Source organism: Lactuca sativa, chromosome 1 (assembly GCF_002870075.4).
Source record: "Lactuca sativa cultivar Salinas chromosome 1, Lsat_Salinas_v11, whole genome shotgun sequence".
NCBI lineage: Eukaryota > Viridiplantae > Streptophyta > Magnoliopsida > Asterales > Asteraceae > Lactuca > Lactuca sativa.
The window spans coordinates 51,439,230-51,583,408 of record NC_056623.2 but is presented as its reverse complement, the minus strand read 5'-3'; the positions used below and the strand labels follow the sequence as shown (position 1 = coordinate 51,583,408).

At 37.2% G+C, this 144,179-nt stretch overlaps 1 protein-coding gene and 2 long non-coding RNA genes across 8 annotated transcripts; 2 read left to right on the top strand and 1 right to left on the bottom strand.

Annotated features, from left to right (window-relative positions):
• The first annotated feature begins 75,611 nt into the window (after positions 1-75,611).
• On the top strand, positions 75,612-82,951 carry LOC128133206 (uncharacterized). The gene is made up of 2 exons (XR_008231575.1): positions 75,612-75,800; positions 82,540-82,951. It is a non-coding gene; the product is annotated as an uncharacterized LOC128133206 (long non-coding RNA).
• Positions 82,952-119,340: 36,389 nt separating this feature from the next.
• On the bottom strand, positions 119,341-131,859 carry LOC111911919 (uncharacterized). Of its 6 annotated transcripts, none has more exons than XM_052770310.1 (17): positions 131,631-131,859; positions 130,401-130,503; positions 130,209-130,310; positions 129,967-130,002; positions 129,710-129,820; positions 129,361-129,444; positions 129,027-129,145; positions 128,653-128,754; positions 128,418-128,534; positions 128,235-128,300; positions 128,090-128,156; positions 127,955-128,008; positions 127,802-127,891; positions 127,687-127,713; positions 127,405-127,431; positions 127,117-127,273; positions 119,341-119,457 (listed from the first exon to the last, which is right to left on the bottom strand). In XM_052770310.1, the coding sequence occupies exons 2-16, from the start codon at positions 130,458-130,460 to the stop codon at positions 127,160-127,162; spliced, it is 1,176 nt and encodes a 391-aa protein (XP_052626270.1). In that variant the 5' UTR covers positions 130,461-130,503; positions 131,631-131,859; the 3' UTR covers positions 119,341-119,457; positions 127,117-127,159. The 6 variants fall into 6 exon arrangements, with proteins under 6 accessions (XP_052626270.1, XP_023763445.1, XP_042756667.1 ...); XM_023907677.3 differs by lacking the exon at positions 119,341-119,457 and adding an exon at positions 126,109-126,315 and having other exon boundaries at positions 131,631-131,858; XM_042900733.2 differs by lacking the exon at positions 119,341-119,457 and adding an exon at positions 130,770-130,862 and having other exon boundaries at positions 127,009-127,273.
• Positions 131,860-135,336: 3,477 nt separating this feature from the next.
• Positions 135,337-137,685, top strand: LOC128133363 (uncharacterized). Its single transcript, XR_008232008.1, has 3 exons — positions 135,337-135,524; positions 135,728-135,795; positions 136,547-137,685. It is a non-coding gene; the product is annotated as an uncharacterized LOC128133363 (long non-coding RNA).
• Positions 137,686-144,179: the final 6,494 nt, after the last annotated feature.

The following is a 144,179-nucleotide window of genomic DNA, read 5'->3' as shown; positions in this document are numbered from 1 at the left end:
CTCTTACAGATACAACAATTACAAACACTAAGAACACAATTAACTCACAAGCAGAAAGCTATTTGCACTTTTGAATTTAGGTAGAAAACAACAACTAACTTTGATCAAAGTCATCATTATATCAATATATTGCAATAAACAAATTGATTTTTTAGAGTTATCGTGAAAAATAAAATATTTTTTTTTTCAAGTTCTTATCATCAAACGTTAATGGAGCAAACGACTATTTTAAACACAGTCGAAAGATTAACAGACATAAGTTAAGAAACCACAGTAAAATTGATGATAAGAACTTTAACTTGCAAAGATTCCTAATGTCTTCTGAATGACTTCATATGTAACTTGGATGACAATTTAATGAGAGGTCCATCCCCATCTGTGTTGATTAAAAAGGGTTCAATTGTTGTATTTTAAATTGTAATAACAATCGATGCAGAGAGATAGAAAAGAATACATCAATGTTGTATACGATGAAGTAGAATCGTATATGTTTGATCAATATAAGGAGTAATACATTTGTATTATACAGATTCAATAGTAATTAACACAACTAACCTTGTTTAGTTGATGTTATATGCAAGGAGGATTATGGAGAAAAAACTATAGAAAAAACGGCTAAGTAATTCTGATTTTGAGAAGGAAAATGGATTAAATATATTAACCTATACATATCTTTGGAATTGATTACCTTATGTGATAAAACTTTATGAGATATCGAGAATATCATATTTATGGACTAAGTTATGAATGAATTTGAATTTTGAATATAACAGATTAAATTTGGTGCATGATTTTCTACAAGAGCCAAAATTATAGAGGACAGTTTTGAAGGAATTTATTGTATTTGATTTTAATATGATTTTGCATAAATTACTTAATGACATGTCAATCAAAATGTGCTAGAACAAATACAAATAAAACATATGGAAATACATTAAATAAAAAATGTTTAGAAAATGTCATGTGTCCGATGCAAGAAAAAGATGAGAGGTGGTAAATTTATTTTCATTTATTAGGAAGGATTGCCATATTTTGATAAAATTAAAAATATTTTAAAACATTTTGTCATCATTTTACATAAATAGAAAAAAAAAATATAAAAAAGATAAAAAGATATTTAATTTCTCTTAAATTATTATCCTATTTTAGACAAAATTTTATTTATTTTAGCAACCTAGTAACCATTTATAAAAATATATATCTAACTAAAAAAGCACACCATAGTATCAAATTCATGAAAATACCAAAAATACCAAAATTTTGCAATAAAAAGCGCACCATCTATCATGAAAATACAAAAAAATTGCACATTGTATCGAACTCAAGAACCTCGTTATTTTAGATAACTAGATGTGAGACCTATGTATTAAATGAGTTTATTTAAAAAAAATTAAATATAAAATTTTAACAATTTGAAAATTTTGCATTTATATAAAAAATGAGAAAAAATTTGAATTATTAAAGTTAATGAGGCTTTAATGTATTGAATACATTGCATATATAAATCATTTCTAATTAATACCTTACATATATAAATCATATTAAATGTAGAATTTTAATTTAATAAAATAAAAAATACAATAAAATGACAAGTGGAAAATAAAAAATTTAAAAATTCTAAAAAATGTCATGTGTTCAAATGAAGGAGAAGAGGACATGTGGCAAAAAAAAAATCTTCATTTATTAGAGTAGATAATATATAAATTCTTCTCTCTTTTTTTTGGCACTTTTTTTACATAATAAGTATACAATCAATCGTGACATTTGAATCCAAAAGAAAAATCTAGGGAACATATGGAAACATTAAGTCCAATTAAGCTACCAAATCCTAAGAAAGAACTAGTTTTTAAATGCACATACACCATATATGATATGAATTGAAGCATAAAATAGTGAGTTGATCCGTACACAACAATTTATGCTTTAAATGTTATATCGTACAACTATACAATACATTAATTGTTGTGTATGGCAAAAAACTGGTGTATATAAATCACTTCCCCGTAAAATAACATATCGTTTATAAGCTTATTTTATGGGATCAGTTATTCTTTAATTCACCATTTTTTTATAGTTTGTGGGGACATTTTTGTTGTTTAACTCATTATTATCTATGCCTCTTATACTGAGGCCTATCTTTTTTGTGAGTTGATGGATGATATTGTCATATTTTTAACATGTCCCATCATTTTAACTTTTACATTTCCTTCATCTCACTTAGTAATCTCTCATTTTGACTCTTACCTTTCCTTCATCTCACTCGTTAATCTCTCATTAGGCTAAAGGGAGTGGTAATACTCTTAGCATGTTGTCATATAGGATTTTTAAGTTTTTTTCATGATACCTAGGCTTAACATGTTTAAAACAAAAAAGATAAAGAGTGGAAGTGTGACAATTTAATAAGTTTAATTGTGGAGAAAAAAATTAAAATATATAAAGAAATACAAATCAACCAATCACAACACACCTTCATACTTTCTCTCTCCTCTCTCTTCTCGCTACACCCATAGCATCTCTTTCTTAGCACCCTCCTTGGCATAAGGTAGGGAGTGGTGTAACACCTTTAGCACTTTCCTTAACACCTCCCTTGACACCTCCACTCCTTTTAGCCTTATTAGGCTAAAATGAGTGGTAACACTCTTGGCATGTTACCATATAGGATTTTTTTAGTTTTTTTAGGGTAAATGTAACTGAAGCCCAACCAACTATCAGGTTTTGTTTTAAATGGCCCCTTATGTTTTTTTCTTGCATTTAAAGAGCATAAAATTCATATTAGCATGTTTATTAAGGACCCAATACCTGTTTTAACCGGTTACTATGCCAAATCAGATGCCACATATATAAAATTTAAGGCACCTTCACCTTCAATGCCAAATAACCATTCAATCCTCCCCATCCTAAGTTCTCCTTTATCTGTGATTTTTTTTTCTTTTCCTCTGAATCACAACTTATCTATTCAGTACATCGATTTCTCCATCTCATTGATTCAAGAAATATTTGTGTTATATCACATTCTCATCTGATTACATCATATGGATTTATTCACGATTTAGATGTTCTTCAACACATGTATGTGGAATTCAAACTCCACTAATAACCATCTCCTACTACTAGATCCCAACATTGTCCGCCTACCACCGATCATTAGCATCGTTCACCTACATGGGATTTGAAAAATGATTTTTTGCACAACACCGTAACTCTTACAAGAGGAGTGATGCACACAAGAGAAGAGGTTGAAGGGAAGAGGTATAAGAACCATCGGTTGCAGATTTGAAGCAACGAACATAGATCAGACGCCTGTTCGACATCACGATATGTCATCTTCAAACCCAATATTTTTCCAAATTTCCAGATTTAGGTTGTGACAGAGCTGAGGAAATTTAGGGGTTCTAGGTAGAGTCGTCGTCTTTAAACATCGTGAAACTAATGGGTTACATTTCAAGCAAAATTGAAGAGGTTAACTCGATCTTCTCTATCAATTTTAGGGCTTCTAAAATGTCTTCTTCACATATCAATTTGAGAACCCTGCAAACTACAGAGCCCGACTCATTATGAAGGAACTAGATGAGACAATAGGCAAATTACATACTTTTGTTACAATTGTAGGGACAGGTGGCACTATAGCCGGTGTTTCTTGATTTTTAAAGGAAATGATGCAGGGATAAAGTGTTATCTTCTAGATCCTCTTGGTTCTGGCTTGTTTAACAAAGTGACAAGATTAATGATGTACACAAGAGAAAAGGCTTAACTTGATGGAGAGTTCTAATATTTTTGTTCCTTTTATTCGATTCCTTCTAAGAAATGATGAACAATTTATTAGAAGTTCTTCAATAATGAAATGTGTTGGTCGTATGTCGTATGTTGCTGGTGGTGGTATTTTTCGGGATGCTGAGAGTATAACCCACTACTGCTGGTGTCACTGTGACTTTTACTTAGTTTGAAACACAACCTTCATATACATAATCAGATAGCTATAGTAGTTGTTAAAAGTCAATGAACATGTAGGTGAAATAAGAGAGTGTATGTCATAATTAGACCATATGTGGAACATAAACCGGATAAAAAAGGTTAAAGTGCCCTAATTGGCCGGTAATAATCAAGTTCATGCCCTTATAATGCAAAAAATTTAGACGAGGGACCTTTTAAACAAAATCATGTTAGTGTATAGGGTTATAGTGACATTTACCCTTTTTTTATGACACATATGCTTAGCATGTTTAGCATAAAAAAGGTGGAGAGTGGAAGTGTGACAATTTAGTAGGTTGTAACTAAGCAAACAAAAGTGAAAAATCTTACAATAAAAAAGCTCACCCAATACAAAAATAGTAAATCATACCATTTGTGAGATCTACGTTATCTGGACTTCAGACCCACATGGTAGGTCAATCGAAGAAGACCAACAATATCTTGGATGCACCAAAGTTTTAACCTTGAACCTCATACGCATGGGCGGTTCCACATAGTGTCCCGCAATGGCATCAGCAATGTCTGACTTCGGTGTACATAGTGCAAAAAAAATTTGAATTGTTTTCAATTATTGTGCCACTACCTAAAAAATGTGCAACTATATAAAAAATGTGTCACACCTAGTATGAAATCTTGTATCTATCCGTGCTCCTACGTATAATTTTACATCTCAACCACTAGGCTTCCATTACGGGAGACAAATGTTCACACAATAAGAATACCAAATTTTTTTGAAAAAACTCATCTCTTGGACGCTTTATGTGCAAACCGGCAAACCCTTTCGATATTGTGATCATCTTTTTTATTATTGTTTTGATATCATATTATTCCAATCATTTTTTAACAGCAAATACAAATATATACTTAACATTCATTGTTGCATGGTTCTTGTTCGTTTTGGGCTTATATTGTTTACAACATAAAACACAAATAATACTAGTAAAAATAAAAGAAATGTAGGTAAAATCATCTATGATCAATGTCTTATTCCCCAGTTTTTTAACCAAGGAAAAAGGGATTGAATGGAATGAGGGATTGCATAATGGAAGAAAATGGAAGAATATTGAAAGGAAAGAAAATTCATTCTCTTTGATATTTTCTTAGCTTCCTTTTTACTTCATTTCACTCCTAAAATGAAATTTTCAACCAAAATTAGATTCTACAAGAGAACAAAATTTCACAGTTTCTTCTTTGTGCCAGGATTGGCACAACAAAAGAGATATAAAGTCCATCCATGTTTCCAGAGAAATTAGATATAAATATAGCAAATATTAACATGTCAAAATCATGTATTAACTTGGAAGAAAAATATATAATCAATCTTATACTACGAGTATACTATTTTATTTATTTCATAATATTTAGTTCATCCACTCACACATTCTTAAATATTCTTTTAGCAACACTTAAATGTAATATTCAAAACTAAGTTATGACAGATTTTGCTAATAGGAAATATCAAAACTATCATGTAACCCAATCAAAATGAAGTTTACAAAAAAATAAAAAAATAAAAATAATAATGTGCTCTAACCTTGAAAATATCAAATTTGACCCAAAAGAATAGATATTGATACATGAGTAACAGATTAGGAGATTAGAACAACAAAAAAAAGTCAAACTTCAATCGAGCAACAAGAATTACTCATATCATTCATCAAGTCATTGAATCAAAATTTGGTTAAGTCAAATACGGATAAACCCTACAAACTATAATTTGTCAAACACACATAAGTTTTGTTAGCCATTGTTTCTACTATTTAAGTTATATATAGGGAAAATGACTCTTGAGGGTAATTAACTTTTGCGTTTGTACTCATTTGGTCCCCTTTTTTTTTTGTATTTAATATACCATCGAACTTGTTGTTGGTGTTTACCATAGCCCTTTTGACCGGTGATAGCCGGTCAAAGGGTTATGGTGAACACAAACAACAAGTTCGATGGTATATTGAGTACAAAAAAAAAGAAAGAGACCAAATGAGAACAAATGCAACAGTTGATTACCCTCCTGATTCATTTCCCTTTACTCATTTACAACAAATCTCACATCATCTCCTACTGATATTAATGACTTTATGAGATTCATTCTTGTTTCTCTTCAAAACATAACCTACGAAAAGACATTATTCATATATGTACAACTTTGTAATGCATTTGAATATTTATTAGGGGAATCTTGACTAAGCAGGCGCATTTCATGACTACATTTACATTTCCAATCAAATGATTTATCGTATTATGGATTCTAGACAAGTCTACAAACGAATGGAATCACAAGTGCTATGATTTTTGAGTTTACTTAGCTTTAAGATCGAACTCATGGGATAAGATACAACATCAATATGTACCAATATTATGGTGATGTGTCTTATCCCATGAGTTCGATCTTAAAGCTAAGTAAACTCAAAAATCACAGCACTTGTGATTCCACTCGTTTGTAGACTTGTCTAGAATCCATGATACGATAAATTATTTGATTGAAAATGTAAATGTAGTCATGAAATGCACCTGCTTAGTCAAGATTCCCCTAATAAATATTTAAATGCGTTACAAAGTTGTATATGTATGAATAATGTCCTTTCGTAGGTTATGTTTTGAAGAGAAGCAAGAATGAATCTCATAAAGTCATTAATATCAGTAGGAGATGATGTGAGATTTGTTGTAAAGAGTAAAGGAAAAATGAATCAGAAGGGTAACCAACTGTTGCATTTGTTCTCATTTGGTCCCTTTACTTTTTTTTGTACTTAATATACCATCGAACTTGTTGTTTGTGTTCACCATAACCCTTTGACCGGCTATCACCGGTCAAAAGTCGGTCAAAAGGACTATGGTAAACACCAACAACAAGTTCGATAGTATATTGAATACAAAAAAAAGGAACCAAATGAGTAAAAACGCAAAAGTTAATTACTCAAGAGTCATTTTCCCTTTTATATATATATATATATATATATATATATATATATATATATATATATATATATATATATATATATATATATATATATATATATATATATATATATATATATATATATATATATATATATATCATCACTAAAGAAAATCCATAATTTTGTACATGATATTAAACAATTTTGGCGAATGAAACAAAGTTAATCAGTACCCTGGTAACATACCGAACCCAAGATGAGCCTTCAATAATAGATCATATTCAGCTCCAAACTCCTCCACCATTTCATCTACTTTCTTATCTCGAGCTTTTGCAGCATTATCATACTCCAATCGCGCCTTATTCCACATTTCATGCGCTTCCATCTCCATCCGATCCTTTCCTGTAATGGCTCCAACGATCCTTCTAAAGCTATCAACTCCTTTTGCAATGGCTCGTTTCCAAACCTGAGCCTATTCACCATGTTTAGCCTCTTGAAAGCCCACGAAAGATCAAATCCAAACCCCTAAAACATGTTGAGATCTTCTTGAAGACTGGTTATATCCTCCTGCAACATTGCATCCACCGACGTTTCCAAAAATCTTTTTATAACCATATGGAGTTCTTTCAACATGTTCAGCCAGACTGATTTCCCACGAATTTGTAGCCCTTGAAATGTGTCGGGGTATTGTCGCTCGATAGCCTCCAACAACTCTTTTGCCTCGGGTCCCACATCATTCTTCCTCCACATTCCTACAGTTTGATCAACAGATGGGGAGAGTTTCGGCGACTCGTTGCTTCTTATGTTGACTGAAGCTGTCCTTCTTCTTTTACTTGAATTCTTGATGGGTTCAAGCTCTGATTCCTCTGGTTTAACAGAGACAAACTTTCTTTGCATTTGACAAGTCCATTTTGAAAACGTATTGGTGGATCGATTAGGATCTTTGTTGGCCATCTGTGAGTGACAGATTCTTCTTGTTGCCTTCTGTGAGATTAGTGTGACTGTATAGGGACGCTAAACGAAAAATCGAGAGACAAAAACGTGCGGAAAGGGGCCGATGAGTTAGAAATTCCAGCGGTTGGAGGTGGTTAATGGTGGAGGGAGGTGGGAACAGGCTTCGAGAGCAAACTCGGGAAATCCGGTGGTTCAAAACAGAGCTGCAGACTTGTTTGATGGTGAAAAGACTGGCAGATGGGACGGCTGTATAGAAAGAAGTAAGGAAATATATTATAGACCCTTAACTATTATGGTAGGAAATATATTATATATCCTTACCACTGATTATTATAATCACATCATCAATAACTATCTCATTAAATCTATAGGATATCTACTATCATTATACTTTAGTTAGAGTAAGTGAGTGGTCCTACGGAAACCACGTAAGCGTTATTTTATCATTAGTGTGGTTTCTTGCCTAAGCGTTATTTTATCATTAGTGTGGTTTCTTGCCACACCAACCAAGAGAGTGGTGCCACATTTTTATTATTTTTTTGTTTGTTTTTTAGCTATTTTAATGTGATAAAACTTCTTTTTTAACAAAAAACATAATTTTAAAAAGATAATATTTCACTAATTACAAATATCATAAATTGCTTAACTTAAAAAACACCTAAAAATTTAGAAAAGCATGTTAAAAACATAAAACCTACACCTTATAAAAAACATACACACACCAAACGATTAAAAAACTTAAAAAAAAACTAGAAATTAACCACGATTTACAGAACGTTTTTTCATTTCCTTCTTCATCGCCAAAATAACTTGAAGCTCGTCCCCGGTCATATTTGACGTGTCCATCGCTAGTCTTCGCATGTCGCTCTCCCTTTGTTTCCGAAACTCTCTTTCGGAAGCAATTTTCAAAATGTTGTCCATTCTATCTTTTATACCTTTCATGCCGGCCGCCATTTCTTTAAACTTATTTGAATCTGACGCTTTGCCTTTGTCTTTGCTTTTTGCTTTGTCTCTTCTCATTGGTCAGGAAAGTGATGAAACTGGAACATGTTCATCTTCGTTCAGATCAAATTGAACACGAGCATCTGATGTAGTGTGGTCGGACTCAGATGTTCTGCTGCGTTTTGAACCACTGTCGATACGCTCGTCTGATGTTTTGCTACTTTACCATTTCTTGTTATCTTTCAAAAAATTCCAAACTTCAAGAAACTTGAAAGCCTTCAGATTTTCTTTTTGATACACTTTCAACGCTTTCTTCAAAATCACTTCATCGTTTTCTCCATTTTTCCATTGACGTTTCATGTTGTTATACAAATCATTAAACAACATGATTTCCTTGTTCATCTTCCCCAATTTGGAGTACACTTGATGTTTTGAATAGTATTCTTCACGGTTCATTCATGTATGGAACCTATATAAAACACAAATCCAAAAGCGGTCATGTTTTTTGTCTTTTCCAACCTTCGCATCTTCTGAAATATCGATCCAAGATTGTGCCAACACTAACATTTTCAGGGGTTGTGTTTGTGTTTGTTGAACAAACTCGGGTTGAGATAAAAAATCAAATGGATTAAAATCTGTGTCGGGTTGTGGTAGTGTTTGTGGTAGTGGTGGTATTTGTGGTAGTGGTTGCGTTGGTCGTTTTGGAAAATACGGGAGCATACCGCTGTAGTGGTAATACGGAGGTGAAAAAATCGGTTGATTAAATGAAGATATTGGGGTGGTGGTGTTTCTAACGGGTGTTTTTTCTTTGCTGAGCCTTTTGGAAGAAGACATTTTCAAAAAAAGTTAGAGGACATGAGTAAAGATTTTGGTTGAAGGTTATGTAAATAATGAAGGTTGTGTAAATAATGGTAATATATATATATATATATATATATATATATATATATATATATATATATATATATATATATATATATATATACTAAAAAAAAATTAAACGAATTCAGTCAATGGATCGTTCAACGGTAAAAAAGGGAATCAAGCACCAACCAATCACATGCCACAATTCTTTCTAGCCGTAGTGTGGCCAAGACCGCATGAAACCGCACCCAGGGGCGGTGTTTGCGGTCGACGTGGCACGAACGCGGTTTCAAACCGCACTCCACTCCGATGAGCCTTACCACTCTGCTCTATATTATTTATTTTTTTATTTTTTTATTTTTCTAATTCAAAAATACAATAAATATAAGATTAAATTACCGAAATGGTCCTTGTGGGTTGGTTAGAATCACAGGTTTGGTCCAACTTTTGAAAAGTTGATAGGTTGGGTCCCTGTGGTTTCAAACAATTACAATGTTGGTCCCTTTTGGTTAACACCGTTAACAATAAGATGTTAAGTATTAAAAAAAAGACCAATTTACCCTTGTTTTATGTTTTCCTTATTTTTCCTTTTTATTTTTTAATTACGAAATTGTAGGGACTATTTTTGTAAACACTATAAATCAAAAACCTAATAAGTTATTCCCTCTTTATCACCGGATACACAAACACTCCGCCTTTACCGCCACCACTTATTATGCCTCCATCACCATCGCCACTTCTACCGCCTCCGACTCCATCTCTATCGAGCAACAACCTTGTCATAAGGATTCTGAGGCAAAATCGGAACCCCTTTCCAAACATCATCGATGTACTCCACGATCACAAGAGACTCTGCGATCGGATTTCCGTTATGCACCAACACCGAGACTTTCTTATGAACAAGATTGTACTTCAAAAGGCAGGCACTCTTGTTGCTCATATCTTCTTCAAAGTTTTTGTACTTGATTTCCTTCTTCTTCAAAGCGATTTGAACTTTGCAAACGAACGGGCTTCCTCCAGTGCCATACAACTTCACTTCATCGTGGAGTACATCTCCATCACCATCGTGTTGCTACCTGTCGGCATACACCTCTAGAAACCCTGCCTCGATAATCAATGCAAATCTCAAGTCAAAGAACAACATGTGCGTCAAAATTAGCATCCATTTGTGTCGAATTTTGGTCTACATACCTTCTTGAAACCAGATGCACATCAAAGAATACTAGAAGATGCTATTATTTAGAGGTAGAAAGCACCAAACTTGTCGAAAATGGAAGATATAAAACGTGGCCACTATGCAATGATATTTTTTATGCTAGTGTGTCATTAACGACTAGTAGCAGTCTAATTTAGTTTCTTGTTGGTTTCGATTTAATTTTTGGTGTGTGGATTTTGTTTAGTCTGATTTATGAAGTGGTTTGCTTGGATTTTCCTCATATTATGCATATTCGTAGAGACAAACAAGAGAGATAGAGGGCTGATCTGGAGACGAAGGAGGAGGAAGAGTATAATGGCGGCGTCTGATGTGCAGGGTTGATATGCGAGAAGAGAGTCGGGTGGGGTAGGTGGGGAATGACTTTAGTATATACAAAATAGATAAATAGTTATATAAGAAAAAAAAGAAAATAATAAAATAAAATAAAAGGAAGGGTATATCAGTAAGTTTCAATGCTTTTAACAAATATTTTCTAACACAGTTAGACGAAAGGACCAAAACTTCAATAATTAGAAACCACATAGACACAACCTATCACCTTTTTAAAGGTTGGACCAAACCTGCGATTCTGACCAAACCATAGGGACCATTTTTTACAATAAAAACATAAAAAAAATTAAATAGTTCTTCATTCAATAAAAAATATTACACTAATTTAAAAAACTACATTACTTAAGAAAGCTAGAATAAAAAAAACAACAAAAAATTCAAAACATAAGAAAAAAACTAATATTCATTTATGTTTAGTTGATAAAAATGTTCCGCGACATTTTCTCGAAGATTGAAACATGTTTCGTTGTTATGAATTTCAAAAACTTGTGCTAAAAATTCAGTTGTTCCTGGTACAAACTTTTCAATCGGGACGAATACATCATTCAGATCATACGTGCAAATCTCTTGACCTTCATATTCAATGATCATATTTTGCATTATAATACATGCTTGGATCATTTGTTTAATTCTATCCTTATCCCAAAGTTGTATAACGTATTTGCTTACATGTCATGTCTGCTTGAGGATTCCAAATGCCCCCTCGATATCCTTTCTCACTGATTCCTACCTTTTGTGAACAACTTTGTCTTCTCACTCTGAGGAACTGAGTATGCCTTCATAAATGTAAAATAGTCAGGGTATATCTCACCATAAAGGTAGTAACTGTATTTGTACAAATGCATGTTCAACATGAACGACATATCAGATGTTTTTATCGGTCCAAAGATCGTTGAAAAAAAAAGATTGACCACGAACATTAATTTTGTTGTTAGGCCCGACAACTCCAAAGAACGAATTTCATATCCACAAATCCTTATATGAAACAGCTTCTAGTATTATACTTGGCTAACCTATATCACCTCGAGTGAATTGACTGCGCCATGCAGTTGGACATTTTTCCCAAGTGACATACGTACAATCTAGACTACCAAGCATACCTGGAAATCCATGCCTCTCTTCATGTGCCAAATATAATCTCTCAGTATCACGTGGAGTAGGTTTACATAAATATTGTTTGTGGTAAAACTCATACACACATGCACAAAACTAATCTACACAATCAATTGCGGTCCTTTTGGATACTTTCAATTGCGGTCTTTTTGGATACTTTCAAGTACTCATTTGTGGTAAACCTCATACTTTCGAATACGGTGAGCGAGGTCCCGAAGACCCAGTAAACTTCTTGCTAAGCGCAAGAGAAACAAACGATCGGGTGGCACCCGAGTCAAACAACACCTGAACAGGGATACCGTTCACATGGAACGATCCCAATGCATATACATAGAGCACACATCAATAACATATCATCATAAAAATAAAATAGAGGGGAAGAATCATACCCGTCACCACATCCGGTGCGGCGCGTGCCTCCTCGGTAGTCAGCTGAAATGCCCGGATCCTCACCACTGGAGCCTCTGCCTTTCCCTGCCGGCCATCAGTGATCCGCAGGGTCGCTGGAGCTGGCGCCTTCACTGGCGCTGCTGCTATCAAGTGGGGGCGATTGGCCTTCTTGTGGCCCCTCTGGTTGCAGTGGAAACACAGCAACTCAGACGTCTGTATCACAGGTGCAGGGGCGGTACAATCCCTGCTGAAATGCCTCGTCTTAGCGCACTTATAGCAGCCCGACGATCCCAGTCTACATGCCCCCTCATGAGGCCTGCCGCATTTCCTGCAACGGCTCGGTCCTGACTGGCCTTTCGGCCTACCATCTGATCCCTTGGGCTTCTTCCCCGAAGCCCCTCCTGTCTGTCCCTCCTCTGCCTTCCTTTTCCGGATATGCTCCATATCAATCTCCCTCTCCCTAGCCCTAGAAATCATGGAATCCAGGGTAGGGCAAGCTGAAAAACTAACATGCTCCCGAATGTCAGCTCGTAGCATGTCATGATAGCGGGTCCTCCTCATATCCTCATCACCCGCATACTGGGGCACCAACAATGCCCTTTCCCGGAACTTGGCGGTGATCTCCGCCACAGTCTCCGTCGTCTGCCTCATATCCAAGAACTCCCTGGCCAACTGCTGAAGCTCGACAGCCGGCGCAAACTCCGCCCTGAAACTGGTCACGAAGTTCGACCAGGTCATAGCCTCGACAGCCGAGGCTCCCAACGAGTCACCAACGGACTCCCACCAATCCCTAGCTCGATCTCGTAAACACCCTGCTGCATACCTCACCTTCGACCCCTCAGTGCAGAAGCTAGTCAGCTGTGCAGACTCAATGTGTGTAATCCATTGCCTGGCAGCTATGGGGTCCTTCGCCCCGTGAAAATCCGGCGCACCGTTGCCCCTGAAGTCCTTAAAGGACAGTGTGCGAGATCCCGACTGGCCAGATGCCATGTCGCTCCTGAATGCCCTGAGGCGATCCTCCATCAACTCAACTATCCCTTCCTTGATCGACCCGAAGATAACGGGGGTCGACTCAAGGATGCCCCTGGTGATCTCTGACGCGATGAAATCGCGTAGCCCCTCATGTACTGGCTCGGAACCTGATCTTGTGACAACTCGAAATTTTTGTTCTAAATCAAACCATTGCAATCCAATAGTAGTAGAGCAGTTACAGTGAAAATTCAAACTTTTGGAATAAGTTTGGCAGTTTTAGGGTTTTACACCTAAGGAGTTATTAGGAGAGTGGTTGCACTAGGATTTTGTGCAACACTGTAATTCCATTACTCTAGGTCATTAGAATCCATTCCGAAAATAGAAATATTTTCTGCCAAAAATCTCAGGACTATAAATAGAATTCTGAACCAAATTGGTTCATTATTTGATTTCCAATTGGAGAAAAGCCAAATACTCTCTCACGGATCTTCGGGCTTTCATCCCAGATTGTGATTCTACTTCCCTAAATGTGTTTTAATACTTGTTATATGCTTTATAACATTGTTTACATGTCCAAAACACAAGATCCGGGAGTTTACCGCCCAAGAACGTTCTTGGGGAGTAAACTCCAAAATCAAGCCTAAAGGCCACATAGTCCCATTTCCGTGTTAGGTATCTAACTAAGGACTTAGTGTATGATCATTAGAGGCTAGAAGCAAATCAAAACCAAGTAGTTTGAGGAGTTTACGGCCAAGGAACCACCTCTTGGGCCGTAAACTCCAAGTTAAGGGCACAAATGAGTGCCTAGTGTCCCTTTAGCCTTAGAACAAGAACCTAGAAGCCTTAAACAAATGTTTTAGTCCAACAAAACAACTAGAAACCCACTTTGGAAGGGAGTTTACGGCCAAGATGCTCCTTAGGCCGTAAACTCCAAGATTTAGTGCCAAAAACCACTTCAAACTCTTCCTAAGGCTTAGTCTTCATTTTTGGCAAGTACCTTAATGTGTTTAGGACCTAGATAACACATGAAAAGCATAAGTGTTGAAGAGTTTACGGCCAAGAGTATTTCTTGGGCCGTAAACTCCTTTAATGGGGTCAAAGGAAACCCTAGACACTTCCTTAGGCCAAGAGACTTTTAGGGCAAGTACCTAGATGAGATATGGACTAGTTAAAATTCTTAGGACCTCATGTGTGAGGGAGTTTACGGCCCAAAGAGTTCTATGGCCGTAAACTCCATCAAATGGTCCCATTTAATGCCATAAACCTCTCTTAATCCAAGTATTGAAGCCTAGACTTGTTCCTAGAAATATTAGAGACTTGAAAGGACAATAAGAACCCTCCTAAGGGAATTTACGGCCGTAAACTCCAAGGGAAAAGGGTCTTTGGGCCGTAAACTCCCATTAGGAGTCAATATGGTACCTTAAACTCTTGTTAAGCCTAGAAACAATTCCCCTCTAAGGTTGTAGTACTTCTATGCACCATTTCATGACTGTGTTGAGAGTTTACGGCCAGGAGCTTACTCCCCTGGGCCGTAAACTCTAATGAATATGGTCTTTTGACCTTAAACTTCCATTAGGGGCATTGCACTCCTTTGTTGCAAACCATTAGCCTCCTAGCACTTGACCAAAAGTGTTGTCCTCGCGCTTAAATGTTTATACTTGTATAATTAGTGATTTAATCTCTAATTATTTATATACATATGTCTTCATATGTAATTAGGATCATTGTGTGTGTCTAAGTCTTCACTTGGCACCAAGCACTTGTCCGATCCTTCTATACGATAACAGCCGTTCAATTCCAGTCACATACTACAGGTGAGTTCATACCCCTTAACTAATGTTTTAAACCATTTCAAATGTTTTATGGGGGGGGGGATACAAGTAGAATCATGCTACTTATTATGTCAATCACATGTGATTAGTAAGTAGGACATTATTACTTATTACATCAATCACATGTGATTAATATACAACATTCAAAAGATTTGGCTACTCATTAGCCGTTTTACCAAATAGTTTCCTTCAAATGATTTTTATAAACATTTTAAACCACTTATTACACTGTACATCTTATTCTGTACATTGCCTTTCAAACTTATTTACAACTGTGTTTCAAATGATGTTTTCCTTATACTCAAAACTGTTTTATCATACTTATGCCTTTAAATTGTTTTATAGATTGACATCAAGTCGATCTCTTTTTAAAAATAATAGTTCTGTTTCAATTGTTTTACAAAACTTACTTATGCTTTTATTTTATTATAAATTGCATGCCTCTATATGTATAGTTATATAAGAAATGTTTAAAAGACTTAGGAAGACTATCCACCCTATTTCCTTTTCGCGCCTTGAGATGTGGTCTGGTGGGACATTGGGTATTCGTCCGAAGGTCGTTTAAAGATTTGTTATATATCATGTGTACATATATAGTCATAAAAGGTCCTTCCAGTTCATCCTATGCCCTTGGGTAGCAAGGGTATACATCCACGTCCATACGTACCACTTAGTTTACTAGTAAGCTACCATATGGGTAGTTCAGGAAGATACTAGAACCATTACTAGAACGCGATATCATACAATGAGTCAGTTCATTCATGAGTCAATACTTTCTAGAACATTACTGTACATTACATATACATCTATACTAGGACGAGAACGTATACAAGAATACTAGAACGTTTACATTACTATACTTGCTAGATAGAGAGAGCACACATTACAGCTAGCACACATAGAACATTACAGTTCATACATTGCTATACTTGGTAGAACAGTTCATTACATTACAGCTAGCACACATAGAACATTATAGTTCATACATTGCTATACTTGGTAGAACAGTTCATTACATTACAGCTAGCACACATAGAACATTACAGTTCATTACATTGCTATACTTGGTAGAACAGTACATTACATTTACATATACGAGAATACGTTGATTACGGTGATTTAAATCGGAGCATGACTTAAAACCTCATGACTTGAGTTGCGGCCAGAGTCTCTTGAAAGGGGGAGCGTTGAGTTTGCGCATAGATCTATGCTGGATTGACAATCCTACACCTTGCTGCTAGCTACAGCCGGACCTACAGGTCTGCGGGTGCCAAACGTCATTTCTTTATTACGACCATTCATTATGTCGTTGTTACTAGTCGATAGTATGGCACAAGTTATCACGTAATGCCTTTGCCCAAGATCCGGCCTGAGGTAGTTAGTACGGTAGTAGTCCTTTTAGAGCTACGTTTAGTACTACGTTAATTTTTCCAGTACATATTTTAGTGATAACCTCACTTAAACAAAGTTGTACAAACTATATTTTGGATAATGATAGTTATACTTTGGAAAAATACTTACTCTTACAAGAGACACACACACACACACAAAACAGTTAAGTCTTGGTAGAAGACTCCTTTTGTTACTAATAGGAATCATAGGGATTTCTAGGGATTTTCAAACATTTACAGTTGAACTACAAACATTTTCATACTTATACTAGCTTTCTTTCAAAGCAATGTCAAGTCTTAGAAATTATAAGTTTTCACAAATTAAGACACATTAATACTTATGATCTCACTAGCTTTATAGCTGATACTCGCTTTCAAAATTACTTGTATCCTCAGGTCATCATAGACAGGTACCGATGCAAGGAGAAAGGAAGATGGAGCTTATTCAAGAATTATCTTTCATTTTGATTTATGCTTTAGTGTATATCAAGATTTGACAGAATACAATTGTATAATAATTATTTTATTAATGCAATGGATGATGTTGTTGCTTGTTTACTACTTTACATTGTTATTGATATTATACATGACATCCTCCGCCCCAGAACGTTTCCGCCGTTCTTGGTTTTGGGGTGTGACAGATTGGTATCAGAGTATCGTTTATAGTGAATTAAGTATATCAACCCATAAAAGATATACTAACTATAAATACATAAGGGATTAAAAATACTCTGACCAAGAGTTTATACTTTAAATAGTAAAATATTTAAGTAAGTATACGTGCTGCATTCATACTAAAATCAATGTCATTAGGACAGTACAAAAGAATTAGGATTGTTGGGCAACACAAGTGGGCTTAGAGACATATGGTCAAAACTGGGAAGATATAGCCTGATCACCTATATTATTCGAGGGTTGACTAGCATGTGCCTAAGTTTAAGTGTGTGGTTGCAACAATGCTAAAATCTTACCAACCCTACCACAATGAGAACAATAGAACATAACATTAAAAATTTAAAATACTATAGGAGTATTTGGTGTTACTATAAGTACTTTATACTTGAGAATTAAAATGGGATCTTCATTACTAAGTTAATAGTTGCTAAGTGGATACACTGAGGCTACATGTAATTAGGATGTTATAGACTCAGAATCTGTGATAATTTTGCCTTACCCCTATTCTGTGTGAATAAGGAGTTAAGGTCACTTATTCGAAGGTCTATCCTATTTAGATTACACATAGCTGGTATGCACTTCACAAATAGCGATGTAAGTAATGAAGGTTGTCTAAATAATTATCTAGATAGTTGTCTACTAATTATCTTCTTACCCTAAATTATCGCATAGAAATCATAACCGGACTCCATCCCCTTGACAACCAGTATCTTCCGAATGAAGTCATAGCTGGTTGGTTTGGAGAAGAACCAGAGAATGATCATCCTATCCCCTTTGAATGATCACCATGACGAAGACCTTTCGTATGATACTAACCCCGAGCCAGAGGTTGAGAACCTACCCCGAGCAGCTCCCGTTTCAATTCCTAACCCTCTTCCGGCTTTTCATGGCCCGACCCTGAGTGAGTGGAATGCTTGGAAACATGGAGCCAAGGACAAGATCAACCTATGCCAATTAATAGCGACCGAAGCTTTTATGACGTGAGCAATGAGGGCTTAACAGATATAGTCTTGCTAATCTTGGTCCGCAGAGTGGCCTGAATTGAGATTCAAGACAGGAGAGCCCTACGTCAGATTTCAGAAATAGTGCCTATGCTAGAATCCATACCCTCCACACCATTCATCTAGAGGATGCTCACGAGAGATCAAAGAGAAACCATGAAACCCTGTTGCAAGCACTGGCTGAATCGCGAGTCGAAGTCTTAGAACTCCAAGTACGCCAGATGGTGTGCGAAAGACACCTACTTGACATGGAACGTCAATTGGTTGAACTAAGAGTTCACCAGAGGGATGACCGTCGCCCGTAGTAGACACTTTACTTTATTTCCCTTATAAAAAGAAATCGTGCCCGATGTGGTATTTTCTATGAAATTATCTTGTTCCGTAAGTACTTTAGTTAGGTCTTTATGCTGTCAGGAACTATCTTCTGTGGATATGATGTAAGACCTTTACAAGGTCATTTTCCCGAATCTTTACATCGTGAATATCAAAGATATTGACAGCCGGCTAACTTTTGCGTCATTCTTCATCCATGTACTTTTATCTTACTTTCATTGGAGTCTATTTGAATCATACTTTAGTCAAGTCATTGGACTAGGGTGATTTATTCCAAGAGACACTTCCAAGTCTCTTTCAGTGGTTGGATCTTGTTATTCACCAACCCACGATACCTCAGCTCGAACGACAAACGTCTTGAGACCATTATACGAACATACTACCCTACAGTACCAGGACTGCATCATAGGGATGTAGGTCAAACCTTAGCGAACATACATTCATTCTTTACCAGGACTGCATCATAGGGATGTAGGTCAAACTTTCGAGATCATACACTTACTCTTTTCATGAACAATCTAAGTACATCAGGGTCAACCAGAATCGCTCACAAATCTTTACTCTTTCGTGTTACAGAATCATGTCGTCATCCGGAAACAACCAGCCAAGCAACGAGACCTCTACTTTCCCCATGGACGCCGCTACCTTTCAAACGGTATTTACAGCTGCCGTAGTGGCTGCAGTAACCGCGGTCATTGCGCACTGTAGCTCTATCAACACGGTCGATACTACTGATGGGAATGAAGTTCCCAATCGTGATATCCATCCAGGAAGTCACCCAACAGTAACAGTCCCAGGCTCGCAAAGCTAAAAAGCAGAGAACAAGAAACGAAAGCGTCAAGCCCGGAAAGAACGCGAGAGAGCCCAAAAGCTGGCTATACCACAGCAGCAAGTGGAAACCCCTGCCGTTCCCATACCGCGCAGGTCATATGAGGGAAAACTCCCGAAGTGTGAGAAGTGTAGTTTCCATCATCAGGGGGCTTGCCATGAGATGCAATGTTGCAATTGCCTGAACATAGGACATCATGCTCGTGACTGTGGAGCACCGAAACGACCTGTCACTCAAGTCCATTTCATCGAGACTAACCCTACGCACAAGACGAGTTATAGCGCAGAACGATTCAAGAAGCAATTTTCGAGGTGGAGTAACGAGGAAGGCACTCGTGTCCACATAACACTAGCTAAGCACCGAAATCCCGTCACCAAAGCTAGTACTAGCCAGTCATGTCACCAATGTGGTGAGACAGGGCACTTCAAGAGAGATTGCCCGATAACGCAGAATTCTGGCGCAGACGGGAGGATTCTCAGGATCACAGCTGCAGGAGAGCCTGCTCAGGAACCACGTTAATGTATTTAAGGCGTTTCGTTGTAACAGACTTATAAACTATCTAGAACTAGTGCAACTAGAGTCTTACCTTTTGCGAGATCCTGTCTGTATAGGAATTCTCGTGCTGCGTATACTTGTCTTTTGTAGTATATCTTATTTGCAGTAATAGTCTTGTGGTAAATCTAAAGTACTGTAACTCTTGTTCATGGTTGCACGGTTGTGTTTTATCTGTAAACGTCTTATGTTTAATTCTAATGTCTTTAAAGTTTCTGTATGATTCCGACATTATCATACAATCAGATTCCATTTGATCTACGCGAAAACAACTTCATACGTACGTCCCTATCTTCTAGATCACTTTTCCAGCGAAGCCGTCATATCAGAACGCCGAAGTGCTCATTCCAGGAGTACCTCTTAGTTATTTCTTTCTTTCCGAAGAAATCCCCGAAGTGCTCATTCCAGGAGTACCTCTTAGTTATTTTTTTCTTTCCGAAGAAATCCCAGAAGTGCTCATTCCAGGAGTACCTCTTAGTTATTTTTCTTTCCGAAGAAATCCCCGAAGTACCACTCGTGCAGTACGTCAAGTTCAATCCAGGAATTCATGCGGGTGATCTATCACTGAGGAAGGTATACATAAGAGTGTTATATAATCAAGGTTCTACAGGTTTAGAATTAATGATTCCGCCTTAACTCTTTTCCTCCTTGGGATGTGAGGGTAAGGAAGAATCAGTTATTCGACTACCTTTTCAATCTTAATTATATACGACTCGTATACACGAAATTGTGATCGTGAAGCCCGGTATGAATTCTAAAATGGACTTCAGGACGGATAAACTGCCTAAGTATACGAGTAATCACATCGTCATGTGAACAAACTTAGAACCCAGTACAACTCCCGAAAACAGATCACCCTATAGTTTAAACACCCACGGAGATACAAGAACAGCACGAGCAACTTGGCGAACCAGACATAAATAGAATTAGAAGACTAGGTTTCTCACCCTAGAGAACCCCGGTCAGATTCTTCCAGAGATCGATGGATCGCATCGTATGTGCCTCGGTTATCGAGGAATCCGTCAAGATTTTCATAGAAATCGTTGTCTCTGCCTCACATAGACAAAATGGTTGAGCAAACGTAAGGAAAGAATCTACTTTCAGAAATGGACATGAGATCCGAATATCACCAGTTCGATGTGTTAGGGAAGGATGTCTGTAAGACTATCTTCCGAATTCGATGCGGACGCTTCGAGTCCGTAGTGATACCTTTCGGATAGGACCAGTACACCCATGGTTTTCATGAGATAAATGATTAGGGTTACGTCTTTTTTACTTGGACCGATTCGTTATTTCTCCATGAAATGACTTACTTATCTACCCTCGTCGTAAGAAGAAAACCCATGAAAACAATTCCTACAGAGGAACTTTTAGCAAAGTTCTCTAAGCACGAGATTTGGAAATTGAAGAGTCAAATTTCTAGGACACACTGTTAGTAATGTGGGAAATTTTGAGTACTCTCTCAATTTGCCAAAACATTTGAGTATTCATCGACACCAGAGAAGCCGACAACTTTCGCCAAATTTTAGGTCTTACCGACCTACCGCCTTAGTTCATTCAGAACTCCTCGCAAGCTTCAGAAACTCGTACGACTTTGACCCAGCGAGGGGTGGCCTTTGACTGGGAAGTTACGCAAGAAAAGGAACCTTTGAGATTCCGAGTGAGTGACCAAAATCTTTAGGATAACTCACTTGGGGAATGGCTTTATACGCTTCGTAAAGCGTGAAAAGATAAATCCAAGTTAGTTAGGACCTCCGAGATTCTTATCGGAATCTGTCCTATGCCTCGCACAAACTAGACCTACTCCGCGAACTCAGTAACATACTTTCTACTTTTCGCATCTCGATCGTGAAACCATACCTTTCCGTTAGGACTCTTACAAGTCCATTCGTCGAGATCCTTGCCTTCGTATCAGAACCGTAGTGACCCTCGACCGAGAGGTCAAGTGGACGAAGCAACGCCGTCACCAATTAGTGAAGGTTCGTTGGGATACCAACCGAGAGCCCGATTTCACTTAAGTGCGCTAGAACCAATCGATTAGGAAGTTTCCTCCTCACGTCTCGATCATTCGTGCATACTTCCTTGCCTAAATTCTAATTTCGGGATGAAATTCCCTTTAACAGGGGGATGATGTGACAACCCGAAATTTCTGTTCTAAATCAAACCATTGCAATCCAATAGTAGTAGAACAGTTACAGTGAAAATTCAAACTTTTGGAATAAGTTTGGTAGTTTTAGGGTTTTACACCTAAGGAGTTATTAGGAGAGTGGTTGCACTAGGATTTTGTGCAACACTGTAATTCCATTACTCTAGGTCATTAGAATCCATTCCGAAAATAGAAATATTTTCTGCCAAAAATCTCAGGACTATAAATAGAATTCTGAACCAAATTGGTTCATTATTTGATTTCCAATTGGAGAAAAGCCAAATACTCTCTCACGGATCTTCGGGTTTTCATCCCAGATTGTGAGTCTACTTCCCTAAATGTGTTTTAATACTTGTTATATGCTTTATAACATTGTTTACATGTCCAAAACACAAGATCCGGGAGTTTACCGCCTAAGAACGTTCTTGGGGAGTAAACTCCAAAATCAAGCCTAAAGGCGACATAGTCCCATTTCCGTGTTAGGCATCTAACTAAGGACTTAGTGTATGATCATTAGAGGCTAGAAGCAAATCAAAACCAAGTATTTTGAGGAGTTTACGGCCAAGGAACCACCTCTTGGGCCGTAAACTCCAAGTTAAGGGCACAAATGAGTGCCTAGTGTCCCTTTAGCCTTAGAACAAGAACCTAGAAGCCTTAAACAAATGTTTTAGTCCAACAAAACAACTAGAAACCCACTTTGGAAGGGAGTTTACGGCCAAGATGCTCCTTAGGCCGTAAACTCCAAGATTTAGTGCCAAAAACCACTTCAAACTCTTCCTAAGGCTTAGTCTTCATTTTTGGCAAGTACCTTAATGTGTTTAGGACCTAGATAACACATGAAAATCATAAGTGTTGAAGAGTTTACGGCCAAGAGTATTTCTTGGGCCGTAAACTCCTTTAATGGGGTCAAAGGAAACCCTAGACACTTCCTTAGGCCAAGAGACTTTTAGGGCAAGTACCTAGATGAGATATGGACTAGTTAAAATTCTTAGGACCTCATGTGTGAGGGAGTTTACAGCCCAAAGAGTTCTATGGCCGTAAACTCCATCAAATGGTCCCATTTAATGCCATAAACCTCTCTTAATCCAAGTATTGAAGCCTAGACTTGTTCCTAGAAATATTAGAGACTTGAAAGGACAATAAGAACCCTCCCAAGGGAGTTTACGGCCGTAAACTCCAAGGGAAAAGGGTCTTTGGGCCGTAAACTCCCATTAGGAGTCAATATGGTACCTTAAACTCTTGTTAAGCCTAGAAACAATTCCCCTCTAAGGTTGTAGTACTTCTATGCACCATTTCATGACTTGGTTGAGAGTTTACGGCCAGGAGCTTACTCCCCTGGGCCATAAACTCTAATGAATATGGTCTTTTGACCTTAAACTTCCATTAGGGGCATTGCACTCCTTTGTTGCAAACCATTAGCCTCCTAGCACTTGACCAAAAGTGTTGTCCTCGCGCTTAAATGTTTATACTTGTATAATTAGTGATTTAATCTCTAATTATTTATATACATATGTCTTCATATGTAATTAGGATCATTGTGTGTGTCTAAGTCTTCACTTGGCACCAAGCACTTGTCCGATCCTTCTATACGATAACAGCCGTTCAATTCCAGTCACATACTACAGGTGAGTTCATACCCCTTAACTAATGTTTTAAACCATTTCAAATGTTTTATGGGGGGGGGGGGATACAAGTAGAATCATGCTACTTATTATGTCAATCACATGTGATTAGTAAGTAGGACATTATTACTTATTACATCAATCACATGTGATTAATATACAACATTCAAAAGATTTGGCTACTCATTAGCCGTTTTACCAAATAGTTTTCTTCAAATGATTTTTATAAACATTTTAAACCACTTATTACACTGTACATCTTATTCTGTACATTGCCTTTCAAACTTATTTACAACTGTGTTTCAAATGATGTTTTCCTTATACTCAAAACTGTTTTATCATACTTATGCCTTTAAATTGTTTTATAGATTGACATCAAGTCGATCTCTTTTTAAAAATAATAGTTCTGTTTCAATTGTTTTACAAAACTTACTTATGCTTTTATTTTATTATAAATTGCATGCCTCTATATGTATAGTTATATAAGAAATGTTTAAAAGACTTAGGAAGACTATCCACCCTATTTCCTTTTCGCGCCTTGAGATGTGGTCTGGTGGGACATTGGGTATTCGTCCGAAGGTCGTTTAAAGATTTGTTATATATCATGTGTACATATATAGTCATAAAAGGTCCTTCCAGTTCATCCTATGCCCTTGGGTAGCAAGGGTATACATCCACGTCCATACGTACCACTTAGTTTACTAGTAAGCTACCATATGGGTAGTTCAGGAAGATACTAGAACCATTACTAGAACGCGATATCATACAATGAGTCAGTTCATTCATGAGTCAATACTTTCTAGAACATTACTGTACATTACATATACATCTATACTAGGACGAGAACGTATACAAGAATACTAGAACGTTTACATTACTATACTTGCTAGATAGAGAGAGCACACATTACAGCTAGCACACATAGAACATTACAGTTCATACATTGCTATACTTGGTAGAATAGTTCATTACATTACAGCTAGCACACATAGAACATTACAGTTCATACATTGCTATACTTGGTAGAAGAGTTCATTACATTACAGCTAGCACACATAGAACATTACAGTTCATTACATTGCTATACTTGGTAGAACAGTACATTACATTTACATATACGAGAATACGTTGATTACGGTGATTTAAATCGGAGCATGACTTAAAACCTCATGACTTGAGTTGCGGCCAGAGTCTCTTGAAAGGGGGAGCGTTGAGTTTGCGCATAGATCTATGCTGGATTGACAATCCTACACCTTGCTGCTAGCTACAGCCGGACCTGCAGGTCTGCGGGTGCCAAACGTCATTTCTTTATTACGACCATTCATTATGTCGTTGTTACTAGTCGATAGTATGGCGCAATTTATCACGTAATGCCTTTGCCCAAGATCCGGCCTGAGGTAGTTAGTACGGTAGTAGTCCTTTTAGAGCTACGTTTAGTACTACGTTAATTTTTCCAGTACATATTTTAGTGATAACCTCACTTAAACAAAGTTGTACAAACTATATTTTGGATAATGATAGTTATACTTTGGAAAACTACTTACTCTTACAAGAGACACACACACACACACAGAACAGTTAAGTCTTGGTAGAAGACTCCTTTTGTTACTAATAGGAATCATAGGGATTTCTAGGGATTTTCAAACATTTACAGTTGAACTACAAACATTTTCATACTTATACTAGCTTTCTTTCAAAGCAATGTCAAGTCTTAGAAATTATAAGTTTTCACAAATTAAGACACATTAATACTTATGATCTCACCAACTTTATAGCTGATACTCGCTTTCAAAATTACTTGTATCCTCAGGTCATCATAGACAGGTACCGATGCAAGGAGAAAGGAAGATGGAGCTTATTCAAGAATTATCTTTCATTTTGATTTATGCTTTAGTGTATATCAAGATTTGACAGAATACAATTGTATAATAATTATTTTATTAATGCAATGGATGATGTTGTTGCTTGTTTATTACTTTACATTGTTGTTGATATTATACATGACATCCTCCGCCCCAGAACGTTTTTGCCATTCTTGGTTTTGGGGTGTGACAGATCTTGAACCCGATCCCTCTCCCGAACTGCCAACTGCTGGCCTCGAGCGTAGTACCACCATTCTGAAATACATAAATAACAACCGTTAGCGATACTGATACTTCTTGCGGTATCACATCTACTAAAAGTTCCCCGGTCTCATCTTGGCCTTCCTCGGTTCGGGTACGGATCCTCTGCTTTTAGTAGTATGGGCCCATACTACCTTCCACATCTATCCGTACCTTCTTCAAGGACTGCCTCGACTCCACCAAATCCCTTTCACTACTACTGATCACTGCTATACTCATCCTAGGCTTGCCCTAGGGAAATCTCTGACTCCACCTAAACTGGTCCTCAGCTGTTGAGGGCCTCCTTGTAATGCCAATTAGCCATTACCTGAATACTATCACACGTGATGAGGCTCAGATAATCCTTCGAGTAACCTACTCATCCCTACAATGGTTAGACTCAAACGAGAGCTGCGCAATAGGGTCAAATCCAGCACTCTGAGATTATTCCACCCTGATCACATGTAATGTGACGTATTCGCCTAATGACTAACTCCCATCACTCAGAGTCCCACAAGGCACAAAGCAAGCAGCATTCAGACACAGGAAAACTACTCAAGCAAATCTGTTCTCATAGAGAGAAACTGAACTAGCATACAATGCTAAACTCATACTATCAGGCATAACCTAAACATGATATCCTACTGCTGTCTACTCAATTCTAGCATGCAATTTTTCATACACCGAAGCACATAAGCAGGCACATAAGGCATCACTCCTAGATCCTTAGTCCTATACTAGCATGCTGTTATACTGAAACTGATAAACATAACATAAACTTATATGGGTACTTTGGGGAATACTTACTTGAGTTCGGCCGGTCGCGCACATCACACTCTCTGTTCCTTCATAAAACTCTTTACTTAACCTTTTAGAAAACATTTTCTTTTTCAAAATCGTTTAATCCCTCGATTTGATTTCAGACACCCCCGAAGGTGTGTCCGAATCCCTCAAACCAGGGATCTGATACCAACTTGTAACGACCCATTTTTCACGTCCAAAAATTTCATTTTTCAATCAATATTTAGTAAAATCATTTGTAAATAAACATTGTCTGATCAATCCATTTCATAAACATATACTATGTTTGAAGACCAAAACATGTAATCAATCCAAAATGTCAGAGTACAAATCCCAAAATGTCTCATGGTTCGGAAAACAAAAGCGTGTGTGTGATGCGCCGCTACCGCGTCAGCTCCTTCCCCTTGACAGAAGAGGTACCTGAAACAACAACTAAAAACCGTAAGCACGAAGCTTAGTGAGTTCCCCCACTGTACCGCATACCATACATTCACAAAGCATACATACTTCCAGGCAATTCTGGGGTGCCCGACCTACCTGTGCGGCCATTCTGGGGTGTCGTCCTGCTCATGTCAAGCCATTATGGGGTGCTGACTACCCATGTCAAGCCGTTCTGGGGTGCTGACTACCCTTTGGTCCTAACGACCGAACCTCGGGGACTGTTCCCCTCCTACTACCACTAACACATATAACAGATCATACTGGCATATAAACATTTCATCACATACTGTCAGACGTAGCTAGGGTGTTTGACCTACCCTTCGGTCCTAACGACAGAACTCTACTACTATCACATAATACATATCATGCCAGCATATAGCATATCAGGTAGTAGTAAACCTAGATGACATCACAAAGACAATCATCTAACATACAATTCCTACTGATGGGCCGACATTGTGGCCGTAGACCCACCGCTACTGGAAGGTAACTCACCTCAAAGTAGCTGTTGATTTGAGCGGGAACTGACTGTCTACTGCTGCTGCTGTTGTTCCGGAAGTCCTCCGGCTATAATTCCCACAAAACGTTCAGTCAAACACTGTTAGCTATACTTAGGGTAAAATGTCCATTTTACCCTTGACCAGGTCAAAGTCCAAGTCAAAGTCAACTTCTAGTTGACCCGACTCGCCGAGTTGGCTTGCTAACTCGTCGAGTCCCTACCCATTCGATCGTCCTTAATCCCGTCTCTACTCGTCGAGTTAGGCATGGACTCGACGAGTTCTCCTTCTAAGCGGATGACCAAAGGTCCTTCATCCTACACGCCGAGTTGTATGAACAACTTGTCATGTTCATCTTCATCCGATGAACACTCTATGCTGCGACTCGCCGAGTTGTATGAATAACTCGCCGAGTCTGTTCTTGAGGTAAGAAGATTGCCTTGGACTCGCCGAGTCAAGGCACTGACTCGCCGAGTCCCTCCATGGATGAGTCCGGCTTCCGACTCACTGAGTCCACCCGTGACTCACAACTCCTACTCAGCAACACGCAAAAAGGGGAAAACTCGGGGACTCGCGACTCGACTCGCCGAGTCCGATGAACGACTCACCGAGTCGTTCACATGCAATTACTATATACTCGATTTTGCTTGAATCCAGCTCATGCCATACATAGATCTGGATTCTTAGGGCTTGATTAACACGTAAAGTTTCCAACTTTACGTGTAAATAAACACCAATGAAGGTTTTAGGGCTCAAAATGCACTACAAGAGTGGATCTAGGGCTTTCATGCAATATGGCTCCGTAAAGGCAGTAGATCCGAGCTCCTGGGGCTCAATCATACCTAGATCTAAAGGTTAATCGACTCATTACAACCCCTAATCCATAATCAAGCTTGTGAAAATGGTTCAAGAAGGACTTTAATGGTGCTCTAAGGGAATTTAAGCATAAAAACAGAAGGAAACTGAGTTATACCTCAATGAATCTCTGAAATATCACCAAGATATCTGGCCTCCTTCTTCTCCTCTTGATCTACCCTCCTTCTTCTCTCAAAATCTTCAAGAAATCACACCAAAACACTTCAATCTCACAAGAAACAGGGTTAGGACGATATAGGGAGCTCTGAGGGTGAAGGAGTCGGGCTTGGGGCGCATAAGGTTGATTTAAATAGGGTGCAAACCCTTGAAATTAGGGTTTCATCCAGACAGGGGGGACTCGCCGAGTCCGGAATCTGGACTCGCCGAGTCGCCAACTTAAACGTGCTCAATATCCTGACTCTACTCGGCGAGTCGGGCCTACAACTCGCCGAGTCCAAGGTTAAAAATGTAAATTACTTAGATAGGTCATACGTACTAGGAACCAGGTGCTACAAATCTCCCCCACTTATTTTAAACTTCGTCCACGAAGTCTGCTGCTCGATCCTAAAACAGCTCGGGGTAATGTTCTATCATTTCTTCCACCGGCTCCCAAGTCCACTCCGAACCCTTCTGGTACTGCCATTGCACCTTCACTAATTCCACCCTCTTGTTGCTCAGATCCTTCGACTTCCGGTCGAGGATTGCGACTGGGCGCTCAATGTAATTCAAGCTGTCATCAACCTGAATATCTTCTAACGGCACGTCGGCACCACCGCTGAGTCATCCACCAGATACTTCCGCAACTGGGAGACATGGAAGGTGCTGTGGATCTGACTGAGTTCGGCTAGCAGATCCAGCCTATATGCTACCCACCTTGCCCACCCGGGCTACAACCCTGAACGGTCCAATGTATCTCGGGCCCAACTTGCCCCGCTTCTTGAATCGAATGATGCCCTTCCAAGGCGACACCTTCAGGAGGACCATATCCCCGACCTGGAACTCCAGTTCTGATCGGCGCTTGTCGGTGTAACTTTTCTGCCGACTCTGCACAGACTAAAGCCTGCTCCGAACCTGCTGAATCCACTCGGTCATCTTGAGCACCACCTCTGTGCTCCCCATGACCCTCTGACCCACTTCACCCCAACATATCGGGGTCCTGCACCTCCGTCCGTACAACATCTCGAATGGAGGACAGTCAATACTCGCATGGTAATTGTTGTTGTACGAGAACTCAGCCAAGGGAAGGTAGGTATCCCAGCTACCACCGAAGTCTAGCACGCACGCCCGCAACATATCCTCCAAAGTCTGGATGGTCTGCTCGCTCTGACCATCCATCTGCGGGTGAAAGGCGGTGCTAAAATGCAGACGAGTGACCAACTCATCATGAAACTTCTTCCAAAACCTAGAAGTGAAACGCACATCTCTGTCTGATATCACTGACACTGGCCCCCCGTGCCGCACCACTATCTCCCTGATATAGATATCGGCCAACTTTTTGGCCGAGACACTCTCCTGGATTGGAATAAAATGGGCGCTCTTGGTCAATCGATCCACGATGACCCATATCAAATCTACTCATCGCGCAGTCGTGGGAAGCTTTTGATGGATTTTGGTCATAAGACATCCTATGTGCTCATACAAACCCTAATGCTTGGATCTAGGTTTCTCTATTGTACATGCTTTGAATCCAGGACTATAAACCCTAATTCTAGCATATGGAAATCAATATTAACATATAATTAGGTTTAAGATATTACCTTGATTGTTATGTAGTAATAACAATCCCAATTCCTGCTTGAATTGACTTTGGAAGGCTTAGAGTCACAAGTGTCACTCCTCTAATGGCTTACAAACACCATAAGCAAGAGGATGAAGAGGAGAGAGGATGAAGGCTGCCCAAAACGTGTTCTAACCCTAGAAAGAAGTTCTTCCACGTTTTTGAGTCATAAGGGTCTTATATATAGTAAGGCTATTAGGGTTATTTAACAAGGAAACCCTAATTTGGTTGCTTAAGCCCTAAGCAACCCATAGACTCCTTTAATCAAGCCCTTGGACGATTTCCTTATGGGCTTCCCATAAGAATTCGTCCACCTCTTGATTTAAGACAATCCATGGCCCAAATTGCAATTATCTTATAATTACAATTCCAGTCCCTTAAGTTTAATTAATCTATTTTTGTCACAAAACTAATTACCAATTAATTATTGACTAATATTAATTAAACAATATGATTTCTCCTTTAATATATTATTCCCATAATATATTAATAAATCATATTTAATCCTTTCTCTCCATAATTCATCCAATCAAGTTGCTTTGGTGAAGGCAACCCAAAAGGACCATGCACTATCGGGTCAAGTACATACCAAAATAGTTATGGAATTAGACACTAATCCAACAGTCTCCCACTTGGATAAGTCTAACAACTATTCTGCGTATGAATTCAGATCCTGATCTGCAATCGTAGCTTTCCAAAGCCGTTGTCAACTCTGATCCTATCAGATACGCGTGTCCTTAGATAAGGGATCATATATTCCTCCATTCTAGATATCGTATGAGATATGATTTCAAATCATTCTCTTTGTACTATATCTCGATTTCTAATTTATGACGACTGACTAATTGAACAAATCAAATTAGCCCTAGCCCGGCCGAGCATTTACGTTTGTCATCACAAAATCATCGAGGGGCGCAAAGATATCGCCTTTATCCTACTTTGAATAAAAGGAATGGATAAACTTTGATACAATGCTTGCTTGCACTCACTAACCAAATCACACACAACAATATGTTTTATAACACCAAGTTACTAGTGCGTTTACATATTATCAATGTGCAACCGATTTGCAAGATACAACTCACACATCTCGGTTTCAAGAATATAAGATGTTATCGTCTCACCAATCACTCGTGATACAATTCATGGAGTGTTCCAAGTGAGCGTGGGTTTAATCCAATGCTCAAATTCATATTCATAAGCACTCATGAACGTTGCAGCAAACATTTGCTTATGTCTAATGCTCTTTAGACAATCCACACACCAATTCACGACAGTCTTCATTCATATCTACTTCCAACATATGAACGACTGTGGCCCGTTTGAATAATTCGATTGTTCTTAATAAACTCAATTATTCTGGAAGTCAAAACATGCAAAGTGAAACACAAGAATAATACTAATCCCATATGGCCTCAAACCTTTGAGTATAAATAAAACTCCTTTTATTTATCACCATACCGATTACTCATTATTTGTCGTTTCGGGTAATCAACTTCTTACTTGAATTATTACACTTGTCCCATGTTCCTAGCATGCACACAATGTTTACCTACGGTTCTTACTTTGTGAAATAGATCAAATTGAACACACTTCCAATCATTCTCATTTCACAACTCCAAATCCTTTTTCATAAGTGAAAGAATATCAAATTCTTGCTACTTATAGAATATGCTAGATTCTAATATTCTATGCAACGATCCTTTCGTAATGTCACTGCACCAAAGCCACAAAGACTATTGCCAATGATATTACAAAGTCTTCTATCGGGGATTGTTACAGGACAATTCCTTAGATATGATGTCTCTCACTCAAAGTACATTCCTTTGAACATCCTTTTGCATAAAAGTTTCTAATCTAGACATAGATTTTTTCAATATTCAATTCCCAATATGGACACGCTTCCATATTTTCCATATGACAACTCATTCTTAATAGAATCTTATCTATTCGTAATGATGTCGATATAGTCCATCCAATACGGAAACATTTCCATAATTTCCAATACTATACTTCCAACTACTCACAAGCGACCAATCCTCATCGAACTTGGATTGTCCTTTGATAGTTGTTTAATTATTTTAGTCTAAACCGATTCTAGTCCTTTTTCCCTCTAAATGTGCTTGACATTTGGAAAATTTTAGAATGGTCAAACATTAAAGCATATGCAATCGATCCTATACCCGAAGCGTATGAGACATGACGCATAATGTTTTATTTGCTATGTTCTCAAAATTCTAGTCCTTTTTCCCTCTAAATGTGCTAGACATTTGAAAATTTTTAGAATGGTCAAACATTAAAGCATTTGCAATCGATCCTATACCCGAAGCGTATGGGACACGACGCATAATGTTTTATTTGCTATGTTCTCAAAATTCGAATTGTGAAGAGGAATGCCGTAATCATAATCGAAATTTTAAGAACACACTATGTACCCTTGACTAAATTTATTAACATTTCTCAACCTAATCCTTTAGATTTGAAATGAAACATAATATTCTCTCCCTTAATTATAGCAAAACAACTTTATAACCCTTACATTTTTGCAAGGTATAACTCTTGTTTTCTATAATTAATATTGCCAACTTGCAATACGTGCCTTAATAATCATACAATCATAACTTTTATGCTCCCACTATCATGATGATTATTATAAAACATAACACTTATGCTCCCACTAGCTTCGACATGTATTCATAAACATCTTAACTTTCAGAAAAACAATGCTTATTGAATTTCTTAAGTTCATGTTTATAATACTTAGTGCTTTGATAATCTTTTATCAAGGCTTCTTGAACTTATACACATTTGCCTTCGATAGTTCATATGTGTGTCTAAACACTTAAGACTAATTGCCAAACCTCACAATTCAAATTATGGAAAGGGATACCGTAACCATAGTCGAATTCGAGAATGCAATTTTACAATCACTATCTTCTTAAAATCTTTCTTAGTGAAAGCATTTCCTCACAATCATTTTCATGAAGGAGGAAATCTTATGACACTTAGATTTGAGCGGTGGATGTGTTCCTATCCATGTGAATTTGTTAAAACCAAAGTTTACGACAAATTCAAACTCATATGGACCGAACTTTCTTAATCTTGATTTCTTGCCTTATGGTAGCACAGCTGCCCACCACGTCTTCCAAGTAGTTAAGCAACTCACCTTTTCTTATCAATGTACTTTCCGTTGATCAAGGTCCTTGCCTTTTAATGCATTCAAATGAGAACTCATAGGACTCACATGCATAATTAACTCGATTGGATTGGCATAGAAACAAAATAATGTCAACACGATAGGTTGTAAACCTCAACTCGTGTGCTAGTGATGATCGATAAGGTTTATTTGATTTGTTCTTGAAACCTTTTAAGACCATTAAGACTCCCACTGACTCCTTGACATATAAGATTCTCTTGTCAATAACCATTTCTTGACAAACAAATATTCAAGAGTTAGTGTAGCTTTTATCAAAACAAAACACTTCATAACTTTGGTCCTAGTTGGTCTTTGTCTTATCCAAGACATCACAACTTTCCACAATTGATGAATGTTATAAACCTTCTTAATACTTGTCACTCATTGTCACAATCTTAACTCTAAGACTTGTTTTGGAACGAAGTATGATTGACTTTTTGATTTAACCATTTCTTCAATTCTTGATTCCTCTTCTTAAACATACAATTGTACTAAGACTCACTTAGAGGATCAATTGAGATATGGTTCTTAATCATTAAGACCTATCATAAATCATAAAAGGTACTCTCCCTTCTTCTTAGAATGGAGAAACTTTTATCTTTCTGCCTACTTGATTCTTCTTATTCGTTCTACTATTGATTTAAACCTTTTCAATCAATTCAGAATTACACTTAATCTTATAAGTATAATCATATTTACTAAACCTTTAGTAAATTATGACGAATATCATTGTTACTTTTATGGTGGACTTGATTAGCACGCAACTTTGTGTGCTCGATCTCCTAGTCCTTCACTTGACACTTTGTCAATGAATTAGTCTTATTTACAAATATGAAATTTCTCATTCATCGTGCAACCAAGTTGCATGATTCCAAGTTTCCGTCCAATTGAAACTTGGGCGATGAGAAACTCTCCTTATTTGGTAAATTCTCGACATTTCCATAAACAACATAATTAAGAAGCGACTCCATTATTGCTAATAGAAACATTCAAACATCAATTTTTCATATATGCCATTGCAAGGATAAATAAATAATATAAAAATCAAAATTTATTTTATTGCGGAAATATTTTGTCCTTACAATGCAATTCATTGAAAAACTATGCTAATACATCTTTCTTAGCAATCTAATTCTAACTCTAAGTAGTAGCTCAAGAATCTAATCTTCGAGAAATGCGATCGAAATCCATTCTTTCACGTTTAGATTTTGCTCACTTCTTCCCTTAAGCTTCCTTTCTTTTCTTCGATCCTACAAAACATCAATTGTAATCTTATCACATTATGTATTAAGAATCTAGAATAGAAGCCTTAAAGAGTTAGTTAATGGATTTTACCTAAAGCAAAGCCATACGTTTTGACTCTCCCATCTCTTAGATCTCTTAGGTAAATAGGGCAGCTTCGTCTCCAATGCCCTTTCTCTTGGCAATAAAAGCAAATTGACTCTCTTGGAACGTGACATGGAACTACTTCAAACATTGCCTTTCTCTTGTGATCAAACTTTTTGATCATAGCATGTCTTTCGTTGCCATTGTCTATATCCATAGAGGTCTCGAAGGCAGATTCACCGATCAACTTTTCTTTTCTATTGCGCCAAATCATTGCTGATTCAGCAGCAATAAGCATATAGGTGAGATCTATAAGGGTCACGTCGTAGTTCATCATATAGTACTCTCTTACGAACTCACTATATGAGTTAGGAAGTGACTGAAGAACCCAATCAACAACCATTTCCTCACAGACAACGGATCCCAACATTCTTAACCTATTAATGTGCGACTTCATCCCTAGGACGTGTGTACACACCGACTTTCCTTCTTTATGTTTACTTGCCAAAAGGGCTTGAGTGATCTTGAAGTTTTCAAGCCTTTGAACTTGTGGGTTAGGGAGAATAATTGGAGGAGGAGGAGGAAGTGAAGCATGATCTCTTGTTCCTCGATCGAATCGTGGAATATCATCTTCATGTGGAATGCTTGTTCCACGGGATTTGAGAAGACCATAGTTGTCAAACTTTGACATCTACAAAACAGGAGAAAACGAATTCAAGTTAGTTGATTGATTGAGTCCTTAGTAAATCACTCAAATGAGATACTAAGGCTAGGACCCAACATAATATTCTACAACTCTGGAGAGGGATGCCGTAACCCTAATTGCAGAATATTTGAAGGTAAGTGAATGACGATTCACTAATTTCCACCACGATAAACGAAAATAAATTTAAGTTTTAAATCTATGAAAACTCCTAGATCCTTTGAGATACATTGAACTTTCAATGACATGTTTAAATCTCGATATGCCCCTCTTGTTTGTGACTGGGATGCGGAGGATCACAAAGCGGGTGTGAATAACCATGCAAACTTACATGGTGCCCTCACATGTTACAGTCACCTATTCGATGTGCCGGTAAACCACACACGCTCCACCGAGCTATGACAAACATTGAGTCACCCTTTGCTACCTTTGCTTAGAACCATTTAGTGTGCCGGTAAACCACACACGCTCCACTAACGTCTTCGCAAGGGCACAAAGTGTAATTTCATGGAATTGCATCAATTCACTTTTGCCTAAGTAACTAAGATTGAGAATTTTATGAAAACATTTAGTTACTTTAATACTTCATTATACTTATAATGGAAGGTTTTTGTCCCATCCTAACCGTTCGGCTAACGACCCTCCACTAGTCAAGAGTGCGGTGGGTAAGAGTGGATACCCATTCAATCGCCATTTTATAGGCAATTTCCTTAAACACCCCTTATAGACCAGCTTCGTGAATGAGGCCTACTAACGGTAAGACTGACTTTTACTCAAACATATATATATAATGTTAGACTTTGTTATGTTATATATAGTATAGGGTGTATTTTACACTTTTAAAATACTAGGTGGTCTAATTTAACAATTATACTTTTAATTCAATTAAATTTTAACCAAAACTTTTATGGATTAATTAAACCTCTTTTAATTATACACCTTAATTAAGTAATAAAGTCATAAGGGTGTGATTTGAACTTTTTCAAAACTATACTAGAGTTTTAGAATTTAACATTCCTAATTAAACTTTTAATCAACTTTTAAATTCCAAAACTTGAGGGCAAGTTTTGAAACATTTCAACACATTAGGGTTTAGAATTAAAATATACATCAAAATTAAACCATTTAATCAAAATTTAATTCCAAAACTTGAGGGCATGTTTTGAAACCTTTTTCAAAACATTAGGGTTTTAACTATTTAAATTTCAAAACAACAAAACTTTTGGGGTTCAAATTTAAACTATAAAACCTAAAGGGCAAAATATGAAACTTTTCATAACAACAAGGATCAAATAACAAATAATTCAAATTAACATTTAATCACATAATTATCCATATTTGATTTATTTAATCACATAATAGGAAACAATTATCTTATTAATTGATAAATATCTTCAATTAGATCAAAATTATAGTCAAATATATCATATAATCGGATTAATATTGATCTAACATGATAAGGTAACTATCCATAAGCAAAAACAGCAAGAAATCCCGAAGTACCCTCCATCCGACGAGCCGACTCGTCGAGTCAGGCATGGACTCGTCGAGTCACCTTGGACTCGGCGAGTTCATCTATGGACTCGGCGAGTCGAGCCGCCAGAAACACGAAATTCGAAGTTTTCAAACTTATCAAGCATCAATACAATAGAAACCAATCAAGGCTCTGATACCACTGATGGGTTTTGGTCATAAGACATCCTATGTGCTCATACAAACCCTAATGCTTGGATCTAGGTTTCTCTATTGTACATGCTTTGAATCCAAGAATATAAACCCTAATTCTAGCATATGGAAATCAATATTAACATATAATTAGGTTTAAGATATTACCTTGATTGTTATGTAGTAATAACAATCCCAATTCCTCCTTGAATTGACTTTGGAAGGCTTAGAGTCACAAGTGTCACTCCTCTAATGGCTTACAAACACCATAAGCAAGAGGATGAAGAGGAGAGAGGATGAAGGCTGCCCAAAACATGTTCTAACCCTAGAAAAGAAGTTCTTCCACGTTTTTGAGTCATAAGGGTCTTATATATAGTAAGGCTATTAGGGTTATTTAACAAGGAAACCCTAATTTGGTTGCTTAAGCCCTAAGCAACCCATAGACTCCTTTAATCAAGCCCTTGAACGATTTCCTTATGGGCTTCCCATAAGAATTCGTCCACCTCTTGATTTAAGACAATCCATGGCCCAAATTGCAATTATCTTATAATTACAATTCCAGTCCGTTAAGTTTAATTAATCTCTTTTAGTCACAAAACTAATTACCAATTAATTATTGACTAATATTAATTAAACAATATGATTTCTCCTTTAATATATTATTCCCATAATATATTAATAAATCATATTTAATCCTTTCTCTCCATAATTCATCCTATCAAGTTGCTTTGGTGAAGGCAACCCAAAAGGACCATGCACTATCGGGTCAAGTACATACCAAAATAGTTATGGACTTAGACACTAATCCAACAGCTTTGTGATAAAATCCACCATAATATCTTCCCATTTCCATAACGGGATATCCAACAGTTGCATCTTACCGTGCGGTCTCTGATGCTCAGCTTTGACCTTCCTGCAGGTCAGGCACCGCTCCACATACCAAGCCACATCCCGCTTCATGCAGGGCCCCCGATAGTCTAAACGAAGATCCCTATACATCTTCGTTGCCCCGGGATGAATGGAGAATTGGGATTTGTGCGCCTCCTCCATCAAGACCTGGCACACGCCTCCATGATACGGCACCCACACCCTATGGTGTAGTGTCAATAACCCTCGGCTATCATAATCAAAGGAGGAAACCTGACCCACTATGCGCTCACTCTTCCGATGTTCCTCCTTCATGGCCTCCTGCTGGGCTTCCCGAATCCGCTCCAATAGCGGAGTCACCACTGTCATCCGCATGCAGATATCCCTGATTGGTGCCGCCTTGCGGCTAAGCGCATTGGCCACCACATTGGCCTTCCCCGGGTGGTAAAGGATCTCACAATCATAATCCTTCACCACATCAAGCCACTGACGCTGCCTCATGTTCAGATTTGGCTGGTCCATAAGGTACCTCAAGCTCTTATGGTCCTTGTAAATGGTACACCGAACCCCATAGAGGTAATGTCGCCAAATCTTCAGGGCGAAGACCACCGCCCCTAACTCTAAATCGTGCATCGGGTAGTTCGCCTCATGAGGCTCCAGCTGCCTTAAAGCGTAGGCAATGACATGCCCTCTCTGCATCAGTACGGCGCCCAACCCTGAAATGGACGCGTCACAATATAACATAAAATCCTCCACGCCTTCTGGCAGGGCTAAGATTGGCGCCTCACATAATCTCTGTCTCAGAACCTCAAACGCTGCCTGCTGCTCAGGCCCCCATCGAAAGACCATGGCTTTCTTAGTCAACCGTGTCAGGGGTACGACTATCTTGGAGAAGTCCTGAATAAATCTCCGATAGTAGCCCGCTAGACCCAGGAAACTCTGAAACTCAGATGGAGACTTCGGAACCTCCCATCTCATCACAGCCTCTATCTTTGCCGGGTCAACCAGTATACCGTTCTGGTTGACAAGGTGCCCAAGGAATTGCACCTCGCGCAACTAAAACTCGCACTTGGAGAACTTGGCGTACAACCTCTCCCTCCTCAGGTTCTCCAAAACCTCTCTCAGATGTTCCTCGTGCTCCTCCTGTGTCTTGGAATATACCAAGATGTCATCAACGAAAAGTATCACAAACCGATCCAGCATCGGTTTGCACACGCGGTTCATGAAGTCCATGAACGTGGCAGGAGCATTGGTGAGCCCAAACGGCATCACCACGAACTCATATTGGCCATAACGCGTCCGAAACGCAGTCTTCTACACATCCTCCTCTCTGACCCTCATCTGATGATAACCTGAACGCAAATCGATCTTGGAGAACCAAGATGCTCCCTGTAACTGATCAAAGAGGTCATCAATCCTTGGGAGTGGGTAACGGTTCTTCACTGTTACCTTGTTCAACTCCCGGTAATCTATACACATCCGATGCGACCCGTCCTTCTTCTTCACAAATAGGATCGGGGCTCCCCAGGGTGAACTGCTCGGTCTAATGAATTCTTTGTCTAACAGCTCCTGTAGCTGTGTAGACAACTCCTGCATCTCAGGAGGAGCCAACCAATACGGTGCCTTGGCTATCGGAGCCGCACCAGGAACTAGGTCGATCCTGAACTCTACCTGTCGCTCCGGAGGTATCCCAGGAAGCTCCTCTGGGAACACATCTGCGTAGTCTCGCACCACCGGGACCTCGCTCACCGTCACCTTACCCGCCTTCCGGGAGGTTCTAAGGGTCCATACCTTGGGGTTTCTTCCGGGGGTGTTCCTCATGGTCTTACAAACCTGATTTTGGCTCCCTTTTCCATGTGTGGAATCTTGTTAATGATTATCGTTTGTATATTCGTGCGAATGCTATTGAGTTCTCCACTACATGTTTCCTCCGGTCGCGGTTGCAAATATGGATGTTATGGTGGTGCCACTCTTTTCTCAAAACATGTATTATGCTACAACCCATGCCATGTTCTATCTGGTTGCCGGTTCTCTTCATGTCCAATGTTTAAATGAGATGGTACACGGTTTTGCTGTGTTGTCGGTGAACGAGGCTGAACATAAACGTCGGGTTGCAGAGCTTGAATGGGAAGCTCGTGGATTTAAAGAGAAGTATGGATTGTTGATGGCAGAGAAAATTTCCGTGAAGGAGGTTTGATTAGTGCTGTAGAACAAAGTGGATGCTCTTACTCTGTCTAACGAGGGTTTAATGATTTAGAATAAGAGTCTCGAGCGTGACGTTGTTGATTGGGACAAGCTTGTTGACAATGTCTGGGCTGAGCTAGAGGTGGTGCAAAAGGAGTTGGATTGGCTGCTGCATGTAGGCGTCATGCGTATGATGGACAAACTGATCGAACATCCTGAGTTTACGGGTGGTGTACGACGATATCACCATGCTGATTTTTTGTTGGTGAAGAAGCTCGTCAAGCTGGGCTGAACGTTGAAATTGACGTTGGGACCTACGATCTAGAGGCGATTGACTCTCGTTCCAGTCATACTACTGGGTTGCATGATGCACTTTTGAGCTTCGTCACTCTTGATCATGCAACTTTACTTGGTCTCAATCATCTTGACATTGTAGGTTTGAGGCAATTATGTACTTTTGATGATGGTGATGATATGATGGATGGGGGGGGGGGGGGGGTTGGAGATAGTAACATTGGTGATGACGAGGTTGTTTGTTAGGTCTAAATTTATGGTTTATACCTTGCTTTTCTAGGCATTTGTGGTTTTCGGTCTAGGGCTGAAATCCCCATGAGATTCTTTGTAATTAGACCGGAATCAAATGTGATTTCGGTTAGGTTTCGGTTGGTTGGACCGAAATCTGCTTTGATTTCGGTCCCTTGGTGTTTTCAGTTTTGGGTTGGCTTGTGCATATGTGTTCCCTATATAAAGAAGTGAGGGTGGGGCGTTCATGGGTTGGCCACTTGTTGAGAATGAGATCTAGAAAGAGAACGTGTGTATTATCAATCTTGTGTACCAAACGATTATTGAATATATCGTGTGCATTGAAGATTCATCTTGTTCTTCTTCTTCTTCTCTATTCTATCTTGCATCATTAACTTGTTTGGGATTCCGTACCATCAAGTGAATCTGATTGATACTTCATAACAATTTTAGGGACTTACATTGTTGGGGGTGATGGTGGTCCTGGTGAGGGTGTTGATGGAGATGGTGATAGTGGGCTAGTTACTGGTGGTGGAGGTGGTAACGGTGTTGATGTGGTTTGAATTGTTGTTTTGTTGTGCTACCCTTTGGGATGAAAGAAAATTTATGAAGATTTTTTGAAGGTTGTAAAGCCTATGTGGCATGAGCTTGTTTCCCTCTTATTCTCTATTGTATTTTTACAATGCCTTATGCTACCATAGGATGGGATGTTTTGTATTCGCATGTTCCGCTTTTTCTTACTGTTGATTGCTTACAATAATGTATGGACATTGTTTAATTAAGTGTTGCCTTGTTGTTAGTCATTCTACCATGTGTGTTTTGGGTTGGGATTGGTACCCTTGAGTTTTAAGCCTACTAGCCAACATTTTGCGAGACATACCTTATTTTCCGACATTCTTTGGGCTTGGTTTTTTTAATCCCAAAATTACAGGGTAGGCTTTACTACCACCATAATCTAGGACCTGTTGGTCAATGTGCACGAGATGGGCTTAATTGCCACTGTAATTTAGGACCTATTAGTCAATGTGCATGGGATGGGCTTAATTGCCAAACATCCTTTAAGACTAAGGTTATGAGCCTTTTGAGCTTTAGATTACGTTCGAACTTATTATAAGAAGAAGAAAATATGCTAAGTATTTAAACATCGATTTGGGTGATCAGCCCTTCCGGTATGGAATTAACTAGGTACAAAGTAAATCATAATCATCCTTTCTATGTAGGGGTTTGATTTTTAGTTATCCCTTCTAAGTCGGGTTACATGAAATCCTAGTCTATGCTTATCTTTTACCATGGGCTTTTTGATCTTCTCTCTAAAAGAAAAAAACGCTTGAGATTTTGGGCATACCATGTTCTTGGAATGGCCATTCCTTATGGTGTTTCCAGGGAATAGGAACTGTTTCGATTTTCGGTATGCTTCGACGACCTTGTAAGGTCCTTCCCATTTTGCTCCTAGCTTTCCTCGAGGTAGTGCATGGCTTACTTCGTTCTTCCTCAGGACATAATCTCCAACTTTTAAAGCCTTCTCCTTTACTTTCTTGTTGTAGTAATCTTTTATAGCCTTCTTGTAGGCCTCTTGGCAGATGTTGGATCATTTGTGCCTTTCTTTCATAACGTCTAGGTCTTGACTTAAATACTCATTTGCCCTGTCTTCGCGGAAGTGGGTTGTGCGCATCAAGACAACCATCAAATTTGTTGGTAAGACCGACTATGTTCCATATGTCAAGCTAAAGGGTGTTTCCTTGGTGCTTGTCCTTTATGACCAGAGAACTCCCGAAAGTTCATCCACCCAGTTGCCTTTAGCTTTCCCTAGGTATTTTTTGATCCTGCTGACCAGTGTCCTATTGGATACTTCTGTCTGGCCGTTGGCTTGGGGGTGTGCTATTGATGTAAATTTTTTCTCTATGTGATGGTCATTACACCAACCTCTGAGTGGATTCTCGAATAATCCATTTTTGCTTATTAGTACCTTCGGTGTTCCGAACCTCGTTAGGGTGTTTTCTGTGACATCCCCAAAATGACGGCCAGAAAAGACCGGTTTGTTTATGCTTTGTTTAAAAATCAGAGTTACATTTTAAATGAAAGTGTTGCGGAATTTGTCCCAAAACAAAAATATGATAAAGATTTATCAAAAGCATTTCCATAGAAATGTATTTCATTAAAAGACTCGGGATGTCATGTTCGTACAGATCAAAAGCATAAACAGTACAATATAAGCCTTACTACATTATTTCATATCTACAGGCCTATATCCGTAATCCCTCGTCCAAAACATCACACCTATGCTCATGCGCCACTACCTGTAATACATAAAACTGAGTGGGTCAGGCTTGGGAGCCTGGTGAGCACATAGGGTTTTCAACCCACAATAAATAAGTTTATTAATTTCATCGATCAACAATAACCCGATTACCCGTTCCCGTTATCCTCACTTTACGTCCCTAAACACCTATCATAAGGGACCTAGCCTAAGGATCATCATCGGGACGGACACTACTGCTAAGGGGATTCCTCAGCAATAAATGTCCTAAAGGCAACCATGTGGGGGATGGAGTACACCGGTGAACATATCGTTCACAAACACCTACAGGTTGCGAGCCTGCTAGTGTTCCACTGGACTGTCTAGAAGAGTCTGTGGTCGTCATCCATACTCTGCTAGATGACAGAATCAACAACATCAACATCGAGGCCTCTCATCATTTTATCACACATCACCTATTGCATCTACCCATGTTTTACCCCAACATTTTCGTAGATATAAAATACATATACAATTTAAATCATTGAAAACATGTATAACGACGTTCATCTAGCATAGATAGCAAGTATTCAGATAATATGCACACATAGCACGTAATTTATATAAAATACTTCATATCTATGTGTAAGTTGAAAGTAACACTATGCACTCACTTGTTAAGGTGATGATTCCAAAATCGGGCAGCGCTTGCTTCTAACGATTCTATTTTCCTTCGACGAAACCTAGCATTATTATCGCTAAATTTTAATCTAATATTTACCGTGACCAACTATTAGTCTTAGTATTATTATTATTATTATATAAGCGTTAAACAATATTTTCCAACCACTATGTACAGACAGGGGCCAGACATAAAACACCGGAGGGCAGGACCATTTTGGCATATAACACTTCTGAAATCCAACAACCCTATGCGGCCCTTTAAACCAGATTCCCCGTACCGTGAGTAGTTAAAAAAAATATTATAACGACACTTATATAAGTTATAATAATAGCTCAAATATTTATTATAAGTTCATAATAACAATACTAATTTTAAATATAAGCTATATTAAAATAAGGTAAGCATAACTTACTTACAAGGGGGTTTTAGCTAGGAGTCGGGCTCTGCAGGGGCAGAACTTCGTCACTGAATCTTTCTAAGAAAGATTCGTGCAGCGCTTCAGCGCTCACCTTACTATACTAAGCTACAGAAAGAGAAGTCGAATCACGAGGGACCGAAATGCTCGGGGGATAAGGAGAGAAAGACTCTTGAATCAAGAGAATGGTGCAAGAAATATGAGAGCCCAAGGCTCTTATTTATACTAATTGAATTTTCAAAAACTACCCTCCATAATTACTTAATGACCTTTTAGTTATATAAACAACTAAACACCCCTCTATAATACTATTATAAATGGATTTAATGATATTTGTACTAAACTAATGTCGAAAGAACTCAACATTAGTCTTATAATGACCGCATCGTCGATACCTTTCTAATGATATATACATATGTATATATATGTGTACGTATACATGATTTATACTTTATTTTAATACGTAAATATGCTATTATAATTTGTAACTCGTTCATACGAACTCCGTTTTTAACGTTCTTTATATCCACGCGTAGGTGAAGACGTACTCTACAACTTTCGTTTAGACTCCGTCGGCTAATTTTGACTTTATTTTTAAAGTTATATTTTTAACAAGCCAGGACAGGATTGATCTGTTTAAAATCTCATAACTTCTTCATACGAAGTCAGATTTGGGCGTTCTTTTTATCGATGTTCTTAGTTTAACATATTCTACGAATTTCGTTTAAATCACTAAGGCTAAATCTCGCTCTATCGTAAATTCACTATTCACGCTTCCCGGTATCGTGTCGGTTCTGTCGTGAAACTTCGACGGGTCATAACTTCTTCGTTATAACTCGGATTTCGGCGTTCCTTATATGCACGGAAACCTTGAGACATATTCTACAACTTTATGTAGAGATATCGGGATTATCTCACACTTTAATTTTGACACTCATTTTTATTCTTTATTAATTATACATTTATAATTAAATAATAAACGCATATAATTCACATAATACTCAAATATTTCATCTTTATTACTTCAAAAAGAGTTACAAGAGTTGACCTAGACTATTACATTGACAAAAATGCTTAGCCCTGAAACCCGGGCGTTACAATTCTCTCCCCCTTAGGATGATTCCGTCCCGGAATCATGCATCAGCAAACAGATGTGGATAGCGACTCATCATGTCATCCTCTGTTTCCCAAGTGAGATTCGGCCCATTCGAATGTTTCCATCGGACTAGCACCAAGTCGACCATCTTGCGTCGTAACTTCTTAGTCTTACGGTCAACAATTTCCTCAGGCTCTTCGATCAACCTTTTATTTTCATCCATCCTTAACTCTGAGATTGGAATTATGTCGGGAACATCTCCCGTGAATTTCCTCAAATAACACACATGGAAGGTGTTATGAATACCATTGAGTTCTTCGGGCAATTCCAGCTTGTAAGCTTGGTTCCCTATCTTCTGAAGAACTTTGAACGGTCCAATAAACCTTGGACTCAACTTTCCTCGTTTCCAAAATCGTATAAGTCCCTTCCACGGTGAGACTTTAAGCAAAACGGAATCCCCAACTTCGAAAGTTATCGGTCGTCTTTTCTTGTCAGCATAGCTCTTCTGACGATCATGGGCTGCTAACATCCTTTCCCTAATCACCTTCAACTTCTCAGCAGTCTCATGGACTATCTCGGGGCCCATAAACTGCTTCTCTCCGGCTTCAAACCAACAAGACGGCGTACGACACTTCTGCCCATACAAGGCTTGATAAGGAGCCATCTTGATGCTTGAGTGAAAACTATTGTTGTAGGAAAATTCTACCAGAGGTAAGTGCTCGTCCCAATTCCCTTGGAATTCGAGGGTACATGCTCTCAGCATATCTTCCAGCGTCTGAATCGTTCTTTCGCTCTGACCATCAGTTTGCGGATGATAAGCAGTACTCAAACACAACTTTGCACCTAACTCCTCTTGTAGACTCCTCCAAAACCTTGACGTGAAACGACTATCACGATCTGATACAATCGTAAGAGGGACACCGTGAAGTCTTACAATTTCCTTCACGTAAGCATTTGCGAGCTTATCCATAGACCACTTCTCGTTGGCTGCTATGAAGTGTGCACTCTTGGTGAAACGATCCACAACTACCCAAATCATGTCGTGACCGTTCTTCGTCCTGGGCAGTTTAGTCACAAAATCCATGGTGATGTCTTCCCATTTACCCATGGGTACAGGTAAAGGTTCCAAACTCCCATACGGTTTCTGATGTTGTGCCTTAACCCTCGCACATGTTACGCACTTGGCCACATACTTCGCAACATCGAGCTTCATCGTCGGCCACCAGTAGTAGGGTTTTAGGTCCCTATACATTTTAGTGCTACCGGGATGAATCGAGTACATGGTCTTGTGTGCTTCTTCCATCAAAAGATCTCTTATTCCTCCCGTCTTAGGTACCCAAATTCGATCTTGGAATACCTTCAGTCCTCGACTGTTTGTACCAAACACTAACGTTCTTCCCAAACGTTCTTCCTTTCGGTCATTTTTCTCTAAAGCTTCTTCTTAAGCTTTCCTGATACTTTCCACAATCGTCGAGACGACTTCAATTCTTAACGCTCTTGGCCTTTTCCTTTCCAGATTGACTTTCCGACTGAGAGCATCAGCAACAATATTTGTTTTACCTGGATGGTAAAGTATCTCACAGTCGTAGTCCTTGAGAAGTTCTAGCCAGCGTCGTTGCCTCATGTTCAACTCCTTCTGATTAAAGAGATATTGGAGACTCTTATGATCAGTGAAGAGCTTGCACTTCGTGCCGTAGAGGTAATGCCTCCATATCTTTAAGGCAAAAACTACCGCTGCCAACTCCAGATCATGAGTGGGGTAGTTCTTTTCGTGCTCTTTCAATTGTCGAGATGCGTATGCTATCACCTTTTCTCTTTGGGTCAGAACACAACCCAACCCGACTCCAGAAGCGTCACTATAAACCGCGAAATCTTCGACTCCATCGGGTAGAGAAAGTATCGGTGCTTCACATAACTTCTTCTTTAGCTTCTCGAATGCCTCATCGTGTTTCTCACTCCACGTATACGTAGCTCCTTTATGAGTCAAAGCTGTGAATGGAGCAGCTATCGCAGAAAAGCCTTGGATAAATCGTCGATAATATCCGGCTAATCCTAGAAAGCTTCGAATCTCCGTGGGACTCTTTGGACGTTCCCACTTCATTACAACCTCGATCTTTGCGGGGTTAACCATTATTCCCTCCTGGTTAACAACATGACCCAAGAATTGGACTTCCCGTATCCAAAAGTCGCATTTGGAGAACTTTGCAAAAAGCTTCTCCTTCTTCAACACTTCTAATACTTCCTGTAGATGCTTGCCATGCTCCTCTTGGCTTTTTGAGTAGATGAGAATGTCGTCGATGAACACTATCACGGATTTATCGAGGAATGGTTTACAAACCCTATTCACATAAACCACAAAATCTCAAGAACCATTGTTCTCAAATTTTTAGCATCAACATTTTTAGTTCAAATATCAAAGTGTCCCATAAAAATGCCTGACAGAGTGCATGCCGCGTCATCAAGCCTTGCTCTTGCCCTTAGGCTCAAAAGTACCTGAAACAAATCAACAAACTGTAAGCTAATGCTTACTGAGTTCCCCAGAGCATACCCCACACAATCCACATAATCACATAATCCAGATTAGCTTTAAAAGCTATATAAACCATATAAGCCATGCATACAAACATATAAGGATGCCATGGGTTCCGCCCAGGATCTTACTCCAGGATGTCATGGGCTCCCCCAAATGGTCTTACACCTAAGTGCCATGGGCTCCCCCATGGTCTTTAACTGGAAAGCCATGGGCTCCCCCATATGGTCTTACATCCAAGTGTCATGGGTTCCCCATGGTCTTTACTTGAAAAACCATGGGCTCCCCCACATGGTCTTCCCTGCAAGTATCACATATATAACTAGCATACCACTTAGCAGATAACTAACTATCATACCACATATCACTACATCAAATAGTGTACCACATATCACAAAATGGGCCGGCCTTGGTGCCTTCGACCCATTGGTATGGTGAGGAGACTCACCTCTCAAAAATGTTGAACTGATAAGATAGGATCAGGTAAGTCCTAATGCGCAGCTCCAACTCAACTGCATATAACCATCATGTGATTAACTTGTCAAAATCCCAAAATACCACAAATACCCTCAAAGTCAAACTTGGTCAATGTCCAAGTCAACAGTCAAGGTCAACAGTCCATGTTGACCCCAACTCTTCGAGTGCATCTAGCAACTCGTCGAGTTCCTTCAGAGTCTAGAAAACTGAGACAAACCCTAGCCAAATCGTTGAGTTGTCTCATCAACTCGGAAAGTTCACTCAATATCAAGTAGATGGGGAAACTCGATCCAACTCATCAAGTTACCAGGGCAACTCATCGAGTTTTCCCCCCTGTTTGCTTATTCAGATGATATGTTGATTGCAGGGACTCTAGGGATTAGATATGAAACCTTAAGGTGTCTAGAAGGATAAAGTTGGATCAAGGATCTAAGGCCCTTAAAAAAGGTCAGAAAGCTGAAATGCTTAGCCATGTGGTTCAAGGCTCTAGGGATCTGGAATCCCTCCTTTCCAGAAGAGGTTCTATTCCTCAAAACATTCCAAAGACGGAGACCTTATGGACATGCATGTCTTGAAGTCAAAATGGCCAAAGATCGAAAATATACCCTAAAATCCATGCATGGCATCCATGCTTAACCAAAAGCTAGATCTAGCCCACTCTGGGACCATTTTGCCGTGGGGATTCATAAAGATGCAAACTTTATGAATCCTATGCATGCAATCGACAATAATGATAGGAAATGAAGAGTAAACTCAAGATCTAGTCATATTATAAGATAAAAATCGAATCTTGAATGCTTATGATAGTCCACAAGATGGTCAAGCTCAAGAGTGAGGGCTTTGTTTGCTGGATCTTCTCCTTCTTCTCATTATCTTCTTCTTTTTAAGCTCCAAAAGTCACTTTAGCTCACAATATGAGAGAAAATGGAGATTAGGGTTTAGCACTGATGTTCTTAGGGTCTGCAGGCTGATGGAAGGTCAACCTCAAGGTTTTAAGGAGATTATATAGGAAGCAAACCCTAAAATTTAGGGTTTTCCTTTACAGCACCTACTCGTCGAGTTGGGCCTTCCAACTCGTCGAGTAGGTCCTAAATCCCGCATTCCACAAATGATCTCTACTCGACGAGTTGGAGCTCCCCAACTTGTCGAGTTCCAGTCTAAAACACTAAAATTTTGAAAAGAAATTGATACCTGAAACGAGTGTTGCACCATTATTGGGCCTTATGATTGTGGGTTTAACCTTAGAAAGTAACTAGGGGTGGTGTTGATTGTGTTCAGCGTGAGGAACCGTTGTGCAGCAAACTTGGGTGTGAGATTTGTTATCTTTTGATTGAGGTGAGTTTTCCTCCCTGTACTTGTGGGTCAAAGGCACCAATGTTGGACTGATAGATTATGTATCCTGGTTAGGATGTTGCTATGTTGTAGTGATTTGTTAAGATCTGCATGATTATTTGTTTGTTGTTATATTTTATCTATTATGTATATGCCGACATTGTATGGTTGGGTTGAGGTAGTATTGCTTCGTGCGGTATCCAACAAACCCAGGAGCAGGCCATATATGCATTGTTGGCCCGAAAGGCAAGTCAGACTCATATTGTGGCTCAGGGGTAACCAATCTGTTAGCTGTGGACCCAATATATGTTGTTATATGTGATATTTTGGTACTTCGAGGGGAATCACTAAGTTTTGGCCTACAATTTCAATGTATTGTTTCAGGTACTTCAGATGAACGTGGCAAGGCGAAGGCATGACCGTACACATCCTTCAGTTTTATATTATTTGGATTTTGGGATACTCTGATCACTGAAAAACACTTTTGAAACAATGGTTTTGGGTTATTTTTGAAAAATTAAAACTTGTTAGGATTTTTGGGATGTTACAGAGGTAGTTCATGTATGGTTTCATCCACGTTGGTTGTGCGGGTGAGAGAGTGTTTACATGACGTTCATCAATGCTTTTCTCTTTTAGCATCTCGACTAACACTTTCTTGGATAGATGGTCGAAACATGTTGATGCCAGCTTGTTGAAGGCGTCTACCCTCTTGTAGTCGCATTGGGGTATCTGATTGATCGAGAAACTTTAGAGCGTACTCGTTAGTGTTTTGACGTACCTTACATATTTCTCCATTCTCTTGCCTTTCCTTTCGAATTCTCTGTTGACTTGATTTGCTGCAAGCCTTGAGTTTGTTAGGGCTATTACTTTCTCCGCTCCCATCTTGATTGCTAACCTTAGACGAGCCAACATGGCTTCGTATTAAGCCACATTGTTGGAGGTTTTGAAATCAAAATGAAGTGCATAGGTGGCTTCTTCTCCTTCTGGTCTTGTTATTATTAGCCATGCACCCTAATCCCTCCTTGCCTCACACTCCATCGATGTATAGAGTTCACATGTGTTCTTTCTCGATCTTGTGTTGGCGCTCCTTTCGAGGTATCTGCTTGTCATTTCTTCTTTCAGTCTCCCTAAATTTCCAATAGGAAATCCTCTAGGGCTTTTTCCCTGATGCTCGTTCGTGGGTAGTATGTGATGTCATGCTCCCCCAACTCTATTTCCCATTTGGCCAATCGTACGGAGGTTTCTGGCTTGAGAAGGATTTGTTTGAGTTGGAAACTTGTCATTACTTCAACTTGATGTTCCTCGAAGTATCGCCTCAGGCTTCAGGCAACGTAAATGATTTCCAATATAATTTTCTTGAGGATATGATAATTGGGCTCCGGTCCTTGTAGAGCTCCGCTGACGAAGTAGATTGGGAGTTGCTTCGCTTTTCTTTCCACCGCCAACACAAATGATATGGCCTCATTTGATGCTGACATGTATACCAAGACCGTTTCTCATGGAATGGGTATGTCTAGCGTAGGTAGCTTGTTTAAGGCCTCCTTTAGGTGTTGTAGCACATATTCAGCTTCTGCTGTTGAATGGAAGCTGTTTTTCTCTATGCACCCCTTAAGTGTTTGGAAGAGAGGAATAACATTTTCTTCTGATTTGGAGATGAAGAGGCTCAGCACAGTTAGCTTTCCATTTAGTCCCTGGCCATCCCTTAAAGTGTGTGGTGATTTTGCCTCTAACAGTTCCTCCACTTTGGTGGAGCTTGGATGGATTTCCTTACTCGTGACATAGTAGCCAAAGAATTGTCCTTCCGCCACCCCGAATGTGCATTTACCCATGTTTATTTTAATCTGGGATGCTTACAAGATTTTGAAGGTTTCTTCGATGTCTTTGACCAACGTTGCTTTGTTGAGGCTCTTGATATCCATGTCATCTACGTAAACTTCTATGTTTTGCCCGATCTGTTTCGAGAAGATCGAGTCTACCAGCCCTTGGTATGTTGCTCTCGCGTTCTTCAGACCAAATGAAATTTTTTGGTTGCAAAAGATGTCGTGATCCGTGTAGGACGCTGTCTTATCTTTGTTTTCTTTTCTTATGAGTATTTGAAAGTATCCCATATATGCATCTAAGAAGCACTTCCACCTAAACCCTTGGAGGGATTCCACCTTTTCGTCAATTTATGGGGGTGGATAACAATCCTTGGGGCATGCTTTGTTTAGGTTAGAGTAATTGATACACATGCACCACGTTCCATCATGTTTCTTAACCACGACTGGGTTTGCGATCCACCATGTGAATACTGCCTCGCGGAGTATTCCTGCTTTGGTGATGTTAGCTACCTATGCGTTGATGGCCTTGTTCATATCTCCCCTTAAACCCTTTTTTTTGGTCTCATTGGCTCATGGCTTGATGTTCAACTTGTATTCTATGACCCTTCTGTCTACTCCCACCATATATGTGGGTGTCCATGCGAATACATGATTGTATTTCCTGAGGATCTTTAGTAGCGCTTCCCTTGATGTTGAGGGAAGGTTGAATCCCATTTTGATTGGCTAATTAAGGTATTCTGTGTTATTGACTCTTTCTCACTTGGTGTATTGGCCCGTGGTTTCTTGTTGTCCTTGGTGATTTCCTCTGGTTGCATGATTTCATAACATTGTAGATCATGCGATGGCGTGTCCAGGATCGTTCCAGGACCGTTTGTTGTACAAAACTTAATAACACCATGTATAGTGGATGGTACTGCTCCGAATTTGAGTAGGATTGTGATGGAAAACGTAGGTTACAGCACAATGCTCTAAGCGGGAAAACAATTAACTATTAATCATATTAGGGCACATGCAACCTAAAGGATCTATATCTTTCACATAAAGGAAACATACTATGAACTATCAAACTACAAACCCCTAATGAAATCAGAATTCATAAAGAAGTTTACATACCTCTAGATTTGTTGTTGCAAACAAATCTAAAACCTTCTCCAAAGCTTTTGAAAGCGAGCACCACAAGTGTCGTGTGTAACACTTGAAGTTGGTAAGTTTCACATTTAATCTATATTTTAAAAGAATGGGCAATTTGGCCCTTTTGGCTAGTACGTAGGGCTTACTCTACGAGTAAGCTTGGCGTACTAGCTGAAATATGATTGCGGGCATCGACCACGTACGCTGGGCATACGTGGGTTATGTTGGGCGTATGCTGGCCAGGGAAAAATCATAATTTTTAGGGTTTGTGACCTATTTAATCATCAATAACCCATCTCTTGGACATTTTAGACCAGCCTCCACATCCTCAAAGCCTAATTTCGTCCCTTAGCCTCTGTGTGGTGCTTTTGAGCTCTTGTGAAGCATTTTTTGTGTGTTTTGTGCATCCTGAAGAGGAGGGAGGAGATTTAAGACTCGTCCTTTAGAGAAGAGCTTAGAGATCCAACTTTAGCTTCTCCATTTCATGGCTTTTGAGGTATAAAGTTCATAGCTTGATAAATCACTGAATATATTTTATTTTGGGCTTGTTTATGGGCATTTTGGTCCCTTTTGGTTAGTATTTGTGAGATAAGGTCGTTTATGTAGTTTAACCTTTTAGATCTGGACGTATTAAGGGTTTCTTAAGCATAAAGATGCAAACTTTATGGTGTTTTTGGACTCATGCATGTGTTAAACCATTTGTTAAGCTCTTTTGAGCTCTAGAGCCTCATTAAGCCATGCATGCATGGAAAATTACCAACTTTACGTGACAAATCATCTTTTTGGAGTAGACCTGAGAGTATGGATTAAGGGCTGAATGGATTAAGTGCTTATTTGTTAGGGATGGCCAACTGGTGAGTAAGGTGGGCGTACCAAGCTGGTATGTTGTGCGTACTAGCCCAAGGATGTGTACGCTGAGCGTACAAGCTAAGTACGCCCCACGTATTCAGCATATGGGCTTCAGAAGTTTGGGCTCTTGGCATTGGGCCATGTTTGGACTTTAGGTAATTTGTAACACCCATAAAATTTACGCCAAATTTAAACTTTTAATACTAACAAAAGAGTCCTATAGTAATTGTTTTTACAAAACATTTCCAATTCATTCATCATCAGAGTGTCCCAAAATAGATCATGAGGATGAGGAGCGGTACGGTCACGCCTTCGCCTTCCCTCGCTCTCCTGAAGTACCTGAAAGAATAAACTGAAAACTGTAAGCCCGAGGGCTTAGTGAGCTACCCCCAAAATACCAATACCACGCTGGAAGAAACCATATCCATAACAATCAATCAAACAATATACATACTGGGCCATCGGCCGGACTGGTCCGCCCTACTGGGCCTACAGTCTATCTGAATCTATCCCGAGCCTTCGGCATGACTGGTCCGCCGCGTGGGCCTACAGTCTCCCCAAACTGCTTAGAGGGTGTGTTGGCCTTCAGCACAAAGCAGGACCGCCTCAACCCAACCAGCAAGCCTCTAACCATGTACACATACTATCATATACATAACAAACATATCTATCTCATTTACCATCAATCATAGAGTTTCACTCATAACTAGAGCATCGACCTAACAGGTCACTAACATACCAATCCTTACGGATCATAAGAGCATAACATACTATCTATCCTGACTTCGATCTAACAGATCAGAATCATATGTAGCATACCATGACAACCGATCTCTAGCATAACAACCATCCTAAACAAGATGAATTCTAACATAGAAATAACAAATCAACCATCCTAAACCAAGATGTAAATCATAAAGGGCTGGCCTCGGTGCTGTAGACCCTATCGATATAGTGAGGATAACTCACCTCGCAGATGTCGATTCGAAATGCAAACTCCAACTATTGGATCACTTGACACCGGCTCCACCACGTATAACCATAGCACAATATACTCATAAGTTCTTACTCTTATGAGACACCCCATAACCTCTTAGTGATTCATGATCAAGGTCAAAATCCTTAGTCAAGGTCAACAGTCCATGTTGACCTCAGCTTGCCGAGTACACTCGGCCACTCGCCGAGTCCATGGAGCACATTCCAACTCGCCAAGTCATCGGAGTGATTCGTCGAGTTCCTTCAAATACCAATCAATCCTTAAGGACACCCATCGAGTTTCCTCCTTGCAACTCGACAGGTACACACGCATGCATATCCTAGGGAAAAGCCATCCGACTCGCCGAGTTGTTCTTCAACTCGTCGAGTTTTATGGTGATCTTCATTGGACTCGCCAAGTTGTTCATCCAACTTGCCGAGTTCAATGACCATCTTCATGTGACTCGCCGAGTCATCCTTGCGACTCGCCAAGTCCATCCAGTCCTCTTTCCATACAGACTTGTTTTGAGCCATGCAACGGCTCCAAATCACAGATCTAGGCTTCTAGGGCATACTTACCACGTAAAGTTGCAAACTTTACGTGCATGCATGGCTATAAAGGCTCCAAATGTCTATTTTAAGTTCTTAATGGAGCTTATAGTCCAAGAGGGACTTCAACCACAACCAATACAACAACTTTATGACTCTAGTCTCAAAGGAGGGTCCAGATCTGAAGTTACAACTTCAGATCTAGCCCATAGCTCAACATCCCAACTTGAAAATCCATAAAAAGCCCTAGAACTCAACAAAAGGAAAGAAAAGGAAGTAAGAATGGCACTTTGATACCTTTAAAAGATGCTAGCTGAGGCAAAACCCGCTTCCCCCTCCTTTCTTGCTTCAATTTCCTTTGCACTCTTAGCTTCCTTCCTCCAAGATCCTCTTTTCCAAGCTTCAAACCCACACCAAGGCACACACACACGAATTAGGGTTTTAAGGGCTCTCAAAGACTGTAAGGAAGCCTGAAGGAGGCTAAGACTCCTTTAAATAGGGGTGCAAACCCCGAGATTTAGGGTTTCATCTGCCAGCTCCTACTCGTCGAGTCCCAATAGTGGACTCGCTGAGTAGGTCACTAAACACGTGTTCTCACCTTGCTGCTACTCGACGAGTAGGTCGACCAACTCGTCGAGTAGAGCTTCATCCAGAAATTCTTAATTAATTAGTACCTGAGGATTGGGGCGTTACATAAATAGGGCCTTATTAGGCCATCAAGTTTTTTTTAGGATGATGTTTTTATTTTGGGTTCACTTGGATGAAGGCCCACGAAGGGACTTGGTCCCAATTTGGAAAATTGGGCCATAATTGGGATTTAGGTGACCATTTTGGAATTGGGCCTTTTAGTGTAGTTGGTTTGGGTTTTGGCCTTGGACCAAGCTGGAAAAAGGGTAAAATGGTCTTTTTACCCTAATTTAGACTGGTGGTTATGGATTGGAATCCAATTATTTATTGGATTTTATTTTATAATGATAGCACGGGGATTTTTGGACCAACAGCTAGAGATTTATCTGTGAGATTCAACAGTCTAAGGTGAGTCTTCCTCACTGTGTTTAGCAGGTCAAAGGAACCAATGTCGACCCATGGTTTGTTATGTTAGGGTGCTAGATGTCTGCGTAACTCTTGCATGTGTATGTATGCTTCGTGGGCGGGGTCCAATGGGTAATATGTATGTCATTACTTGTTTTATTTGTATGCTTGTCTGGGTGGGGCCATTGTGAGAGTTAGGGCAAGGCCCGTTATACTCAGTGGGTGGGGCCCGTTATGCGAGTTAGGGCGATGCCTGTTATACTCAGTGGGCGGGGCCCGTTATGCGAGTTAGGGCGAGGCCCATTACACTCATCGGGTGTGGCCCATTATATGTTTGATATGTGTGGTATGTGGTATTTGGGGGAAACTCACTAAGCTACATGTTTACGGCTTTCACTTTATGTTTCAGGTACTTCTGGTGCAAAAGGGAATAACTTGGGGTGATTGTAGTGCACACACGATATAGTTCCACATGTTATAATAACTCTGATAATTTGTGATGTTTTGATACATTTGATCCTTTTGAGACTTATGTTGATGTTTTGGGATAATGTTTTATTAATTGAAAAATGAAATTTTTGGGTCTTATTTTTGGGATGTTACATCATTATTCTAATGGTTCACACCCAAAATCCTAGAAACCATAGAATGAAGAGGAAAGAGAGAATAGGCTAAGAATTTTCGTTCATATGCTTCTTAAAAGGAGTCACTTTAAAATTCCAGCCCAATGAGTCTTTATATAGCTGTTAGATATCCCTAAGAAACTCTAGATAATGATAACCACAAATAGGTAATTATCTAGTTTCCTAATTATCAATTTAAAGCATTCTAGATTACCCTAATAGGGTATCAAAACCGTCCAATCATGGAGGTTTCTAGAATCTCTTTCTTGCAAAACTATTAAACAATAACAAAGCAACCCTTGAACAATTAATTAATTCCAGTTGATCCCAAATTTATTCTAATCAATTATTAATTAAGTCTAATTGATTTCTCATTAATTATAAATCAATAAATCAATTATATAATAATTGATCCTATGTTAATTTATTAATTACATAATAAATTAAACCATCAATTATCTATTTCTAATTAATATACTAATCATAATATATTAACAAATCATTCTCTTTTTCCTAATATTATTCCTAGCTATTTTAGGTTATGAGGGCAACCCAAAATGAACTTTGCTAAGAATATAAGATTATACCAATTTAGCTATTGTCTTACACACCTAATCTAACAGTCTCCCACGTGGATAAGTCTAAAACTAAACTAACGGTATAACTTGTAAATTAAACAACAAAGAGTGCTTCCATAGCAAATACCGAACTCTGAACTAAACAGACACTGGTCCTAAGATAAGTGATCAAATATTCCTTCGTTGTTTAAGATACCGTATGGACGTGAGATACATATCATAATCAATCTCTTAGTCCAAGATTTTGTTTCCCGATTTCGAATTTATAATGAGTAGATTCAGACTACTAATTGAACACATCAATTCAGTTCGGGCAAGGCCATGCACATGAATGTCAACATCAAATCATCGATGGGCCCAAAGATATCGCTTTTCCCGTTAGGGAAAATGGAACAAATACATTTCGACTTATGTGCTTGTATCTTTTACTCACCAAATCACTCAAGACACCATGTTTTATAACATCACGTTACTGATGCGTTTACGTAACACCAATACACAACCGACTTGTATTTTACAACTCATATATCTCCATTTCAAGAATATAAAATATTATCGTCTTAGAATTACTCGTGATAGAATCCATGAAGTAATTCTATGAGCGTAGGCTTATCCAATACTCAAAATCCCCATTTTCTAAGTACTAATGAACATTGTAGCAACCATTGCAATGTCTAATTTCCACATACAATCTACAATTTAGTTCATGACAACCTTAATTCATTACTTACTTCCAAAAGTATGAGCGGATGTGAAATTTCGAATAATAAAATCATTCAGGAAGTAAAACATGCAAAGTGAAACACTATAATAAACTAATTAACTATGGTCTCAAACCTATTGAATACAAATAAATCTCTATTATTTAATCACCATAATAATTATGACTTTATTCATTGTATAACATTTCGAGTGATCAACTAACCGCTTGAATTAAACATCAGTCATGTCATGTTCTGAACATGCGTACTATGCCTCTCTATGGCCCTTCCTTTGTGAACATATCAACTAGACATTATTCCAATGATGCTCATTTCACAATTCCAAAATTTTGTCACTATCTAAAATGTATTGGAATTCCAACTTTACATGCATTGACCTTCTGTGATGTCGAGGCTTTAAATTCACAAAGACTGAGCCAATGATATTACAGAAGGTTCCATTGGAACATTGTTACTAGAAACAATTCCATGGTAATGAAGTTTCAAATTCAAGGTACACACCTTGAACACTTCTCTTGCATTTAATGCACATATAGACTTAATAATCAACTCCCATTATGGAAACATTTCCATATTCCCATATAACCATCAATTTTAACCAAGAATCATCTCGATCTAAAACATGTCACTACGGTCCTCCCAAACAATGCTATACTTCCAATTGTCCTTAAGCGACCAATCTTCAGTAAACCTCAGACTGTTCTTGATAGCTATTTAACAACTCCAATCACACAAAAATTCTAATACTTTTCCTCTCAATGCTCAAGGGATTTGGAAAAATCAGAATAAGTTAATAATACAACATATGTAGTCGATCCTATATCCAAAACATATAGGACTCGACTCATTATATCTGATATTTGTTCAATCTCTCGCTATAATAATTTCATATATGGAATTTCCTATGTTGAACCATTTCAACATGATATTCACATACTAAGTTCTATTAAACTATACAATCTAATCTTTTAGATTCGATACAAAATATGAGTGTCTTCTCTGTAACATCCTAATTTTCAGAAATGAATTTTAAGCTTAGTTTTCAGGGCAACTCGACGAGTTGGAAGGCTCCAACTCGTCGTGTAGAAGCTAGTCAGGCCTCGTGGGTTTTGGTACCTACTCGACAAGTTGGAGGACCCAACTCGACAAGTTGAAGTTGGGAATGAAAACCCTAATTTTTAGGGTTTTCACCCTATTTAAAGACCATTAGCTTCTCTCCCAGCATCCCTTAACACCTTAACACATCCAGAAGAAAACCCTAAGCGATCTAACCCCATTTTGAGTGCTTGTGAGGCTAAAAGAGTATTGTTGGTGCATTTCTTAAAGAGATTTGAAGAGCTTGTAGCTTGGAACGAGCAGTGGCTTGTAGATCCAATATCTACATCATTTTGGCTTCCATTTAAAGGTAACAAGTCATTACCTTGATCATTCTAATGTTAGCTCTCCTTATTAAAGGGTTTAAGGCCATTTCTAGCATATTTGTGGGGCTTTTCGGGTATTGAGCATGATCTGAAGCTGTAACTTCACATATGGACCCCTCTAAGCCTTGATGGTCAAATTATCATTCTTTGGCCCTCCTCTTTGTCTTACACGTCTTCCATAGCTTGGTTTTGGCCTTTAAGACCTTGCATGCACGTAAAGTTTGCAACTTTACGTGGTAACTATGCCCTATGTGACAACCCAAGTTGTCCTGTTACATTTCCCCGTTACGGTTAACGGAATATTCCACTGTATAAAAGTTCCGTTAATTAGAGGGCATCAATTTAATAAACATTCCATTTGATTACCTTTAACATGCCGTTAAGTTGTGAATAAAGGAAATAAAAACACAGGACACACATTTTCATTCATTTGGAAAATGTCAAGTTTTATTATTACGACCACTAAATCGGGTGCGACCAAAAGCCCTGTTTAACGGCGGTATCGGGTAAAATTCCACTGAGCCCCGACTGTGAAACCTATATATGGGTGAGTGGAGTCCATTGGAGACTTTTTACACTCTCTCTCTAGACCCGTTTTCGCCCCGAATTCGCAACCAAACGCTTCCAAATTGTAAGTCCGCCTACCCTAGCTTATTCTAAACATAATGATTCTTGTTTATAGCCCAAAAATCATCCAAGAAGGCATGGTATAAGGAGTTTATGGCCCAAGAACATTCTAGGGCCGTAAACCCCTAAAATGGTGCCAAACATGCCTCTAAACTTGTCCATAAGCTTGGAAATAATTAGGGGATATAGCCTAGGGGTGTTTAAACATTAAAATGCATGATTTTAGGACTCAAACAAGAGTTTACGGCCCAAGCACAAGCTTAGGCCGTAAACTCCTCAAAATTGTGTCAAAAGTGCCCCAAAACACTCCCAAACTCATCCTAGGGCTTATTACATAATTTAGGGACTTATCCTCTTGATTTTAGACCCTTGAAACACTCCAAAATGAATTAAAGAAAGGAGTTTACGGCCCAGACATGGTCAAGGCCGTAAACACCCTAATTCATGCCCAAAAATTGTAGTTTTTGCCCCCCAAATGACCATAGGCTATTTCTATAAAATGCTAGAATGGAATTAAGGGCTTAAACACAAGAAAAATGAGGGATTTCTTGGAGTTTACGGCCCAAGCATTATCTAGGCTGTAAACTCCCCAAAACCCCCTCAAATGTTGGTTTTAATCACCCAAAATGGCATCACACTTCATTAGAAATCACTAGAAAGGCATTAGGGGCTTAAAACTTCACTAAACTCAAAGATTGAGAGTTTACGGCCGTAAACTCCCTTGGGAGAGTTCCTAGGCCGTAAACTCCTATAAAGTACCCTTAGAAGCCTCAAATCCAATCATGCCTTTGAGGAAAAGTGCTTAGAATAATTCTATGAACAAGCTAGAAGCATCAAACACCCAAGAAATTGACCTTGGGAGTTTACGGCCGTAAACTCCCTTAGGTTGGGCCGTAAACTCCTTTTTTGGTCCATATTGATGCTTTAAACCCCTTTACACACTAGATATGTGAGTATAGCAAAGTCCCACAGCTGATAGGAGACCCTTAGCACCCTTAAACGCTACCCGGGACCCCAAACACTAAACCGGGAGTGTTTTCCACTCCTTTGAGTGTGTATAATTGTTTAATTAGTATATTATATGCTAATTGTATGTGAAAATATGTTATCATATGTTAAAATAGGTCCTTGTGTGTGTTCAAGTCCTTGCGTGACCCCGAACGCCTAAACGGCACTACCGTCGGACCTACTTACACCAGGTGAGTTCATACCCCTGAATGAACCTTTTAAATGCTTTTAAATGTTTTATAGGGGGGGATTACAAGTTAAACATGCCAGTTATCATATCAATCACATGTGATTGATATGCCGCATGCACAAGATTTTACCACCATACACTGTTTTACCGAGTAGGACACTGTAAATGGCTTTCAAAAAGGGTTTTTAAATTGTTCAAGTTCCTACTTTCATAGCTTACCAAAGATTCATTTTCAAACTGATTTATAAAAGATTTCTAAAGGTTTTCACACCTATTTTGTCTAAGAATACAAATGCGATTTTTCCTAAGTAATAAAGTCTTCGGTTTTCATGAATACTTTTAATTATTAGATACCGCTGCTTCGCTTATACTTATTTTATACTCCTACTCTGTAATGCTTTCGCTTATACCTGAAGTCACTTATACCTGATAACTCTTATACTTATTCACCCTCTTACTTAGTGATACGATCCTTTTTCGCTTATACTTGATAACAACTCTATTTCACTTATACTTGATACGCTTTCGCTTCACTTATTGTCGCCTCTACTTCAATGATACGCTTATACTTGTGCGACACTTCTACTTCACTTGCGAACGCTTTTACTTCACTTATTAGGCGCTACTACTTCACAAGGACCACTTCTACCTAAAACACACTTAGTCATAATTAGATGTATGTCCGTGCTTATATAGGTATGTATAAGTAAGGATTGAAAGACTTAGGAAGGCTCGTCGGCCCTATTTCCTTTTCTTCGTTGAGATGTGGTCTGGTGGGATTGGGTAGCCGTCCGAAGGTCGTTTGGTTCATTAGTTAAATACTATGTGTATGAGTATGGACATACAGGAAAATTCTCTAGTCCAGTCAGTTAAGAATCTCTACCTCCATTCTACACTTACTTTAGAAACACACTACCCACTGTTTGAAAGTCTTTACCTCTAGAATATCACTTACATTAGAAACCCACTCCCCTCTAGAAAAACACTATCCTCTATTTGGGATGCATCTTCGGGACGCGGCCTTCTCCGTCGTCTAGTTGGTAACCAGAGTCTCCTGTAGGGAGAGCGGACATTATGTGTATAGGCCTATACGGGATTGACACCCCCGCACCCTGACTGCTAGCTACAGTCCACGGCTCACCAAGCCAAGGGGTGACAAATGTCACATTATATAGATGCTTGTAGGGCGTCTGGAACTCTAGTCAGTATGGTTACGAGTATCCTGGGTTGCCTTAAAATTTATGGCTTTAAGGTAACGGTATTTCGTCAGCAATTTACACTGTATGCTGATGTCCCTTTTCAGAGTCACACTGTTTCGACCTTGCTAGCTGTATCTTTCATTTGATACTGTCTGGGGTCTATAGTCTCTGTTTCGACCTTGCTAGCTGTATCTTTCGACCTTGCTAGCTGTATCTTTCATTTGATACTGTCTGGGGTCTATAGTCTCCGTTTTGACCTTGCTAGCTGTATCTTTCATTTGATGCTGTCTGGGGTATATAGTCTCTGTTTCGACCTTGCTAGCTGTATCTTTCATTTGATACTGTCCGGGGTCTATAGTCTCTGTTTCGACCTTGCTAGCTGTATCTTTCATTTGATATTGTCTGGGGTCTATAGTCTCTGTTTCGACCTTGCTAGCTGTATCTTTCATTGGATACTGTCTGGGGTCTGTAGTCTTTGTTTTGACCCTGCGAGATGTACTTTTCAGTTAGTATCGTCTTCGGTCTATATTCACTGTTTTAGACCTTACCAGCTGTACCTTTCATTTGGTACCTTCTGAGGTCTATGTCTCCCCTTTGTTAGACTGAACCAGGCGTGTCGTTAATTCGATACCCTCCTGGAGTCTATGATTATTTGCCTTAGTCAGCAGTCCTCACTGTTGAGGCATATATTATTCCCTGATGTCTCCTACTTTCTTTAATAATCAAATTCAGTATTTTGATAAAAATAGCAATTAAGGGAAAACTACCTCTTACCACAATACACTGAAACAGTCTTGGTAGAAGGCTGCTTTATTTAAAGAAAATATAGGATTTTCTGGAAAGAACACTGAAGCAACGAAAACACTTAAACTACTACTTATTAAAGTTATTTGACTAAATGACACTAAATACTTATGAACTCACCAGCATTTGTAAAAATGCTGATACTCGCTTTTCAAATAACTTGTAATCTCAGGTCAGCAATTAGACAGGTACATCCCCGGAGCTGCTGATGAAGATGGCTTAAGTACCTTGCTGCACTTTATATATTTTGTTGCTTGTATTACTTTGATACTATGTAATGTAACTATGTAAAATTATTACTATTAAGGCAATGTTTTGTTGTACTTTGATTACTATATGCATGTGTTGTGATACTTGACATGACGTCATCCACCCCAGAACGTTTCCGCCGTTCCGGTTTTGGGGTGTGACACCCTAGGAGGCTAGATCTACGATTTGGAGCTTCGGGGTAGCTTAAAAATGTCTGAATGAGAAATGGACTGAAGGGACTCGACGAGTTGCATGGTCAACTCGACGTTTCAGGTGAAGATTGGCCGTTTTTGGTTCTACATGGACTTGGCGAGTCAGTGAGATGACTCGACGAGTTAGTTAGGGTTTTCCTGACATTTGGACACCGCATGGACTCGACGAGTTTTCTGGAAACTCGACGACTCAACTAGGGTTTTCATGATTTCTCGAGTTCTGAAGGAACTCGATGAGTCAGTGGGCTGCACTCAACGAGTTGGGTCAACATGACCTTGACCGTTGACTTTGACATTAACCAACGGTTGACCAGTTTGATTTATAGGATATTTTGGTAAAATGGGAAATTTATGGAAGTGGATCACTAGTGGATGTGGGTGATTGAGTTTGGAGTTGTATTTGGAGAGTTGACATTATCATCTCGAGCTACATGTGAGGTGAGTTGTCCTCACTATACTAACAGGGTCGAAGGCACCAATGCCGATCCTTTTTGGATTTGTATTCGGGTTTATTGCATGTTGATACGTTAGTGAGCTGTTAGGTAGATATCCTGGTATATAGGATGATGCTATGCTAGTGACCTGTTAGGTCGGTATCTTGGTAAATAGGATGATGCTATGCTAGTGACATGTTAGTTCGGTATCCTGGTAAATAGGATGATGCTATGTTAGTGACCCGTTAGGTTGGTATCCTGGTATATAGGATGATGCTATGATTGGTGATCTGTTAGATCACTTTGATTGTTATATATGATAGCGTATGATATTTATGTGCACATGATTGTTTGATTGGGGGTTGGGTTGAGGCGGACCTGCTTTGTGCTGAAGGTCAACATACCCAGGGCGGACCGGATAGACTGTAGACCTGGTTAGGGCGTACTAGTCAGGCCAAAGTCCCGACCAGTGGTCCGGATATGCTGAAGGCCCTGAGAGGTGGTCCATACGTGCCGATGGCTTGGAGAGCGGTCCATATAGATTGATGTCCCTGCGAGGCGGTTCAGTCAGGCTGATGGCTCATTATGCATGCTATTTGTTTATGTGATATTGATATGGTTTGTATGGCTTTGGTGTTTTAGGGGAACTCACTAATATTTGGGCTTATAGTTTATGATTATGTTTCAGGTGATGATCGCGGGAAGGCGAAGGCATGATCGTGCACCTCCATATGTTTTTATGATTTGATTTTGGGATACTTTGACATAAAACCATTTTGAAAACAAATTTGTAATAACTATTGTTTTTTGAATGATTTAAAAAGTTTTAATTTGGCATGATTTTTATGGGTGTTACATTCTCCCTTAAGTTTATTATAGCGAAACAATTTTCAAACATTGCAATTTGCAAATTGAAAAGTTTGTTCCCCTACAAACAGTATTGTCAACATGCAATACTAGCATAACATTTATGCTCCCACTGGCTCTGACATGTACCCAAAAATTAACTGAACTTCTAGAAAACAATACTCTTGACTTTCTTACTGAAGTACAAATTTCTGTTACGTGATGCTTCAATAAGTCTCCAACTAGACTTCTTAAGCTTATACACTTTCATTGGATAACATATGTGTGTGTTTAAACCTTCTTATAACTATAAGTCTTTGAAAGTTTAAACAATTCCTTACAATTCCTCACAATTTTAAATATGAAGAGGGATGTCGTAATCATATTGTGAATTTGAGAATGCAATTAACACAATCAATATCCACAGTGATCTTTATTAGATCCTTTAAAATCTACTAGCGAAAGTGTTTCCTCATAATCATTCTCATGAGTTAGAGCGGCTTTTCCACCTAGATTTTATAGTGCATATGTTCTCATCCATGTGAATCTATCATTTCCAACCTACAATCACAAGACAAGTTTTAGGACAAAACAAAATTCAAATTTAGCATCCCTTTTAGCGACTGAACTTCGCTTATTCTAGAGCGGCTTTTCCACCTAGATTTTACGTGTTGTTAAGCAGCTCACCAATATTGATCAATGTACTTTCACTGACCAACATGCTTTGCTTTTGCATTTAAATGAAAAAACATAAAACCTATAAGTATTGCCAACTCAACTGGAAGGTACACAAAAATAAGAATGTCTCAGTCAAACACGACTGGTTATCAACCTCAGGTCGCATGCTAGTAATAACTAAAAGGTTTATTATCGGTTGACTATTGAAACTCTCAAGATCAATACGGCTCCCACTGACTTCTTGAGATATGAGTTTTCTCTCAAAAAACATTCCTTTGATGAGCTATAACAAATATTCAAAAGTTTGCGTGGATTCTCGACAAGAAAGAATTGGTCTCATTTTTATCTTTTTGTTTTCAATTAACGAAAAACATCAAAAACTCCACTTCTAAAATGTTCTAGAGCAAGAAAACATTTTTTACTCCACATATTTCTAGGTGTTTTCAACTTTCTTAGTTTGAAATGAGTTTCTAGATACGATTTGTAGTAACTAAAGCATGAATCTAAATCTTGATTGGAAAGGAAGTATAATTCATCTCTTGACTGAGCCATTTCAAAAACATCTGATTCCTCTTCTTAGCTATATAATTGCACTAAGATGTTCTTAGAAGAACAATTGTGATATAGTTCCACAATCATTAAGATGACCATAAAACATGATGCTAAAGTATTCTCCTTTCCTTTCAGATTGGAGAAACTTTTATCTTTCTGCCTAATAGATTCTTCTATTCATTATGTTATTCTTTGAAAACCTTTTCAAAAGTAGTAGAATTATGTTCAATCTTATGAACAAAAACATATTTACTGAAAGATCAGAAAATCATGAGAATAAAGTTATCATCCGTTGTGGTGGATCTGGAAAGTCCATATTAATTTGTACTAGATTATTAGTCCTTCACTTAAATCACATAAACATGTGATCAATGAATTAGTTATAACTTTCTAATGAACAAGATTCTCATACACTATACAATGCGAATTGTACAACACCAAGTATCTATCCAATTAGTGATGGGATTTCTTTTCACTTGGTCAATTATGACAATACCACAAGCAATATCACAAGAATCAAATCCATAGTTAACATTGCTAATATTAGAAACATAGACACTTTCACAAATTCCATTGCAAGGAAATAAGAATAAGGCAACTAGATAAACCAAAATTTCACTTTTATTAGAAATAAACGAAAAGTTGGAACTTGGCCTTAGAATACATAAAATGAAAAAGCTATGTTTCTAGACATCTCCTAAGAGTAATAGCAATCTATTAAATTATCCTAACTCCTAACTAGTAGCTCTAAATTCTGATCATCGAACCATGTGACTGAAGTCCATCTCTCACACTGCTTAAGCTTCATTCTTTCTCTTAGATCTTGAAATAACATCAAAATGTGATCATCACATAATGTATTAAGACAGTATAAATAGGAAATTTATTAAAACAATGGAGTCAGATAATGGATGTACCTGAAGTCTAGTCACACAACTTGACTTCACTATCTGTGAGATCTCTCAGGTATTTTGGGTAGCTTTGCAACTAATGTCCCTTCAATTAGAAATATAAACATATGGACTCTTTGGGATTAACACATGGAACTATCTCAGAACTAGTCTTTCCTTTACCATATGATCAAATTGTTTGACCTCGACCGACCCTTTTCCTTTAAGGAGAGAAATCATTTTTGGACCACCATTGTTAACATTGTCAATGTCCATCGAAATCCATAGTTAACATTGCTAATATTAGAAACATAGACACTTTCACAAATTCCATTGCAAGGAAATAAGAATAAGGCAACTAGATAAACCAAAATTTCACTTTTATTGGAAATAAACGAAAAGTTGGAACTTGGCCTTAGAATGCATAAAATGAAAAAGCTATGTTTCTAGACATCTCTTAAGAGTAATAGCAATCTATTAAATTATCCTAACTCCTAAGTAGTAGCTCTAAATTCTGATCATCGAACCATGTGACTGAAGTCCATCTCTCACACTGCTTAAGCTTCATTCTTTCTCTTAGATCTTGAAATAACATCAAAATGTGATCATCACATAATGTATTAAGACATTATAAATAGGAAATTTGTTAAAACAATGGAGTCAGATAATGGATGTACCTGAAGTCTAGTCACACAACTTGACTTCACTATCTGTGAGATCTCTCAGGTATTTTGGGTAGCTTTGCAACTAATGTCCCTTCAATTAGAAATATAAACATATGGACTCTTTGGGATTAACACATGGAACTATCTCAGAACTAGTCTTTCCTTTACCATATGATCAAATTGTTTGACCTCGACCGACCCTTTTCCTTTAGGGAGAGAAATCATTTTTGGACCACCATTGTTAACATTGTCAATGTCCATCGAAAATTTGGAATTAGACCCTTTAAGCACCTTTGCTTCAGATGTGCTCTTAAGCATTTCTGCTTCAGCAACAATCAAAATTTGAGTCAGATCAATTAGGGTCACGTCGATGTTCATCATACGAAAGTTCTCAATAAACTGTTCGTATGACTTCGGAAGCGAAAGAAGACCCAAAACAATGGCCCGCTCCCTTGGGAAAACGACACCCGTTCTATCCAACTTGTCAATGTAGGATTTCATTTCCAGAACATGCGCACACACACATAATTTCCATCTTGATGCCTACATGTCTACATATCTATTTCCAATTAATTTACTAATCATAATATACTAACAGATCATATACATCTCTCTCTCTCCCTCTCTCTTTCCTAATACCATTTGTAGATATTTTAGGTTATAAGGGCAACCCAAAAGGACCTTTTCTAATAATTCAAGATTATAGTAATTTAGTTATTGAATTAGACACCTAATCCAATAGATTGTTCGTCCTAGTATGATGTTGTGCTCTATTGGATGTCGTATCACCATGAAGTCTATGAGGGTGGTCTTTCGCCTTGCCTTGTTATGGCTTGTTAATGTGAACGATAGGTGGTGGACATAGGTTGGTCCCCATGAAACCTGTTAGTCGTCCCGTTGCAGGTTTGAGGTCCTCGTTCCATCTTTCTGGAAGAATGCGAAAACATTGTTCGTAAAGAATATCTGCAGAGCTGCCTGTATCGACGTATACTCGGTCAATCATGGTGTTCTGTATTGAGCCTTGGATGACTAGTGGTTCGTCCCCTCTCCACCCAAGGGAAAGTGGGTTTATGATTGAGAAAGATAAGCCATGAATTCCCCTCATAACGTGGTCGATGTCATCGCTGCTCTCTGGCTCCCTCTTTTAGCATGTATTGCTATGATCTCTCGAGGATGATCGACTATTTTTCCTTTATCTTTGGGGTTGTCTATCTTAAACTTGGCGCGTAGACTCCATATGATCTCTACTATGTCTCTCTTCAATTGGTTCTCTTTTATCTTTCACTTCAGCAAAGAGTAGTGGATGTTGTCATGGGGTCTGCTCTTATGGTAATCACAGTAACACGCTCTTGCGCTTGTGTGTTTTTACTGTTGGTCTGTTTGTGCCGGTATATACGTCTGGTCGTCTCCCCCCTCTTATCTTCTCTATGGAATGATCTGAATGTCCCCAATGGGCGTCTCCCCCACGCTTGATACCTATTCTCACTATGGCTCTCTTGATGGAAGCGAGGTTTGTGGTGTTGTGCGTTCGAGGTCGCCATAGCGTTTAGGTACGTTGTCTTCGATGCCTGTCCTTCCTCATACGTAGATAACATTCTAATTTTTCTTTCAACTCGGCTCGTGTTTGAGGTTTCTTTCCCATGAGCTTCTAAGACAGGGCCTGGGAGGAGTCCCCATGTGAAAGCTCCTACTATTAGCCCTTCTTCGTGTCGTGGAACATCCAAGGTGGCGTTGGTGAACCTGGTAAATTATTTTTTGACCATATCCCCTCTTTTTGTTTACATCTGATGATGGAATGTGAGTCTCCTTTGTATTTTCGAAGTTGCATGAAGTTTTTAAAGAAGAGATACTTCAGCTGGCCGAAGTTGTATATGCTTCCTGGCCGGAGTGTTTTGAACCATGTGCATGTGTTCCCATCCAGCGCCGTTGGGAAATATGTGCACCAAAATTACTCATCTAGTTTGAGTGATGTCATGGTCCATTCGTACATGTCATATGGCTATTTGGATTGGTAGTACTGTTGTAAGTTTTCAGGTTAGGTAGTTTTGTTGTGTTTGGGATTTTGTAATCCAATAATTCTTTTGCGACAGGGGAAGTAAGATTACAAGATAGACAGTCTTGGTTTGGGATTTGGAGGGTGTAGCTAGTGTTGGGTCGTTACAAGGATAGATATGGTTGCATGATCATGTCGTTATATGCTGAAAGGTTTGTTTATGTGGGACTGTAAAAAGGTTTGTGGAGGAAAAGGGAAGATGGTTGATGTGTTTATTAGGAGTGGAAGAGGTTGCTCATATGGGGGATGGAGTAGGGATGTCAACGTAAATGGGTTCTGGTTGGTTAATTGGGGTGGTATTTTTGGTCTGTTGGTGATGTTGATTGTCGACGGAGTCATGGTGCTGAACGACATAATTGGTTGTTGATGAGCGTTTGGTAAGAAACTTGGCGGCATCGTCGTCGTAAACGGGAGTGTTGGTCGCCATATTTCTCTTATCGGTGTACTAAGCCTTGTTGGACCACTGGTGTATTTCCTGTGACTATTTCATTTTGATTAACCTTCGTTGCAGGGGTGAGAACCTGCTCCAGTGGTCTCATCAGTCTTATCAGACTTCTTGGTGTTTCACTGGTTTTGTTGGTGGTTTCGTTCGTCATCTTGAAAACTTGGTGATGTGTGGTTCTTTGTGTCTGTTCTCACACATAGGATGACGCCAAATTATGCGACCTAGATCTCTGGTTACCTCCTTGGGGGTATCTTCTGCTCCATGATGATTTGAGATCACAACTGAAAGAGAACCATTAACCGTTATCCGGGAGGAGGTCCCGGGAAAACGCTCTGACGGTCAAGTTAGTGGGGTGTCTGAGAGAGTGTGGTAGGATGTGAGAATAATGACTTGCCCTTTGGGGTGGCAGAGGAGACCCCTTATACTAAGGTCTCCTGCTAGTCCGTACGTAAGACAAGGGCGTCAGAACCGATAGGATAGGGCGCACTGATTAGTTAATGGTGCTCCACGTCGTGTCAGAGCTAACGATTGGCTCTGGTGGTAAAGCTCTGAGCTTACTCTTTATCGTTTGGATCCATTGGGTTTGTCATGGAGAGGAATGTATTCGTTGTGGGGCTTTGTTACTGCGCGAGCGTCTTCTGTTGGGCAGACGCACGCGGGCCCGAGGTTCTCCCAAGGTGGCCCTGGTTGGAAGAGCCCCCAGTCATATGTCCTTCATGGCAGCGCTCCTGGAGCGCTAGGTGCAATCTTTGGTGCATATCAGGGGATATTCTATCAAAAGAAAATTATTGTCAAAGTAATCACGTACCAGTAAGTCGTGTGTGGCGTGATGATGTGGATTGACGACCACTATTGAATGCGAAATATTCAAACTTTCTTCATCGTGAATGTGTTGTACAACGTTGAAGAAGGTCGAGATGAATTCTCCATCATCATCCGAGTCAAAATTCTTAATGAAATCTATAAATATGTTTTTTTTAAAGAAAGTTTAAAAGAGAATGGTTTTAATGTTAAGGGTTGTAAAATTGTTGTGTTATATAGGTATTGTTTTTTTTTAAAGAAAGTGTAAAAGAGAATGGTTTGAATAAACAATTACATTTTTTACCTTTGAAACCTTTTCATCGGCTAAACTCTCCCTATTCGTCGGCTGCATCACGACCCATCACGAACACACTCGACCACGAATGGTCGGGGTAGTGTGCACGGGTGTTTTCCCTGACCATGTAGATTATGAGTCGATTCGTGTAATGTATACCATACGACCTTAATGTACTAATAAAATATAAGAGATAATATGTTTTAGCGTACAGAACATACAAATTAGAAGTATTTCAAAGGGTTTTTTTTTTCATTAAAAAACTAAAAGAAAAAAACTTATTATATCTAACACTCAACAAAGAAATGTTTTTTTTGTTTGCTTTTAATAATTTTCTTTATATAATTAAGTGGAAATGTATAAAATGTACATGATTATTGAAAAAGTTTATAAAAAACTTTTGTTAACTCAAAATTTTTTAAAATCCCCATTAGTTTTTTCAAATAAATTAATGTGAAAACACTCTAATTAATGTTTTAGTTGTTGTTAATTTAGAAAGATAAAATTGTAAAAATGGTCCCTGTGGTATGTAATTTTTTGGGATTTTAGTCCAAACCATAACTTTTTTGGATTGGTGGTCCTTTTGAGGTAGTTTGTTTGTGCTTTTGGTCCTTCAGTAAACTGAAAAGACTAAATCCCTTATTATATTTATTTTCCATTTTTTCCTATAAGTATTTATATATAAAAATAAAAATAGGGGCCCATATACTCTCTCTCTCTCTCTCTCTCTCTCTCTCTCTCTCTCTAGGGAAAACCCAAACAGAAAACGGAGGTTGTTACGCTCTGTTCTAGCCATGTTTTTTCCTTTTTTCTCGATGACAAGCAAGCCAAACAACCACCGATACTTGTTGTTGTTGCCTCCCTCCTCTTTTTTTCACTTCTCTGGACTTGGAGGACTCCTCTTCACCACCGATCATCCATAACGCCGACTTATAAACCCACCAAATTTCCGTAGGTAAAAAACACCAGTTCTTACCAACATCCTCGTCTGCTTCCCCTCTCTCTCATCTAATTTATTTATAGAGGTAAAATCACATAGAACATTGGCACATAAATCACCGGGAATAGGAGAATGGAGGTTTGATTTTGGGTGACTGTATCGAGAAATTAATCACTTTGGCAACCAAGATAAAGAACATGGAAGAAGACGGATACTCCTCTCATCATCATCGACCATCGATCACATGCTTCTGCTCTAAAGTATCTTCTCCACTTTTAGGATTGTCAGACACCTAATCGTTCTCATCGTTTCCCATCTAATCATCCTCAATCCAAGAGTTTTTGGAAGAAGCTGGATAACCCCCTCTTTTTTTCTCAAAAGAATCTCCATGGGTCGTTGGTTTAGCGGCTTCGTTGATTAGGGATTCACTTGTCACTTTTTCAAAAGGTACCAATTTGTTCCCAATTGAGTGGAATTGGAAGATCTGATGTTGGAAATAGTTTATAATAACCTCGATGGATAATTGAGTTTGCAACATTCTAATTTGAATCCAAACTTTCTCCTTCAAGATGGAGTAACAGTTGGTAATAGAGATAGAGATTCTTCTTCTGATTCAGTAGTTGCAGTGCAGATGATTGTACCCAATCTGCTCCAGTTGAAAGTGAGTTAGTCTCCAAACATCGACCTAAGAACCATGTAATCTGTTGTTTACTTTATTTTCCCTTTCATCATTTTTGTTTCCTTTTGCATTTTATATTCTTATGAGATCATCTTATATAAGAAAAGATGTATGTATGTTTCTTGATTGTGGGGTGGCTTAAACACAGTGATGATGATGATATTGCGAAGGCAACAAGAAGATGGTAATGTGTTAGAAGGTGCTTGTGATATGAGTGTTGGAGGGGGTAGAGGAGATGGTTTTGTCGTGTCTCTGGAGAGAGAGAGAGAGAGAGAGAGAGAGAGAGAGAGAGAGAGAGAGAGAGAGAGAGAGAGAGATGTGAGCCCAAATTAATTATTTATTTTCTTTTTCATTTAAATTAAATAGAAAAACATAAAAAATATATCATAAGGGCATTACAGTCATTTCAATTTTACGAGGAACCAAATCTACGTACAAACATGGCCAAAAGGACCACGAAGCCAAAAAGTCAGGGTTTTGACTAAAACCTCAAAAAAATGTATACCATAAGGACCATTTTTGCAGTTTTGTCATTTAGAAAAGTCAAACAAAAACTAATCATATAATCAGCCGAAAATTAATTATATTTTGTTCACTTTTTTCTTATATAAGAAAAATAAATTATACTTTGTTCTTATTTTATTTTTTATGTTTCGGTTCGAGGAGGTTTAGACTATAAATAATGTTGTGAAATTCATAATTTCTTCGTACAAATTTCATTTCTGACGTTCTTTATATCTTTGATTTTGTATCGACGAATACTACAACTTTCATCTAGATTCCGTCGGCTAATCCTCATTCTATTTCAATTTTACAAATTTGTACAGATTTCGCCGTGTTCGACCAAGTTTCGTTCATATATTTCGCATATGAGTTTCATTCTTGACTGTCTTTGTATCAAAGAATTTGTGTTTACGAGATCTTTAACTCTCGTTTATATTGTTTTGGCTGACAATCGGTTGATTTTAATTTCGATTTCTGTGTTGCACATTGTTGTACTGTGTCACGCTTAAAACTTCAAAAAATTATAACTATTTCATACAAAAGTTAGATTTAGACGTTTTTTATATGCATGGTTTGTTTTTATTAACGTCTAGTTCAACTTTCCTCTATATCATTTTGGTTGAAAAACAACCTATTTTCGGGTCACTTTTTATGACGCACATGTCTTTTCGGGTTTAACGCGAAATTCATATAAATTATAATTTTCTCATGCTAAGTCAGATTTGGATATTTTTTTATATCCATGGGATCATCATCATGACTACTACAACTCTTGTTTATACTATTATTTATCCTAAATAATATTTTATTTTTAATGTATATTTTATCGTTTAAGCTATGGGATTGACTCGTACGAAATGACCTATAAGTTGAAATTGTAGCCCAATATATCTTTTTTTTGGCTACTTTTTGTAAATAAGTAGAAGATTAAACTAAATTTGGATTTAGTTTAATACTATATCTTTGTTTGAATGAGAAGTTGAATACTTAACTTATTGGTTAAGGTGTTAGTTTTTTTTTTAAAAAATAACTATTTCTGACCATTTATTGTTGCGTCGCGCAACACACACGTAACAGTTGGCCTTTCACAGTTGTTTGTTTTTAAGAAGACTTCTGACTTAAAACTCTTACGCGTGTGTTGCGTGACACAACACTTGACCCTCTGCTTCAAACATCTTCACACCTTACTTTAACTTATTGCAGTAGTCTGCATAAGATAAACAACAAACAAACTTTTTATTACATATTGCAGCCGTTTGGTCCCCTCTATAGAGGGTTGAAGAGGTGGTCTGTAGACTTTAAACATTTTAGCTTTGAAAAAATCAATGACACCTAAGTTGACAAAATAATATTTTTTCAAGACTCTTGATACCACTAAATACACCAGTTTAGTTTATGTATACGACAATTTAGCAAATAACAAAAATATGGGGTAATATAATCTCACAAAAATATCACCCACAAACAATAGATACCGAAGCATGGTCAAACAGAAAACTCCTATATCAAGGACAACAAACAACTCAAACTTTTATCAAGTCATCTCAAAGTTAAAGATGATCAGGCCCGTCCTAAAGGGTGGGCAATAGAGACGACCGTCCAGGGCCCATCTTTTAAAGAGGCCCAAATTTTTATGGAAATTGTTATATTTAGAAGATAGTACAAATAATTTTCTTTTAATTATTGAGTTATTATAAAAAACTTAATGAAATTTCTGTATTTTAAAGACCCATTTTTTTCTCTCGTCCTTGGCCCAAAATATGTTTGGAACGACACTGAAGATGATTCAAATTTCATCGAGTTGAACTTAACATTATCTAGTTCTAGTACAAAACATGAGTCCCAAAATATGTTTGAAACGACACTGAAGATGATTCAAATTTCATCGAGTTGAACTTAACATTATCTAGATCTAGTACAAAACATGAGTTCAATACGTATAATGAATCATGCTCAACTATATATAAGTTCAACTCTAATCCTCATCGATCTCTTTGAGCATTATGTATGTTTCAAAGTTTGTGCCGGGTTTAAACAAAACGTACTTTATCTAACATATTTTTCATAATTTTGAGCCATTCATGCTCTTGAATCGAGGATGGTTTATAACCACAACTTTTGTGGATATTTCAAGCTATATAGTTGAGTTTTTCTGAAAACCTTAAAAAACCAAGCTAAAGCCTGAATGAACAAAGGGTCATCAAGCTATTGAATCAAATTTGAGTTAGCATAACATCATCAAATTCTGTGGAGCTTCTTTCCAAGGCTATGCATGCTGAAGAACTACAGTACGTAGGGTAGGTGTTTTTCAAATCTTCATTTCCAATATGTAAGTTCTAAAGTTAGGTTTTGCAAAACAAATAAAGTAACAATTTACATTTTGGATTCATCTAATTTGCTACTACAGTGAAACAAAAACAGTAAGCTAGTAGCCTGGCAACATACCAAAACCAAGATGACCCTTCAATACTCGATCATATTCAGCTCCAAACTTCAATTCCACCTCTTGTGCTTTCTTGTCTCGAGCATCTTTGACATTATCATACTCTAATTGTGCCTTCTTCCACATATCATGAGCTTCCATAATCTGTTTCAAATGCCTTTTAACCCTTTCCTTCAATGGCTCTAACGATTCTTCTAAAGCATTCAACTCATTTTGCAAAGGCTCTTTTCCAAACTTGAGCCTGTCAACCATGTCTAGCCTCTTTCGGGCCCACGAGAGATCAAATCCAAACTTCTCGAATTCTTCAAAATCTTCTTGAAAACCGGTTATCTTCTCCTCCACTAGTTCATCCACGGATGTTTCCATGAAACTTTTGATGCCCAGATGAAGTTCTTTCAAAATGTTCAACCAAATAGGCTTTGCACGAATTTGAACCCCTTGAAATGTGTTGGGGTACTGCTTCTCAACAGCCTGTAGCAGCTCTTTTGCCTCTGGTCCCACAACATTCCCCCGCCACATTCCTTCATTTCCATGAGGATCATCAACTGAATCTGTCTTTCTCCTTTTACTTGAATTGTCGATGGGATCAGGTTCTGGATCTTCCGTTTTAACATGATCCAACTTTATTTTCACTCGACGAGTTGATCTTACAGCGTCATTAGTGGATCGATTATCATCTTTGTTGGCCATTGTCATATAACGCCTGGGTCTTGCCTAGATGGGTTCTTTTTGCTGGCTTCTGTGGATGTATTATCGACTGAAATATATGGCCGAAAAGGACGGACTTAGAATATGCCGGCGGCTGGAGGGAGAGGAGGTGATAATGGCGGACAGCCGGTCTCCGGCGTGGAGAGCAAGCTTTAAGAGCACAATGGACAACGAGGGAAAGTCGGGGAGACTGTAAAGACTGAGGGATGGCGACAAGCGATACAAGTGGGTCACAATGACTTTAATCCGCTGGACTTTGTGTCAAAAATGGCAAAAATACAGGGAAAAAGGAATACGTATAGACTCTTTTAGACTTTTAGCAGAGAGAAAACTCTAAGCCAAAATGGTATTCTTGCCATTTTTGACTCCACGCCAAAGGTGTGGTGATACCGGTATAGCCGAAGTAAAAGCAGATGAGTGAGAGTGAAGCCTGACTAGGTGCCATTTCAGGTATATATAGCCTTGTTGATTATCAAAATTTTGTTGGGCTATAAGTATTTGATATATATATTCTCATTTTAGATGAATAGAATGTATTTATATATAATTATAATATAATACATACAATTCTATAAAATTTTATATAAGGTTTAATAAAAGATTACAAAAACTAATTTATAATATTTATTTTATTTTTTTATTGGAAATTGAACACCAAATCTATTGACAAATAGACAATTCATATGATTTAATTTTCGATTAAACTTTTGAGAGGATACTCTTATTTAGTTCTAGTTTTATACATTTATCTTTTTTAATCTATTCACCTAATTTATTAAATCTATATAACAAAAAATACAAGTTATGTTTGATATATGATATCTTCTAGTTTCTATTTATTTTTGTAAAACATGTTAAACCTCTTGTATCTAATTCGTTATGTAATATTTATAAAATTATAGAGTGCTAATAGCACTTAACAATATCAATATATTACAACTCAGAAGTCCATAATTCATAATAGTTCTTTTGGATAAATTTTTAAAAAACTTCCTATTAGAAATGCTCTAAGAATGTTTTTTGAAATGTTAATTATTTAAAATATACATATAAAATGAAAGGTTTTTTTTTGACATATCAATTAGACAAAACTACAAAAATGATTTATGTTGTATGCATTTTTTTTTTTGGGTTTTTGGTCAAAACCATAATTTTTTTGGATTAATGGTCATTTTTAGCTAGTTTTATCTTGTAATTAGTCCTTGTTAGACTTGAACAGATCAATCTGCTCTTTTAATTTGTTTTTTTTTCATTTTCTTAAACATTTTTTCGTATATTTATGGATTAAAAATTTCGGAGAATGGTTTATTCTTGAAGATTGTTGTTTTTCACCAACCAAATTTTCCTCCTAAGTTCTTTTAACAAAAGCCCTTCTATCTATTTATAAATAATTAGGATCGTACTCGATTCCAAAAATCTAACAAATATCAGAAGTATGGGAGGCGAAAGCATATAGAGGAAGTTCAAGCTCGCTTTAGGCCTAAATACATGCCTTTACGTCCTTAAAATTGTCGACAACAATGAATCAACGACGTTGTCATCTTTACACTCTCGTAAGAGTTCAGATATTCATCACCAAATACCCACACAACACCATTTGTGTTGCCCTGCCAAGTTACGGGCCGAGTTTCACCCTTTGCCGGAATACTGATGCCCAGAGAAGTTAGATGCGAAACAATATCATGATAGTGTAACGTCCCAAAAATCAAGGATAAAAATTTCATTTTTTTTTATAATCAAAACACAGATGTAACTTGATCCATACATTTAAAAGCATTTCTAAGTAAAACAATTATCAGAGTTAATTCCCAAAATCACATATTACAGAAAACACGGGTGTATGCGCTGCGTTCAAGCTGGACCCTTCCCTTTCGAATCGAAAGTACCTGAAAACATACAACATAAACTGTAAGCACAAAGCTTAGTGAGTTCCCCAAATACCACATACCACACATACCAATCGAGCTATAAATAACATTCATATCATCGAACCATACTTATCATACATATATCACAATCAATAAAGGTGTTATGTGTTATCCATAGTGTTGTCATTATGTCCTGAGTCGCCTCGTGGTCTTCCTTGCCAGGCCGGGGGACAAAACTCTGGGTCTTACAAACAAGTGTCAGGAGCCACCTCCTGGTCTTCCGTGCAAGCATCACAAAGACAACTAGCATACAATTTACAACTACTTAACTAATAATTGCCAGAGCTCAGACTCTGGTCTTGCGTACAGAATGTCAGGAGCCACCTCCTAGTCTTTCATACAAAATGCCAAGGGTTATCCTAGGGTCTTCCTACAAAACATAACCAAATGGGTCAGCAGTGGTGCCTTCGAACCATAGAACAGTGAGGAGACTCACCTCAAATGTTGAAGCTCACTGCAAGAAATCCCTAGTTGATGCCCTGACGACACCTCCGATCAATCAGATCAAAATAACACCCAATTAGAAATTGGGTTCCATTCTAAGGCTCACTATCCATACTTGGGGTAAAATTACCATTTTACCCTGACCCAACATGAACCGAAACTGAGGCCCAAATCCAAAGATCCACAAAGGACCATTAATGGCTCAATTTCCAAATTGGTCCCAACCCCATAATTTCCTTAGTTACAATTCAGATTACCTCAAGCACCCCTTAGGACAAACTTGGTCAAAGACAAAAGTCAAAAAGTCAATATCAATAATCCATGTTGACCCAACACGCCGGGTTGTCCCCTCAACATGCCGTGTTTCTCCATCAACTTTGAATCAGGAAAAACCAAGCCAACACGCCGTATTGACCAACAAAATCACCGAGTTTGACCAAGACCCAACAACTTAATACACTAAGCTGCCTTCATCGAATCTAATAGCTCGAAAGATCAGATCTCGACAAAAATGAGATCTAGAAGGGTAAAGTTTCCAACTTTACCCTTAGGAACCACCGAAATGGGTCTAAACCCAAACCTAGACTTAAAAGAGTGAGAGCTTAACCATTAAGCACTTAATCTTCAAAGACAAAGCCCCAAAATGCAGATCTGACACCCTAGAGCTGGAAGACCACATAAAGTTGCCAACTTTACATTCATGCATGCCTAGGAGGAGATCAAATGCTCAAGAAGGGATTAATAAAGGACTTAATGAATGCATGAAGCCCTTAAATCCATAAAGTTGGCACCTTTATGCCAAAAGAGTCCATGAAAACCCCATATCTAAAAGAATAAGGATTTGGGACGTCCTAATCCTAACATCCATCTAACCCATGGCTAAAACATAACAATTTAACCCAAAAGAGAGATCTAAGCATCTAGCAATCAAGATAAGAACTTGACACCTCAAACTCCTTGCAAAATAGGGAGTGGTTCTGGATCCAAGACTTCCTTCTCCAACCTTAGAAACTTCAATATCTTCTAACTTCTTCACAATGCACAAATAAACACCAAACTTTCTTCCAAGGCTCAAATGCTTGACAACGGAGCCTACAACTCGTTTTAGGGTTTTGATAATAATGGAGGCCGATAAGGAGGCCATCCGAAGGGTCTTAAGACCTTTAAATAGGGTGCAAGACCCTAAAAATTAGGGTTTCCTTCCTAACTGCCAATACATCGTGTTGAGGCACCTCAACACGCCGTGTTGGTTCATTTAATCTTCACGATTTTTCCATCCTAGACACGCCGTGTTGGGTCCTCCATCACGCCGTGTCTAACCAAAAAGATGCTTTACTCCCCAACAATTTCTCCTAAAGATTTCGGGCGTTACACATAGCCTCGAGTTTCTCCTTTCACTCAAAAGATATATACATTGAAGCAGATAGTTACAGATTAAGAGAGGGAAAGGTTGATCCATATCACGCCATCTTCTCTTTATAGCAAACATACTTCCTAGTGGTCTTCTTCGGTGATGGATGATGATAGACTTCATCCCCCACCTCATCCCCCCCCCCCCCAAACCCACCAGTGAAAATCCCAATTTATAAGTGGATCGATTCACAACATGTGTATAAAAAAGGAAGATGCAAACAAGTTTGAGTTCCCACTTCTCTGCCATCGAATCATCAACTACCACCAGATGCAAACTTTGATTCAGTTCTCGATCTTGTTTCCACTTCTTTTTTCCTTAGATTTCATTAAAGCCACCACTTTGATTTTCTGGAAACTGGTTTGAGTTTTGTTATTGATTTTGGCTTAGTTTGGTGTAGTTTGATTTAGTTTTCTCTCCATTACCCCTTCCAGCTTGCCCCTGAACCGGTAGTCAGTAAGGAAGAAGATGATGTGGTAGCGGGTGTGATTTTTTGGCTCCTGTGATGATTGGGGTTCTTTCGATTTGGGTTCCTTCATGTATTGGCATGAAGTATTTGGACATGTTACATCGTGTTATAGTTTAAAACCGAGAAAATTGAATGGTAATGTTGAATCATTAAGAAAATGGAGTATATGTAGTTCATCTTCATAATCTGGAGTTCATCAATGGGTGATGGTGTAGGAAGAATGGCGTCTAGGAGAGAGAGAGAGAGAGAGAGAGAGAGAGAGAGAAAGAAAGAAAGAAAGAGAAGGGGTGGGCCCCCTCTTTGTTTGTTTTAACAAGGATATTTAAATAAAATAAAATAAAAAGTGTAAGAAAATGGAAAAAAAATAAAAGAACAAATTAGGCTTTTTGAAGTTTAACTAGGACCAATTCCACAATGAAACTAGGGGAAAATGACCATCAATCCAAAAAAAATCATAGTTTAGACCAAAACTAAAAAAAAATACATACCACAAAAACAATTTTTACAGTTTTGTCTATCAATTAATTAGAATCAACCTCAAAAAATGAGTTTACCATCGAACATAATAGTTTTTTGGATGAATCTTACAACCACGTACATTATATCAAGACATCTCCAATGAGAGTTCAATATTAATATTTAATAATTAACCTTAAAATATGATTTTTACCAATGGACCGAGTTATTTTTTGGGTCAATGATACCAACAAATTTTATTCTAGTAATTTTTTTTAGTTTCATGTATGGTTTATATAATGGATAATGTTAATGTTTCTCTATAAAGAACATCTTGTTATTTCATTTGGTCATCCATTATTTATTTATTTATTGTATTCTACACTTATAAACTTTCAAATTACTTGTTAAAAAGGGGAACACACATATTTTTACCATGTTGCACTAATTAATGGGCTTGAAAGAGTCGATATGGCAAAATTTAGTCTACGTATTATCCAATGTGGCTTACTCCTTTAAATGGTAATAAAAACCTCTCTTGAAGCACCAAATAAAACCAAATCTAGTGCTGGTGATTTTAGTGTTATCAACATATTTTAGCATGGTTATTATTAATATCGAGATATGTTGAGCTCCATTTACTCACCAGACAGGAGGTGTGGGGTGCACACTCGGGGTGATAAATATGAACTTGGGAATACAGAGGTCTGAGGACAGTGCCCCTAGATACAGGTTCCAAGGGGCAGAGGCTCTGGCGGGTTCTAGGGGTATTGCCCCTTGCAGACAATGTTTCGAAAACTGGTTTGAACCAGCCAGTCTGGTTGGACCAGGAACCGCATAAGAGAGCGGTTCAACTAGCTCCAGTTTTATGTCTATTTATGAACTGGAATGTACCTACCAGTTTTTACAAAAATTCGGTTGAACCGATTATATTAAATAAAAACACCTGGAAATGAATGATTTTCAAAATAAACTTTATTTTTTTTCACATATCTTTAGATTTCTTTGAATAAAAACACATGGTAAATGTTATAAAGTTTTTAATGTGTTTGTATTCAACTAAAACTATATTTTGTTTATGTATCATATATTTTTTTTATTTTTTTATGTACGTGGATTGATTTAAAACTTATGGTTATGAGTTTTTAATGTATCTGGATTGATCTTCAACTTGTAGCTTTAACGAACCTATTTCATTAGAATGATCGAAGAACCCGCTTATCTATAGAAAGAGGGAGAGAGAATGAGAAATCACTCGAATGTTAAGGAGAGGAGGATCTTAATGGATCCCTCGTGACTGCCCAGAGGAGAAGAATAGGTAGGGAATTTATGTGTATTTTTAATGTTTGAACTTGTGGGTCTATGTATGTGTAGAAAAATAGGAAAAAGTATGAAAATTATAGAAAGCAGTTGAACCGACGGTCGAATCGGTTAAACCGGGAACCGGTTACCATACCAGTTCAACTAAAAAAACGGTTTTTAAAATATTGCTTGCAGGGTCCAAGGGAAGATTTTATATCAAGAAAAAGTATGTACATGTATTTTTCCCTTCAAAAATAGATTGTGACATCACTGTGATGTAAGAATCAGTTATGTCTATTAACCACCATTAACTACTTTCTTCCCTATATAAGAACATTTTGAATCTTCTAGAAAAGGGTTACATTCTATATACTCAAAATTTGTTCATCAGATTCTCTCTATCTCTTAAAAATGCAAAATAACAAGGTACTTTTTGTGTTTCAGATTTAGAAGTAACATTACTTCCAAATTGTCTCTCTTTGATTATCCCACATCAGATTTCATGATTCCCCATACATAAGGGTCGAAATCATAGAGTTGGAAAGTAATTATAATCACGATCCTATAAATTATGCAAGTGAATATTGATTATTTATGACATCCCCATTTTTACGGACAGAAAAGACTGATTTTGTTTATGCTTAATAAATCAAAGTATCCTTTTAAAAAGATTTACTTTGCGGAATTTGTCCCAAAAATATGATAATAATATTATCAAGACATTTCCAAGAAATGTATTTCTGTTATAAAATTAACAAAGACTTACTACATCTCTTTACACTAATAGTCTATATCTCCTTTGAATCTATTGGCATATACATATATTATCATATCTAATTACCTGTGATACAATAACCTGAATGGGTCAGGTTGGAAAACCTGGTGAGTATATAGGGTTTTCAGCCCATAATATTATAATTTATCTCTTTATATAATTCACACCAAACAGTTAACCCGATTACCCATTCTCGTTACTCTCTTTCTCTCTTTCTATCTCTTTCTCTCTCTCTCTCTCTCTCTCTCTCTCTCTCTCTCTCTCCCTCCCTCCGTCCCTCCCCCCCCCCCTCTCTCTCTCTCCCTCTTTTAAGGGTTCTATCCAAAGTATTACACATTGATAAGGTAACCAAGGAAAAATAGAGTAGTCAAATGAATCCATAATCCATACCTCTCGGTTTGTGTGATTTTATTAACACCTACAGATTGCAAGTCTGCTAGTGTTCCACTGGACTTTCTAGAATAGTCCATGGTCGTCATCAATACTCTGCTTGATGACTGATCTCTGTTGGGCATGGTCTCTTTTCCCTAACTCTTGCATGGTCTCTCACCACTATTCTATCTCTAGTATGGTTTCTCACCATTATTCTATCTTTGGTATGGCTTCTCACCATTATCTCTTTTCTCTTATGGTCTTTCACCGTTATCTCTACTCTTATGGTCCCTAACTGTTATCTCATTTCTCTTATCTCTTTCTACCTACCTTACCCAATACATTATGAGTACGGTAAAATACATATATGATATTTTCGAAAAATCATTATCTCATGCAACACAGATATCTGAAACTCAGATAATAAGCACATAAAGCATTTAGGCAAATTAAATACTTGATATATATGTGTAAGCTGAAGGTAACTGTGCAATAACCTGATATAGGTGGGTGACTCAAAGTTAGGGCATCGCTTCGCCTTAACATGTTAGATATTCCCTTGACGTGACCTAAGTATGATTAATACAGAGTCTTAGTCTAATGATTCCGATGACTAATAATAGTCAAGATCCTCACTAATCTCAATGCTTACATAAAGATATATCAAGTAAGGATCAGTCAGGCAGGACGGTTGAGAGACAGGATCATTTTGGCATATAGCTTTTCTAAAATCCAACAACCAAGCCAACATGACCATTCTAGACACCTCTCTCGTAAGTAGATCAATCAGTATAACAACTTGGAAATTTACTGATTAATCTTATTTATAGGTTTATACAAACGAATCGTGACTATAAATATAAGTTACATTGAAAAGAATAGAGTGTAGTTTAACTTACAGAGATTTTCGATGAAAACTATAATCTAAATGGGCAGAATACTGACTTGGAATCTCCTACTCAAAGGTTACTACTCGGATACTTAGTCAGGGGCATTGTAGGGCTTTGTCGTATGCCGAAAACTAAGGGAAAATGGCTCTATATGGGAGAATATCGAGATAGAAGTTTTAGGGTATGAATGTAAGGAACCTCTACGGGAATGAGCTCTATTTATAGGACATGGAAATACACGTCGGGCAAGATATTGTGTGCGTTGGGCACGTCAGCCTTGTTGGCTCCTCTGGTTGTTTGCCACGTGTCGTGATATTGGTGGTCCACCTCACCACCTTCTAGAACGTAACACGTGTCACAAAACCGTGGTGCTACATGTCTGATTTTCGAGGTGTCATGTCACCTTGACTCTTGGAGGAGGGAAATGGTCAACTTGCCATGTGGCGCTCTCTGGTGTTTCCACGTCATCAGTGCGCTCTGGGGACTTTGTGCGCCTGGTTTTCCTGATTTTTGAAATGGCGTAACTTCTTCATACGAGTTCCATTTACGATGTTATTTATATCCATGGGAATCTCTCGGTGAGATATATAACTTTCTTTTAGATCCCAACAGCTAATTCTCACTCTATCAAAAATTTATATTTTTGAAAGTCTTAGCTTGTTAGAGAATGATGCAGAAAGCATAACTCTTACATACCGATTCTGTTCTCGATGTTCTTTATATTGAGGGATTCCTATTGATGAGATCTTCAACTCTCATTTAGATTATTTTCCTAATAATCTACCATTCTAGAATTCAATGTTGATGTGCACAATGATGCGTTGAATCCTAGAAAAATCATAACTTCCTCTTATGAAGTCAGATTTGGACGTTCTCTATATGCACGGATTCGCTTTTCCAAATACTATGAGTTTCATTTAGATCACTTAAGCTAATAAGCGACCTATCTTTAATTCACTATTTACGACATACAGTTCGAACGCGAAACTCTGAATGGTTGTAACTTCTTCACTCGAAGTCGGACTTAAGCATTCTTTATATGTACAAATTTCTCATCATATATACTATAACTTGGTTAAGATTATTTACCCCAAATAATATCCAATTTAAAAGTCATTATTATGGATTATAATAACTTATTTGTCTATCCCGGATTTGCGGGTATTACATTATCTTAGACCCAAAATCTAACATTAAAAAACTGTGATTTTTTACAGAATATCAATGACAGAATCTGTCAGGGACATGAGTTCCAAATTCGGGAAATTATACAAGTTTTAGGGCAATGACTTTCATTGTTAGTAAAAGAAAATGCACTTCCTTTTCACCACTCTGAAGGTTGTTTACATTTTAAGCACTCTTGTACCAGAACAAATGGAGGATGAACCCCTTGAACATACCATAAGAAGATGCAATTGCATTTCAACACTGCTTATCATCTACAAACTGACAACTCGAGTGAGCGAACCATCCAAACTCTTGAGGATATGCTTCGGGCATGTGTATTAGATTTTTGTGGGAGTTAGGATACCTACCTTCCTTTAGTAGAGTCATTCTACAACAATAACTATCATTCCAGTATTGACATGCCTTAATTCAAGATGCTATACAGGAGGAATTGTCAGACCCTTATTTGCGGGGGTGAGGTCGAACAAAGAGTCATGGGGAACATCGAGGTGGTGATTAATACAATGAAGTTGATTCAGTAGGTGTGTAGTAGGTTGCAAACCACACAGAGTCGTCAAAAGAGTTATGCAGATCGACGTCCGTATGATACTGAGTTCCAAGTTGGGGACTTTATGTTGTTGAATATGTCACCATGAAAGGGTGTCATTCAATTCCGGAAGAAGGCCAATTTGGGGCCTCGATATATTGGACCGTTCAGAGCGAATTGCTTGGGTGGGCAAGGTTGCATACTGATCCGATCTGCCCGAGGAGCTCAGCTAGATCCACAACTATTTCCATATTTCTAAGCTTCAAAAGCGTTTACTGGATGAGTTAACCATGGTTCACTTGGATGCTATTCAGGTCAATGAGCATCTAAACTTTGTGCATAGACCAATTTCTCTTTTAGAAACAAAGACGAAAACCTTGCACAACAAGGTTATTGGACTGGTGAAGGTGTGGTGGCAGCACCGTAAGGGTTCTGAGAGAACATGGAAGCCTGAGGAAGATATACATTAACAATATCCTAAGTTAGTTTAGCAGTGGATTTAGAGGACAAAATCTAATTCAAGTGGGGGAGAATTGTAACACATGTTTTACTGATGCCCAGTACATCATATTTTTTTAATGTATTATAATAATAATAATAATAATAATAATAATAATAATAATAATAATAATAATAATAATAATAATAATAATAATTGGGTACATATAAGTCTAGGGGCTAATGTGTAATTTTTAGAACTTGTGATGTTAAGAGAATTCAAATTTGGGTGATTTCTGCCAGCATGACAGACCCCAGGGACCAAATTTGCCAAAAAAACCCAAACTATCCTTGTCTCCTTCTTTGGAAAACGACACAACAACAGAGAAACATGAATGCATGTTTCATTTTCTTCCTTTAGGCAAGCAAAACTCGATCTTTTTTAAAGCCATTCGATCCTAACCTCAAATGCTCATACCTCGACCAACATAAAGCAAATCTCGACCTTCTTTGAGCCCAAAAAATAAGAGAAATGGAGGGAGAAAGTAGGGTTTCAGCTAGGGTTTTTAGAAGGAAGAAGCAACCGTCAAGCTCGTTTTCGGCCACCCCAAGGTTTCTTCTTGCTTTCCTTCGATCCTAGTATGATTCCTAGCCTTTTTGTGACACCCTGATTTGGGTTGTTTCGTAATTCAGGATCGTGACCCGAAGATTAAGTATCATAAGGCTTCGGACCTTGGTAAGGAGAGGTATAGGCCCAATTTGGTGGTGGATAATGTAGATGGTGGGTACCGAGTGTTCGTTTTTGTTTAGGATCCCAAGGGCATATCGGTAAATTGATGGTGTAGACCTTTTATGAATTTTGGATTTAAGTTCATAAAGTTTTAAGGAAAGAGAGATTTCATAGGATGGTAGAGCTTCCCATTACCTTTGTGTGGATATAACGATCGTCAGAATCGGACCTAGAATAAAGAATTCATGGCTTTCGAAAGTTTGGAGATTTTGGGCTAAGCCTAGTACACTGGCCTACAAGGCGTACTGTAACATCCATAAAAAATAGGCCAAATTTAAACTTTTTAAAACATTTAGAAACCAACAGTTATGACTAGTTTGTTTTCAACACAGTTCTATATTAGAGTATCCCAGAAACATAGTCATAAAAAGTGAGGAGCTGTACGATCACGCCTTTGCCTTGCCACGATCCCCTGATGTACCTAAAACAATAAACTGAAACTATAAGCCCGAAATCTTAGTGAGTTCCCCCAAAATATCGGTACACATACAGTCCGCATAACTATAACAGCAATATAATATCATAACATAACAAAACAAAACATCATGTACTGGGTCGACAGCTTTACAGACTGGATTACCCCTGGGCCCACGGTGTGAGTCTGGATTGCCTTACGGGCCCACAAATCACATATGGATTGCCACCGAGCCCACAATATGAGTCTGGTAGGCCCTACCCGACCCTCAACTCGTATCTGGAATGCTCCCGAGTCCTCAGTATGTGTCTGGCATGCCTTACCCGATCCTCAGCTCATATCTGGAATACTCTAAGGTTTGTTGGCTACCGCACGGAGCAGTACAACCTCAAACCATCCCACATAACATGTCGACATGTATCATAACTAATGCACATACATATAATCATACAGTATCACAGGTAGTCCTACAGGTCTACCCGACTAGCATATCAACTGGCATATATCACTAACTCAAACTCTACATATCAATAACTACTAGGATATCAAATCCAATGGGCCGGCCTTGGTGCCTTAGACCCCGTGATATTTGCATAATTAGTCATATGTTAGCATACATTTTTATTCATTTTTAGCTAATTATGTGCATAATGTGGACAATAGGTACTTAATAATGCTTAAATTTTTTTTTTTTCAGTCCAAAAGACATGCTTGGAAGTAAAGGGGGACAAGGAGAAGCAATTAGAGACCAAAGGTTGAAGAATGAAAGAATGACACACTCCTACTCGGCGAGTCTGCGAGCTTACTCGGCGAGTACCTAAGAATATTCCATAAGATAAGTCAAGACTCCTGGTCAAACGCGGATTCCATGCACCTACTCGGCGAGTCCGCGAAGCTACTCGCCGAGTAGCCCCTGTTTTGTGATAATTATAAATAGCGAACATTTATCCGAATGGGGGAGATTTTCTGACTTTTGGGAGCTGCATCTGCGAGCTTACTCGGCGAGTACCCAAGAATATTCCATAAGATAAGTCAAGACTCCTGGTCAAACGCGGATTCCATGCACCTACTCGGCGAGTCCGCGAAGCTACTCGCCGAGTAGCCCCCGTTTTGTGATAATTATAAATAGCGAATCTTTATCCGAATGGGGGAGATTTTCTAACTTTTGGGAGCTGCATCTGCGATTGAAGAACCCTTGGAGGAGCTGAGAAACCCTAGTTTTCAATCCTTTGAAGAATTAAGCCAATTTAGGTGATACATTCCACTTAATCTTAGAGATTAATCATGTTTAGCTTAGTTGAACTTTTTTTTGTGTTTGTTTTTACTGCAACTATGAACTAAATTCATTTTGTTTCTGTTTGGGAAAGACCAAGTAACTCCTATGGTTTAATTATTACTTTTTGATTAATTGTTTATTGGTGATCTTATTAAATTAAGTTTGTTAAAGAACCTTATGCATTAATAACAACTACTTTCTGTTAATTGGAAGGCAATTAAGTTGCATGAAGATCTCTTAGTTGTTAACCTCATATGTTATGTGAACACTTTATCATATGCCTAGGAATAATGAATATGAAACTAGGATTAATAAGAGAATGGGTAAATTAATGTGTGAGTTTGTTTGAGAAACCAACAAACAAGAGGTTAGTTGAAACACCAATTTGATTAACCAATTACAAATCTTATTTAATTCAAATAAATAAACTAGGGAATTAATTAGTTTAAACACTTGATCACTGCTTGAATTGATTAATTGTCTAAGGGTTAGTAGCAATGAACATGAACCTAACCACTATAGTTGGTAACCAATAATAATTGATCTATCATTTAAATAACCATAGGAGTGAATTGGTTGAACCTAAACAGAAACCCTTTATTAAATTTGGTGAATTTGTCATTTGCTTAAATTGTTTAGTTAGTTAAGTGCTTAAGTGTTGTGTTTAAGTTTCTAGTCTTGTAAAACTAAAGAAAAACCCTTTTACTTTTATTACTTGCTTAGTTAAAATTAGTTATTAGATTAATTTTCGTTCCCTGAGTTCGACACCCTACTTATCCAACTATACCACTAAAAGACAGGTTCACTGCCTTTGTGTGCTTAATTTATTAACTAAAAGTAGGATTAAAACTAGTGCATTTTACATACATCACCCCTTAGTATAGTGAGGATAACTCACCTGACACTGCTGAAGTCCCACAGATAAAACTGCAGCTGCTGGTTGACAGATCCCCAAACTGTCAACATCAAACAATACCCAATTAATAATTGGGTTCTAAGCCCAAGGTCCAACTCACACTACAAAAACCCAAAAGCCAAATAATGGGCCAAAGCCCAACATATGGCCCGATTTTCCAATTTGGGCCAATACCTCTACATGGTCTTACCTTAAGGCCCATCCAATTCCCATGGCCCAGTATCACATAATCATAAAGGTCCAATTATGGCCCATCTATGGCCCAATTTTCCAAATTGGGCCAAGTCCTCACATGGGTCTTATCCTAAATCTCATCTAATTAGTTTGGTCCATTAACTTGTTCTTGGATGGCCCACCAATAGTACAATCGCCACAACCCAATAATAAGGCCCAATTCAAGGCCCGAGTGAGATTAGGGCTTTCACATGAAATGATGATTAGGGTTAAGTGTTTCTTACTTAATCCATTAAGTCCATTATTTCCTTAAGCTAGTTTGCCAATGATTATTAATTATTATTTATGGTTAATAATTAATTCTCGTGTGTGTCCCAAACGATTCCCACAATTAGGGTTTTATTGGCATTATGGTTTTTCCAACCTAAATACTAGCCCATTTATCAATTTGTTGGGGCTTTAGGTCACTTAGGGTCCATTAGACCCATTAGGGTTTTCAATAAGCCCATTAGGCTTCATTGGGCCCATTAGGGTTTTAGTCCCTCGTCCAAACGTCCCAAACTAGTCACGATCCAACAAGGCACACCGCCACCCGATACGACGGTCGGTGGCAGCAACCACCACCCTACGGTGGTGGTTTGAGTTTCTTTTCACTATTTTTCTTTCTGGTTACATTTTACAATGCTAAAACCCCAAATAATCACACACACACACACTAATACAAACACACATAGACGACAACCTAATGACGGCCGACGGCGACACGTGGTGGCGGTGGCTCTTCCCGAGGATTCTGACTACACACAACACTTCCACAGAAAACACACCCACATATAAGTCTTTCCCGGAATAGTTGCACCTCCACCCTCTTGGTGGTGACAGGAGTGGTCTTGCAACAACAGCCACCACCTCACGGTGGTGGCGGCGGTTCCTTGTTTCCCAGCCGAGTAAACACCACACATACTTGAAAAATACAATCTGAAGACTGAAGCATTCCCTAACTCAGCCACTACAAGTGGCATGCAATGACCGGAACCCAAAAACGATGGCCAAGACACACCATCGATCTCATTCGATGTTCACGACGTCAGGCCACCAAAAGAACGAAGAAGATGGTGTAAATGGGAAGCGATGATCCGATTGAAAGCTCTCTGATGGCTTACGAATCGCACAGTGACGAATGCCACCGATATTCCTCAATTTCGGCGATTCTCCGATGCACATGAAGTCTCCGATGGTGAAGCTGTTGAGGCGTTAGACGGCAAAGGAGCGGCGTTTATGGTGGTTTACGGTTCCACAACGAAGGTAGCTTCTACAAACTCTAACCATTGTTGCTTCGTTCGACCGGTCTCGATGGTCTGCTATGTACAGCTCGAAGCCCGGTCTCGTTTGGTCCTTGTTGCTCACGGTGTCACCGGCAGCAGATGGCGACCTGGATTGATTGGAATCGTGAGTAGAAGGGAGGTGGTGGCTGGGGAGTCACAAGGTGAAGAGGGTGACGACTCAATCCAAGAACGATAGGGTTAGGGTTACGGAGGTGGTAACCTTATATACCCGGTACCTTAAAACATATCCCCATATTAACATAATCAATCCCTCATTCCTTATTTTCTTTCAAACGAGTCCAAAATTTACAATTTAAACCCTGAATATTAAAATCCATTACAACTTAGGTACGTAAATTACCAAACACCCCCCTATCTTCCATAATCTCTTCAAATGAAGTCCCATAAATTACCAATTACTCCCTGCCTTCATAAAAACTTACAAATCTAGTTTGGAACTTACACTTTTAACCCTCAACTTCTAAAATTCTTCACAAATCAGTCTGGGACTTACATTTCTTAATTTATTTAAATAAACAGGGCGTTACATGTATGTCGGGCGTACTAACTCGTATAGATCGCGCCTGGCTTGGAGTATGCAGGGCGTACTCCATTCAGGCGCAGACCCTAATTTAGGGTCTTGGACCCTATTTAAAGTCATTAACTTATGTTCAAACCCTATTTTCTCTAGCCTCCATCCCATTAAACCCTAAATACGAAACCTTAGCTTGTTCTTGGGTGTTCTAGCACTTTGGTGGTTAACTTTTGGTGTTTTTGCTCACTTTGAAGAGGAAGGAGCTTGGTGTTCAAGCATTGGTTGGGGTGGAGATATTAGATCTAGAGTCTTCATTCCTTTTTCTAGCATTTGAAGGTATAAAGTTTCTATCTTGGTAACTCTTCATGTTAGATATGGTCTAGGGCTTGTTTTGGGAATATTTTGGTCCCTTTAGTCATCCTTGTGAGTATGGGCTTCTCCAAGAGCTTAGAATGTTGAATCTTAGCAGTTATGGAGTTGTTAGTGCATAAAAATGTCATCTTGATTAGTTTGGATGAACCATGTAAGAGTTGGTGTTCCTATTATGAATATAGATGGATAAAAACAACTGTTGGGTCCCATTAAGACATAAAAAGAAGTAAAGTTACCAACTTTATGTGTTAAGACATCATTTAGAATCAGATCCGAGAATTTGACTTAGTGTCTTAACCATTTAAGCACTTAATGGCAAGTCTTGGGCCACTACGGAGTAAGTTGGGCATACTCAGCTCGTACGCAGCACGTATTGGCTAAAGCAACGTACGTTGGGCGTAAGTATGAGTACGCAGGGTGTACTCCGCAACGTTGACTTTTTCTATTTGGGCCATATGTGGACTAGTAGGGTTTTGGGCCTTGTTAGGCCAATGGTCTTTCTGTCTCGGGGATATTATTAGGCTTTGGGCCTTATTGGATTTGGTCCCATAATGGACTTTGAGCCTCCGTTAGGAATTAGGATCATATTGGGCTTTTGGAGTCATTGGGTTGGGCTATGGTTATTGGGCCAAGTGAGGAAAGGGTAAAATGGTTTTTTACTCTGGGAGTTGGATATATTAATGAGGTTCTTATTTATGGTTTATGGCCTAATTATTAATTGGTATTTTATGTGATTAAAGCGGGGATTTTCCGGATTAGCAGTCCGAGCATTTATCTAGTGGTTTCAACAATTAAGGTGAGTTTCCTTCACTGTATCCGTGGGTCGAAGTCACCAATGTTGGCCCACTAGTTTATGATGTAGTATGATGATTGTCTTCATGACAACTTTCAGTTATGCCTTTATTTGCTTGATGACTCTGTGATTGTAAGACCTCAAATTGTAGACCACATTTTTCATTTTTAATTTACCAGAAACAAGTTTCATAAACCAAGTTATCAAACACATAATTATCCAAAACAACCATTATCACAAAATATCAGACTTTCTCAAACTGTCCCGGTAACGATCCTCTCAGCGAGTGTGTACAATCATACATTTGCCTTTGAGAGGTCCTCAAAAGTACCAGAAACACATAATCAACAACTGTAAGCACGAAGCTTAGTGACTTCCTCAAGATATCACATACAACACAACATAGATAAATATATATATGGGTTATCAGTTGTCCCTGTGGGTAACAACACACCCTATGGGTTATCAGCAACCCTGAAGACTATCTGCAATCTCAGTCACACATAACAACATCATACAGAATAATAGTAGACCCTGCTGGTCATCATAAATACAACTATTCTACCACATAGGTAAGAATAAGTGAGGAGACTCACCTTATACTGACTACAAGTAAATCTCACTCCCGAATTTCCAAAACTAGACTCCGCCAAGTCAACGAAATAATTAACCCTAATTAAGATTTAAGATCCAAGCTCAACTCACGAGTCCAAATCCCATAAATAAGTCCTCTAAAGGCAAAAAAAAAAAAAAAAAACGATTTTTCCCTTCTCATGGTCAAAAACCCTAAATCTTGACCAAAAGTCAAAAGTCCAGGAAAAGTCAACCACCCAGTGCGTACGCTGGGCGTACACTTCCTTATGTGGTGCATACAATGCGAATAGTGACACATCGGGGATGGAACGGGCTAAACGGGGAGTAGCCATGAGTACGACCAACGCACTTTGTCTGATTCCACTTTCACCAACTTTGTGTCTTAATCCTTTAAGACAACTAACCCAAATTCAGATCTGACTATCCTAAGGTGTCTTAATCCATAAAGTCGTCGACTTTAAGCCTTTGCATTGCTAGGAAGGACCCAATGCAACAAACTTTAACTTCCAACACGCTCTAAGCTATGATACTCATGCATGAGCCATAGGGAATTGTTGGATTAGTGTCTAAGTCCATAACTATTTTGGTATGTACTTGACCCGATGGTCATGGTCCTTTTGGGTTGCCTTCACCAAAGCAACTTGATATGATGAATTATGGAGAGAGAGGAATAATTATGATTTATTAATATATTATGAGAATAATATATTAAAGGAGAAATCATGTTGTTTAATTAATATTGGTCAATAATTAATTAAGAATTAATTTTGTGGCTAAAAGATAATAATTAAACTTAAGGGACTAAAACTGTCAATTGTATGATAGTTGAATATTGGGCTAATGGACTCCATAGAGGATGGAGTGGACGAATTCTATGGGGAAACCCATTAGAAATCGTCCAAGGCCTCTAAGGAGGGAGCCCATGGGCTGCTTAGGGCCTAAGCAGTCAAATTAGGGTTTCCTTGTTAGATAACCCTAATAGTCTCACTATTTAAGGATCCCTAGGGCACCAAAAACGTGGCTAAGAGTCTCCTTAGGGTTTCAACACGTTTTTGGGTGCCTCCTCTCTTCTCATTCTTCATCCTCTTGCTCTTGGTGTTTGTGAGCCATTAGAGGAGTGACACTTGTGACTCTAAGCTTTCTAAAGCCATTACAAGGAGGATTTGAGATTTTTGTTGCTACATAACAATCAAGGTAAGATCTAAACCCCATTCTTATGTTAATATTGATTATTACATGCTAGAACTAGGGTTTAAACTCTGGGATGAATTGCATGTACAATAGAGAAACCTAGATCCAAGCTTTAGGGTTTGCATGAGCACATAGGATGTTCTTATGGCTAAAACCAATCAGTGGTATCAGAGCCATGATTGGTTTCTATTGTATTAATTTCTTGATTATTTTTTCAAGCTTTAAAATCGTTTTTTTTTTGTGCCCCTGACTGATGAACTCGACGAGTTCCATTGTGGACTCGGCGAGTAGCTTCAACTCGGCAAGTTCATAGTGGAACTCGACGAGTTCGAGCATCAATTAGAGCAGATTTCGGGATTTCTTGCTGTTTTGCTTGAGGATACTTGCCTTAATTACTTTGGGTTATTAATATTCGAATTTTGTCATATATTTGAGTATATCCTTGACCAATCAAAAGATAATTACCATTTGATTGAATGATAATTTCCTTATATAATAATAATTGATTATTTGAATTAAATTGGTAAATTGTCTTGCAAGTAATATTGACTAGGTCAAATTTAGATAATCATTAAATTAAATTGTTTAATTTAAATTATTTGATATTTGATCCTTTGTGTTTTGAAAAGTTTCAAAACTTTCCCTCAAGTTTTGGAATTTAAATTTTTGATTAAAAGGTTTGATTTTGAAATATTTAAATTCTAAACCCTAATGATTTGAAATGTTTCAAAACTTGCCCTCAAGTTTTGGAATTTAAACTTTAATTAAAAAAGTTCAATTTTTTAAAATGTTAAATTCTAAAACCCTAAGTTTTGAAAAGTTCAAATTGCACCCTTATGGTTTTATTAAATTAATTAAGTGTATAATTAAAAGAGAGTTAATAAATTCATAGTGATATGGTTTACATTTAATTAAATTAAAAGTATAGTTTATTCAATTAGACCACCTAGTATTTTAAAAGTGTAAAATACACCCTTATACTATATATAACATTAAAAGTCTAATATTATATATGTATAACTTAAACTGCTAGTCTTACCGTTAGTAGGCCTCATTCACGAAGCCGATATATAAGGGGGGAGGGGGTATAAGGTTATGGCCTATAAAATGGCCGTTTAATGGGTGTCCACTCTCACCCACCGCTTCCTTGATTGGTGGAGGGTCGTTAGCCGAACGGGTAGGATAGGGCAAACCCTTTCCATTAAAAGTATAATGAAGTATAAAGTAACTAAATGTTTTATACAAAATTCTCAATCTTAGTTACTTTAGGCAAAATTGAAATTGATGCAATTCCATGAAATTACACTGTTTACCCTTGCGAAGACATTAGTGGAGCGTCTGTGGTTAACCGACACACTAAATGGTTCTAAGCAAAGGTAGCAAAGGGTGACTTAATGTTTGTTATAGTTCGGTGTAACGTGTGTGGTTAACCGGCACATCGAATAGGTGATTGTAACATTGGGGGCACCATGTAAGTTTGCATGGTTATTCACACCCTGTTTTGTGATCCTCGGCATCCCAGTCACAAATCGAGGGGCATATCGAGATTTAAACATGCCATTGAAAAGTTCAATGAATCTCAAAGGATCTAGGAGTTTTTGAATACATTTAAAACTTAATCTCTTTTTCATTTTTCATGGTGGAAAATTAGTGAATCGTCATTCACTTACCTTCAAATGTTTTGCAATTTGGGTTACGGCATCTCTCTCCCAAGTTGTGGAATATTGTGTTGGGTCCTAGCCTTAATATCTCATTTGGGTGATTTATTAAGGACTCAATCAATCAACTAACTTGGATTTTCTCCCGTTTTGTAGATGTCAAAGTATGACAACTATGGTCTTCCCAAATCCCGTGGAACAAGCTTTCCACATGAAGATGATATTCCACGATTTGATCGAGGAACACGAGATCATGCTTCACTTCCTCCACCTCCTCCTATTGTTCTCCCTTACCCACAAGTTCAAAGGCTTGAAAAGTTCAAGTTCACTCAAGCCCTTTTGGCAAGTAGACATGACGAAGGAAAGTCAGTGTGTGCACACGTCTTAGAGATGAAGTCACACATTGATAAGTTAAGAATGTTGGGATCCGTTGTCTGTGAGGAGCTGGCTGTTGACTGGGTTCTTTAGTCGCTTCCTGACTCATATAGTGAGTTCGTAAGAGAGTACTATATGATGAACCACGACGTGACCCTCATCGATCTCACCTATATGCTTATTACTGCTGAATCAACAATGATTTGGCGCACTGGAAAAGCAAGGTTGATTGGTGGATCTGGCTTCCAGACCTCTATGGATATAGGCAATGGCAACGAAAGGCATGCCATGGTCGAAAAGTTTGATCATAAGAGAAAGGCAAAGTCTGAAGTAGTTCCATGTGCTGTTCCAAAAGAGTCAATTTGCTTTTATTGCCAAGAGAAGTGGCATTGGAGACGAGGCTGCCCAGTCTACTTGAGAGATCTAAGAGATGGGAGAGTCAAGACGTTTGGCTCTATTTCAGGTAAAATCCACTATCTAACTCCATTAAGTTCCTATTCATTGATTCTTAATACATAATGTGATAAGATTACATTTGAATGTTTTGCAGGATCAATGAAAAGAGAGGAAGCTTGATGGAAGAGCAAGATGAGACTGATCACGAAGAAATGGATCACGATCGCATGGATTCGAAGATCAGATTTTGAGCCTAAAAAGTTATGATAGAGTTGTTAGGAATATTTAATTACATAGATTTTCAGTTGATTTTGCATTGTAAGGACATGTTTTCCGCTGCTTTTATGAATAAAATAAATTTTGATTTATCTTATTTATGTATATCCTTGCAATGAAATCGTTGTGAAAAATTGATGTTTGTGTAAATGGATGAGATTCTTAGTTATGTTATTTATGGTAGTGTCAAAATTTTCTAAGTAAGAAAAGATTCCCATCACCCAGGTTTCAATTGGACAGAAACTTGGAATCGTATGATTTGAATCATGTGATGTATGGAAATCTTGGTACGTAGGAGATTAAGACTAATTCCTTGATCACACAGGTATGTGAGTCAAGTAAAGGACTAAAGGAATAGAACACAATGTTGTGCACTAGTCAAGTCCACCGCAAATAACAATAAAACTATTCGCCATAATTTACTAAAAGTCTAGTAAATGTGGTTATGCTTACAAGATTAAGTAGAATTCTGAATCGTTGAAAAGGTTTCAATGAATGGCAGAATGAATAAGAAGAATCAATGAAGGCAGAAAGATAAAAAGTTTCTTAAATCTAAGAAAAAGGGAGAGTACTTTTGTATCGGATTTTGTGATCGTCTTAATGATTAAGAACCGTATCACAATTGATCCTCTAAGGACATCTTAGTGCACTAGTATGGCTAAGAAGACGAATCGGAAATTGTTGAAATGGTTAAATCAAAAGGATGAGTCACACTTCGTTCCAAAAACAAGTCTTAGAATCGTATTACAAGATTACGAATTGAGTGATATACACTCATCAAATGTGAAGTAGAAAATTGTTTTTCTTTATCTTGCATGTTTAAAATTGGTAAGTTGTGATGTCTTGTAGAAGACAAGGACCAACTAAAACCAAATGTGTGCAATGTTTTGTCTTGATATAGACACACACTAACTCTTGGATATTTGTTTATCAAGAAATGTTTCTTGATAAGAGAATCTTATATGTCAAAAGGTCAGTGGGAGTCTAAATGATCTTGAAAAGTTTCGAGAACTAATCAAGAGTAAACCTATTGTTAAACACTAGCACACGACTTGAGGATAGTAATCTATCGTGTTGACAAAGTTTTATTTCTATGCCAATCCAGTTGAGTGATTATGCATATGAGTTCTATGAGTTCTCAATAGAATGCATAAGGCAAACACCTTGTTCAATGAAACTACATTGACTGGCATAGGTGAGCTGCTAGATAACTTGGAAGCAATGGTGGGACCCATGATGGCAAGAAATTAAGAATGGACAAGTTCTGTCCATAAGAGGTTGAATTTGCCACAAACATTATCTTTCGATTATGGTAATGGCAAATTCACATGGATAGGAACACATACACCATAAAATCTAAGTGTCATAAGGTTTCTCTCCTTCATGGAAATGATTGTGAGGAAACACGTTCACTAAGAGAGATTTTAAGGAGATAGCAACTATGTAAATTGCGTTCTCAAATTCAATTATGATTACGGCATCCTTTTTTTTCATAGTTCGAATTGTGAGATTTGGCAATTAGTATGAACATTTATGACTAAGTAAGATAAGTTCTGAATTAGTTTAGACACACATATGAGCTGTCTAAGGAAAGGTGTGTGATTTTGAGAAGCTTAGATAAAGGTTTATCGAAGCATATCGTATTAGAAACAATGAACTTTGGAAGTCAATAAGTATTGATTCATAGAAGTTTAGTTGGTTCCTAAATAAGTGTCAAAGCTAGTGGGAGCATAAGGGTTATGTTGGAATGAATATAATCATCATGTTAGTGGGAGCATGATTATTATTTAAGTGTTGCAAGTTGGCAATATTAATTATAGAAAAACAAAATTTCACTTTGCAAGGTTGCAGGGGTTGAAGAGATGTTTTTTTGCTATAATTAAGGGAGAGAATATTATGCTTCATTTCAAATCTAAAGGCTTAGATTGTGGAATTTTAATAAATTTAGTCAAGGATACATAGTGTGTTCTCAAATTTCGATTATGATTATGGCATCCCTCTTCATAGTTCGAATTATGAGAACGTGACACATAAAATATTATGGCAGAAGATTGATAAAGTATCATATCTTTATGTAAGACATTATGCATCGCGTTCCATACGCTTCGGGTATAGGATCGATTGCAAATGATATAATATTTGACCATTCTAAAATTTTCCAAATGTCTAGCGCATTAAGAGGGAAAAAGGACTAGAATCGGTTTTGACTAAAATAATTAAACAACTATCAAAGGACGATCCAAAGTTCGCTGAAGATTGGTTGCTTGTGAGTTGTTGGAAGTATGGTATTGGATGGACCATATCGACATTATTATGAATAGATAAGATTCTATTATGAATGAGTTCTCATATGGCAAATATGGAAATGTTTCCATATTGGGAGTTGGATATTGAGAATCTATGTCTAGATTAGAAACTTTTATGCAAGAAGGATGTTCAAAGGAATGTACTTTGAGTGAGAGACATCATATCTATAGAATTGTTTCTGATAGATATTGGCCAAGTCTTGAGGATTTTGAGCTATGACTTTACGAAAGGATCATTGCATAAAATGTTAGAATCTAGCATATTATATAAGTGGCAAGAATTTGATATTCTTATACTTATGATAAGGATTGGGAGTTGTGAAATGAGTATGATTGGAAATGTGTTCATTTGATCTATTTCGCAAAGTAAGGACCATAAGTAAACATAGTATGCATGCTGAGAGCATGGGACAATTGTTGTTATAATTCAAGTAAGAAGTTGATTACCTGAAACAACAAATAATGAGTAATCAATATGGTGTTTAAATAAAATGTTTATTTATACCCAGAGTTTGGGGCCATATGGGATTAGTATTATTCTTGTGTTTCACTTTGCATGTTTTGACTTCCTGAATAATTAAATTATTTCAGAATAATCAAATTATTCGAACGGACTATAGTTGTTCATATGTTAGAAGTAGATATGAATGAAGACTGTCGTGAATTGGTGTGTGGATTATCTAAAGTGTATTAGACATAAGCAAATGTTTGTTGCAACGTTCATGAGTGCTTATGAATATGAGTTTGAGCATTGGATTAAACCCACGCTCACTTGGATCACTTCATGGATTTTATCACGAGTGATTGGTGAGACGATAACATCTTATATTCTTGAAACCGAGATGTGTGAGTTGTATCTTGCGAGTCGGTTACACATTGATAATATGTAAACGTACCAGTAACTTGGTGTCATAAAACATATTGTTGTGTGTGATTCGGTGAGTGAGTGCAAGCAAGCATTGAATCAAAGTTTATCCGTTCCTTTTATCCAAAGTAGGATGAAAGCGATATATGTGGGCCCTTTGATGATTTAGTGATGACATCCTAAGCGCTTGGCCAAGCTGGGACTAATTTGATGTGTTCAATTATAGTTTGTTGTCAGTCGTCATAAATCAGAAATCAAGAAACAACACATAGACAGAAAGAATGATTTAAATCCATGTCTCAGTCTATACGATATCTAGAATGGAGGAATATATGATCCCTTATCTAAAGGACGCGTATCTGATAAGATCAGAGTTGACAGCGGCTTTTGAAAGCTACGATTGCAGATCAGGATCTGAAGTCATACGTAGAATAGTTATTAGACTTATCCAAGTGGGATACTGTTGGATTAGTGTCTAAGTCCATAACTATTTTGGTATGTACTTGACCTGATTGTGCATGGTCCTTTTGGGTTGCCTTCACCAAAGCAACTTGATAGGATGAATTATGGAGAGAGAAGATTAATTATGATTTATTAACATATTATGAGAATAATATATTAAAGGAGAAATCATATTGTTTAATTAATATTAGTCAAGAATTAATTGATAATTAATTTTGTGACTAAAAGAGATTAATTAAACTTAAGGGACTGGAACTGTAATTATAAGATAATTGCATTTGGACTATGGATCACCTTGGAATAATAGGTTGGACGAAATTCTATGGGGAAACCCATTAGAAATCGTCCAAGGGATATTCTAAAAGGGTCCATGGGCTGCTTAGGGCTTAAGTAGTCAGATTAGGGTTTCCTAGTTGAAAACCTAATAGCCTACATATATATAGTACCCTTAAGCCCCAAAAACGTGGCTAAGAGTTCCACTAGGGTTTCTGGACGTTTTGGGCAGCCTCCTCTCTCCTTATACTTCATCCTCTTGCTCTTGGTGTTTGTGAGCCATTAGAGGAGTGACAATTGTGACTCTAAGCTTTCTAAAGCCATTACAAGGAGGATTTGAGATTGTTATTGCTACATAACAATCAAAGGTAATTCTCTAAACCCTAATTTCAGTTTATAATATGTTAGATCTAAGATTGTAAGTCTTGGATACATTGCATGTACAATAGAGAAACCTAGATCTAAGCATTAGGGTTTGCATGAGCACATAGGATGTTCTTTTGGCCAAAACCCATCAATTATAAATTGAGGTATTTTAGGAAACTACCGCTCGAGCTCTGGTTGATTGTACACACTGCTTCACTGGGTTTTTCTCCTGTAAAAATCTTCATTTACTTGTTGAGTTTTTATAAAACTTTTCCAAATCCTTAGTTTGAGTTTGAAATCACCCTGAGGTTTATCTAAACCCCTCAAACCAGGGATCTGATACCAAATTGTAACACCTCAAATCGTAGACCATAATTTTCATTTTTAATTTTCCAAAAGCAAGTTTCACAAAGCAAGTTATCAAACACCTAATTATCCAAAACAACGATGTAAAATCCCGTTATTTTCCACTTGTAAAGTCAACCAAAGTCAAACTTGGGTCTACTAAAGTCCTCTTTATTGTTTGGATTTTTATTAAGGTTAGAATAATAACCTTTGCATGTTAAAACCCTAAGAATATTAGGTGTTTAAAACGGGAATAAGTTGGATTCGAAAAACTTCGCACCACCTTTCTTCTCCTTTCCATTCGGACCGTGAACCAAGGCCGAGGTCAGGCTTCGGGCCGTATACGAGGTTCACGACCGTGAACCATTTCGGACCATGAACCCCTTCCATATATATATATATATATATATATATATATAGATATATATATATATATATATATATATATATATATATATATATATATATATATATATATATATGTTTTGGCTGATTTTAATTGATTTCTACACTTTCAAACGAAAATTCAACCCTTTTCTCTCAAGTATCATCAGCGAGAACACCCTCTCTCCTCAAGAACATGCTAAACTCATCCATTCTCATCATATTCACGCAATAATCACTAGTTCTTCATAGGATCTAACAGGTATCATTTCTTGATCTTGTTATCATTTCAAAAACATTCTTCAATCTTCTTATTCTAGTCTGAAACCCGTTAATTTCACTAGTTTTCACGAAGAACACGCAAGGAACACGAAGAACACCCGCCCAAAACCTTTGGATCTTCTTAGAAACTTGCTTAGGATCTTCAGGTGTTCTTCATTCATCAAGAACATTGGGTCGTGAACACCCATATGGGCCATGAACACATATCAGCCTTCTATTTTCGATTCTAACACTTCTTCGGTAAGTGTTTCTTACACCATAGGTTGTTTCCTATATACCTATATGATTATGAATACTAAATTTATACATAATTATATCATAATATGCTAAATAGGACTCGTTTGTGCTTCGAGATTTCACTTGAAAAACTTGCTATCCTATATCTAATCATCAATCATACCACTCACAAAAGGTGAGTTCATACTCCCCGTATTTTCATAGTTTTTACAGTTTTAAGGGGGGGGGGGGGGGGGATACAAGTCTAACACAATGATTTTGTGTTACAAACAAATGGTTTCAAAATATCTCACCAAAATGGATTTCAAATATCTTCAAATCAAATGGTTTCAAATTGTGTTAAAATGACATCAAGTCACCAAAAGTATTTCAAAATGTTAACCTCTTTAAATTATTTTATAAACGTATATTTTTCCCTAAAAATCATATATATATATATATATATATATATATATATATATATATATATATATATATATAAGATTTAAAAGGCTTAGGACTGATACCTCACTTTATTTCCTTTTCCTTATTTGGGTGTGGGCTTAGAGTATCGGTTACTTGTTTGAATGTCGTTTAAAATTTAGTTATATCTATTTGTATATGTATATAAATATAAAAGTGATTTCATTCAGTTTCAATACCCTTTATAACATGTCGAGCAAGGGGTTGCATTCATGAACAATTACTATTAATTCAGAAAGTACATATAAATTATAATATGTATAATTTATGATTCAAAGAACACTAACTCACAATTCAAGTATACTAGAGTACACTATTTTTAAAAGAACAAGGGTTTGATTCAAAACTAATCAAGGGTATACATTTTACAAATACATTTCAAGTATACTAAACCAGTAGCATACTATCAATCATTTATTCAGAATGATTGGATTTTCACTGCTATTATACACGTAACGTCTATATGCTTTTTATGAGACAGTAGATTCAGGTTGTTTCTTTATTTAAACAACAAAGTTAAAGTCCTGATATTATAACTAGAATCTCCATTCGGGGATCGAAACAAGTGTGTATAGATCTATATGGGATTGACAACCCCACACTTAGACTGCTAGCTACGGTCTGGCATACGCGCCTACGAGTGACAATTGTTATCAACAGCTTTGACGCCTTCAAAGCCTTGTTTCAGGCCATCTAGTCATATTATGGTTATATTAACTCATTAAAAAGATATTATCAATACGGTTAATGTATAATTAACTAAACATGAGTACATTTTAAAAGTACTAGTTTACAAAGATACAATTTACAGTATTACATTAAAGTTTACAATAACAACTGGTGGAGCCAGGCACACTCACTTTTACAGGTTTTACAAAGGCATACAAATATAGAACAATGGTTTACAAACAGAACGATTTTATGTAACTAAAACTACTTTTCATATACATCAGAAAATATAGGATTTTCTGGAACAGTTTACACATTCAAAGAACAGAAAACAAGCTAATGATTTGGGAACACCTCATATGTCAAGGTATGAGTCATTCCTTGACTACAAACCTCAGTGAATCCTTGTATTACTCACTAGCCATTCTCGATGATGTATTCATGTGCAAGTAGTGATTGATGATTAAATGACCGTGAGATATTTTGAATGTCACTGTGATGTAGTAGTAACTTACTTATGTAATGATATTTAAAATATGAAGCCAAAATAGGATATTTCACTATGTGGCTATTTTGGCGGCTCAAGTTGGTTGTGGCAGTGAACCGGTGAAATACAACCCATTTAAGCACCTAAAAATATTGGTGTCTTATCTACCTCATAAATGCATATCATTCGATTGGTAAGTAATTTGCTTCTAGGTTTTTTTATGAATCGTAAATTAAGTTTCAAATTAATGTAGTAATCAATGTACAATGATCACAATCGATCTCTTAGTTGTTTGTTCTTTAGAAGCACGTTAGGAACTTGATTCGAGGAAGAATGATGAATTAAAAATGCTGGGAGCTTTGAATTTGGTATTCTTGGTTGGCTTCTTGCCTAATTTCTAACAATGATGACAGTTTTGTTATTAACAAGTGGCCATAATTTAATTACTTTGACTGATTTTGTCTAAGGAAATTGGGTTTACGGTTTCATTTGTTGGGAAAAAAAACTTTGTGGGTTAAGCATAGGCACACAACCGAGAAATCCAAGATCACTTACAATTGGTAAGGAACGAATGGCAAAGATAGTGCAGCGTTGGAGGATTTAAGATACAATTTTTGGTCAATCTCATAATCAATTTACATAATAATACGTTCACAAAAATAGATTAAAAATATTGCTACCCGAAAACAGAGCAAAAAGTTTGTGTATATGTGTGTGAAATTCACATGTTTTTCGCATGTCTATTTTCTGTTTTTAATTGAGGCATTTCTTTTTGGTGTTTAGTTCGTGAGGCTCTTATGCTACCCTGAAGAAACCACAATAATATGTTTTGTGTATGAGTGCATATATGTTTAAAATTTCTAGTTAGTAACTTTTTGAGAAGAAGAAAGGCATATATATATATATATATATATATATATATATATATATATATATATATATATATATATATTCAAATGTTTATAGCAACTATTGTGTGCATTAATGCACCAATAGGAATTGAGGAATAATTAAATAATTAAAAAATGGAATAAGGGTAATTATGTAACTTTAGAATGATAATTAAAATAAAATCCCTTAATTAATGAGAATTACCATAAAAATCTCTTTGACCAACTACTTAACCTAGCCCTAAATCTAACTCATCATTGTTTCTAATCCACGACTTCTGCTTCTTCTTCTACAATCAATCGATCGTTGGTCTGAAGGCAGTCAGGTTTATTTCTTAACTCATCTTCACGCCGATCATACCGCTGGCTTGTCTTCTCGTTGGAAGAAAGGTCCACTATTTTGTTCTTCCATCACTGCTAAGCTTTTCTCCCCCAAATTCTCCGGTTTCGATCTCTCATTGCTTCGAGTTCTCGAAATTGGACAATGGTACTCGTTATCTTTGGTTTCACTGTGGTCTGGCTTGGAAACTAGGGTTGAAGTTATAGCCATTGATGCCAATCATTGCCCCGGTTAGTCTGATTTGGATTTGATTCAATTCATTGCTCGTCACTTTTTTGATTTCAATTTCTCAATACATTCTGTTCATTATTGAATGAGTGCTTGATTTATACTTTGACTTCCAATTAAAAGTTATCAGTGGTGAACTATGCAACTAAATAACATGGTAATGTATTCTGGAGTCTGGACCATTTTGTTTGGGCAGGATGATTTACTAGTTGAGGTATAATTGATTTTGATTTTGGTTTTTTCGTCTCAAAGCTCTTGTTTAATATGCTTGAACTTTTGACAGTTTTCATTTTGACATTTCTTTGACAGATAAATTGAAAAGTTTTGCTTGTTGATAGATTGAAGGTTTTTTCGAATAAACTGTAACTGGAACTGCTTCAAGCACTACTTGAATCCAAAAATTTAGCAACTTTATCCTTTCCTTCCATATCTCCCTGCATATGTCAAATATGTAACTGATGCAAGTTCTTGAGTTTCTTGTATAGATTGATATGTAACATTTATATTCAAAAGGTTTGTTGTTTCTTTGATTCGAGTTATTCTTTTTGTATGTGGCAGGTGCAGTTATGTATCTATTCTGTGGTGATTTTGGGAACATGCTTTACACTGGTGATTTTCATTGGGAAGTATCAAGTAAAATTTCAGAGATAGGAAAGAACATGTTCATTTCCATCTAGGGAAGTTGCTGCTCAGCAGGTGATGTTCTGTTGTTATTAGAGTAAATTACAAAAGTGGTCCCTGACTTTAGCTGATTTCTTGCAATTTTGATTCCAAAAAGTTTTTTCTTGCAATTTTGATCCTTACTTGAGTTTTCTATTAACTTTTTTCCCCTTGTTCCAAGTAAAATGATTATATTTTATTCTGCAAGAATAGTTTATTCTGTAAGAATATTTTTGTTGTATTCTGAAAGAATTGCAATTAATTATTTGTATGCTTAAGGTGCAGTTGTTAGGATGATGCAGGAATGATGAGGAAACTTATGAAAAAAGATATATGATACTTCATTCTCAAAGAATGAAGAAAAACAACAATATTCTTTCAGAATTTCAAGATTCAACATCCAAAAACAACAATATTCTTTCAGAATTCAAGAAGAAAACATGGCACATGATAGTACTCTAGCGGAATGTTGTTATTTTTTTTAAGAATGTTATTCATTTTTGTTTATATTCTTTTAGAATTTTTATAACTATATTAAAATGTATAAGACTTTTAGTCTGTAAGAATATGTATGAATTTGTATTTAAGTTCGGATGTATAAGAATATATTAGAATGTTTGTTATTTGAACATCTTATTCATGAATTTTGTTTTTCTTCAGTAATATTCTATTAGAATACAATTCTGAAAGAGTATCATTCTAACAAAAAAAATATTCTGATAGAATAAAATCGGTAAAAATTGAAATTGAATTAATTAAAAAATTCAGATTTTTTTAAATTAGGAGAATTAATCATTCCTAAAAATCCGAAAATTTCCTTTTATAAATGTAGTTAATTGTCCAAAATACCCTTTTGATAAAAATTGTGTGATTATATGATACATGTTACCCTATTGTAATATCATAGACCCTCGTATCATGATTGTTGATTCTATTCATCCGATGGTCCAAATCTGTGCATTCTGACACACAATAGTTACTGGAAACAATATAACCTAACCCTATATATATATATATATATATATATATATATATATATATATATATAGGGAAATGATCAAATGAGAACACTTAAAAGGTTGAGAACGCGAGAACAGATATATTCTTTTATGATTCCATGTATTCATTTGTGGATAAATGATAAATTTTTACGCACAATCAACCTGAATATGCTTTTTCTCTTCAATTGAAATTAAAGACGTGAAAATTTATCATTTCTCCACAAATGAATACATGGAATCACAAATAAATATACTTGTTCTCGCGTTCTCAACCTTTTTGGTGTTCTCATTTGATCCTACTCCTATATATATATATATATATATATATATATATATATATATATATATATATATATATATATATATATATATATATATATATATATATATATTCAAAGATTTCTACTTATTTTGTGAAATATGTTATAAAACTTTTGCATTCAAATTATTAATCTTTTATGTAAATTGATAAATTTTAAATCCTTTCACTGTCCCCAAATATGTTTGATACCTTTAAACATAGATTTTAATGGAATTAGATGGACTCAAATTCCATCCGTCTATAACCAAACTCATTTTCATATAAAATTTTCCATTCCAATACATATGGATTCGCTAAAATCCATGAAATGTTATAATTAAAGTGCTCAAGATCGGAATTTTATATAAGTTCGTTTTTTTCTTTACAAGATCGTGATTGTAAAATCCTACCAAGAGCATTTTAAAACATAAAAATTATATTTTCGGCTATTAGTTAACCATTCAGTTTATAATAAGTGGTTTGAACATGAAAAATACATCTTTAATACATTATTTAACAATAATCAATTCAAAAGTGGTTTTGTAGGATTCATATTGTACTTAATGAGTCCAAGACAATATTAAAATGAAAAAGTAACGTATTCCTACTTCGATCTCCCCCAAAAAAAAAATCTCGTATGATTGAAATCGATTTATCTGGATCGGATCATAAGATCTTACGATCAGAATCATGATTTTAATAACATGGATTATAATGGACATTTCAAATATTTTTTTTTCATTGTGCCTCAAAATCCAATAGCTACATTAAGCAATTAATGCGAGTTAAGGAGTTAGCTAGTAACCTGGCAGCATACCAAAACCAAGACGATCCTTTAATATGCGATCAAAGTCCGGTCCAAACTCTTGTGCCACCTCCTCTGCTTTCTTGTTTCGAGCTTTTGTAGCATCTTCATATTCTGAACTTGCCTTCCTATACATATTATGAAATTCCAGTAACTGTTTCCTTGTTCCATCAACCCTTTCCTTCAGCGGCCCTAACGATTGTTCTAAGGCCATGAACTCTTTATGTAAAGGCTCGTTTCCAAACTTGAGCCTAGCAACCATGTTTAGCCTCTTGTGGGCCCACGTGAGATCGAATCCTAAACTCTCCAAGTCTTTAAAATCTTGATGAAAGCCGGTTATCTCCTCCTCCATCAGTACATCCACGGATGACTCCATGAAACGTTTTATGGCTACATGGAGTTCATTCAAATTACCCAACCAAAACCGTGTAACACGAATTTGAACCCGTTGAAATGTGTGTGGGTAGCAGTGCTCAACAGCCTCGAGAAGCTCTTTCACCTCCCTACCCACAGCAATCCCACGCCATAAATCTACAGCTCCATGAGAACCCTCGGGTGTCTTCTTCTCAGCAGGAATGTCCGTTTGCATCACCGTATAAGGATCTTCGGTCTTGAGTGTTGGTTGCGTATCAAGACATGCCGAGCTTCTTTTGCTTGCTGCAGACGTCGTCTCTCCTACTCTTTTACTAGAATTTTGTGTGGGATCATCAAGCTGTGGTTCTTCGGTTTTAACAAGGGACAAGTTTCTTTGTAGTAGAGAAGACGATTCTGAAACTTTTTTAGTGGACCGAGTATCACGTCTAGTGCTGACCATTATTGTTGGTTGTGTGATGGCTGAGCTTCACTAAATCGGTTCTTCTTGTTGGCTTCCTTGGAAGTATGATTGTATATGCAGTGTAAAAGAGAATTCGAGAGACTGAAATTAATGGGTTGAAAATAGCAGTGACTGGAGGTAGAGGAAAGTAAGCTTGGAAATTAAAGCAAAGTGGAGTAACTAGGGGAAGTTAAGGGGACCTGACCAGAGAGATCATTATCTTCAATGGGGTGGATTAATTACTTGTGAAAAAAATTGGGTATAACACTATAAAAGAGAAAAAGGAATATATGGGCTATTATAGAAATATACAGCCAACAATTTTCGTATCCTGACAGAATAGCAATGCAGCATACACGCTTTAGTCTAAACATTGAAGGAAAACAAAAATAATTTGAAAATATTATTTACACAGCACATTTTATTTTGTTAAAAGAAAATACCTATATATGAAAAATAATCAAACACGGTTGTTGCGATTTTATATTATTGGTTTAGAATTTAGACATCATATTTTATTTTGTAAAAAGAAAGTATTTTTTTGTTAGAAAAAAATAATAAAATCAGAAAAAAAGTATTGTTAATGAAGGAATTTTGTTAGATTTTCTTTTTAAAATTTACATATATTTTCAAAAGAAATCAAAATATTTCGATGTCAAATAATCTAAAAAGTACGCATCTTATCTTACGTCATATAGAAATGCCATATAAACCGAAAAAACTCACATATGAACTATTTTTATCTTATAAAAGTTGGGTTGTTTAAACAAATACAATACACATAAAAAGAACAAAATTGTAAAAAATATATATATGAAAGAAAAATCCAACAAAATATTATGTTTAACTTTTTCTAATTTCAACAGTTTTTTTCTACGGAGAAAATATTGTGTTTAACAAAAAAAATATAAAAAATTGTCTTTAACAAAAAAATATAAAAAGTTGTTATCGTGGTCAAACTAGAAAATGTTTTGTAATATGACGGTTTTAATTGTAACATCTCGATTTTCAAGTATTTACATTTAAACCCCTTAGTATGAGAATAGATTGCATTTTGGCCCTTAGTGGCATTTTCGTAAACTCAGGCCAAGGCTTGTTACGTTGGGTGTACGTGTGCGGGTCTTAGTATGCTGGGCGTACACCGCGTACGCAGGTCGTACATGAAGGATCCTCAAACCCTAATTTTTAGGGTTTTGTCCATATATAAACATCATTAACTCATCATTTCTCATTTCCTCTTCAACCTCTACTTGCCATTTCGTCCATCTAGAACCCTAATCCACCTTGAGAGTGTTCTTGAGCATTTATGGGTACTTTTGGTGATTAATAAGGAAGGGGAAGAAGAGAGGACCACCTTGGAAGAGTAAGACACATTAGATCCAGAATCTCATCACCATTTGACATCATTTTAATGTAAAAAGCTCTGAAGTTGATGATGATTTGTTTAAGATCTTGTTAGCCCTAAAGTTGTGAACATTTTGGTCTCATTAGCTTGGCATTTTGGAGTATGGGTTACTCTAAGTCATTTGAGCGGTCCTTTTTGGACATTTCAGAGTGTTGTTGTGCATAAAAATATGATCTTGAGTGTTGTTTTTAACCTATGCATGTGTTAGATGGTCTTATTGTATGACATCCCCAAAATCTCGGCCAAAAAATACCGTTTTAAGTTATGCTTTTAAAATAATTTCAGAGTAAATCCTTTTAATTTAAAAGAGTTGCGGAATTTGTTCCCAAAAAACAAAATATGATAAAATAATATTTACCAAAACATTTCACAAAGAATTGTATTTTCATTATATAATCAAAACTCGGGATGTCATGTTCCGATACAGACACAAAAGCATAAACGGTAGATTATAAGCTTTACAACAGTTATATACAACTACAGGCCTATAAACAAAACAACTTGATTATTCATCCATCTTATACTCTCGCGCAACTACCTGTAATACAACAAAACTGAGTGGGTCGGGCTTGGGAGTCTGGTGAGCATATAGGGTTTTCAACCCACAATAAACAATTATATTACATTTTACCAACCAACAATAACCCGATTACTCATTCCTGTTATCCTCACTTTACGTCCCTAAAACAACATCTATTATAAGGGACCTAATCTAGGAATTCCATCGGGATGGACTTTACCGCGAGGGGTTTCCTCAGCAATAAAAGTCCTAAGGCAACCAGGAGGGAGATAGAGTACACCGGTGAACACATCGTTCACAACACCTACAGGTTATGAGTCTGTTAGCGTTCCACAGGACTGTCTAGAAAGAGTCTGTGGTCGTTATCCATACTCCGCTAAATAACTAGATCAACAACAACAACATCGAGGCCTCTCATCTGTTTATCACACATCAACTATCGACCCATGTTCTACCCTTCATATTAGTAGATAAAAATATATATATATTATATACATAGTTTAAAACCTGTATAGCATTCTCATTCAATACATATTCCAAACAACAGATGAGACACACACATAACACGTATTTCATAGAGAATAAATCATATCTATGAGATAGAAGAAAGTGAATATACATTCACACATATAACAACAAAATATACACATAACACGTATTTCATATAAAATACTTCATAATTATGCGTTAGAAGAAAGTAACTACACACTCACTTGATCAGAAGATGATCGGACAGCACTACGGCTTGTAGAAGTAGTATTCTTCGATAGATCTGGAAGATCTTCACAAAAATTGGTTTCTCGTGGGCAGAGCTTCGGCTCGGGAATTGCACTTCTTAGGATCTTCGGGGCTTCGGGACTTGCTTCGGGGCTCGGTATTAATATCAGGGCTTCGGGATATTTTTTGCACGAAAAACAATGCAAAAACGAGAGAGAAAGAAGAATTCTAGCACAAAAACTCGGTAGCACTCGACTTCTATTTATAGGAGGCTGGATCCTCGATTTACGTTAGGTGTAAATACAGGTACACTGGGCGTACGCGACGTCATTGCATTCGTATGGCACTCGAGTATTGGTCAGGCCAGTTGCAGCTGAGGCGGTTCATGCATCCGAGTACGCTGGGCATACCCAAATTACGCTCAGCGTAACTCGATTTATCAAACTTCTAAATTGTGTAACTTTCGCATACGAGCTTCGTTTTTGAAGTTCTTTATATCCACGGGTAGGTGAGACTATACTCTACAACTTTCATTTAGACTTCGTCGGCTGATTTCGACTTTATTTTTATTATATTATTTTTAGTAGGCCGGGACAGGAAAACTCCGTTACAATTTCATAACTTCTTCATCCGACATCCGTTTTCGTCTGTCTTTTCACCATTGCACTACTAACAACGAGATCTTCGATGCTCGTTTATATTTCTTTGACCAAAAATCACTCGATCTCAAATTCGAGTTTCGGACTACATACTGTTAAGCTGAAACTTAGAAAAATCATAACTTTCTCATACGAAGTCAGATTTGGGCATTCTTTTTATGCACGCTCTCGGTTTAATGAACTCTACAACATTAGTTTAGATCACTAGGGCTAAATATCGCTCTAACGTAAATTCACTTTTTACATCTTTCAGCGTCGTGTTGGTTCTGTCGCGAAACTTCGACAGATCATAACTTCTTCGTTATAACTCGGATTTCGGCATTCTTTATATATTCGGAAACCTCGTTTCAACTACCACAACATTATCCATAGATATCGGCTTTATCTAATATTTCATTTTGACGCTTATTTTCATACTTAATTCAATTAAGTCACACAGTTAAGCACAAAACACATAATACTCAAATAATATATTTCTATTATTTCAAAACGGGTTACAAAGATTAACCTAGACTATTACATCAACATTAATGACAAGCCCAGAAACACAGGCGTTACATATTGGGTTAAGAACATGAGGTTTTGGATATTAAGCACCTAATAGCCATGCAAAGTCATAAAGTTGGAAACTTTATGACTTGGGACATCATTTTGGGCTTGGATCTGAGTTTTGGACGGAAGGGCTTAATGGAATAAGGTCTTAATGAAGTTTGGGACAAGGCAGCATACGTTGGGTGTACCTAGAGGTATGATGCGCGTACGTGGTCAGCACCCCACTTTTTGGTCAACATCATAGTACGTTAGGAGTACTCTTTTGGTACACAGGGTATACTCCGTTGGGAAGGGATATTGTCTTTTGGACCTTGATCGTTGACTTTGACTTAGACCAGGGTTGACCAAGTTTGACTTAAGGGTATTTTGGGTATTTCGAGCTATAGTTAAGCCTTGGTCTCTATATGTTGAATAGGTGACCTGTAGAGCCGGTATTCGGAGCAATATATTGTTCAGATATTCGTCAGACCATGAGGTAAGTTTTCCTTATTGTACTTATGGGTCAAAGGCACCAAGGCCAACCCATTGGATTGATATCTTGGTTTACCACATGTTGCTATGTTGTAGTGATCTATTATATATGTATCCTGGTATATAAGATGTTGCTATGCTATAGTGATCTATTAGATTTTTATCCTGGTATATAAGATGTTGCTATGCTGTAGTGATATGTTAGATATGTATCCTGGTATATATAGGATGTTGCGATGTTGTAGTGATTTGTTATATCTGTATCCCGGTGTATAGGATGTTGTTATGATGTAGTGATTTGTTAGATCTGTACCCCAGTATATAGGATGTTGCTATGCTGTAGTGATCTATTAGATTTGTATGACTACTTGTATATGTTGTTATTGATTGGTAATGTTATGTTATGCATATTATGTTGGGATACGTTGAGGCGGTCCTGCTTTGTGCTAAAGACCAAGACACCCAGGGCGGTCTGGATAGACTGAAGACTTGCAAGGCGGTCTAGTCATGCTGAAGGCTCTGAGAGCGGTCCAGATAGTCTGTAGGCTTGCGAGGTGGTCCAGTCATGTTGAAGGCTCATGTATGCATGTTATTGTTGCTATGTCGTGTGGTGGTACTTTGGGGGAAACTTACTAGACTTCGTGCTTACGATTTCAGTTTATTGTTGCATGTACTTCAGAGGATCGTGGGAAAGTGAAGGTGTGATTGTGCACATGTAACAACTCAAGTTTTGGTAAGTTCCCTTTTACCCATTTAATGCAAATTCCTTTCATTTGGTCCCCTAGTTAGTACGCGGGTCGTACTCTATGAGTACAGTTAGTGTACTAGATATAAATTGGTCGCGGGCATCACCCACATACGATGGGGCATGGGCATACATGGGAGTGCGTTGGGCATACGCATGGTTTGGGCAATCCCTGATTTTTAGAGTTTGCGCCCTATTTAAGCATCATTATATCACCCCTTGGACATTTTAGAACAGTTTCCATCTCCCTTTTTCCTGAAATCGAAACCCTAGAGCTTTTGGTGAGTTTTGAGCTTGAAAGAGTGTTTGTTGGTGGTTTGTAAAGGAGAAGAAGAAGAGAAACACTTGAGGGGATAGCTCTAGCTTGTAGATGTAGAATTTTCTACTCATTTGCAAGCCTTTTGAGGTAAAAAGCTCTCACCATGATGGTCTTTTGTGTTAGATCTAGTCAGTGGCGGAGCCAGGATCAAAGTAAAGGGGTATCCCAATTTTTTTTAGGGTAACCTAATTTTTTTCCCGGGGTACTTGGGTTTCCCCGGTTCGGTTTCGATTTTAAACCCAAATCTTAATCAAATCCTTAGTCAACCTCAAGTTTTGTTATACAAACATGAAGTTGAAGTATATTTTGATACTTGAATCGATGTGGGACTCAAAGTAGATATCAAATAAAGCATGAGCATAACAGGTTTATATAATAGAACAAAATGGTTGAGTTTACAACATGTGTTTAGCGATGTGGGATAGAATGGCTGGGAAAATAAAACAAACATAAACAAAGAATATGTAAGAAGCAAGAATAGATCTCGAGACCTTTGCTTGAATAAGCCAACACCTTAACCAGCAGACCAACTGTTTGTTTGTGTTTCTAAGTGTAGGGATGCATATATATACACTATACCGATTTTTTTTAGGGATACTTAAACAAAAATTAGACTACCGAAAAAATTTTGAGGGGTATCCCGAGCTACCCCGGGATCCCCTTGGATCCGCCCTTGGATCTAGTTTATCGTGTATTTTGTGCACTTTTGAGACTTTTGAGTTAAAGGTGATCTAGTCTAGAAGCAATGGATGCTAGATCTTAGCTCCATTTAGTCCCCATGTTCATAAAAATGTCAACTTCATGGAGGTTATTGGTCCATGCAAGCATTAAGACCTTTATTAATCTCTTTTTGAGCTTTTGAGTTTCATTAAGCCATGCATGAGTGTAAAGTTGCCAACTTTACGTGATAAGTCCCCCTTTAGGATCAAATTTGAGAGTTTAACTTAAGGTCTCAACCGATTAAGTGCTTAATGGAGTAGGTTGGCAAACTAGGGAGTACGTCGGGTGTACCCGGCTAGTAGCTACACGTACTAGCCCCAGATGGAGTACGCTAAGCTTACGAGCTGAGTACACCCTGCGTACTCAGCAATGGGCTTTTGGGCTTAATGTCCTTGTTATTGGGCCATAGTTTGGGTTTGTAAGTTTGGGCCTAGTTGGGACATTAGACTTCTGTTTTGGGCTTAGGGCTAGCTTGTTGGGCTTCCTTGGATTTAGGCCCATGATGGGTTTTGGGCCAAATTTGGAAGATTAGCCAGAAATTAGGCTTTGTGTTGCTACTTAGGATTTAGGCCTTTTTTGAATAGTTGAGTTGGTGTAATGCCCGCAGATTCGAGCTAGTCAATTTATAGATAATAAGCATTAAAGATGACTTTTTTACCTACTGGCCCCTTGAACAAGAATCAAAAGTCGTGGGCCTCTTCGCCAAGCCCACCATTTTTCATCTATTGGAATTTCTCATCTTACCTCTCCACCTCACATGCCTATACACAATGGGTATGCCGAGAGAAGACACTAATATATTGTCGAAACCAGTCACTCTTTACTTTTTCATGCTAAAATATTACTCCAGTTTTGGCCCTTTGTAGTTACCTACGCAACTTTCCTCATAAATAAACTACCCACTACCACTCTACAAAATGATTCCCCTTATCATCTTCTTTTCAAACAAATTCCCAATTATGAAAAATTGTTCACCTTTGGATGCCTAGCGTACTCGTGGCTTCATCCTTATTCCAAACACAAGTTTCAATCCCATTCAAAACCATGCATCTTTTTAAGTTACTCCTAATCCCAAAGTGCTTACCACCTCCTTGACCCACTCACAAATAAAATATATATACATCTCGTCATTTTTATTTAACTGAAATAGAATTTCCTTATGACACCCTTGTAACACTTGCAGATTTGGCCTAGTCAATTAAAATATATTAAGCGTTAAAAATGATTATTTGTATAGAAGATTATCTAGGATAAATAATCTTAACCAAAGTAGTAGTTAGGATCACCAATTGTAACATATTTGAACGTAATAAAAAAGAATTATATGAATATTATATGTTTCATGAATATTATAATATAATAAAATAGGAAAAATCAGCCAAATCACCCGTAAATCGTAAAAATAAGTGCGCCAAAACATATATATTATTATATAATTAAAAAGTACACGTCTTCCCGATCCCAAAAATATAAATTTTAGAGAAATCTGACTTCGTCTGAATTAGATATAATTTTTATAAGATATAAAAGTTAGTTGCGCACAATGAATGTATGACGTAAAAAGCTACAAAGAGAATTGTTGACTTTTAGCTAAAGCCACTAAAAAGAAAATCATAGTACTCTTTAAAATAAGAATTTTGAGAAAGAGAATGTCAAAAACGGAGTCCGTACGAGAGAGTTATAATTTTAGCAAAATCATTTAATTTTATAAAAATATGGACAAAAAATAAAGTCAAAATTAGCCGACATAATCTAAATGAAAGTTGTAGATCTCGTCGATATCTACGCGTGGATATAAAAAAACGTCAAAAACATAGTTCGTATGAACGAGTTATAATTTATAATACCATATTTACGTATTAAAATAAAATATAAATCATGTATACGTGTATATATATATATATATATATATATATATATATATATATATATATATATATATCATTAGAAAGGTATTGACGCCGCAGTCATTATAAGATTAGTGTTGAGTACTTTCGACATTAGTTTAGTACAAATATCGTTAAATCTATTTAAAATAGTATTATAAATGGCTGTTTAGTCGTTTAAATAACTATAAGGTCATTTAAGTAACTATAGAGGGTGATTTTTGAAAATTCAATTACTATAAATAAGAGCATCTAGGCTCTCATATCTCTTGCACTATTCTCTTGATTCAAGAGTCTTTCTCTTCTTATCCCCGAACATTTTGGTCCTTCATGATTCGACTTCTCTTTCTGTAGTTTTAGTATAGTAAAGTGAGCGCTAAAGCGCTACAATAATATTTTTAGAAAAAAGATTCAGCGACGAAGTTCTAACCACGGAGTTCTAAGTTTTCGCTGGAAACCCTGTATGTTGAGCTACACCTATTACGCTTTAAGTATAATTTGTGTTTAAGTTCATTATCGTTATAATGAACCTATAAACAAGATTTATTAATGATTCAAATTTGTTATATTGATTGATCTATTTATGGGAGAGGTGTCTAGAACGGCCACGTTGGCTTGGCTATTGGATTTTAGAAAGGTTATACGCCGAAATGGTCTTGCATCCCAGTTGTCCTACCTAACTGATCCTTACTTGATAGATCGTGAAGTAGACTTTGAATTAATGATGAATCTAGACTAATAATTAGTCGCAATAAATATTAGACTAAGACTTAGTGATAATGATACTAGGTTACGCCAAAGGAAAAGACAATTGCGAGATGCTTTCAAATCGTCACTTTAACAAGTGAGTGCATAGTTACTTTCATCTTACACATAGATATAAAGTATCTGGATAATTACATCCTTATGTGCTTATTATCTATGCCGAGAATATTATGTGCTAGATAAGATATTATGAGATGATATTTAACTGATTTAATCATATAAGTATTATATACTTATAAATATGTATTGTGTGGCGATGGGTGATGAGAGATATGTGATCATAGAAAGGTGATGTGACATCCCCATTTTCACGGCCAGAAAAGACCGATTTGTTTATGCTTTGTTTTATAAAATCAGAGTAATCTTTTAAAGAAAACGGTTGCGGAATTTGTTCCCAAAACAAGATATGATAATAACTTATCAAAACATTTCTCAAAGAGAATGTATTTTCATTTAATAATAAAACCTCGGGATGTCATGTTCCGATACAGACATATAAGCATAAACAGAACTTACATTCAATTACACTAATGATTTACATCTCCTTTAATCTCTCAGTGCAAAGCAGCTTCGTATCGATACCTGTGATACAATTAAATTGAGTGGGTCAGACTTGGGAGCCTGGTGAGCATATAGGGTTTTCAACCCACAATAATATAATTATTATATTCAATCATCAAACAATCAACCCAATTACCCATCCCCGTTATCTCCATTTATTTCTTAAGTACCTTCCCTAAGGAATTATCCTAAGGGTCATCTCCTACATCGTATTTACCTCTCATCTCCTTACATCACATTTCCTTGTATGTTTGTTCCTAAGGACTTTTTCCTAAGGATCATCGCATGAATACGTAGTCACAACATCGCCTGGACTAGTAAGTCATAATAAGGGTTAGACTATCATCGCATGAATACATAGCCACAAGATCGCCTGGACTCGTAATTCATAGTAAGGGTTAGAGTATCATCGCATGAATACATAGTCACAACATCGCCTCGACTCATAATTCATCACCTACAGGTTATGAGCCTGCTGGTGTTTCCACGGGGTCATCTAGAATAGTCCGTGGTCGCCATCTATACTCTGGTAGATGACTACATCGCCAAATTTCCACATCTCCGGTCAAGGTTATGGTATCTCCTCTCATCTCACATCACCTTTCTATCATCACCTATTTCTCATCACCTAATTATCATCACCTTTCTATCATCACCTATTTCTCATCACCTAATTATCATCACCTGTTTCTCATCACCTAATTATCATCACCATTATATCCTCACCTTTCTCTTATCACATTCGTTCAACACACATCAACTATTTCATCTACCCATGTTCTACCCAACATATTTGTAGATATAAATTACATATATAGTTTAAATCATTTAACACCCATATAAAAACATCAATTCCCAGCCCATCTCATATAGACAATTAATATATAACACATAGCACGTATTTCATAGCTAATGTTTCATATTTATGTGTTTAGAAGAGAGTAACCGCACACTCACACATATAAACCACAATATATATACACATAACACGTATTTCGTATAAAATACTTCATAATTATGCGTTAGAAGAAAGTAACTACACACTCACTTGATCAGAAGATGATCGGACAGCACTACGACTTGTAGAAGTAGTATTCTTCGGTAGATCTGGAAGATCTTCACAAAAACCGGACTCCTCACGGGCAGAGCTTCGGCTCGGGAATTGCACTTCTCGGGATCTTAGGGGCCTCGGGACTTGCTTCGGGGCTCGGGAATGATACCAGGGCTTCGGGAATGATACCAGGGCTTCGGGATATTTCTTGCACGAAAAACGATGCAAAAACGCGAGAAAACGGGAAGAAATGAGCAACTGAATCGGCTGCACTCGACTTCCTTTTATAGGGGGCTGAAGCCCGATTTACGCGGGGCGTACATTTCATTACGCAGGGCGTAACGACGATAAGGTCGTTGACTCCCCCCATGGATAATATCGGCCAATTTTTATTTAAATTAAATATCGAAATTATTAAGTAAACTTCAAAAATTCATATCTTCCTCATACGAACTCCGTTTTCGACGTTCTTTATATCCACGCGTAGGTGAGACTACGATCTACAACTTTCGTTTAGACTCCGTCGGCTAATTTTGACTTTATTTTTATTATTTATTTTTAGTAGGCCGGGACAGGAAAACTCTATTATAAAATCATAACTTCTTCATCCGACGTCCGTTTTCGCCTATCTTTTTATCGTTTTACTACAATTAATGAGATCTTCAATTCTCATTTAGATTGTTTCGGCTAAAAACCGCTCGGTCTCAAATCGAGCATTCGGGCTGCATACTGCTAAGTCGAAACTTCGAAAAATCATAACTTCCTCATACGAAGTCAGATTTGGGCGTTCTTTTTATGCACGCTCATGGTTTAACGTATTCTACGACTTTCATTTAGATTGCTAAGGCTAAATATCGCTCTAACGTAAATTCACTTTTTACGTCGCGCTGTGTCGTGCCGGTTCTGTCGCGAAACTTCGACAGGTCATAACTTCTTCGTTATAACTCGGATTTCGACGTTCTTTATATGTACGGAAACCTTGTAACTATACTATAACTTAGTTAAGATTATTCATTCTAAATAATCTTTCATCAAAAATTCATTTTTGACGCCTATCGTCTCTAAATTGACTAGCCCGAATCTACGGGCGTTACAGGTGATGATAGATATGCAATGTTTAATAGGTGATGCGAGATAATAGATGGTTAGGATGTTGGTGATTTTAGTGTCACCATGTCATTTTATGTAACTGGAACTAACATGTGAGCTAAGGGGCTTCATAATTTGTACTCTAATATATGTACGGGTTTGTGCAGAGTGGACGCATGTATAAGATCAAATTAGAAGTTGATTCGACAACAAGTCGGGGGTCCGAAGGCAGCACCCCTGGGTCTGGTGTTTCCAAAGGGGCAGTTCCCCTTTGGCGGGGTCTAGGGGCAGCACCCCTATCGGGGTCCAAGGGGCAAAGCCCCTGGCTGGGGTCCCGCTGACGAAATACATATGGGAACATAGTGGAAAAACAAATTCTTGAGGGTGATTATGGTAAAACTGACGAAATTCGTCAGTTTTGGAAACCCTAAATCCTCATTAAAATCCGAATTACCCTGACTTGCTTCCAAAGGAACTCATGACGGCCCAACCCTAATGAAACCCTAATCTCATTTATTATATATAAATGGCTCTTCCTTTTAGAAGAGACACACGAATATTATTAGCTCTCGTTTTTCTTCAAACACTCACATAATCTTTCTAACAATTTGGCTTACGATTTTTGTGCCTAGAATGGTAAGTGTCCTCTTGAATTATCCTAGGCTGAATTTCTTGTAACCCAGGCATAGGGTAGAAATATCAGTTCGGAAAGTGTTCACACGATCCAAGTTGGTATCCAGATCTCCACTACAAACCCTATAATTTCTTAAATAGGAGATGTCATAACCTTGACCTCGATGTTGCGATGTAGTCATCTAGCAGAGTATAGATGGCGACCACTGACTAATCTAAACAATTCATGTGGAAACACCGTCAGGCTCATAACCTGTAGGTGATGAATTACAAGTTCGGGCGATGTAGTAACTACGTATTCATGCGATGATACTCTAACCCTTACTAGACATGTATTGGGGGAGTAATCCCCGAATCAGTACTCTCTATGCGATGTAGGCGATGATCCTTAGGAAAAGTCTTTAGTAACGAACATATAAGGAAATGTTATGTAAGGCGATGAGAGGTAAATACGATGTAGGAGATGACCCTTAGGATAAATCTTTAGGGAAGAATAAATAAAGAAAATGGGGATGGGTAATTAGGTTAACTGTTTGACATGAAATATGTGAAGAAACAAATTAACTATATTATTATGGGTTGAAACCCCTATGTACTCACCAGGTTTCCCAACCTGATCCACTCAGTTTATTGTATCACAAGTAGCAATATTAAAGGTACATTCTACTGAGGGATTCAGAGAGATGTAGATCATTAGTGTAAATTAATGTAAGGTCTGTATATGCTTGTGTTTCTGTATTGACGATGACATCCCAATGTTTTAATATAAATAAAATACATTTCTTTGGAAATGCTTTGATAATATCATTATCATGTTTTCTGGGAACAAATTCCGCAATATTATTCTTCAAAAAAAGATACTCTGATTTTAAAATAAAGCATAAACAAAACGGTCTTTTCTGTCCGAGAAAATAAGGATTTCACAACCCTCACTCAAACAAACACACCCCCACCACCAAACCCCGACACTTGGCTTACAGGTGATCTCATCCCTTTATCATCATCTTCACCTTCATCTACTAATATAACACCTCAATTACATCCTTCCCCTCTTCCATCTAATCCTCTTTCACCCAACCCACCCCTCCCCACTTCTCTTGATAATAGCCTCTCACCGCCCTTACCACAAAATCCCCCACCTCCACCTAATTCTTCTGGTGGTAACCCCTCTTATTCCATTAATCCTAACAACACATCAAATACTTCTCGTAATACCACTAACACTACATCTCCTCAAATTGATTCCACTCAACCTACTAAAAACTCCCTCTTATACACTCAACAACTCGAAAACCAAACTCTAAATACCACAACAAAGATTTTCTTCTTTATCAATCCATTGCTCGACTATTTCCAGAACCCCAAAACATCACTCAAGCACTTAAACAACCCCAATGGTGTAAATTCATGCAAGATGAACATGGCGCCCTTATTCAAAAACAAACTTGGACCCTTGTATCACCTGAATCTGCCCCTAACCTTGTCGGATGTAAATGTGTTTTTCGAACTAAGTTAAACCCCGATGATATTGTCGACCATTTAAAAGCACACTTAGCTGCTAAGGGTTTCCATCAAATGACCAGGTCTAGACTACACAAAATGTTTAGTCCTGTTTTCGAACTCACTTTTCTTCGTCTCATTCTATCCCTTGCCACCTCCCAAAACTGGTGTCTTCGCAAACTCAACATAAACAATGCTTTTTTACAAGGGAAGCTCATCGAATTAACTTATATGTCACAACCTCCCGAGTTTATTGACCTATCCTTCCCATGTTTGCAAACTAAATAAAGCAATCTACAGTCTTCGCCAAGCTTTACATGCTTGGTATAATGAACTCAAGTCTTTTCTTTTCTCTTTTGGTTTCAAAACAACAATATCTTATCCCTCTCTCTTTGTTTGTAAATCTATCACATCCTTAATATATATTCTTGTGTATGTTGTCACTGGTCCCAACTCTTCTTTTATCTATTCCTTCATCAAAACTCTTGCCAACGGGTTCTCTCTCAAGGACTTAGGCAATCTCTTATACTTTCTTGGAATTGAAGTCCTCCGTCATTTTGATGGATTATTCCTCTCCAAAAGCAAATACATTATTGACCTCCTTACAAAGGCTAACATGAGTAATTTTTAACCCACTTCTACAACTTTGACGACCTCTGATCAATGATAACATACCATTACCAAATCCTACAGATTACCGATCATTTGTTTGAGCATTACAATATTTATCTATTACTCACCCGGATGTAGCTTGTGTTGTCAACAAGCTCTCACAGTTCATGCATCGCCCCACTAACACTCTTTGGGCAACCCTAAAACGTTTACTTCGATGCCTACATGGAAAATTCATCATGGGTTATTCATACGTCGTTATTCTCCATTACATTTGCATGCATTTACCGATGCTGATTGGGCAGGAGACAAACTCACTTGTCGAAGCACCACACATTACATTGTTTATATCGATTCTAATCCCATAGCTTGGAGCTCAAAATGCCAGCCTACATTAGCCCGATCCTCTACCAAAGCAGAATTTTAGGCTGTCGCATCTACAACAACCGAAGTGTTATGGATTATTTCCTTACTTTCTAAACTAGGGTTTACATCCACCATTAAACCGACCATATACTGTGACAACTTAAGTGCTACCCATTACTCCGTAAATCCAGTATTTCATTCAAGAATGAAGAATATCGCAATAGATTTTCATTTCATCGTCGAAAAGGTTCAAGACGGTTCTATACGTGTAACACATATCAAAGACGGCGATCAGCTAGCTGATGTTCTAATAAAGTTATTGCTCATACACAGATTTCTTACTCATATCCAAGATTGGACATCTCTCCAGATCGTCCATCTTGAGGAAGTATATTAACACATAAGCAATTCTTTGTATCATATTTATTTATATATTTCATCACACGTTTATTTACTTCTATATTTGAGATAAGGATAGATTTAGTCTTCTTAAATTGTTGTAACATATCCATATTTTCAAGATCTTTCTTTGTATATGTACGCGAATTCCATTCAATCAAAATCATCTTTTGGTTAATACATTTGTAGATAGTGTATCAACGATTGAGGGTGTAGTTATGGTTGCGTGAAAGTAAAACTCTCTTTCAATGTAATATGTGAAAAACTCTAAGGTAGCGTTTGGTAGTGGGACTGGACGAGACAAAACTACATTTGACAGAATTGTACTTGACAGAATCAGAGCGAACTCATTATATAGTGTTTGGCAACACCGAAACAAAATAATAAAATTACCAAATTATCCTTGAAATTATTTCTAATATATATATATATATATATATATATATATATATATATATATATATATATATATATATATATATATATATATATATATATATATATATATATATATATATATATATATATATTCATGTGTTCCCCACATCTATTATATATTAGAATGGAGTAATAAGAATTTAATAAAAATTAAATTATTATTTAATTAAATAAAGATAGATATTAAATTATATCCATAATTATAATTTTTTTTATAGAAACTAATTAAATTTGTCATTATTATCAACAATAATATTCTTTTAAAATGAATTTGTATATAGATTTTCATGTATAACTTTATGTTTTGTTTCAGGATTCGGTCACTAAAAATACAACAAAGTTGCTTGGAACATGGTGGACACAAGTGTATTCTAACAGAATAAGAGTTTATTCTAGTAGAATGAGAATGTATTTTAGAATGAAAGTGTATACATATGTTTTTTTTTAAATTTCAGCATAGTATGGAATGAAAAGTAGTATTACATCCCATTTTTATTTATATAATTCTAAATAACACAAATCTTTTTACATTTATATTTCATGATTTAAATTAAGTTTTTGTTTTTAATTTCTGCAAATATAAATTTTTCATCACAATCTTATTTGGTTTTAGTAAGTTTTTATCATCATGGAATGTAACAAAGTTACAATATCACTTTTATTTTTTATGTAGTGTAGGACAAAACATAACATAACCACATTGTATTGCATTTGGCATGCACCACATTATAACTCAGACTTTAATCCAATCGAAAAGGTACAACAAAATGGGACAATTGGTCGCTCTAGATCTGTCATTGTACAAAAAGCATAATTATCTTCAGTATAATAAATCACCCAACAAAACTATTTGCATTTGTGTAAACAAAAGCAGCCCAAATAGATTTCAATATGTATATTGCAATGACATGTATCGAGAACAATGAAACCATATCACGGTGTATGGGTTCATGTTAGTTCAGACGTTTATAAACACGATCTTCACTATTCAATTGTCTCTTGTTTTTTGACTGTTGGATAAAACCATTGCATTGGTGGTTTTTGTACGGACTAGTCAGCATTCTTGTGGAAACTCGAAAGGTATGTGCTTATTCTTATAAGGGTAAAATACATAAACGAAGTAGTACTATAATCAAATTATCAATTTAGCCATTTAACTATTTTCTATAATGATTGAATTCCATGTTTTTTGACCATTTAGAAAAATCATTTTTTCCCCGGTTATCGAGTTAATAGATAGAAAAAAACAACGTATTACATTCATTTCATCGACTTAGCTATTGAACTAGTATTTTTCTTTTTCTTTACAGTATAACTGTTTAACGAGTTTAGATAATAGTTAAATGGATTAATAGATAAAGTTTGTAGTGAAAAGCTAAATATATTTTACTCTTTTTGTAATATATAGTGTTTTCACTTTCGCATTAATGAATTGTTTGCAGTGAAAAGCTAAATTTGGCAAGCAGGATTGATGGATAGAGAGATTTAGAGGAAGGAGCATTTACTATGGAATATTTGGTGTCAAAACAATTTCATGTGAAATTTAAATAATGTGAGTAAAATAAAATTTAAAATTTAAAATAAAAACTAACCTAAACAAAGGGTCAAAACTCCTGGGTGGGGGGTGATTGGTTCTCATCTTTGTTTTCTTCTTCTATCAAAAGGATCCACCCAGGCTGTATCCTCTTTCACTGCTTTTTCCCAACGCTTTTTAAATATCTGAAGCTCAGTTGTCGATTGCCTCCTTATCTGTTTGTTAACCAAATATTTACTTTAACCAATAACATGGATGGATTTTCAATTCAGACTAATATTATATCAAAATTCATCTGAACAAGAAACATATATTTACAAGTATTTAACAAGTAAAGGGGCCTCACCTCAGCTCGCACATCAACACCATGTTTCTGAAGAAAAAAGAGAGCCAATGAAAACATTAATTAGTATAAGAAAAGTTTAACCAACAAAGTTGGCGTACAATATGAAGGACCAAATGTAACAAATAGCAGTGTACTTTCATTTATTTGTGAATTATAGCACCATACTTTCATTACTTTATATTAAAGAAAATCAACGAATATACATTTGTTGTTTATGAATCACTAGGGATGGAGTTGAACAGAAGGAGATAAAACATAAAATGAAAAAAAAAGGAACAATACCTTCAACAAATCCACATGATTAGAACTCTGCAAAAAAGAGATAATTTAATTATGGGCATGTTATAGTAAACAAATGAAGGAAAGTTTCTTATGTAATTAAGTCCAAATGAATAACCTTTTTAAAAGAAGCCCCGCCTAACGTTTGTATTCCCTGATGAACAATAAATTCGCTATCAACAACTCCCACCTTCTTCGACCGATCCCCCTTAAAAACACAAAAGATTAGTTATTTGAAGACAAAATAAACAAAAATTAAAGTTAAACTCACCTGTGCACAATAGCCAAGTTTCATATCCATTCCCCATCCATGAACAAGGTCATTCTGGAAGTAAACACATTCAAGTCTGTAAGGCTTATCAACTGAGAATAATTGGATCAAACTTTAAAGTGTTTCTATTATTACCTGAATAAGATGCCAAGCACAATGCCATGCAGCTCTTGAGAAAACTGGAGCCATTCCTTCTACAAATCTGAAAAATACCAACACAACCAAATAAAAACATTTGAACAATAAACCTTCATGAGTCATGAGTCATGACATGAATTACCCAGAACATGGTGGGCCTTCACTGTCATCTGAACATTTCACACTGCCTCTGCTGTCATACACCCTCCTGTAATTGTAAAACAGAATGTCTCATTACTCTACTCATTAACATACCAAACACAAAACATACCTTTTGCTTCTTTCTATAACAACATTGTGAGAATTTTGACTTGAAAATATCTACCTATGAAACTTATTTGTTCTCTTCCGTATTGTGATCCGATGATGTATATCAGTCGAATTTGGATCTAAAGCTGGTTGTGATATCTCCAATCCTTCCGTTTTAACAATATTCAAGTATCTGTAAATATAACAAAAAAAACTACAGATGGTTACTCAATTGAGGGATAAATTAAAACATTCTAATTATGAATAATAAAAGTAGATAAAGATGATGTGACAGGTGAACGTGAAGCTACCTTCTGGGATTAAAATGATTCACTCCTAAGTCTTCATCCCACAGAAATATATAATCATAAATGGACACAGCAGCAGGATGCAGAAATCGTTTTGCAAACCACCTAACATAATATCCCATACACTAATCATACAAACAATATACACAAAGCTCTAAATGCAACAAATACCAATTTATTTATCCTACTTTCATTTTTTCTTATTGATCTCTTGATATTGTAGGCAATGATTCCTAAATTCTCTTTCATATCTTTCAGGAGGATGAGAAGAGAAGGGCATTTATGTCTTTTGCACAGACGAAATAATATTATAAAAAATTGCAACTTTTTTCTGTCATGTCCTTAACCTTAACCTTAACAAACAGATATGAGCTCACCACTTTGTTTGGTTGTGGGCTACAATATGTATGACCTTGTCATTCCACTCAAGATCACGCCACCCATCCACTTTTCCATCATAATGGAATAAGATAACTGTAAAATTTGCTGTAAGAAACTGAACAAAAAGTAATGTTAATTCACACATCAAAAAACATACTATAAATATAGAGCATTAAGGGCTGTGTTCATTACACAGGACAAAACATAACTGGAAACGCTTTCTAGGGATATTTTTCAATGATGAGAACGAGGAGGGCATTCACGTCTTTTTTTATGTTATGTTATCGGTAACAAATAAAACAGGGCCTAGATGTTAATCAATGGTTGTACCTTTTGAACAACAGTATTAACATTACGCTTTTGTTTGAGACCCACTGGAATTGCCAGCAAATTATGTGTACTTGAAACATCGCCCTTCAATACACAACAATTGGAAGACCATGAAAATTATTGTTATTGAAAGTTTGAAACTAAAACTTTTAAAAGTTAGAAGCTAAATGCAAGAAATAGCAAAATGTACTTTCATTATAGCATCCTACTTTCATTTCTTTCCATTACAACAATGCACATTAAATTGGGTAGATTTTTAAATGTAGAATGTTGTACTATTCTACAATAAACAAATCAATTAAACTGCATTGCTAATTCTTGCAATGAACCCTTAAGGTTTGTGTCTAACCTTTAATTTTGAGCTACTTGTGGACCATAAAGGCTTTAATTCCAAGTCAGATTTAGCTTCAATAATACCACGAGGTAAACCCTTCAAATTTGTGGAAGCTAACGCATATTCCTAGAAAATAGCACCAAAATCACATTAACTTTATAAAAAAAGGAACCTAAACTCAGATTTTATCCCATTGACAAACTCACAAACACAGTACAGAGAGTCAGAGACTAAAGGAGAGAAGTAAGATTCCCTTGGTTTCAAAAATCTACCTTTGATGAGTAGAGTGGATCCAATCTTGACTCCATCTGATGAGACAAATAACAAAAAGATTCATATTAGTGAAGCCATGAGCTTGACAATTCCAAAACATTTTAAAACCTGAATAAAGTACATCTCTATTTCTTGCAGTTTGCCTGAATAAAGTACATTGCCTGTAACTTCAATCTTTCAAGATTTATGATCTTTACCCATTCTAATTGTCTTCAATAATCCAATCAAATGAAATGTTTACCTCGGTTTCCAGATACTGATAATTTGTGGTTCTATATACAATATACAGCATTATGATACAAGCAGCTCCCATAAACGGTTTCATCCTGATGCCATAACATCCCTACATGTATAGAACCTACATTATTAAAATCCCTTTAAAAATTCTCAAGAGTGTAAAGTAACAGAAATTTTGTCTCAGAGTCAAACGCACCAAATCACAATGGAGTTTTCTTTTCCTAAAAAGGTTCCTCCATGATTTAGCTTCCCTCATCAACAGCTCTTGTTTATATATATATTTTCATACCAAACTGCAGCTGTTAGAATGAAGGGTATATCAATAACTCACGTGAACAGAAACAAACAAACAATGATCATAGATAAATGGATATAAGATAGCTCTAAGTGTAAATATAAAGTCCAATAGATTAGACTTCCATGTTAGGCCAACAGCATACTCCAAATGGTCCTCTTTAATGTATCCCTGTTTCTCTTACATTTAAATATCACCTAGAAGCCCACAATGAAAGCCCACAGACACTTTTCTCCATGAATGTTCAACACATTACACATCATCTCTTACTTGGATCAACTTGCTAAGGATTTGAAGCCACTAGAAAACAATCTGCTATCATATTATGTCTTTCACTTTAGTACCTCCAATCCACAGGGGAAACTGGAAACAAAACAAGATGCCACCCAGTATGAAATTTTCCTCTTAACAAATCATTACTCTTATAGAAAGACAATCCGGACCCAGATACAGCAAAAGATTCAAACTTGAACTGCATAAGCCACATCATCAACCATGTGATAGCTTCATCTCGCTATCAAACCTATGAAATCATAACTTTGACATCAAAGTCAAACTTCAATCCTACGTTTACTAATCTAAACAACGAGAGCCTGTTAACTATTGGAATTTTGAGCAACTGTAAATGCCATTTGCGTGCAGGCAGTGAATTGTAACGACATGTGATAAAAATCGAAGATGCAAACTATGCGTGTGATTGTGTGTTGTAAGTGTGTTTGTGTGTGAGAGAGAGATAGAGAATTGTTTAAACCTCATGACCAGATGACCTAAATACATGAAAAACACACGCAGAGAATGATAAATGCGCCAAACACTCCACAATTCTATTTTTAGTAAAGAAAACCTCTTCCAGAAAAGAGATGTCTCGGGGGTTTTTTCTTGAAATCTTCCGTTGTTGCATCTCTTATCCCAAAAAACAAACATTAAGCAAAGCATTTATATACAAACACAGACACACGAAACTGTTTGAGTGACAAATAATGACTGTCTGAGAAATATCAAGTAGAAATGAGTGATAATTGCAGACGTTTTTCTCAGAACAAATCAATAGATCTTAAACCTGCCTCTGAGATTTAACGATTACACATTTGTAATAAGAGATCGGAAAAATGTATCAAAACACACACCGACCTCAGAGATCGGGAGATGAATCAGCAGAGAAAAGTTGAATTGCGGCAGCTAGTGAAGATGTTTCCGGCGAGGAAGGTGTCAGCTGGATTAAAATCCTATTCCGGCGAGACTGGGTTTATTTATGGAACAAAATTAGCCGCGAGTATTGGTTTGACTGTGCGTGTTTCTAACCTTTTTGAGAGAGAGAGAGAGACTGAAGTGTCGGAAATTTAATTATATGCTGTTGCGTTGCGTGCCTCGATTCCTAATCTACGAGTCCACGACAATATACTCCTGATTAAAATATTTAACACCTTTTACTTTTCTTTATTTTATACGATATAATATGCTTTAGTAAGTGCTAATAAATAAATCAAATACTACTATTTTAAGATTAATTACGTATAACTTGGTCTGATCTGTGTCGTCTTTATATTTTATTTTTTATTTGAATTGTCTTTAGGTAGTTTTAAATTTACACGATAAATACTGCTAGATATAAGATAACTATATTTGGATTTACCTATTTATTTATTTCTATGTTATTTATTTGTTATTTATAATATAAATATACTAGACAAATTTAATGAAAAAAAATTTTGATTCCCACCTCTACCTATTTAGGTATTCCTCAATTACCTTCATAAATCATAAAAAAAACTAGGTGTAAAACCCGTGTATTTCACGGGTTGATTAAACAAAAAATTAAATATTAAAATATAAATGTTAAGTATTTTTTAAATAAAATTTTGAAATAATAAATGAAGAAACCTATTAATTATAATTATTATCACATTTAATACTTTTCATATATAAATATAAAAGTATCATGTGACTTTTTAATATAAAAATTGAAAAAACCAACAATTGACATGTTTATATTATTTGTTTCAAAAATATAATAAAATGACAAGTGTCAAAACTCATGAGAGGTTGACACGTGGCAAAATGAATCTTCATTTATTATAATTGATTGATTAGTCATCTTCCCCCTTCTTTGACCACCCACCATTTCATTTGTTGGAACACTCATCTCCATCGTCCTTTTTAGTCTGCTCTTCTTTTCTGTCAACACCTTTAAGCAAAGACTTCTTCTCGTTAAAAGAAACAGCAATCGCCATGACCTCTCTCTCTCTCTCTCTTTCACTCTCTCTTTCTCTCCAACTTCAAAATTAGTTACGTCTCTTAACCATTGTGTGCTTGGATCAGTTCCTGATCGATTTTGTTTTGGTTCTTGATTGATTTTTATAATTTTTATTTAAAAAAATTGACTTCTTGTTTTCTATTACATCTATTTTTATTTATGTTTTGATTACACATGTATGGTCATAGAGAATGAAAATATCATTTTTTTTGTTGGTATGCATCATGCTTGATTTGATTTTGGTTGCATGTTCAAGTTTCTTTTGTTTTTTATTTTGATTTTGGTGTGGCTTGTTTTATTTTGGTTAATATGTGTCTATAATTTCACGATGCTTCATGGTGGTGATAAAAGGCGCCTGGTGGTGATTGACGGATGTGACTTGGCGGTGGTTGAGAGTGGTGACGAGTGGCAGTTGTCGGACGTCACATGTGGTGTGATCTTTTAGCATGGAATGGAGAAAATGGGTGAGATAGGGTAAGATAGTGGATCTTCCAATAAAAGAAATAACTAAATAACTAAAAGAATACAAAATGATATTTAATAAGGTTAAAATAGTCATTCGATAAAAAAAAAGTTGTGGAATGAGATACTTTATGTCGTTTATTATAACACTATAGGTTATATAAAGGGATAGTAACACGGCCGAAGGAGGTGTGAGGCCTTAAGGAGATGTGATTTGTGCGATTGTAAAGAGACCATATCGTTATTGGGTCCAAAAAAAATTATGTACTAGGAAAATTGTGTTAGCTAATTCATTATGTTGTCAAAATCTATCTCTAGTCTGTTGGAATCAGGTGGCTTGTGCCACTCTCTCGTTGCTATTTTCCGTTGATTATTTGTAAATTAATAGGTTTTCTATTTTTAATCATATTCACTAATATAATTATCGATGGTCTATTATGCCGATCTGTCACAACTAGGAATTCTAATGCTTTGTAAACACTTAACAAGGATAACATTGTAACCAAAACTTGAAAGCATGTATGATGTTTATTCAATGACATCAAAATTTCATTAAACACACTGTACAAACACTCAAATAGTCAATGAAAGATTGGAAACCCTAAAAATCCCGGTTTAAGTCCAATATGGACTAGGATTTCATTATTGGGCCTAATGAACCAATAAGCTTCCAATTTGACTATTTTGGGCTTAGAACTCTTAAATGGGCTCTAATTGGACCCACTTTCATGAGACTTAGCCTTTTTGGGCCTTACAAGCCTAAAATGGACTAGTTTATCTTGAATGGGCCTTATTTAGCGATAACAAATCCAATTAGCTTTAATGGACACAAATACATTCTCTTATACAAAAATTGGGTCGTGAGCTACCCTGAGGGCCCAATGGGCCGAGAATTTTCGAACAAGACAAGAATGGGCTCAAATTAATACACTACTCCTTTCCTTAAGCCCATTTTCAGCCCATAAGTTTTAAAAAAATGGAGGATTTATGTGGCATTGTCACCTCCATATTATTTAGCATGTAACAAAGCTTGACAATCCCATACTTCCATGCATGTCATATCATATTCTCTCTCTTCCCCCTTCTTCTTCTCGACCAAACACATAAGCGCACACACGCACATCTCACTAAAAATCTTCTTAAACACTCTCAAAGAAAACAACTCTTCATCCTTCATTCAAACCTTCGAGAATTATAAGGGCTTCAAGAGGGATTTCTGTAACGCCCGCAAATCTGGGCTAGTCAAATTAGAGGCAATAGGGGTCGAAAACGACTTTTCGACAAAAGATTATTTAGAATAAATAATCTTAACCAAGTTGTAGAGTATGTTACAAGGTTTTCGTACATATAAAGAACGCCGAAAACCGAGTTATAACGAAGAAGTTATGACCCGTTGAAGTTTCGCGACGGAACCGGCACGATACCGGGAAACGTAAATAGTGAATTTATGATAGAGCGAGATTTAGCCTTAGCGATCTAAACGAAAGTCGTAGAATATGTTAAACTAAGAACATCAATAAAAAGAATGCCCAAATCTGACTTCGTATGAGGAAGTTATGATTTTTCTAAGATTTAGCATAGCAGTGCACAGCCCGAAATCTGAATTTTAGATCGGTCGATTTTTAGCCGACGGGATCTAAATGAAAGTTGTAGTACTCGTAAATACCAACGCGTGGATATAAAGAACGTCGATAATAGAGCTCGTATGCAAAAGTTATGGATGAAGCTTAGTCCCTACTTTTCGAGCGCGGCGAATTCGATACAGTTTTGTAAATACGAGATAGAATGAGAATTAGCCAACGAGGTCTAAATGAGAGTTGAAGATCTCATTAATAGGAACTCAACGGTAAAAAGACAGACAAAAATGGAGCTCGTATGCGAAAGTTATGGACGAAGCTTAGTCCCTACTTTTCGAGCGCGGCGAATTCGATACAGTTTTGTAAATCCGAGATAGAATGAGAATTAGCTAACGAGGTCTAAATGAAAGTTGAAGATCTCATTAATAGGAACTCAACAGTAAAAAGACAGACAAAAACGGAGCTCGTATGCAAAAGTTACGGACGAAGCTTGGAGACTACTTTACTATACACTTCCTATAAATACAAGGGTGAACTCCTCATATTTTCTTCACACCATAAGCCTTTCTTTCTCTCTCTAACTTCTCTCTAGCCTCCCTAAACCCCTCCCAAGTCTACGGAACCTCCCTAGCACGAGAAGAAAGCCCCGGAGCGCCCGACGGCTCCGAGAAGAAAAGTTTTCGGCTTGGAAACGCTGCTCCAGCGAAGCCCGGTTTTTAATAAAAACTCGCTGTAAGTGAGCTACGCCTATACTATATTTAATATAGATTTTATTTAATTATAGTAACATTATTAGGACCTTAAAATAATTATTTGGGCTATTATTATGAGTTATATTGAGTGTTATTTAACGCTTATATAATAGTAATAATAGCTAGACTATTAATTAGTCGTGGTTAACGTTAAAAACTAAACCCTAGTGGTATTGATACTAGGTTTTGTCGAGGAAAATTGTTTTGAGATAACGAAGTGATGTCTGAGTTTGGAATCACCACCTAATCAGGTGAGTGCATGGTCTCTTTCATCTTACACATAGATATGAAGTATTTTAATATAAATTATGTGTTATGTGTGCATATTGTCTGAATACTTGTTGTCTATGCTGGTGAAAGATTTTTATACATGTTTTAAATGATGTAAACTGTATAAAGTATTTTATATCTACAAAATATGTTGGGTAAAACATGGGTAGATGAATGATGATGGATAAAAGCTGAAATAGAGGAACATTAGTAGTACGGACCTAGTGCCCTATAGGTATACATTGGCAGCAGTGGACCTCGTACCCTATAGATGAGCACTGGCAGCTGCGCCACAACCCGTAGATGATTTAGATCTACGGTAAACGTCCTAGCAGCTGCGCTCTAAGGATAGTATCGGCAGCTGCGCCTAATAGGGAGCCTTATGACCATGACAGTAGTGTTTAAAGGTCAATACCGGCAGAAGCGCCTCATAGAAAATGTCCTAATTCTGGCAGCTGAGCCTAAGTGACAATATTAGCAGCTGCGCTTGACCAATGTGTCATTGGTAACAATGGACTTCATGTTGTTTCCTTAGGATGATCCTTAGGAATGAATGAATGAGAAATAGCTGATTCTTAGGGTAGATCCTTAAGAATAAAGAAGATAATGGGGATGGGTAATTGGGTTGATTGTTTGATTGTTTAAACATAATAATTATATTATTGTGGGTTGAAAACCCTATGTACTCACCAGGTTTCCCAACCTGACCCACTCAGTTTATTTATATCACAGGTGTTGATATGAAGTGACATTACACTGAGAGATTTAAAGAGATGTAGATCACTGGTGTAAATAATTGTAAGTTCTGTTTATGCTTATGTTTCTGTATTAACGATGACATCCCAAACGTTTTAAAATGAAATAAATACGTTTCTTCGAAAATGTTTTAATAACGTATTTACCATGTTTTTCTGGGAACAAATTCCGCAACATTTTTATAAAATGAAGTACTCTGATTTTTATAAAGCATAAACAACATCGGTCTTTTTTGGCCGTGAAAATGTGGATGTCACAATTTCATCCAAAGATCACATCAAGTTACATACTAGTGGTAAGATCTTGCAAACATATTTCCTTTCTACACTCATTCGCTCTTCTTACCACCTTAAATTCTTGATCATACTCCTAGAAACATACTAAGTTCGAGATCCACCCAAAAAAGCTTGTTAGGGCCGAAAATAGCATCAAACTCTTCCATTTCTTTCTTCAAACCGAAAACAACAAGAAAAGGTAAGTCCATACCCCTCTATTTTCGGTTTTCACATGTTTTATAGGGGAGAATACAAGTAAAATGTGTAGATCTATGTGTATTTGTATGTTCTATGTGATTTCTTGTGTTTATGTGATAAATATGTGCCAAAAATGAAAGATATTTCGATATCTATAGTTCAAGAAAGAAAAATATATGATCTAGGATGTATTACACTTAACAAGTTAAGAAAAACTACCATATAAGGTTTATAATAAGCATGTTACAACATAAAATTCATTATTGGACTATTTTTGTCAAATAAACAAAAGTTGGGGAAAAAGTTGTCATTTACGATTTTTACAAGGCTCAAAAGGTCAAAACAGTTAAAATAGAAGTTTTTATGAGCATTATGCTTTTCAAAGATCTAAAACTGTAAATTGTAGCCGATTTGGCTAAAATTTTGGGCTTTTCGGCCCATAGGCCCAATTTTGCAAAAAATATGGTTTTAAGGGGCCGAAATGATAAATTTCTCAAAACAACGGGTAAAAAGTAAATAAATCTATTTCAGGGGTTAAAATGACCTTAATTGCCAAAAAGGATTAAAAATGTAAAGTTTTTGGGTTTTGGGTCAAAGTTGTAAAAGTTGCGAAAAGTTTGGATTATAAATGAAAATCTTTTTATTGGCTGAAACTGCCAAAAAGTAAGCATTGGGCTGAAAACATTATTTAAATAAGTCTTTGGGCCAAAATGTCAAGAAAAATAGTTTAAGGACCAAAAATGTCATTTTTTTATAAAAAGGGACTAAAATTGTCATTTTTATTGAAGAAGAGCTGAATAGGTCAAACCAATATTTTTTATTCAATTATTTTATTATTAAGATATTTGGGTCAAAAATACCAAATTATAACTTATGAATTTAGAATGAAAAATATACATATATTTTCATACATTTAAATATCATTATAAAACAATCGACAAACTTTGTGCCTTTGCGATTCAACAATTGTTCAAACAGAATTTCCGACATTTATACTATACAAAAACAAGTAAACATTCAAATTGTTGGGCTTGAAAGATTCTAATCATGCTTATTGGGCCTTCGTGACCCATTAACATGACTTTTGAGCCTAACACAAATAATACATGTTTATTGGGCCTCCTGTGACCCAATTACATGCTTAAGGGACCCTTAATGGCTTTTACGTGCTATTGGGCCTCAGTGGCCCATTAACATTGCTAGTAAGGTCCAAATAAATCATATGCGAAATAGGTCAACGCGTCTTTCGTATACTCGACAGCCTTAAATAACAAACGTGATTTGTAGAACCTTGTGGTCCTCTTCTCCTCGTCTGTTAGGCTTACCTTCTATTTAAGTAAACAAAAATCAAGTCGTTAATCAAGGTTAATCAAATTCATTTGGATTAAGTGAGTAATAACAGGTGACACCAATAAGTGTCGGTCATAGTCTGTAGTTATAATCAAAGTCTCCTGGAGGGAGAACGAGAGTTTGTGTATAGATCTATACGGGCTGACTCCCCCACACCTAAGTTGTTCGCTACAGTTAGACTCGGCCAGTCTAAGGTGACAAAATCTTAAGATCAATTCTGGCGTTCACTAGAATGCCAAGACAGACGAACTAGTCATTATCATGCATGGTTATTACGACTCACATAAAAATCCAATACCATCTAAGTAATCAGGAGAAATCATATTCATTCGATGCGACGATACAATAATACAAAACGATCATACTGTTTTATCGGAAAACATCGGGTTTTCCGGGGAAATCAACATTATTCACTTGTACTTTCAATAACTACAATGCAAAACTTATCATTTATACACGTTTTGAAATCATTCATGCATATACCTATGGATCCTCACACTTTTTGTATAAACAATTGTCGTTTCAGAAAATATCGGATTTTCTAGGTTTTATAAACTACACAAAACATTTTCATATCAAACCTGCTTATGAACTCACCAACAATCTATATGTTGACGTTTTCAAAATAACTTGTATTCTCAGGTAACAGATAAGCTGAAGAACAATACCAAGTGTGTTAGGATGTTATGTTTTGAAAATTCTCAAACAATTTATGTAACGCCCGTGTTTCTGGGCTTGCCATCTTTAACAATATAATAGTCTAGGTTAACCTTTGTAACCCAATTTGAAATAATAAAAATGTATTATTTGTGAATTTTGTGAATTATGTGTTTATTTTCTTAGTTATTATAATTTAATGAATTAAGAATAAAATGAGCGTCAAAATTTAAGTGTAAAATAAACTCGATATCTTTGCATAAAGTTGTAGTGGCCGAAATGAGGTTTCCGAATATATATAGAACGCCCAAATCTGACATCGTATGAGGAAGTTATGATTTTCTGAAGTTTCGACTTGGCAGTATGCAGCCCGAATACTCGATTTGAGATCGAGCGGTTTTTCACCGAAACAATCTAAACGAGAATCGAAGATCTCGTTGTTAGTAGCAAAACGATGAAAAGTTAGGCGAGAACGGACGTCAGACGAAGAAGTTATGAATTTATAACGAAGTTTTTCTGTTCCGACCTTCTAAAAAATAAATAATAAAAATAAAAGTCAAAATTAGCCGACAGAGTCCAAATGAAAGTTGTAGAGTATGGTCTGACCTACGCGTGGATATAAAGAACGTCGAAAACAGAGCTCGTATGCGAAAGTTACACAATTTAGAAGTTTGACGAGTCAAATTACGCCGAACGTAATTTGAGTACGCCCGGCGTACTCAGAGGGGTGCAACTTGTCTGACCAATACTCGAGTGCCACCAAATGACGCATGCAGTGACGTCGAAGTACGCCTAGCGTAACCAAATTACGCCCAGCGTACTTGGAGATTACGCCCAACGTACTGAGTACGCCCAGCGTAATTAGAAATTACGCCCAACGTAATCCCATACCCAGCAGCCTATAAATAGAAACCGAGATCAACCATTTTCTCTTGTTCAAACTCTTTCTTCTCTCTAGTTTTTGCCTCGATTTATGTGTCAATCATATCCCGAAGCCCCGGTATCATTCCCGAGCCCTGAAGCAAGATCCGAAGCCCCGAGGATCCCGAGAAGTGAGATTTCCGAGCCGAAGCCCTGCCCGCGAGGAGCCCGGTTTTTGTGAAGATCTTCCAGATATACGGAGAAACACTACTTCTGCAAGCCGTAGTGCTGCCCGATCATCTTCTGATCAAGTGAGTGTGTAGTCATTTTCTTCTAACACATTATTATGAAGTATTTTATACGAAATACGTGTTACGTGTATACTTTGTTGATTATATGTGTGAATGTATATTCACTTTCTTCTATCTCGTAGATCTGATTTATTCTCTATGAAATACGTGTTATGTGTGTGTGCCTCATCTGTTATGTGGAAAAATGTATTGATCGAGCATGCTATACATGTTTTAAACTATGTATAAAAATGTATATTTTTATCTACTAATATGTTGGGTAGAACATGGGTAGATAGTTGGTGTGTAATAAACAGATGAGAGGATGACGACCACAGACTCTTTCTAGACGGTCCTGTGGAACACTAGCAGGCTCATAACCTGTGGGTGTTGTGAATGATGTGTTCACCGGTGTACTTTATCCCCCTCATGGTTGCCTTTAGGATATTTATTGCTAAGGAAGCCCCTTTGCAGTAATGTCCGTCCCGATGAAAATCCTAGATTGGGTCCCTTATAATAGATGTTGTTTTAGGGACGTAAAGTGAGGATAACAGGAATGGGTAATCGGGTTATTGTTGATTGTTGAATTAAATATAATTATTTATTGTGGGTTGAAAACCCTATATGCTCACCAGGCTCCCAAGCCTGACCCACTCAGTTTATTTGTATTACAGGAAGTGGCGCAAGAGCATAAAGATGGATGAATCATCAACTTGTTTTGTTTACAAGTTTGTATATGTATATATTTGTTGAATGACTTGTAATGATATCGTTTATGCTTTATGGTGTGTATTGGAACATGACATCGCGATTTTGATTATGAAATGAAATTATATTTCTTTATGAAATGTTTTGATAAAAGATCTATTTTATCATGTTTTGTTTTTGGGAACAAATTCCGCAACTCTTTTAAATTAAAAAAATTTTACTCTGAAAATGTTTACAAAGCATAAATGAAACCGGTCTTTCCTGGCCGAGATTTTGGGGATGTCACAGTTGGTATCAGAGGATTAGTTTAAGCAAACTAGGAATTTGTAGGATTTCTAGATTTAAACTTAGAATGCTAAGTGAAGGTTGTTAGATGTATGTCTGTTATATTTCAGACACGAGCACTAGTTTATTTTAGGAAAGTTGCCTAAAATGCTTTTATGTGCTAAATGTTATATGTTGCCATATATGATATTATTTGTTCGAATCTATGGTCTGTTGCCGACCGGATCTGGAAACCTTATGTGTGTAGGATTCTAAGCGTATGTCTACGTTATTAGATCTAGCATGTAAACGTTTCGGAGTGATAAGGATGATTTGAATATCTATCGTGAATGAGGATCTAATTTCGCCTTATTCGGTGTATAGATCAAAAATGGTGAGAACGAGGAGTGGAGTGGGAAATGCTGATGAAAACAGGAATCAACCACCAGTGATCAAGCAAGTACCTGTTGTAGTTGCTACACCTGAGCCGATAACAATGGCTGGTGTACAAATGATGATTCAAATGATGTTGGATCGTCAAATGGAAGAAACAAGACGTCTGCTTAGGCAGAATCGTGAAGAACTATCAATTCACGTGGAAGAGCCCGAAGTAAATGGAGGGCAGTCTGAAGGAGGAAACTTTAGTGGGATCGTTAGTCAAGACGACCAACCGGTGGTTAGACACAACAACCAGAATGGAGGAAATGATGGTCGTGGGTGCAAGTATAAGGATTTCATGGCATCCAAACCACCATGTCTATCCGGAAGCCCGACGCCGGTACAAGTTATGGACCGGATCTCCGAAATGGAGACAATGTTTGAAAGTTGCGAATGTAGCAACAGGCAGAAGACCGCTCTTGCGATCCCTCTGCTAAAATCTGGCGTGTTGAGTTGGTGGAAGTTGTTAGCTGACTCTATGCCCAAGGGAGAAGCAAGCAAAATGTCTTAGGAAGACTTTGTGGAACAACTAAAACTGCAATACTGCTCTGAGCAGGACCTTCTGGAAATCAGTAATGAGTTTCAGAATTTGAAGAAGGGGAAATTGAGCGTTACTGAATACGCTGCAAGTTTCACATAAAAGATGAAGTTTATCCCATATTTGGTACCAAGAGAACTCTCTAAGGTCAACAAGTTTGCCCACGGACTACCAGCGGACTATGGTCCAATGGTTAAGCAAGCAACCACATTGAAAGTTGCCATTTGGGCTGCTAGAAATGTTGAGACCCAGATCAGGGAAAAAGGTCTGGAAAGGTCAGAGGTTGGTGAAAAGAGGAAATTTGAGGGATCTTCAGGGTCCAGCAAGAAAAGTAAATTCTCGAAGTCTAGTTCGATGGGGGAGGAGGTGAAGCGAAATGGTGCGAAAAATGTAAGAAGAAGCGTCATGGGAAGTGTGAAGTGGTGGCCACATGCTTTAAATGTGGAAATCCAGGGCATTTTGCCAACGAATGCACACTTACCAAGAAAGTTTGTTATGGTTGTGGTGAGGAAGGGCACATCTCGAGAGATTGTCCAAAGAAGAAGGAGGCAGCAAAACCCAACATTCCGCCAAAGCCGAAGGTGAGAGCATTCCAAATGACACTGGAAGCTGCTAAAGATGAAGTTGATGTCGCTTCAGGTACCTTTCTCGTTAATGAATTGTCTTCCCAAATTTTATTTGATTATGGAGCCAACTACTCCTTTATATCGCATGAATTTGGTAGAAAACTAGCTTTGCCTATCGATAGACTAGATAATGCTTTATTAGTCGAAGTTGCTAGTGGAAAGTTTGTACCTGTTAGCCATCGTATGAAAAATATCTTAATTGACTTAAATGGGAATAAGTTCCACGAGGAATTATTGCCTATAGAACTTAATGGTTTCGACATCGTGTTGGGAATGGATTGGCTTAGCGCCAATGACGCCGAGATATTGTGCAGAAAGAAGATAGTCAAGGTAAACCCGCCAGGGAAAGAGACATTTATGGTGTATGGAGATAAACGCAGAGTAAATTCTGGGATCATTTCCCTAATGAAAGCCAGAAAGTGTTTGACCAAGGGGTGTACATCATATTTAGCATTCGTGATCGATGCTAAGAAGGAAAAGAAGGTGATGCAGAATATTCCTGTCGTATGTGATTATCCGGAAGTATTTCCCGAAGATCTTCCTGGATTACCGCCCGATCGCAAGTAGAATTTCGTATCGACTTGTTACCAGGGACGACGCCAATAGCAAAAGCACCTTACCGACTAGCACCGACGGAGATGAAGGAGCTGATGATGCAACTTCAGGATTTATTGGACAAAGGTTTCATTAGACCTAGTTCATCGCCCTGGGGAGCTCCGGTGTTATTCGTGAAAAAGAAAGATGGAAGTATGAGAATGTGCATCGATTACAGAGAGCTGAACAAGACAACGATAAAGAATAGATATCCGTTGCCAAGGATTGATGACTTGTTCGATCAACTACAAGGTTCAAGTTATTTTTCAAAGATCGACCTGAGGTCAGGATATCATCAGATAAAGGTGAAAGAGCAGGATATAGAGAAGACTGCATTCAGAACGCGATATGGACACTACGAGTTCTTGGTTATGTCGTTTGGACTAACTAATGCTCCAGCAACATTCATGGATTTAATGAACAGGGTTTGTAACCCGTTCCTTGATAAAACTGTGATAGTGTTCATAGATGACATTCTGATTTATTCAAAAAGCCAAGAAGAGCATGGCAGACACTTGCGAGAAGTGTTGGAAGTCTTGAAGAAGGAGAAGTTGTATGCGAAGTTCTCCAAATGTGATTTTTGGATTAGAGAAGTCCAATTCTTGGGTCACGTGGTCAACCAAGAAGGTATAATGGTTGATCCGGCAAAGATTGAAGCTGTAACAAAGTGGGAGCAACCGAAGAATCCCACGGAGATCCGAAGCTTTTTGGGATTAGCTGGATATTACCGAAGGTTTATCCAAGGCTTTTCTTCGATCGCTAGTCCATTAACAGCTTTGACCCACAAAGGAGTTGTTTATGCTTGGAATG

Bases quoted from the DNA above. Each gene is read 5' to 3' on its own strand.
- LOC111911919 (XM_052770310.1), bottom strand. From the start codon at position 130,460: ATGAGGGAAGCTAAATCATGGAGGAACCTTTTTAGGAAAAGAAAACTC. The intron at 127,714-127,801 runs GTTATTCATTTG...TCTTTTTTGCAG, and splicing joins GCGGGGCTTCTTTTAAAAAG to AGTTCTAATCATGTGGATTT. The intron at 127,432-127,686 runs GTATTGTTCCTT...TTTTTTCTTCAG, and splicing joins ATCATGTGGATTTGTTGAAG to AAACATGGTGTTGATGTGCG.